Source organism: Neolamprologus brichardi, chromosome 22 (assembly GCF_056152115.1).
Source record: "Neolamprologus brichardi isolate AB-2024 chromosome 22, ASM5615211v1, whole genome shotgun sequence".
Lineage (NCBI taxonomy): Eukaryota > Metazoa > Chordata > Actinopteri > Cichliformes > Cichlidae > Neolamprologus > Neolamprologus brichardi.
The window spans coordinates 21450833-21595011 of record NC_142124.1 but is presented as its reverse complement, the minus strand read 5'-3'; the positions used below and the strand labels follow the sequence as shown (position 1 = coordinate 21595011).

Sequence of the window (144179 nt, the reverse complement as noted above, 5' to 3'; positions counted from 1 at the left end):
CCTCGGTGTTTTACTTTTAATTATGCCCGTGATCTCATCTCCCCGTGTGTCCACTTCTCCTGATCACCTGCTGTGTGTATTTAGTCTCTGTGTTTTCATTCAGGTCGTCTGTTTTCCTCCCTCTAAGTAACTTCAGGTTCAAAGTCTTTAATGATTCTGTTCAGGTCATGTTCATTTTTTGTGTTTTCTCATCATAGTCAATCCTTTGACTACGATGACCTGGATGACTGAGAACCTTCACAGACATATTTTTCTCATCATAGTTCCTCGCATGTACCTCTTCAGAATCATGTTCACGTCACTTTTGTCATAGTCATCACAGTTTATGTTTTCCCAGTTTAGGTTTTAGTTTTAGTTCTCACCCCCTGTTCGCCTTGCTTTGTTTTTGTATTCATGTTTTTCCAGCCTAATAAACCGCTTGCCTTTTGTTTAAAGTCAGTTCTGTCTCCTTTTGGGTGTGCATTTGGGCCCTCCATCTCACTCCAACACAGTCTACTTCCGCGGACCGTGACATATGGTACTATAACAGGCTCTGTGATCAGGAGGTTTAAAGTTCATAAAAGTAATTTTCATGTTCATTAGTGAAAATGTAGATGCATTTTGTGTCTAAAACAATGTCTCCAAGTCATTATGAAGAAAGTGCATTAAAAAAGTATATTTAAAATATTGTACGTAGTAACAATTTAATTTCATCCAGGAATAGCTCATTCTGGAAACCTACTGTGGGATCATGCAATAATCATGTGTTTGGAAGATGGGCGAAATGAACAAAGTACAATAATAAGGTTTCACACATAAAGGTTAAAACTGTACTGAACTGAAAAAGACAAAGTTGGCACCAGCATAATACGGTCACACGGTTTCTCTGAAAATGATAAGAAACTTTATTTTTCATTTATATTTAATATATTTATGAGTTACGTTTAGTTTTAAAACTATCTGCATTTACCTTTTCTTTCTTTCTTTTCCACTACTTTCTATCAATATTTTAATCATTTATGTTTTCTTATTCTCATTATCTGAATTATCTGACTATTTCAAATTTTCCACTTTGATCATTCTTCAGTGTTTTATGATCCATATTTTCAGTGCAGAAAACAGGTCACCTAACATAACATGTTGTTACTATGTTATTACTGCTTTTGTAATTTCCTGCTTTATAAAATAACTTTAAATGTAGAATTAAAACTACAGTCATGAAATAACTGTGCCTCCACAATTTCTTAATAATATTGGGGGAAATTATTTTTTAAAAAAGAAGAAGAAACCACAGGGAGGAAAAACAGCTTATTAAAAAACAGGAGGTGAAACACAAATATACCTGCTCACAAAAAGATGATGATGATTGTTTTTGATTCATATTTAAAAATCATCAACGGTGATTTTTTTAAATTTTGGATATTTGTTTATAAACAGAACATTAAAAAAAAGCATAAAGAAAAAGAAAAATTGTTCTGGCGCTAAATTTATGATACTGAACTCCTCTGTGAAATCTTCCTTTAATTGTAGATGTTACGAAATTCTGTACTTTACAGTGGAAAGTTTTAAACAACAGACATCATTGTAATATTACATGCATTATTTTTGTATTGCAAATGTTCTGAAATTATCTATTTGATTATGGAGTGATGATGTAATTGGATTTTTGCCACCAACTTTGATTACAAATATTACTAAATGTATGTTAGGTCCTGACTGACCAACACATTTTCAAATGGCAAACAGCACAACAGTCTGGTGTGCCATTTTTACTATTTAAGTTCTGTCTTTTACATCTTAAGTTTCAGTTCCTTTAAGAGTACAGGGTTGGGTCATTCTGGCCTCCAGCGATCCCTTTAGTTGGCATAGGAGTGTAACTAATAAAGGTCCTCTTTTCTCTAAGTCAGAATAACTGATGATTGAGGCAACAGGATGCCTGCTTGTCACCACGTCCCACTTCTTTTTTTCACACATTTTCATTTTTCTTCCAAGTGTCCAAGAAAGTAAGATTAATAACCTGACTTTGCCTCCATTAACAGTACTCGCAGTACACATTGACTATACTGCACAGAAATCAGAATATATTTGATCAATCTGAGACTATTAAAGCAAACTGCAGTGACGCACACATGGACACACTATTTTTTATTAGGTACACCTCACCTTTCCAGTACCAGGTTGGACCCCATTTAGCCTTAAGAGCTGCTTTCATTCTTTGGTAGTACGGATTCAACAAGCTGCTGGAAACATTCCCATATTGACATTACAGCATCACACAGTTGCTCTGTTGGATTGAGATCTGATAACTGTGGAGGTCATTTGAGTAGAGTGAACTCATTCCCGTGTTTAAGGAACCAGTTTGAGATCATTTGAGCTTTGTGACATACAACGTTATCCTGCTGAAAGCAGCTATGAGAAGAAGGGTATACTGGGGTCATAAATGGATGGACATGGTCTACAACAACACTCAAGTAGGCTGTGGTGTTTAAACGATGCTCAGTTGGTACACTAAGACCAGCCTGAATCATTCATATTGGCAAGATTGAACCATGCTTTTCTGTTGTTTATACAAAAGTCTGACCCTACCATCTGCATGCCAAACCAGGCTCATCAGACCAGGCAATGTTTTTCAAATCTTCTGTTTTTAATGAGCCTTTGCGAATCGTAGCTTCAGTTTCCTGTTCTTAGTCGACATGAGTGTGACCTGGGGTGGTCTTCTGCTGACATTTTGTGCATTCAGAGATGCTCTTCTGCATGCCTTGGTTGTAACAACTGGTTATTTGAGGTACTGTTGCCTTTAATCTGCTGGAAGCCACCTTTCTGATGTCTGGCATCAAGAAGGCGTTTTCACCCAGATCTGCTTCTAAGTAGATATTTGAATGGAATGAGTTGCTGGCAAGTGATTGGCTGATTAGATATTTGCATAAAGGAGCAGTTGAACAGGTGAATCTTCTAATGTGGCTGAGAGTGTAGTCTTTAATTTGTTAGTGCGTTATCGCAGTGGGAATCTGCTACCGGTCCAGATTCCCACTGCAATAATTAATATTATGCATCAATGTGTTCTTTGAGTATACCTTTATAATCTGAGCCAATATGACCCAGAAAGGAAGAACTTTATAAAGTAGCCATATGCTTCCTCACTGGGTTTTTAAGTTTTCACAACAGAGTCATGCGGTGGCTGAGGGAGATGAAACTACAGAGAATGCTCACCTGATCCTGCAGCCCCCCCACCCCTGTTTCACAAAGCTTTGTAGCTAGTTTGATCTCATCCTGCTTTCACCCTGCAACTCCCCTGACTCTGTGGGGGGCACACAGTCAGCACCAAATGGCAAAAAGACACACTTAGCAACCAGCTGATGAATATACTGGAGCATTTAGCAGATAAAGCCCTACATTTTCTCCTCAGAGTTCTTGAAGACCACAAATTAAATTAAAGGTAACAACAGTGATTTTGCTTATGACGTCTGGGTCTTTCAAAAAGTTTACCACATGCTAATTTTAAGGTTAAATGTCAGTGCTTTTTAACTTGTTTTTGAGCCCTACAAGCGTCTAAAACCAAACTGCAGGGTAAAATATTTTACTATGTATCCTTAAAATGTGCCAAATGATCAACAAATAAATTAAATACAGCATTTATGTGATTTTTACCAAATATATTTCTGTGCAGGCATTACTCACAGAAATGTTTCAGGTATTTTAGCACAAAAGGAGGTTTATGGTCCCATGAAATAAAGATATTCTCTTTCTGATTGACAGGCATGCCTTTGAGAAGATCTTGAGAACTAAGAGCAAGTAAAAGTGGAGGTTTTTGGAAAACAGGAGGACACTGAGGATGTCTGAATTATGTGTCCAGTCCAGTTTGTTGTTCAGATAAACAACAAGGTACCTGTAGCTGTCCACAGCCTCAATGTCCATACCTTGGATGTTCAGTGGTTACCAGCTCCTTGGTTTTACTGGTGTTGATGTGGAGGTAGTTCAGCTGGCACCAGTCCACAAAGTCTTGGGTCAGTCCTCTGTACTCCTTGTCGTCCCCATCAGTGATGAGGCCAACTATTGCAGAGTCATCAGAGAACTTCTGCAGGAAGCACTGGGTGGAGTTGTGGGAGAAGTCTGCAGTGTAGATGGTGAAGAGGAACGGAGCCAGAACCGTTCCCTGTGGGGCCCCCGTACTGCAGACGACCCTTTCCGACACACAGCCCTGAGTTCTCACATACTGTGGTTGGTCAGTGAGGTAGTCCAAAATCCAGGTAGTGAGGTGATGGTCCACTCCAGAGTTCTCCAGCTTGTCCTTCAGGACCGAGGGAAGAATAGTGTTGAAGGCACTGGAGAAATCACAGAACATGATTCTCACAGTGCTCCCAGCGGTCTCCAGGTGAGTGAGGGGACGATGTAGGAGGTGAATGACGGCATCATCCCCACCAATGCCAGGCTGGTAGGCAAACTGAAGTGGGTCCAGTGATGAGCTCACCAGGTGCTGAAGCTGAGCCAGGACCAGCCGCTCCAGGGTCTTCATCAGGTGGGATGTCAGAGCCACCAGCCTGTAGCTGTTGAGGTCCTTGGGGCGAGAAGTCTTTGGCACTGGTACAACACAGGAGGTTTTCCAGAGCTGTGGGACTCTCCCCAGCCTCAGGCTCAGGTTGAAGACACAGTTGGTCCGCGCAGGACCTGACGACCCTTGAGCTGATGCCATCTGGGCCCGCTGCCTTCTTGGCTTTAATCCTCCTCAGTTCCCTCCTAACCTGGGTGGTTGAGAGAGACAGGCTGGAGCCTTGTGTGTGTATTGGATGCTGTTTTGGGGGTGGGGAGGAGTGAGCAGGGTGAGTAGAGGAGGTCTGAAGTGTCTGAGGTGTCAGAGGTGGAACAGCAGCAATGGGGGTGGGTGAGTCTGCAGCCGATGTTGGAGACTGCCTCATGGCTGAATCAAATCTGTTGAAGAAATGATTCAGTTCATTTGCACACCTCACATCCCTCCCAGGCAGAGAGTTCTGATGTTTGTGGCCCGAGATGGTTCTGAGGCCTCTCCAGACTTCACCAACGTTGTTTTGCTGAAGCTGGTTCTCCATCTTCTGCTGTAGCTGTCCTTCCCATTCCTTATCAGTCCCCTCAGCTGGAATAAAAAAACAAACCAAAAAAAAAACAAAAAACGGGAATGCAGTACTTCCGAACATGTCAAATTATTTATCAAAGGACATAACTGAATCTTATTGTCTGCTTTATCTGCTGACTGCTAAATCACACATAATTAAACTTAGTACAAAACTAAGTAACTTTATGTTTATCTTTTATTTTAATAAATGTAATACTTTTGGAAAGCCTGTTTATTTCCTCTAAATGGAGCCACATTTGTGAGGAAAATGCACTTGGGTTGTGCCCATGAAAAACTTCTCTGCCAATGTCAGGCAGCTTATTCTGCTATTGAATCTTGCTTTGAGGTTCCATCACCCCAGGTGGAGTCAGCAACAGTCATACAGCAGTTGGATCAAAGGGTCAAAGCGTAGAGAAGATGCAGGGAACGCTATGTTGATTGCTGCATCGATGAGATACCAACTTTTGCTGTGGGATCTCCTTCACGTGAAAAACAAGCTGGTTATCATTGGAGGCAATCAAAATGCAGAGACATATTGACATGAGATTCTGCAACCAGTGGCAATCTAATACTTCCACATTCTGGGACTGAACTTTTTCCTTGAAGATAAAAACCCTACCAATACAGAGCGGGGTTTATCAGAGACTACTTCCCCTCCAGAAAGAATAGAGAGGATGGCATGGCCTGCCTCAAGCCTAATGCAGTGTGTGACCAAGCTGCTGACAAGCAGGAGGAGGTCGTAGGCTGTTGTGGCGGTGTACGATTCTTCCGCATGCTAATAAGCCCCGTTTATCAAATATATAAATATTAAATTGTCAGCATGTCTTGTTTCTTCAGACTTTATTTATCAAATCAAATAAATGACACCAAATAAGAGTAAAAAGCAGAAAAAGCTAAGCTAAAAACTTTGGCATTGGTAGAGCAGCCTTTCGTGGGTATAATTCACGTACTCAACTCTGCTGCTCAACCCAGAAATGCATTTTTCTTACAAATTTAAGTGGAAATAAACAGACTCTCCAACTGTGTAAGATTTATTGCCAAGAAGCATTTGTTGCAACAAAGAAATAATCAACCAAACACACGCTTCTTTACTTTATGTGCCAAGTTTATTTCAATGAGGGGGCATTTTTTTGATGACCATTTGAAGAGACTGGTAGTGAGGCAAACAAGAACCAGTGAAACACCATTACTTGTCCATCCCTTGTAGAGTTAATCTTCTTTCAACATGGAGTGTCATTGCCATATCCTCAATGAAAAATTGTGCACAGGATCCCATGACAGGATTGATTATAACAAGGCAGCATACTGACTCCTGTTTATCACAAGAATCTCTAATCGGGCATCAGCTGGAATAATAAGAAATTCTTCGAGTCATGATGTTAACTCGATGGAGCACATGAGCAAGATAAAAAAAAACATCTGCACAAGTTCCCATCAGCCCCAGACCATCATTTTCTCTCCAGCTAAGAATCATACTGACATCATTAAAACATTTTTAGTCTGAATAAAAGTGCAAAACTGCTACAGCAGCTCCTTGAATGCAGCACTGCAATAAAAAGGCACTTTGGTAAAAGCAGAGATACAGTGAAACATACAGATATGCACCTTTAGTCTACGCTTACATGTAAATTACAGTTACAGGAGGGAAAGCCTAGGAAGAACCATTGGAAAAAAAAGAATACAAAAAACCAAAACACACCAATAAATGTTCTATAGGTTGTGCTCAGTTCTAAAAGAGGAAGCAGGAAGTGTGGATCCAGGTTACACTGACATGGAACATTACACAGGCAGGTCAGGACACTTTGAGTCTGCCCTCAGTTCAGTTTCATACTTCCCTCTTAATAATAAGTCGACTGCAGACGTTTGATTAAATCCAAAGTTCACCACAGCACAGGGAAGTCCATTTTGCTGAATCCGGGATCTCTACGCAGCTCCCAGTACGTGTTGTTGCTCACCCAAGTGTCTTCCTTAGACTTCCTGTCAGCAAAACACAAATGATCATGAATTAGTATGACTGACAGATACTGAATGACGCACCACAAAATTACAAATAGGAACTACAGATGAAGACAGAAACATTAGCTCCCCTGTGAACATTTCCCAAACATCCTGGTTTCATTTGGATGCTTACATTACGTTACTTTGCATACAAAAAACATTTAGTCAGTTATAGCAACAGTGTATCCTTTTGCTGGATAACAGCCTGCAGTAATTTCTTGTAGTTTTCAGCTAGTTTCACTCACGTCTGCTGAGCATCATCAGCCCATTTTTCCTTTGGCAAACCTTTAAGCGCCTCCAGATTTGATGGTATTCTGGCACAGACCTTGGTCTCAAATCACCCCACAGATTTTCAGGGCTTCGTGCAGGTCTGTTAATGACATTCACTTTGGTCTTCTGGAGGTACGTCTTCACCGGGAGCAACCCATGTTTTGGGTCGTTGTTGCGTTGGAAGACAAAGTGTTGACTCAGACATAATTGTGCCACTGAGGTTTTCTTTCATTATCTTCACATTATCTTCATCATGATTCCTTCTACCTTGATGAGATTCTCAGTTCCAGAAGCGTCCCCGCAGTATAATATTCACACAAGCGTGTTTCACCGTGGGGACACTGTTCTTTGGGCTGTACACTTCTCCCTATGCTCTCCAAATATAAACAGTTTCTTTGGCCAGGATTTGGCAGTTAGTTCTGTACTTTGTGGCTCCAATTGAATTTCTTGATACTTCTCACTACAGTTCTTGATACTTGGAAACACTGTGATTACTTTGCTTTGTGAGCATCAACAATTCTTTAAAGTCTATACTGATTTCTTTTGTTTTTGACTTAATGCTTTCTCAAGTGACAGCTCAAACCCTTACTGAAGTTTTTATACTGTGTGTAGGCTGAAAGATAAAGTCAAAATCAATATTAGGTTAACTCTGAAATGCTCTAAGCTTGCAGAGCATAGCAGTTGTTTGTGCTATAGCTTAATAAAACGTTCAGTTTTTCAGGGGATTGATCATTTTGACCCTTGTATTTTTTGTTTTTTCCTGAAATAATTATTTTATTGGGTGCAAACAGAAAACTAGTGCATTTAGAAATGCATGTAGAAAATCATTTGCTCTACTAAAAGGAACATTATGATAAAAACTTTAAATTTCATAAAGGAGCTAATAATTTTACCCTCATCTGTACTTTGAGTTACAACAAGCCCAGGATTATGTTGGGAGAAAAAACAACCAACCAACCAACCAAACAAACAAACAAACAAACAAACAAACAAAAAAACACACACAAACACAAACACCACACACAAAGACCTTACAGACAAGGAAAAGAGCATACTTGAAAAAGCGTGGCTGGTGTGTCATGTTGTTGTCCTGCAACACTTTCCTCCTCTCCCTCTGGAGCTGCTCTATTCTCTGCTTCTGCTCCTCAGCTCCATCTACATTCCCCTCCTCCAGCAGCCTGGAATAAATATACAGAAACGCAGTCAGGGTGGGGATCAGTGCAGATTTGTTCCTGCTGTCTGTCAGTGCCATTCCCAACCTCCACAAAAAAAACAAACTCCAGCTTTCGGGCAGTTTCGGAAGTGACTTGATGCCGCTGTAACAATATTAACTTCTGAATGATGTCACTTAATAACATAACGTTGGTAGTTAATCACTGGATAGCTGTTACACAACTTTGTAAAGCTGCTGGATTCATGTTAACAAAACATTTTCTAGTTACTCAAATTCAAATGAAAGAACAAAGATTTTTCTTTTCATTTATGTTGACTCACTGAAACATGTCCCTTCTTATAGAGATATTATACTTATAGAGTTATTCAACTATTCTAGGACAGTAGGAATATATCTTTTGAACAAGTAATTAAAAAAAAACAAACTTACTATACATTTAAAATATTAGACTGTACATAAAAGATGAAAACAACTTCCTGGTCTGAAAAGTAAAGCAAATGCATTTTTAAAAGGCAATGTGCATTCTTTGTAATGGCCAGCAGGAGGCAAATCTATAAAGAAGTATACGTTTCTCGGACTCATTTGTCTGTGAACAATCTGCTAATGTGTTTATACTCAAGATCTCTGGTTTCCAATCTTAGAGAATACAATATGTTGTTGTTTCTGTTGATTATGGTAAGAGTCCAAAAGGATGATAAAGTAAACAGAAACTCCTTAAAACAAACTTCTTCAAAACCTATTGTATACAATACTAGATATGCAAAACTTAATGTACGTTCTCAGTTAAATTTGAGCAATACAGTCCAGATAAAAACAAGATGGGAAGCTGAAATAAATAGACACCAGAGGATAGGCAGGAAGAAATATGTGCAGAAGTACACACGATAGCCAACTCCGGACACTAGTAATCGTGGCAAAAATTAGCTTAACACAATCAAACAAATGCTGGAGAAAATGTCAGCCACATGCTGGTAACCATACCTACAATATGTTGGTATGAGATATTAAAGGAACACAAAAATACCAGAGGGTAGTGAAGGAAGAGAGGAATAATTCCTTTAAAGAAATTGTGTATCACTTTTAAGTGGCTCAAACTTGACCCACCAACGTATAACAGCTAGGTCAAGAATAAATAACATAGTCTCTGAGAGTTCAACAAGATATATTTATCAAACGGTGGAGGCCAGCTGAGGTGATCCTGACATATTGAACTCATCTGAGTTAACTCTCAGATCCAAAACCACACACACCAATGTGGTGAATATAATGCCAAAAGTATTCACTTATCTGACTTCACCAGATATAAACTTCTTAATCCGCAGGGTTTAATTTAATGCTGGCCCACCCTTTGCAGCTATAACAGGTCCAACTCTTCTGGGAAGGCTTTCTACAAGGTTTGGGAGTGTTTATGGGAATTCTTACAAAAGCGCATTTGTGAGCCCAGACGTTGGAAGGCCGGGCTCACAGTCTCTGCTCTAATTCATCCTACAGGTGTTCTATCGAGTTGAGGTCAGGACTGTACCGTCCAGCCAAGTTCTTCCACACCAAACTCGCTCATCACCGTCTTTATGAACTTGGTTTGTGCACTGGTGTGCAGTCATGTTGGAACAGGAAGGGGTCATAAACAAACTGTTCCCACAAAGTTGGCAGCATGAAATTGTCCAGAATATCTTGGTATGCTGAAGCATTAAGAGTTCCTTTGACTGGAAATGAGGGGCTGAGCTCAATGCCCTAAAAACAACCCCCATACCATAAGCCCCCTCCACCAAACTTGACACAATGCAGTCAGACAAGTACAGTTTCTCCAGGCAACCACCAGACCTAGACTCATCCATCAGATTGTCAGAGACAGAAGTATGATTCGTCAATGCAGAGATCACGTCTCCACTGCTCTAGAGTCCAGTTACTCTATCTGATGATTTGTACTGTGCTTGGTGATGGGTGAGTGAATACTTTTGGCAATATAGTGCATCACATCCAGTTTCAAAACACCAAGCTGTTGACAGCCAAAATAGTCAACGTGAGACTTTAAGATGACGCCTCGGTAATTAATGGATGATTTCATGTTCTATATACAGTCTATGTTTAAAGGACAATCTCTCTCTACAAGCAAGGACATACACAATACTCTTCATCTTTCTGGATCTAGACTAGTATAGCTGTTGCTATGGTTATGTTCATACCTCTGCCTTGTGCTGCTTCACACCACATGGGCAAAGCCAGACTTGGCCCAGAAGCTCATGGAACCAAATGGTCAGATTTTACAGCTTTAAATCTATCCATTGTATAAGACCATCTGTTTTTGTTGTTTACTGTAATCAGGACTAAGAAATCAAACTGAGATTCTCAGTGTTACAGTGTGTACACAGGAATGAGAGACAAAGAGTGGCAACCTCTGGTCCGGCCTGAAGCGCGTGTCCGATGGGGGCAGCAGAGGTCTTAAAGCAGGGTCCAGCTCATTTAACTCCACCGCAAACTGGGTGAAGCCGTAGTACTGTTCTTGGTCCACTGGCATTGGATCTAAACACAGACAGGCATAAAAACAAGCCGCTCTAATATCATGTTCAGGTCAGTTGTGTGATTTGACTGAAGCGGTGCAAGACAGTGTGACCGACACTTCCAGCGACTCCTCACTTACTTGCTCTCCAGATACACGTGGCAGACGGTGGCTTCCCTTGAAACACTGCTTCGTGCCATTTTCCAAATATGGAGTGCACCACTTTTCCATCTGAATCTGTAACCACACCCTCTATCTCATTCACTGTAGAGCTCCATGTTCTTGCCTAAAAAGGAAATATTTATATATTTTTTAAAAAGGACACAATACATATACATTACACCATACAAAAGCAGACATTATTTGTATCATACAAACTATGCACTAAATCCTAAATGAATCCTCTTAAATTTAAAAGAAACTGCAGCATTGTTACGTTTTCTGCATTTATTTTTTTACAGGTCAGCTTCTTATTTGTCCAGTAGATGGTGCTGTTTAAGCTTCTAGTGTTGAAGGACTTTGGCTTACTACTGCTATTATGGCTTTATGTGCAAGAAATGGACATTTGAATGAGCAGTAATTTTATAACAAGCGTGGATCATTTTTACGAGCCTGCTCACATGATAAGGGAGCTTATTAAAACATAAAAATCACATGTTAAAATTACTAATAACAACAGCATGACAGAGAATCACGTGTATTTAGCAAAATAATATTACAAACAGTAAGGGGGAAAGTTTACTCTAATAATGGTGGCTTACACACAGCATCTTTGTGTACTAACCTTAACAAATGTAATTTTGCACTGGCAGACATTGCTGTTGATGTTTTTGATCGACATCTCTCCGTAGTGTTCGATCCAACGCTGGCCACTCAGGATGTTATGGATGCAGGATGTCACCTTGTTCCATTCATAATGGTCCCCAAACCTGCAGAAAACACACACATATACACACAATGCACCGTTTAGCTTGCACTCATTACACATCCACAACAAAATAGAAAAAAGTAAAGAACCTACGCAGGTAGCGTGACACGGGTGGTTCCCATGGGAACGATTTCCATGGATTTTCCCCAGAATTTATTTTTCCATCGAACATCTGGAGAGAACAATAGAGCATTAAGGGAACAATCTGTAGCTTCTCTGACTACCCATGGCTGCTCAGTTCTTTTTTAACAACGCGCCAGAATGCATCAGAGCTTCCACAAGCTATATTAGTATAATCAATAGAGTCATCTTATAGACTACAATGATGCTAAGCAGTTAATTATCACATGATAGGAAGGTACAAAATGATGGTCAAATGAGGTTATTTAGATCGGCTAAGACACTAGTTTCTGCTTCATGTAAAATCTACAGCATGCAGCAAACACACAGGAACAAGGTGTGGGAGCTCTGATGTAATCTGCAAGAAGCCCAGGCAGACAAGAGGGTGGATGTGGGGTGTTTATTTCAAATAATCCCTGTGGGGCTCACCTTGCCAAAAGGTGAAGTTCTTTGAATCAGCATGACATGCTGACACAGGCGGGTGATGACTCACCTGGAAAGTGGGGAGAAAAAGAAAACAATAATGAGGTTCTTTATGAAAAATTTGGGTCTGTAAGTTGAAAGTTAATTCTTTGCTAGCTATACAAGCATCAGATCACCGCAGGGCACCATTTCACTGCCCTACATTTGTTGCTATTACTAGGCTAGTTTTGTGAAAAGAGTCATGAAGAAAGTGGCATTCATATGTCCCCCCCTTTTTTTAAAACAGAATCTAATGAAGTTGTCACAAATAATTTGACAGCTGCATTAACTTAGAGATGACAAAGCAGCTGTGTGCAGTCTGAAGAGAATGTGTAAACTTTGTGACTTCTACCTGCTCAGCTATAAACCTGAAGCCCTTATCAGGCCTGTCGCACTCGTACGTCTCTCCCAGGACGGGGTTAAAGGGTTTGCTTCCTGCTCGGTAGTAGGTAGATGCATAGGAAGATATTGCAAATGTAGCAACATACACCTGCACAAGGAAGGAAGAAAGGGATGGCTCAGTGAATGACACTTGGTTCCAAACAAGAACAGTAAGATGTTCCCACTCTGTCATTCTGTTCAAAAAATAAATATGTCAAAAACACCCTCAGAGTCAGCCACGGGGAAAGCTCGAACCCCCTCATACACTGGAGCTCAATCAATTTCAAACCCACACTAAGAAGTAAAATAATAAGTTTTTTCCCATCAGAACATCTTTGTACCTACAACAAACTTCAAAAAGTGAGTTTTGAGAAATTTGCATGGGTCATATCCCTGTATGGGATGGGTAGCTGCTCTCCTTTTTACATTACAATCAGATACGACCATAAGACCTGATTTGGTTGTAGTTTTAATGAAACAAGATAAAGCAGAAGTTGTCAAATTTCAGCCGACCTTTACATACTTGAGGGCCTGAACGTCCAATAATTTTCATAGTATGAAGGTCAAATTTAAATTCATTGTTTTACTACAAAAGAAAAAAAACAAAAAGCTGAGAGCAGGCTGGGCTCAGGCAGGAAGAACTCACTATCTTCCATGGAATGAGCCTGTAATTGGTTTCTGCAAAAAATTCACATCTCAGACTATGAAGATAAAACTGTGTATAAGGATTTGTCAGGGAAGAAACTAACTAAATCTGTGTGTGTGTGCATTCATACATGACTCTATTTAAATATGAATTTGTGTTAAAGATAATACATCACAGTTTGTATTGTTTTATGTGAGTGACTTCCTTGTAATTAAATATTTATTGAAGGCTCCATAAAAAGTACACATTATACAAAACAAACATCACATTAGCTTCCTGAGGAAGAGCACAGAGCTTATGTCTGCTAGGTGTGTTATTAATATGCCTGTCAGAGGATCTGAACCTCAAACTCTTGTAAAAATAACTCTGTGAATATGACTTTCAAAAGTGTCTCAGGAAAATTAGAGCATGTGCCGGTTTGTAGTCCACGTGTAAAATATTTCCCACTCACCATGCGCTGGTAGGGGTCTTGAGTCTGATTAGCAGTGTCCAGGAGTTCGCTGTACTCCAGCTCCTCACACAGCTTCTGCAGAGTGTTGAGTGGCTCATTGAGGTGCACGGGCATGGCCACCTTGGACAAGTCCTTGCCTATGTTGTTTCTCAGGATGTTCCACAGGCTCACGCTGTTGGCGGGACAGGGAGAGGGCAGAGTGGAGCGTCGACGAGCCAGCGTCACCACGCTGCTCACTACAGAAGAAATACGATGTCGTAAGAGATCGATTAATATGCATGGCTTTAAAAGACATAAGTGAACACTGATGTTTGCATGGGAGGAGTGTTTTTTTGTTTTTGTTTATATGTTAATATGATTGTGTATGTAGTTTCCAAGTGTATATACGAACTTGTGGAGGAAACCAAGAAGACAACCGACAAGGCTGAGTTTGGTGCAAATGGGGAAACTAATAAAAATGGAAAACGGCATTTGGGACTGAATGATTTGATTACAGGAATGTCATTCCTCCTGTTTGTAAAAAGATTAAAAACCACAGTTTTCATGCCGGTCACACACTGCATTAAACAACGCTGCACTGAGTTTGTAAACATGTCTGGCAGTCTGTGCCGATTTTCAACACATTTTTGGAGCCAAAGATTTATTTCACTGATACTTAGTGATTGTATTAGCTTCAAACTGGTTAAGGATGTACTGAAAATTGTCCACACAAATGCAACATAGGTCACATTTTCAAAGCATAAGAAATGTCAGTATCCATATCAATAAAATATCAGTATGAAACCTTACTGTTACTAGGCATCAATAATTTATTTGATGCTGTTACGTCACGGAAAATGTTCCTAGAATCCCTGCCTCTCTTTATCAGAGGTCCTTGCCTTATTTACACAGTATAATTTTTGTAGATGTTATTACATCGCCAGCACTTCTGGGCTCAAAATTAGTCCCTAAACCACGACAGGGCCTCCACCGTGTTGTACAGATGGCTGTAGATCCTCACTGTTGTACCTCTCTCCTCTCCTCCTCACTACATTATGACGATGATTTGAACTACAAATTTCAGATTAAGATTCAGCTTTTCATACACAGTGGGTATCACGATGACTTCTCACAGATGCACAGCTTGTTGCCTTATTACTTACCGGAGTTGTGCCTCTCACTCCCCCCAGCGTTGCTGTAGGTATCCACGGAAACACTGTCACTGACATCACTGATATACGAGTCATCGTCAGACACCTTGAGATAGGAAATCAATGATGAAAGGTCAGTGAGCCAGCAGGATACTGAATCAAAGGACAAAAGCACACAGATCTAGAAAGCCTCTGCATCATCGGGATAGAGGAGAACATTTTAGGAGTGACATTTTAGTAAAGCTCAGTTAGGCAGTCATTTTTTTTATCCCATTAGCAGAATTGTCTTTGAGAATTCATTCAACTGGTTGAGAGAAATCTACACTTCTACACCTCCCTCTACCCTGACTTTAAGTTTTAGAAAAACCAACCATGTAACAAAAACAGTGTTGCTGATTTTATTTATTTTTTTTAGTTTTACACTATAATTATTTTTTAAATCTCTACACAGAAACTGTTTAGGCAGTGTGTGTTTTTCAAGTCATTTCCATAATGTGTGTGTTATGGAACAAAAGCAGACTTACAATTTCTCTGTCATATATAAATGGTTATAATGGTGTCCGATTATGTTAAACGTGGCTAAATATTCAACAAAAACTAACTAACTAACATTTTGGACATGCCAAACTTTTTGTGTGGGAACGACGTTGGAATGAATCAGCTGATCATTTATTGCGTTTTGAACATGGAGATGCAGTTGATCTTGCAGATGATAACTGACCTCGTTCTCAGAAGAAGAAGAGGACAGGAGGTACTCCTGAGCGTCAAAGAACTCCGTTAAGGACTCTGATCCTTTGCTTTCACTGGAGACCTGGTGCACCAAGGACTGTGGGGCATCTACAGAATCCTGAATTGGATAAAAAGACACCAGGTGAGTAAACTCAGACCACTTGTCAGGTATTGTGAGTATTTGTGGTATAATTCCACAGAACCATAGAATTTGACCCGGTGTCACTCACTGAGGCATAGGCGGTCTTTAGACCGACAACATGCGCAGGCTGGGTGGGCTGCAGGTCAATAGTGTGTCTCAGCCTGTCTCTCTCTGCCACCAGGGAACTAAATGCTGACTTCAGTTTGACGTGGACTGGAGAAAGGCAAATGTCAGAGACGGGAAAATAAGCAGGGACACAGCAGATACTGAGTTGTCATGGAAACAATTTTATCGTATGGCAGTGAACACACAAAAAAAGCATATTTTTAAATCTACAGTAAACCAGGAAAGGACTCACTGCTGTTGGCCAGTTGGCAGAAGTCCTTTTGCAGATGTGAAGCATCTGCAGGTGATTCTGGGGATTCAAGACAGACTTCTTGGGTGTTTGACTCAGCGGTGGAGAGATTTGGATTGGAGGCATGAAGGCGATAGGACTGGGACTGGGGCTGGGAGGAGATACAGCTTGGAACCTGGCAGTCAAATACAGTCAAAAGTGAGACATTCTTTCCCACCATTTAATGACTGAACTATATCAAAGCATAAGCAGCAGAGGAAAAAAATAAGAAGCAGGTCGTGAACCTGTAGCGTGGCTTTTGTGTCTTTGCCATTGTTTTTGGACCGCCACCTCCTCGGCCTCTTCTCCTTTTTGGGGATCTCATAAGTAGCTGCCTGTGGCACCACAGACATATTTTGAGGTTGTAACAACATTACTTAGTTCTTAGAAGAATTCCAAGATCAGGGTTTCCACCAGTATTTTCCCATCCCAGCATCCCATCTTGCCTAATATGACCCTTCGCAGTTTTGTTTTTTTTTAAAAGACAATGCAATGAATTTACTGTATCCTCCTCCACACCCTTGCCAACTACCAGCTCTAACATTTCTGGTGGAAAGCCTGTATTATTGTATTATTAACATAACAGTTTGTCTTATTAATCTCTTTGAAAAGCAGGTGGACACTATAGCAAACAGCTTTAACTACATTTCCCAAACATAAACTTGTAAATACATTTAGCAATAAAAATAAGCATTTTTTAACATGTTATTTATCCACCTGTAGGCAAACACCAACTTTTACTGTGAAACTTCAGTGGCTACTAACGACTTAGCCCCACCACTTCCTGTCTATGTTCCCCACCAGCATGGTAACTAAGTTGCTGTTGTGTTAGTGACTTTAATTATATGGGAAACACATTGATTATTATAAAGAACCACTAATGGCAGCTTAATCCGAGTGCCTGTGCTCACTTGTAGTCCACTGATGACTGGAGCTGAGTATGTGCGGTGCAGGACCTCCATGCTCTTCAGCAGCAGGTTCAGTTCCAGCAGATACGACTCACAGTCCTCCAAGTCTGAAAAAAAAAGAGAAGGTATTATTAGATCAAAGTTGTAGGCACAGAAATAAAAGATTAACTGCACCGAGACATTCTGTGATAGGTAAGAAATAAGAAAGAAAACAGAAACAAACAAACCGACCTTTGCAGCACTTGTCCATGTCGTCTGAGGAGTGGAGCCAGGAGTTTATCTTAGATTGGTGGATTGACGCCTGCTTGGTAAGAGTCGCCCTCTATTTGAGATGAATGACAAAGGATGATACACAATTTGCACAACACATCCCCAAGGATGTTTTTTTTCCTTACACAAGAGGACTCGGGCAACTTACTTTCCTAAGCGATTCATTAAGAGAGGGAGAGGATATCGCATGGGGGTGGAAGAGATGCTTCTCGTGGGGATACATGCTTATTTCATTCTGCCGAAACAGACGGTGATGACGCAGCTTTGACACCCACTCCTCAAACAGCTCCGGCGACTTCACCTGGAAGCCACAAAGTCAAATTAGCTTGAGGAAAACTTGAAGAACCAAAGCTCCTGCAGATGTCTTTCTATGAAACACACAAAGGAAATCAAAGAGAAGACCTGCCGAGGTTGAGGCATTTTCTAGTGAGGATACATCTCAAACAGCAGTAAGAAAAATAACGGGGAATGTAACTAAATGTCTCAAGAGTTACCTTTAGGTGGTAGATGTTGTCTTCCGTATCCAGATCAATGCACATGGCTTTTTTCTTGATTGACATTACAGAGAGACCAACGTCTATGCAGCCATGTAGTTTCCCCTTACTAATCTGTGCAATCAATAAATAAATAAATAAATAAAACACTTTTCACTTGGCATTTAACGTGTGCATAAGTTTGTATATACAGAAGATAGACAGATGGAGTCATAAAACAATACTTACATCGCTTTCCCGCTTTGCATATCTCATGATGCCTTTCTCCAACAAAAAGTATCTCTATGTTGGAAGAAGATAAATGAATTTGTATTTATTTACAGACGTGCCATGGTCTATTAATTACTGCGTATATAAACAATTAAACACAATGCAGACTGTGTAGATTTGCACAACAGTCCCTTTCAATTCTCTTGAACCGGACATTTAAATTTTATTACTGAAGTGAGATAAGTGACCCCAATGATTAAAGATAATCATCATATATTGACATAAGCAGTTTATGGGAACGCTGTATTTTACAAATGAGAAATCTAAATAAAAGAGTACGCTGACGGAGCTCAAGGCCTCTTTATCAGGTAAACTATACTCTGTTAAAGGGGCTGTTCCATCATGTCGCAAGGAAAAAGTTTCCAAGTATGATTACACTCACTGAGATCAGAAGGGGAGGGGGATGAGTCAGGTTTACAGTGTAATCAGCTGGGAGTCAAAAGAATGGAAAGGAGGAAATACAGAGAGCTAAAAAAGTGGAGGAGGAGGAAATGTGGAAACAGCCTGAGGTATAGACAACAAATCAGGATACTAGCACTAGCATCACACTAGTATGCATCATAGAAAGATTACGTAAAACGCTGCACTACAAATAACATTTTTAGTCTAAGACTCTTAAATAAAGGTTCAACAGCAGTAGCAGAAGGGTTTAAGAGTCTCCTGTAACAACAAGCAGTGCTGCAGTCTGATGCGTTAAGAAGCCAGCAGAGGCCCTCACCTTATGCCAGCCCTTCATGGGCCACTTCCTTCTCTTGAGCAGGAAGCCTCCCTGCTTCTCAGGCTCCTGCATGCTGGCAGGAACCCCCCTGAGCCCTTCCACAATCTCCCAGTTATCCTGCAGGACGACAGGGCAACGAAGCATGAGACAGACAGTGAATGACTGTGTTGTGTGTATACATTTCACTATCACAGCAGAAACACTATGGCTGCAGTTATTGTTCCGCCTGACGAATGTGGCACGTATTTGTAGGAACAATTAAAATTTGGTCACAGTGAACAACCATGAATAAGTGAATCACTTTCAACTGTTTGACAGTGAGAGAATAAACACACAGAAGCACATTAATAATTTCTCACGTTTTATAGCCTGATGGGCACCACAGTGCGTGATGTTATTAGAATTTAACAAATTAAACATCACACAATAGTAACACATACAGAGGTTACACACACCTGGCTGCCGTCATGTTTAGAGGAGCCGCTGCTGTCACTGTGAGTGGGTGACGTTGATGTCATCTTTTTGCGCCTCGACTAATCCTCCACCTACCGCTGTCTTGTATCTCTGGAAACCGTGGCAACAGAGATCACAGACGAGCAGCCAGGAGCATCACGCTGACCTTTGAAGGCCACTGCAACATCCAGCACTGCAGAGAACGGAGAAGGTAGGTTTAAAAAAAACAACATGTGAGAGCAACACGGGTTTATTTTAAACACAACAGCAGCACGCAGCATCCATAATCAGGATGAGATAAAAACAGAAGAATCACTGACTCACTGTGCGTCTGTCTGACTCTGAAATTCCTAAAGTCCAAAGTAGCTGTGTTTAAAGGAAGCTAGCCATAAATATCCAAATACAGTCATTTCCATGAGCTCAATATGAATGAATTCACATGGAATCAGACGCAATGAGCTTTACACATACAAAGTCAATTTTTTTTTCTCTCCATACAGGTGATCCAGGTGTTTTGTTTGTTTTTCTTTCTTTCTTCCCCCCTTTCTCACCGTCTCTTCTCTCCTCTGGTTTTCTTTCTCTCCCTCTCTTTCTTTCATTCTTTCTCCCTGTCCTATCCCCCAGTCATGTCTGTCCCGTTTGTAGCAACCGAAAATAAAATAAATTCATAATTATAATAAAGGTCAATCAAATGGACCAATATGGCAAGGCCATGATGATCCACTTGGTAAAATAAATCCGCTTGGCATCTTTCTTGGCCTTAAGACAACAATTCTGATGGCTAAAGATCCAAACGGGACAAAAAATAAATAAAGAAAATAAAAAAAATACAAAGTCAAATATAAATGAGTCAAAGTAGAACGCAAGTGTTATAACCAAAGCCCACTGTTCAAGAAGTGTGTAAAATGAGCAGGTAATCATGAGAACAGAGGTACATCGCTTTCCATGTTCTCCTCTTAAACACTGTTAATGTCAAACTGGTTTTTCATTAAAAAAGATAAGATGAGCCTATAATGATAAGGATAGCAATCCATGGAACATATGAATAGTTCAGGCAGGTGTTTCAAAGTCACGTCTATCACATAGTGTTATGATTTCAATACTGACCAGCAGTGTTGGGGTCATTGCTCAATAAAAGTCACACATTACGTCTTAAAAGTAATGCAGTACATTATCTAATTGCTCATCACAGAGGAATTCTTTTCTTATTAGTCTGTAAAAATGCCCTGAAACACACCAGCACCTGTAAACAATATAAGCCTATAGGCTACAGTCCCACACGCCAACACAAACTCTAACCTATCCTAAGGAGGACGCACATATGAGCCCTCTTTTAGTTTTGAACAAAAGTCAACAGCACAGAGCACAAAGATAAAAGCTGAAGCAGTGTTAGCAGTACAATGCAGTCGTTTTTGTCATGGACGCAGTTTCCACTTTACCATCAGCCCCTCGTCCTTTTGTGCAGTAAAAATAAAAGTAATGTCCCCGTCTCCACTCCTCAACAGCTTTATCACAGTACCGCTCCACTGTTTTCCTCCTCCCGCATACAAACTGAAATCAGCTGCTTGTAGCGCAAGTGCACAGGACGAAAAACAAGATTGTTTGATTGATGTTTTTTTTTTCTATCCGCCTGGACAACTGAAGAACTAACAAAAGTAATAACATAATTGTAACTGTAATGTAATTAATGTGTTACATTACTGCGACATCAGTTTCAGCCAAACATTCGTTTAAACTGCTCTAAACCCTAAATTTTAGGAGGTTTTTCTCTTGGTTCTGTATGATGTCACTGAGAGTGGATATCCTTAATAAACTCATTTGTGGCACACAGCAGTAGCTGTGAGCACAGAAGCCTGACATACCCATTGTTTCCAAGGCGTACCCATGTGAAGTTGGCTTCAAGGGAAGGTAAGAGTATAAATATAAATAAGTGTCAATGACACAAAGCTACTCCCTCATCTGCCTTCACTCGCTTGTGAACTTCAGTGACATCCCATTCTTAATCTACAGGGTTTAATATTATGTCAGCTCATCCTTTGCAGCTATAACAGCTTCAGCTCTTCTGGGAAGGCTTTCCAAGGTGTTGGAGCATTTATGGGTATTTCAGAGTATTCTTCCAGAAGCGCATTTATGATGTTGGACGAGAAGGCCTAGCTCGCAGTTTCATTCCAAAGGTGTTCTATCAGGTCGAGGTCAATCAAGTCCAGGCCAGGCAAGTTCTTCCACAAGAAACTCGCTCATCCGTATCTTTCTGAACCTTGCACTAAAAGTTAGCTGTGGAATATTTAGTAGTGAGGAAATTTCGCAAGTGGCATCCTATCACGGTACCACGCTGGAATGAGCTCCTAAGAGCGACCCGCTCTTTCACAAATATTTGTAGAAGCAGTCTGCATGCCTCAGTGCTTGATTTTATACACCCGTGGGAAAGGACATGATTGGAAGACCTGAATTCAAGGATTTGGACTGGTGACTGAATTATTTTCACAGCTACTATGTCTCCAATCTAGTAATTATAAAACAAAATAAATAAAAAGGAGACCTAGTTTTGCATGACAGGTTTGAGGAGTTTTTCCCGATGCCTTAAATGTACACACCAACGCTCCATGTGATGCAACATTCATTCGTCTCCTCACCTCAAATGGCATGCTCCAACCTTGCTGTGCTTGTATCTGTGTGTTAATGGCACTCCCTTTTTACACAGCCCTCTCTTTCTGTGGAAGTACACTGTGCATGTGAGAGGAAAGGGAATGCCTCTGAGGTTTGCGTGTGACCGAATGTATGCAAATTGGTGTAATTGTTTGGATTTGCTGCTAGCTGCAAACAGAGAAAGCTCTGGTGGTTTATGAGCGTGTGTGTAGTCTGTGGTTCCCCTTGCTTGCAGTCAGTCCCATGCTCAGGACGTGAGTCATCAACAGGAAAGAATGCGCACCGCACCGCGCTTCGATACCCCCGGCACACCAAAACACAAGGCTAGCGACAGTAAACACACGGCTAAAAGCAGAATGAAGCACATGGACGGCCCACTTACTTCACAGCTACTGCACAGGCTAAAGGGTCAGACAACATATCTGAACAGCCCTCAGATTATAAACTCAGGGAGCTCAGTTTAGCTCATCAAGCTGTTCTGTTTGCAATTTTCAGGCTGCGACATGTCTGGCATCTTGAGCTGCATTAGAAGCGTCACAGAAATATGTTATGAATTTACTGCACGGCTCTACAGCATATCACAGCGATGTAAATACACCTGTATGTAGTGTAAACAACAAAAGATGAATGCAATCATACAACACTGCATTTACATATAATGTAGGAGCTCAGGGCCTCAACAGTAAGTTTACAACATCTGAGGCTCACTGAAAAGCTACATGCAAAATATGTGGCGATTATGAATGAAGAAGTATCAAATACCACTTGAACAAACATGGTTAACATTGCCTCCCTCCCATTCCTGTCATTTTGTTTTCCTTTCATATCTGTCAGCAGAAAAGTTTGCAATAACTCACATTTCCTCAGAGCAAAACCACGGCATGCAAAAGCTGTGCATTTGTTTATCAGCTACGGAGGCCTTTCTAGCTTCTATGAGACAAGTCCCTGAACACCCCACCGGGTGCTCTACTTAGCTCAGCTGACTGATTACCGTAGGACTGTATCTCACCAAGGCCTCTGCGCTGTAAGACTAGAAGTGCTGGGGTTTTACCTTCGGTCTTATGTAATGTGAGTCAATCATTAATGGCCCAACACCTTGTAAGTGATCTCACAAGATGGAAACGGGTCATTCTCATGGTAAGGGCCAATGCTGTTGAGTCACAAGGGTTTAATGGGGGAATAAAAGGTTTAAAGGAGATGTAAAAGTGACTCTTTTTTCCCTCAAGTGTGGGTAAGAATTTGTCATTTTGTGAAGAGATGAAACAAACGCAAATGGAAAATGTGTTTAGACTGTAGACACTGAGCAGCGCAAGATATATATGTTCTTAAACGATATGTTCTTCGTTTGTCATATTGTGGATTTTCTGCATACTGCACTTCAGTAAAAAGTACCTACAAGGCCCAGAATGACAACAGTTTATCCCCTAAACTTCAAGACTGGACTTTAAAGCAGCTTTTAGTTGAGTACACACACACACACAGATTCAACAGACAAAAGTCAGACGTGTAAATACAAGAGCGGATTATTCTTCTTGTAGCCATTTTCACAGACTTTACATAAAAGATAAATGCAGTCATGGTCAAGTTACCCACTGATTAGTGAAGTCTTATTATGAAACCTGCAGAGGGCACTGAGGGAGAGGACTTATCATCATTTTTATACTCTAATGGGGGACAGACATTACAGAAGGTGAATGGTGCATTCAATACAACCTGAGACCATAAACTGAGTAAGAACGTGCTTACAAAGATCACAGTTTAAAGGCCTGATTACAACTTAAAGAGTAATCATTTATCTTCTGTCTTTCTTGACTGACTGAATCACCTTGTTGTTGAATTGTGCTTTACAAATAAACTTGCCTTGCCTTCAAATACCGGAGGCTAAAAAAATTTTTTTTATAAACTGCAAACATTTTGTAACACTGCAGCACTCTTCCTCTCACATACCGCTGTGTTGCTTTCAATTTGTATTGTGTGTTTAATGTGTTCATATTTTTCCCATTGCATACTTTCAAATTCCTTTCCTTGGCAACGCTGCTGCCAGTACTTTGAATTTAGCAAATGACCATGACCTGGTAATTGAATTCAGATAATGGGAAGATCCTGTGGGTATGTTGAACTTTCCAGTGCATGGCTCAGGAGAGCTGAGGGTCATATACACTTTTACAGAATAAGACTTCTTTCTGAAACCAGAAGATTCGCCTCCTAATAAACATTAAATAAAATCCAAGTTTAAGACATCTCCATTTGCTTGATTTTTCAGACCCGAAAGCTACGTTCATCTTTGATATGCAGCCTATGCTTTTCCCATTCAAGACTCACCAGATGCCCACAAGATTACAACGCTTGTGTTCATTCAAAGTATTCCTGAACAATTCCAAGTATGCTTTTACAGCCATAATATGAAGACCACAGGAATGTCCTCTCTTTTAATTTGAACATGACTACAGGCAACACAGTGATTGCTCACTGGTTTCAGGCTGAAGCCTGAGAAATTGTAAGGCTGGAGTTTCCAGTTCTGGCATGGCAAACACACAGACCATGACTTACCAGCCAATCCATCTGCTTTCAACCACAAATTCTTGCAACAACAGGACTGCAAAAAACCCAACAGTCCACATGATTTTCATATCTGCTCCCCATTTTTACCTGACAGACTCACAAAGCAATGATGAATTACTGGTCAGAATTACTGGGTTGAAACAGTGCACGATCCTGTTATTAGCAAACAGAAGGATTTTCACTTTTTTGCAGGTTTCATCTAGCCATTTCAGACATCAATACCCCAAATTTTGTGACAAAAATAAACCCATGTGTGACAGCACACATGGTGTGATCAGATGGTGGCAGCAGCACAGTTTATCTGACCTTTGACATCAAGTGTGCAGGACTGATAGCACTGAATGAAATACAGTGCCCATTTCCTTTGTGCAGTTAGAGAAAAAACAAAAAACACATGTGGGTATGAGCGAGTGATCAAAGATATACAAAGCAGCCCCAATATGTCACTCAGCAGTCACTGATTATTTCTCATGTGCAGCTAAACAGCATGCACTTAGATTCCTGACCAGTGTATTTATAAAGGCTACATCACAAAAGATGTCTCTCTGTCTGCTTCCTGCTGAGACAAGAGACACTTTGTGTTGCTGCTTCAATCACTGGTTGCTATGGATACAAAAAAGAAAAGAGGCAAAGCCAAGAATAAAGTTTGTTGATTCTTTATGAAAAATCTGAGGGACATAAAACACCAAACTATTTATAGAACATGTGGTGTTAAAAGCAGAAAAAGATTTCACACTAGTCTTTGTGCTGACCAGCTGGCTGGCATGGAAGTAAGACATAAGATCCTTTAACTTCATATAACCACAGGTGGGCTATTCTCAGACCAACCACTTGGTGTGTTAGTCTAACAAGAGTCTTCTGTATTTACCAGCTTTAAAGTGGGTGTTGCAGAAAGGAGAAAGTGACACAGAGATAACTCAGTGAGTCACGTAGGCCTGGCTGGATGTTTGCACCCAAAATGTTGCAGCAGGGACAAAAAAAAAACCTAACATTTTAGCTGGACAGGAATCAGCTGATTGACAGACTTAAAACCGACTCCCTTAGAGCAATAATCCTCTGGCCTGAGATCCTGTGCCAGGAGAGCAGACTGGAACAGAATCACTTGTAGTGGGAAATTAATATCTTGCACAAGGGCACTTCACCAAGCCAGACGCATGCCAACAAATGGGTTTGAAAACAGATTGCCGCATTTATGGACACTCTCTTGCTGCTAATACTCTGCCTAGGGCCTGAGGAATTACTATTTTTATGCATTAACCAGCCGGCTATTTCTGAGATTAACAGATTAGATCTCTAAATGCCAGAAACATCCCAAATTCCCCAACAAACAGGGTGCCATTTTTAAATGCTGTGTTTAGAAAAGCTGGCATTTGTGCTAATAAACTGGTTTGAAAACATTCATGAATCTGATGGATGGTGAACTTTTCAAATAAGAGTCATCTGCCCAACAGTTTTGCCAAAAAAGCCACTGAAAGTAAATAATTTACAGGTTTTTCTGTTCATATACTCTCTAAATGTGGGTCGATATCGATGCTTAAAATGACAACTTGAACAATAACCAATGATCACATATCGGTACTGGCTGATATATTAGCCTTGTTGACAGATATTTTTTTTATTTTATCAGCAGGATAAAGTTACATGTACCATTACCATTAATCTATTATGTTACAACAACAATCAAAATATGTAGTTCCCTCTTCCTCTCACCCCCAACCCATCACAGCAGGCTGTCCCTCCTCCTGGAACCAGCTGGTTCTGCTGGAGGATTATTCCTGTTAAAGGGGAGTTTTTCCACCCCGTTGTCACCAAGTGCTTGCTCATAGGGGGTTGTCTGATTGTTGGGGTTTGTTTCTAATGTTGTAGGGTCTTTAACTCACAATATAAAGCATAAAGTATTATTTAAAAAAAACTGAATCAACAATTTTTATCAATTTCAGTATTTCAGCTCTTCATCGTGCTACCATTGAATATTTAGCAAGCAGAAAATTCATGTGAAACAACAGATAAACATCAAAAAACATCAGAACAAACCTGATGTTAGACATGTTAACAAAAACCTTCAGGGCTGTGGTTGTGTTTACATTAGCTTGAATGCTGGACTGGCACTGTGTACCCACAGCCAAACTGTGAATGGCTCAGTGATAGCAATGCCATCGTCACTCGTGCTTAAAATAATCTTGTCTGGGCTAGTTGTTTTACAGTCAAAAAAAGAGGGTCATGAATTATGGTGTGTAAACAACAATTATTTTCATTATTAAATAATTGCCGGGTTATTTGGCCAGGTTATTTTTAATATCAAAAATATAGGTTTATGGTTTATGGTGGGTTTGGGAGGGGGTTGTTTTTTGTTTTTTTGAAACGTATGTGTAATATCCAGTGTTGGTTCAATTAAAGTTATCAAATAAATAAAAGATTTTATTAAACCATGGATTAAATCTCAGCTTCACTACAATGTAAATATCGGATATAATCGAGCTGAATAAAGTAAATGAATAAATACATATTTTGATGACACTGATGTCAGAGAAGCAGCCAGTGCGGATTGGTTACACGAAGCATGCATTCATGAGGACAGGACTCCATGGGAAGTGGGAACCACAGGTGTCCCGTCTAAGTGCACAAAAAGGCAATGCTCGGCTCCTGCTGCCAGCACAGCAACACAAAGTTGTCAGGGTAAACAAAAATTACCAACATATTCCATGCGCTCGAAACAACCCCCCGCCCCCTATAAAAAATACCCGCTATAAGTCGATCCTTACACGTCTATTAAGAACCTGATGTCTAGAGGTGCCCATTAATAATTTTATCGAAAGCGATACTTTTAACTTGAGCGCCGAAACACTCACCGACAGACGCCACGAGAACGCAGTCCAGCGCTTAATGCCAGCCGAAGCTAAACAACTACAGAAAAAACACACGAAGAAATTCACTCGAGAAAAAGCGAAAATAATAATAATATTTCAAAAAGACATGCTTACGTTTCCGTGGGGAAAGCTAGTGCATCTTCTCCCGGTAGTAGCGAGCAGCCAGCAGCCTCGTTTTACTGCCAGAGTGTCGTGGGTGAGGAGGGGCCGCTGGGGGGGGGAGGAGTGACTGACGTCCCTCTCAGCCAATCGCAATCGAGGATAAAATCGGGGCGGGGTTGACGTACTCCAGGTTGACGTACACATACGCCTCAAACGCCGAATGAAGAGTCAAGGTGAGAGTTAAACATTGGGGTCTGCGTGTTCTATGTTATCATTTTATTTTAGTTCAGTTAAGCTTTATTTACACAGCGCCAAATCACAACAACAGTCACCTCAAAGCGCTTTATTGTGAGGCACATACATGATCTTAAGTAGGCCAGAGCAGTGAAGCTCCCCTTTCTATAAGTATAAAGAAGTTTGAGGTACTTTAATACATAAAAGGAGGTGTAATGTCAGAAATAACGGTTTTCTACATGAGAAAGAAATGCTGCTCTGGGCTTCAATTGTAAGAAATAAATGTGTAAAATTATATAAAACAAAATTCTGTTAGCTCACTGTGGAGATGGTCCTGCAATTGTAAAATTGATGATTTGTGTCAACTGAGAGAATTCTTTTACAAAAACAAACAAACAAAAACAGGAAAAAACATAAAATCTCTGTAATTTATTTGTTTATCTATTACTTATTTCTTTTGGTGTAGTATTATTGGCTATGGTGAAGGTCTTCTTTTTGCAGGAAAAAGCTGTGAATAGCTGTCAAACATGAAAGCTGTCAAACATAAGGCCTCCAGGCCATGCCCTACAACAATCACATCATCCCTCCACACCCTCCTCAAAAAAAGCATGTGGCGACTGTGGGAAGGAAAAACCCTTTTAACCCCAATAGAGGTGGAGGTAAGGTGAGGCAAGGGAGACAGGACAAAAGGCAACTCCCTCTTTGCCTTCAAAATATGTAGTTCCTTTGTCTGTAACATGAATAACCTGCATGTTTTACAATCCACACCTTCGCCGGACTTTGACGTCTGCATGATTTTTAAAAGAGAAATCTTCGCATTCCACGTAAAAAACAACAACAACAAAGCGACTTTTAATTTGAATTTCTGCAGTTGTTTATTAATGGCCTATGTCACCCATGCCTTACAGTATAGCAACCTTCTTTTCAATACATAACTTGTGATAGTATGCATTATAAGTGGCTTTTTGTTTTAAAAATAGAAGCCACTAGGTGTGGACTGCACGCCTTCATAATTCATCTGGTCTAAGGGCTTCACAACACTGTGCTCACTCCAGTGGTATTGTTTGGTAACTGTCCTTTGGCTTTGCCCACAACTGCTGACTCTTTAGTGAATCGATGAGTAAGTGAGAAACTTGGCGTCAGTGCACCCAGATGGAAGGAGCGAGCAGAAGCACAAACGAGCATGTGTTTATGTGTCTCTGCTTAGTGTCACTCATTTTCTCCTAAACTTCTGCCTGTCGTGATTTCTCTGAACACTCAGTCCACCTCTGCTGTCCTCTCCGTGCTGCCTCTGGATTTGTTTACCCAACAAACCCTCCTTTGCATGGGCATGAGGCCTTCACTTGCTGCCTGGGCTTATTTCTATGGCAACAGAAAAAAAAGTGGGAAAGCAAGACTCATAGCTGGGCGTGTCCAGAGACTCTGAACCAGCAAAACTAATAGGAGTGTTTGGAGCTTTAAAGGAATGTAAATCAGGACTGGGGAGAGAGCATGAAGTGGGACACTGGAAGCAGAGCAGACAGGGTGAGGAGAGCTTTCTCTCTGTGCTTGTATCACAGGTGCTGCCATTGTCACATCTAGGTGGATTCCCTTTTACTTAACTCACCTTACGAGTGATTAATTAAAGCCACTAAGGACCGCACCTTGACATACCTCACAGTGCAGACACGCCTGTCCACACACACACACACACACACACACACACACACACACACACACACACACAGGAAACAGTGAAGGAGAAAGGAACCAATCACACACTGATTACTCCTTTTAAATATGCAATTTTATCTGAAACAATATCTCATGCGTGTCAATTTAATTCTTTATATCCCCTATCACCTCTCTGTCAGTAAACACCAATGACTGGTACAGACATGTTTACTGAGTGAAGAGATGACAGTGCCACCCATAGGTCAGCTGTGGTTACTGCACACTGAATACTTGGTATTCAAGGATAAAAGACTGGCTGGGCTTTAGTGTTGTTTTTCATTAAAGTGTGCAGTTTAATGTTAAGTGTAAGGAGGATATAGTGGCAGCAGGAAACGCGATTTTAAATCAGGCCCTCCACAAGATAATTTCACAATATTCATAATATTTCATGATATTGTTCCAAGGCCCCATGAATAAAAAGTACAACTAAACTGATGTATGGAGGCAATCAGTTGTTTTAAAGGTATGTAAGTATTTAGGTCAGCAGAGAAACACAACAGTGAGTGCCCAAACATCTAATTGGCAGCAGCTTCATTTTTCAGCATGGCAATGATCCCAAACACACTGCCAATGCAGTAAGAACACAGCTGGATAAAAAAAAAGCACACAATGACATCCGATCAATTATGGATTGGCCTTCTCAGATTGAAGCAGTGTGTGATCACATTAGATCACCAGAAATAGAGTTTTGAATGTCCATCAAAAAGACTGGAGAACTATTCCTGAAGACTATTTAAAGAAATTACATGAAAGTTTGTTTAGGAGAGTTCTCACTGTGTTAGACTTTTGACTGTTGTCCAAATATTGACTTGCAAACTCAACTTTTGCTTCATAGATGATATATCCCTGTATGTTTACATGTGCTTCAATAAACTATTGCAACTATTTACCATTTTCCTAGCAAAATATAAAGAAATGAGGTTTGATTTAAGACTTTTGCACAGTGAATTACAATTTTATCATTTCACAACAATTCAGTAGTTGAGAGATTTCCAATATAGATAAAAATGTTGACACACATGACCAGCTAACTACACTGCCTTGCTACCAGTAGATCTGGAGTCTATTTCCTCCTTTCCATCCAATGCAGTGCCACCCCTGGTACCCTTTATGCACGAGATCTCACTCTGTCCTGCATGGGGCTTTTTGAGATCTACCCACCATTTAGGCAAAAGTCTGAGAAACTATTATTATGTAGGACTGTGGGCAGAAATTGGCATAATTTCCATGGGAAGAAACTGATGGTACAAATATGTCACTGGTAAATTTCCACCAGCCACTGGTGGCTCTAGCAACTTTTGGACCACAATTATGTGCCTTGCTAACATTTAAGGAGCCATTTTCTGGAGGAAATGCACAGACGCAGTTCTAAATTCTGCAGTGGCTTCGCCTCTGTGGGGAGGGGGTATCAGAGATGCCCTGTGGGCTAGATTCAATCTAGCCCATCTAGATTGCTAACTTAATCTAAGGCTAGATTGAGTTAGCAAATTAGCTTACTTTGAGCTCTCTCAGTGAAAGAGGGCATTTATAAAAATCATCTTTCTCGGGAGCCATCATCACTCTGTGACGTTATTACAGTACTGGCCTACATTAGGCTATAATGTCTGTCAGCAGAGGGCGATGTTTCACACAAGCAGTGCAGTGTGGGGACTGGGACAGCTGCAGATCAGATGTCTCCACTCTCTAAATTACAGAGTGACGACTTTGTTTTAATGACTCATAAAGACCCGCATTTTTTCTGCAGCCTTGTTTGTGACTTGTACTTGTGTTGCGTTGAACTGAGCGATGCTAATCCAGAGATCACCTCCATATGGGCGCTGTTTTTTGCACTTTCTTTCATGTGTGCAGATGCCCATGCATCTCTGTCACAGTTTTCAAGCTACTTAAATCCCTGAGTGTTATCTTCTGTGCAGCTTAGTGATCTTAAAATCTCAAGTCATTATGCTTCCTCAATGTCATTATGTGACCCAGCGTGCAGACAGCTGCTATCAAACTCGGCAGATCAAAGGGTCTCCCTCTCAATACGCACACTATCCTTTACACTGCCCTCTTTATTTCTCTATCTCCCTATCCACTCTCTCCCAAACCTTCAACAAGGGCCATAGCATGGACTCTAATATTTTCCAGATGTTGAGTACCTCCCTTCCTCCCTTTCTCTACTCTGTTCTTAACGGGTCGATTGAAAAATAAGGGCTGTGCTGCCATCCCTCCCCCTTCTTTACCCCTTCCCCAGCTATTTCAACATATCTCAAGTCGGACATGAGAAGCTGGAGCTCCCCCCAGAGCAGAAATGCTTTAGCAGGACGTGCTGATGTTGTTGTTGTAATCAGCTGTTTCGTCAGTGGTGTATTTTTGTAACAGCAGCTGTTTGTGATATGTGTGCTTTTTTTTATTGCTTTCATTTGATATTAATCAAGTTTTTTTTTTTTGAGCGGAGTGATGCCGACAGTATTTGTCCCTTGTTGCTTTTGCTCCTTCTCTGCCCGTGATGGGAACCAGCTGGAAGAATTGAACTAAGGGTGGGTGGGGGTGGGGTGGGGTTGACCACTGGGATGTAAAAGGTTAGCACCTGGGCCCCAGGCATGCAAGGGGGGCCGTGTGCTGACTATTCTTCGATCGTTTTTACCTTCATCTTTTAACTTACTGAAAGTCGTCAGTTGCAGCGACATGTCAGCACAGTTGCAGACACGTGCTTCCATCTTTCTCTAAGTGCAGTAACACACTCACACACACACCATGGACTAGATTCCCAGCTCATAACAATCACAGCAGCTGTTGCTCATGTAAACCAACTTCACACACACACACACGCAATCCCACCTCCTCACTCTTTCTTTCCCACCACTTGATTTCCACTCCTGGATTTATATCTGGCTTTATTTTGACATCTTAAAGGACCTGAAAAAAACATTAACGTACTTCCAACACCACTCCTAAATGCAGCGCTTGTGCTTATCATCCTGCAAAAGTGCACAAATTGACCGGCGTGCTTTCTGATCTCAGTGCAGAGACAATCTGCTATTTGTTATTTCGAGAACTGCTTGACTTTTACCTACAGCCCCCACTGATTCCTGAGATGAAGTCTAGAAGTGAGCAAGTCCCATGCTGTGGTACACTACAAAGACATTGTCTCTGTGATTCAAGGCAGATAAAAGTTTGACGGGAGACACAATAAGATGCACATGTTCGAAGTAGTGTGACCGCCTGCAAGTTTGTGGCTTTGTGTGAGGCTCATTAGTCCCTACCTTCAGAGTCCCGCTGTGTTTGAAGCATTTTTGTATGCTCCTAAAAGTTTTCAATCACTTGGAAATGTCCTTGTTTCAAGCATATCTTGTTTTGATTTAATGATGCTTGCTCAGAATCAGTAAATCATTTATGTTGTTGTCTATGTTGGTGCGAGGAGGCCCATTTTTACTAACAATCACTCCAGTTTTTACAGCACATTGTTATTTATGAATGCAAGTTTTAAAATCTAAAATTATGTCAAAGTTGACTTCCCCGACACATCTGAAAACACACACGCACACACACGCACACACTCATTCATAAGAAGCTGATTCAACACCTGAAGACTGTGCAATGAGTAATGTAACACTCAATGACCTACATACAGTACGCTGCAGTATTAGCTCGCACTACTTACTAGCAGTGACCTGGATATTCTTTGTGTTGTGCGCGCACACACACACACACACACAATATGTTAAAGTGCAGACAGATATACGAGCTCGTCTCTCCCCTCTCTTTGTCGTTTTAGTGGAAGTAGGTATTTCTCTCGCTTCTCTGCTGTGAGACTGAAATGTCATTAAACAGTGAGAGGCCCCATTGGCGGGAGAAGGAGGTGATGAAAGGACTGGCTGGTGAAACTGGTCTGCAGTCCCAGTGGTGGGCAGCTCTGTTCGAGGCCCTCAATGGAACCTGTTTTGCCAGTCTCTGTAAATCTGGGTCAGCTCTAAAACACTCGTATCCCTCTCTGCTCTAACTTTAATCACACTGTTTGTCTTTCCCTCCTTTGTTCATCTCTCATTTTGTCTGTCACCGTCTACCTCATCTGCACACTGAACTCTCTGGGAAATCTCGATCATAATCTGATGCTACATTAGAGTCCACATGTACTGATGAAATCTTTGTGTATTCCCTTTGACTTTGAGACAGCCCAGCTGACTGCCATAAACCAACTGGCTGGTCCCAGTATGTCTGGGGGCCAGATCGCTGAGTGCTTTCTCAATGTGTGTGTTCCTCGGAGAAGAGAAAGAAACACGAGAAAGACATGGATACAGGGTAAGCAGGGATGTAGAAACACTATAGAAAGATAGCCAAACAGGAAATGACCTCCCAGAGAGGGGGGGCTTCCCCATGGGTTGTATTTCTCTCTCACACACACAAACACACACAGACACTCTCACACACAGAGACCTATAACATCTGATGATGTCTACCAACAGTTATGCATGAGAATGAGGCCAGTCGGGGCATGCTTTTGGTCTGTGCTGCTCAGTTTAGAGACCGCTCCATCACTTGTATCTCAAGCCTTATTGAAGTATGATATCTTCAATGCCTTTGACTTTTATCCTCGAAAGATTTGAGCAGGCACATTGTTACCATGGCAGATGAATCTTTAGCCACATCAGTTTGCTAACTTCAGAAGAAAACACTGTTATTTACACAGAAGGGAGAACTGGAGTCATCACTCTGTAGCCTGGGTCATGATTCAGAGCATCAGCCTAAACAGCAATGATGTACAAGAGTGTGCTAAGCTAGTATGAAGCGTAGGACTACACAATTATTGGTATTATTTAATCCTTCATTTAAACAGGTAGTCTCATATAGATCAATATCTCTTTTCCAAGAGACACATGTACAAAAAGAATGTGCAAAAATAGAGACAGGCAGCTACATAATAAAAAGACATTTTAAAAAAAACAAACATGTGCAACAATAGCTGCACATAGACAAATGAAATGTTCCAGTGAAACCAGAGAATGCAGCACATTTCCTTTGTGACTCACCCTGTTTATAAGCAGTAAAATATTTTAAATTCAGTTTTTCCAAGTTTCAGAGTGAATGAGAGTTACAGCTAATGGTAAAAAGTCCTGCGACCTGACATTGTAAGTGCTCTGTTTAAATTCAGTCACAGAGTGGGGGTAAGCAGGCAATCTTTGCAGCAAAGCTGTGTAAATAAACATCCTGTGCTGCTCTCTTCAATTTTCTAAGGAGCACCATGCCACATTTTCATTTAACATACAGTGCTACACCTCGCTAGTACCGGGCTGGGCCCTCTATCGCCTTCAGAACTGCAAAGATTCAGCAAGGTGCTGGAAACATTCCTCAGAGATTTTGGTCCATGTCGATGTGACGTTGTCAAACAGGTGCTGTAGATTTGTCGACTGCACATCCCAAAAGTACTCTATCGGACTGAGGTCTGGTGGCTGTGGAGGCCATTTGAGTACAGTGAACTCTTTGTTATGTTCAAAAAAAACAGTTTCAGATGATCTGAGGATGGTGATGTGGCGGGTTATCCAGTTGGAAGCAGCCATCAGAAAATGGGTACGCTGTGATTATAAAGGGAGAACATGGCCAGAAACAATACCCTGCGGCAGTTAAACAATCCCGTTTGTATTAAGGAACCAAAAGTGTGCCAGGAAAATATCCCCCACATCATTACACTACCAGCCTGAACCATTAATACAAGACAGAATAGATCCATGCTTTAATGCTGTTAAATTTTAACCCTACCATGTGAGTGTTGCGGCAGTTTCCTGTTAATATCTGACACGAGCAACACCCGGTGTGGTCTTCTGCCACTGTAGCCCATCTGCTTCCAGAGTCGACATGTTGTGCTTTCAATGATGCTCTTGAGTTATTGTTACTTTCCTGTCAGCTTGAAGCTGTCTGACCATTCTCCAGTGACCTCTGGCATCAACCAAGACATTTCTGCTGCTCACTGGATATTTTCTTTTTTCCGGAACATTCTCTGTAAACCCCTGAGATGGTTGTGTGGGAAAATCCCAGCAGATTGACAGAGATTTTGTTGTTGCTGAGAGAAAGCTGAAAAATCTAACTGACACAATAGTGCTAAGTGTTGACAAATTTAAAATCATGGGCAACCTGACAGGTTATGGAGATGAAGGGACTTGTGACCACAAAAAATTTGGTAAGCACTGGAACAGGAGTTAAACATGCTAAACTGGGGAGCCTGGGGTGGTCAGACATCCTTTACTGGGAAACTCGTCACTTTCTTCACTTTTTAATTTTAAATATATCTATGCGACTAATAATATATGAACTGAAAAGACTGGTGCTGATTAAAGATACAAAGTATTTTAATTGGGACTGCGATGTTCAATCGATTTGATTTGTCACAACGTCTGTATGATAGTTACAAACATGCAACTCTGACACACATTTTGATTAATTTTTAGATAGTAACAGTAATGTTAATGACACACTTTATTTACCAATGATAATTTGGTTCTCTACGTGTAAAACAGCTGCCATGATGTAATTTTTTTTATTTAAATTGAATAAATAAAAGCTTTATTAGGAAAAAGAAACATAATTACAACAAACCATGTGATTAAATGTTAAATAAGTTTCTTAGCTACTACACCAACCCCCACATGGTTTCCCTTGTGCCACCCCACTGAAAAATCCTAGAATCGCCCCTGGATTTAAGCTCTTTGCCTCGTATTTGCAGATGTCTTGGCAGCAACATTTCAGAGCGGCCCTGAACACGAACCTCCGCGCACACTGCAGCTAATGATTCCTCCGTCTGCAAAACCGTGCGCTAAATATTCGCACGCTTCACTCACTCTCTGCGAGACAATCTTTAACTAAGATCTGGCACCTCTCTTCGCCTGTCTTAACACACGCTTTAGAATTCCTGCCCTGCAAATGCGAACCATCTGTGCTCCCACGAAGCAACAAAAGGCGTGTTAATGAGAAAATGGGAAATCGGCTGAGCTGCATGTTGGTGGTATTCCTACTGCAGCAAAGAGAGAGAGAGAGAGGAAACATGCATTCAACATTCATTAAACTTTTTTTTTACTATGCTTGTTTCATGAGTGACTGCTCTGCTCTGCCCGAACCGTTCTGCAAGAGAGAGAGCTGAAATTTTCGGGGTTCCCTGGGGATTCCGTGGGAAGGAAATCTTGCTGTCTGCTTTGTCCATATACCAGATCTCAGACCCCCGGTGAAGGAGGGGGCGCGCAAAAACTCGGTCAAAGGGTTTCTCAATCTCCGTCACTGCACGCCGTGTGTGTCTCATTACCTGCGTGCACGCGCAGATCTCTTCTGGATCTCTGCGCACATCTGGTTTTGGCGGGGTCGCAGAGTTGCGGGGGAGGGACTTTCAGTGAGTTTGAGTGTGTGAGTGTGCGATCATGCTCAGCGTCTGAACTCTGTAATTCGCAGCAGATGACCACTTGGGGGGATGTAGGCTTTACTTGGGGAGGTGGTTGTTCCCTCGGACAGCATCAGAGCGCATTGGGCAAGTTCACGCGTTCCATAGATGATGCTGCTCAGCGATGGCGCTGCGCGCTTGAAATGTACACTTTACAGAGCAACAAGTGAAATATGGAAGAGTCCAGCGTGACAGAGGAGAAGGGCGACTGCACCTGAAACACACAAAGCGAATGCCGCTTCAGATCCGGGCTGTGCCGGCCGCGCTGTGGGAATGGATACCAGCGGTTTCCTGGTGGGGATGTGCTTTTTCCTGCTGTCGCTTAATGGGTTTCTGTCCTCCTCGCTGGCGACGGGCTTTTGCCCAAACCGCTGCGACTGTCAGCATTCACAGCATCTCATGTGCACCAATCGCGGATTGCGCACTGTGCCCAAACCCACTGCGCAGATGCCCGAGGAAGTGCAGATTTTCAGCCTTGGGGGCAACTTCATCTCTAACATCTCCGCCTTTGACTTCACACGGTACAGTAACCTCGAACGGTTAAATCTGCAGTACAATCAAATAAGAGTTATTCACCCAAAAGCATTTGAGAAACTTCCCAAGTTGGAAGAGCTGTACTTGGGACATAATCTTTTAACAGCTATACCCGCGGGAAGTTTGCAGCCCCTAAAGAAATTGACTATTCTCTATGGAAACAACAATGCAATTAAGAAAATCACACCGGGACTGTTTTCCAACCTGGATAATCTTATTAAATTGCGCCTGGATGGCAACTTTCTAGAAGTTCTGCAGGACTCTGTTTTTAAGAGTTTGATCAATCTACATTATCTTCATCTGGAATCCAACAAAGTGCAGCACATTCACAGAAACGCTTTCTCTAAACTGACCAGCCTACGCTTTTTAAACCTGGCCGACAACAAGCAATCAGCCGTGCGCAATGTCCTCACTTTCTCTCATCTCAAAGCTTTGACGACGTTGCTGCTGTCTGAGAATGAAATTCGTCATATTGGCAACCATGTCTTCCAAAACCTGAAAAAACTGTCCAAGCTTTCCCTCAGCAACAACAAAATCTCCCAAATGGACAGTGGTGCTTTGAGGGGCCTGTCGAGCCTCACCGAGCTTCTGATTGACGGCAACGAACTGGTGGAAATTCCTGCCGTCCTCCTCGACCCCCTGGAGCGTGTCGAGGAGCTGGACTTCAGCCGCAACCGGATATCCAGCGTGGACTCTCTGGCTTTTTCGAGACTTAAACACCTAAGAGTGTTGAAGCTGAAGGACAACTTTCTCACCAGTCTGTCTGGGGACATGTTTACCCTCAACAGCGCACTTTACGACTTGGATCTCCAAGGCAACAACTGGACATGTGACTGTCGCCTGGAGCAACTGAGAGAATGGATTGCTGCTGCACACTCTCAGGGCAAACTGCTGACTGTGTTTGTGCAGTGTCATTACCCAACAACTCTGAGGGGAAAATATCTGGACTATGTGAACAGCTCCCAGCTGCAGCCCCTTGGGAACTGGACTCACTTGTGTACGAGTCAAGCTAGGCTTGAGGAGAGCAGGGCAGGGGCAGTACTAGTGAAGCTGGGGAGCACTGAGAGAGGAGAAAGAGATTCTCGGTTGCCAGAGGGCGGAGAGAGGACAGATGAAGAAGTTCAGAAAGGTGTGAGAAAGAGAGGGGAAGTGGAAGAAACAGGACGTTTACGACCGGTGAACAGGGGTGGAGTCATGGTATGGAAAAATGGAGAGCAGAGGAAAAAAGAGGGACAGGAAGAGGTGGGGATCCAAGGAGACCAAGGAGGTCCAGAGGTGGCAGAACCTTCTTCTTTCCTGGACAGAAGGAAACCAAAGAAGAAGCTACGGCCTGCTGCAGAGGCAGCTGGGAAACGCGTTAAGGGGAGAACGAGGTCAAAAGTTATTTTCAAACCCAGTCCATCAGCCACAATGAGCCAAGCAAGCATCGGGCTAACCACCACTGTGTCTGTTCACTCAGGAGAGCAGTTAGATCTTCTTAGGTCGGATCGGGATGACACCCTACCTGTCATTACAGACCCTTGTATTTTCAACCGCCATTTCATCACTAATGTGTCCGTGGATCACGTCACATCTAATACCGTCACTGTGTACTGGACCACCAGGGATCATCACCGCTACACACCAGGGCCCGGGCCAGGTCTTGATGAAGTCCACTACCGGGTTCTGTTTGACAGGTTTGGCACCCAGGATCGTTTCCCCCGCTACGTTTACGCCCACGGCACGGCTCGCTCCGTGACCCTCCGAGAGCTCAGCTCAGATGTGACCTACATGGTCTGCGTGGAGGGAGTGGTCGGAAGTTCCGTGTGTCAGGTCGCACCACGCGACCACTGCACGGGGCTGGTCACCCTATCTGAGGCAAATGGCCGTGGAGCTACGCTGACCTCTGACCTCCAGCTGGTGACGGTGGCGATGCTCGCCGGGAATGCCGTGCTGCTGCTGGTCATCGGCGGCGTGTGGCTGGGGAGAAGTCTGAGGAGAAAGTTGCAGAGGAGGAAGTCAGCCGTGCACGTGCGCCACATGTACTCCACCAGGCGACCGTTTCGCACCGCAATGGCCACGGCGTCCATCTCCACCGACTTCACCAGCTACCAAAGCAGCCGGCCAGCACGGCTCGCACCGCTAGAGGAAGGGGATCTCATCGAGTTCCCTTGCGACCGCTTTCTGGACAGCAGCAGTGTTCGCAGAGACAGTGAAATGCAGAGATTCTCTGACTAGAACCATTAAAACTCCAAATTAGCTTGAAAAAAATGTTGACACTGAAAAAAATGGGAATTGCTTCATGTTTCCATCGGTGATTTAGCCTCTCAGCTGAGCTCATGAGACACCAGAGGAAGTCCATTCCCTCTGACTTCCCCTTTCCCAGTTTGGACCCTTCCTCTTTAATTTTCTTGCTTCTGTGAGTCTACATGCGTTGTTTTTCTTTTTCTTTTTGTTTTTTTGTGTGTACATGAATGATGTACCACTGATTTCAACTACGGTGCTAATATTCAGTTTGCAGACATCATATTGTCTCATATTTGTACAGTGTGTAACGATGGCTGCTGGGTGGCAGAAAAATCTCCTGTTTTGTACCACATCTACCGTGTTTTATACTTTTATAAGGAACTTTGTATCATTTTGCATTACATGACAAAGTAAAAATCCCCAACAATGTGACTGATTTGTCATTTGAGTGCGTGTGTTATTGTATCTGCGGGTACTAAAACCCAGACTGTATATAAGACTGAGGACGAGAGCAGCAACAGAACATTAAAGAAGTGAGTGAGTGAGCTGCGTGCGTGTCAAGATGAGGTCTGGCAATAGTTAGGCAGTCCCTTTGTTTGAGTCTACAGGGTGGAGTGCCTCCTACATTCAGTTCAAATCATACACACACACACACACACACATATTGACAATTGTCTGCAAACAAACTTTTCATAGCATCAGACAGTCAGTCAGCTGACCTTAAAGGGACAGTTCACGCCAAAATCAAAACTGCATATTTTTCGACTTGCCTGTCTGTCATATTTTTGGTTGTTTGTTTATTTGTGTTTTAGTCCAAGTAGGTTCCTTCCATTGACTATAATGGAAGCGAATATGGCAGGCATATGTTTAGACACAAGATTTGGGAAAATCAGTACAGATATTACAATAATAACGCATAACTTCTTGAAAGCAGCTGACTCACAGTGTTGCAGACATCCAGAGTCTCAAACATGTCCATGAATGACTCATCAGGCAAGTTGTAATAATACATTTTTTTTTAAGATACTGAAACTAGTATTCTTTTCTTTATATTATTATCTTATTTCAGTTAGTTTCCAAGTTCACAAAATCATTTCACTTAGCTTTAATTTCTTTCAAAATGCAAGTTTCTATTTTTATTTTAGTCAACTCAAGGTTTTTTTTTAAATAATATTTATTTTTTAGTTTAGTTTCAGTTAACTATAATAACCTTGGAGCTAGCGTATTAGTGTGGACTTCGCGCCTCTAGTCATGGATAGATGCATGCATAACGACCCCACAGCGAAGCTTGTGGATATATTTGAGTAACTAGGTCATAAATCCTCAAAAGAGTTTAGTAAAATACATTTTGGGGGGACTTTAAGCATCACAAGAAAAGTATCGCTTACTTTTACTATTTTTAAGAGAAGCCAGTCATGTCTGTGGCTGATATTTTCAAAAACTGGTTAACAATAGGTTACATTTTGGGAGAGCTATCCTTTGAAGTCTGGGACACTTTTGTTAGTAGTTGCCCAGTTATCCAGGATCTCAGCAGACTTTGAGGTGGTACACCCTGCACAGGTAGCCAGGCCATCACAGGGCTGACCTTCACATCTCCACAGGAACATGCAGAAAGTTCATCTTAAGTCTTTCTTTCTGCGTATGAGACGAGACAGAAACAATCCTGGTTACACTTTGATGACTACTCTTATTTTTGCTCTCACTAATAAAAACAGTCACTAGATGGCAGGATAGACCGCACCGCAAGTACAGAACCACAGTCTCACTGCTCACAGCCACCAGCTGACCAAAATTAAATGCAAACAAATATGAATCTGACAGATCTGACGTTGTAAAAACACATTTCAATGATTCACAAAAAGATACCAGAATAATATTTTTTTAATTTTTGCATTAGGTTTACAGCGATTGTCAGCGTCTTTACAGTACAAAAAGTGTAACTTCTTTGTAAATTAAATTAAACTAGCAGGGACTGAGACATGAAGTGTAGTTTATAATTACTCAGTGACTCAGGGCAGTCACAAAAAAAGTGCCTTAAAGAAAATACTGTTTTCAGTGGCTTTCCAACACAGTTGCAGGTTTAATTAACTAATATTTACAAATCAATGAAATGGGAAATTTTAGGATAAAACATTTATCTTATAATTTGAATTACCTGTAGAAAAAACACCCAAAACAACAAAAACTTTGTTGTGTTATTTAAGGTAAGCTGCCTCTGCTCAAAAATGGAAAAAGGTGCACTTGGAGCTGCCCAATTAAAACAAACAAACAAAAAGTTATAGTCTCTTTTTCTGAATTAGTGCAAGATATGCCAGAGAATGATACTAAAAAGATGTGTCATGACTGTGTGTGTGCATAGCGAGTAGGTAGGAGGCAACGTTAGGCTCATGTCAAAAGAAAACAGACATTATCTGAATAAACACAGGATCCAGTTGCCATGTAAAAATCACAGTTTTAACAAGGCTTTCAGAAAGGGCATTTTATGCACCTGTTTAGAGAAATGAAGCGACAGATCTCTCTCTCAGTAAGTGTTTCTGATCTTCTCACAGAAAATCTGCTGATCGTGTTGAAAAATACCTCAAGCGTTCACGTGGATTTATAAATTCATCCTATCCAGTTTGGGATTTCACCTATACGTTGCAGGCTAGTGTCCGGGCTGGAGGTCGTGGCCCGAATCGCCTCCAGACGTCGAGGAAGTGGAGATGCTGTTATGTTGGATGGCTTGCAGATCAAACCCAGGACCTGCAGGGGTGGGACTTCTTCCTGGGCTCACCCCTGCAGCTGGACATAGAGACAGCTGTCAAAGTCACTTATAAAGTGCTGACTCTCTGCTTTTTGGTGTTGGAGATTGTGGGCATCAAATAAAAAGCCACGGCATTTGAGATTAAATGAAAATAGCTCCTTTATTTTAACAATTGAATACTGTACATACATGTATAAAGAACAGTAGAAATATATGAATATGAAATGTGCCAATATTGCATCTCTCTTTGTTCTATGAAACTCTTGACACATACGTCTTTGTCTGCTTAGGCCACAGCGTTTCACTTTTTAAATATCTTTCGTTACAGGTCAGTTTCAGTCACTGTTTGACATAAACTTGAAGCCGCCTGTGGAGTGCAAGAAAGGCAACTTGTTCCCTGCTAGCTTCATGCAAGGCAAAAACAATGCTAGTAGCATGGTACTACAAGTTATCTCAAATACCATTGCGGTGTGGTTCATTAAAACAGAATGACAAACTTGATATTCCTTTAAATTAAATCAAGAGTGCAGTGCTTTTTTCACCCTGATCTCTTCAAAAGTGCATTGCTAATTTTTTTGGACACAGCGGGGTTTAAAGCAAGAGTTACTTTACTCTTTTGTGCTGTTTGTTTAGCACTTTAAGACACAGTTTAAAGTAGACCTATTATGCTCATTTTGCATGATAATTCCTGTTTGTCCCTTCGTCTCCCTCCCCTTTTTAGTCAGCTTTCTGAAACAACTGCTGTGACCAGAACAGAAGATTTGAAAAGCAGGTTGGGTGGGGCTTCTGTGCTCACAGCCATGGCTGCATACCTGACATAACCACATAAGGATATCCCCTCTTTTGACATCATACAGATCCATGTCTATGAGGAAAAAACAAATTCTTTGCTCACATGTACATACATAAAAAAAACTGGTACCAGTTTTAATAACAGTGCGTATATATGACAGAAAATAGGAGAAAGCATAATAGGTCCACTTTAAGGTCCTCGGTGTGTAGAGCAGTGGTTCTCAAAGTGGGAGCACCAGGTGTCTGCATCCAAAAGTCAAAGGGCAAATAATTTGCAAAAAAATAATTTTATAATAAAAAGTGCATATTTACAGATGGGGACATTTACTCCTGCCTGTGTTATCTTTGGGCTGACAGAAGCTCGCCATCAGATGTGATTGTGACACATCACGTCAGTCTATCATCAGCTATCACACACTTTTCTCAGGGTGTAATTAACCATTCCAGCTGTTCGGCTTCTTGTCTTTTTAACATGCGGGCTAGCAAGTAGCTTTAATTATTATCTATATTAAGTCAGCAGGTATAGCTGCATTTAAATCAGAAAATATGAGGGGTTTCTTAGGACATTTTCTCCCCTCTTAGGGGTTCTTGGCCTCGAGAAGTTTAAGAACCCCCTGTGTAATAGCGAGTGCATGTGTAATTGTGGGTACACAAGGTTTAATGTGTGAATTACACCCTCAGCGGTGGATGGAGATGACTGGTGTCAGGCATCTGGAAAAGCTGGTGAGATTTCTACACAGGGTTGCAGGGAAGGGGGGTTTTACTCACTGGGGTACCCCTGTGCCTCCCTCTGCCGAGCAGTGACAGGACAGTCCTTGTGGGTGAGCAGAATCTGCTTCAGCTGACCCACCTCCGACTTCAGTGACGTCACCTCGTTCTGGAAGCAAACACAGTGAAATGGTAAGCACTCTCGAAGTGTAGGCTGTGTTGATGTGAGTGTGTCTTGTGCGCAGAGCGCATCCCACCTGTAGCTGTAGGTTCGTGTGCGTCAGCTCTTCAGCTTTCTTCTCCAGCGATGACACCCACAGCTTCCTCTTCTGTCGGCAGCGGGTGGCTGCGGCCCGGTTACGTTCCAGAAACTTCTGCCTTCGCTCGTCGGGGTCCTGCTCTACTGTCCTCCTTCGACGGTTTCCGCCTCCTCCACCACCTCCGCTGCAGCTACCGACTGCCTGCACTGCATGAGTGTGAGATGGCTGGGAAGGCTGCATCTGCTGTGCAACTGGTGATAACTGCAGAACAAAAACAACAACTTTTTCAAGTAACTGTGCTTGAATGCACAAAAAACCCAGCCATTGTTAAATATAAAGCATTATACCTGCGCAGGAGCAGACAGTGGAGGTGCAGGCGGTGAGCCTGGGTGTAAGTGTGAAGGCGGTGATTGGTGAGCCTGAGCGTGAGGTGGTAAATTCCCTGCCTGGTGCAGCTGGTGGCTCTGGGTGCTTCCAAGATGCTGTGGGTGGGGAGCATGGCACCGCTGTTGGTAGGTAAGAGGCACAGGCGGAAGCTGTGAGTGATGAGGCTGAGGATGATGATGATGGTGGTGGTGGTGCTGTTGTGGTTGTTGTTGTTGTAGTGGAGGTGTCTGGTGACGCTGTGGCATCATCTCTATCATGTGGCCCATGGGTGGCACATTGTTATTGATGGTGATCATTCCTGGGTGGTGCTGTTGATAATGGTGGCCCAATGTCTGCTTGGATCTCTGAGCAGAAATAGATAATAAACAAAAAAGAACAAGTTAATTAATCATGTGATGCTATTAAAAAGTTAAATTATTATCACTTCTATGTGCAATGATTTAGAAATCTGAAGAGATCTAACCACTATCCACTCTGATATCAGCCTGTAGAACTGTGTTCAGAGGATAATAAGTATATACTAGCAACTAGATTAAGAAAATACAAACAATTAACATGAATTCAACTGAGGAAGACTTTCCTTTTCTTTTACATGTTGGATTATAAAGATATTTATTTACCCCTTACATGGTCAATATGTTACAGAATGCTCAGAAGCCCTATAACCACATGGAAAGGCCGTAAAACTGCAGTTCCTCAAATGACCACATGAGGCTGGCTTGCACAGTGAGACAATCCCAACAGACAACTGTTCAATTCAGTTCAACTGTATTTATATAGCACCAAATCCCAACAACAGTTGCCTCAAGGTGCTTTATACTGTAAGTTAAAAACCCTAGAATAATTCAAAGAAAACAGAGAAAACCCCAACAATCAGATGACCTATGAGCAAGCACTTCGGTGACAGTGAGAATGAAAAACTCCCTTTTATCAGGGAGAAACCTTCAGCAGAAACAGACTCGGGGAGGAGCGGCCATCTACTGTGACCAGTTGGGGGCAAGGGGAGGAAGACAGGACAAAACCACACTTTGGAGGAGAACCAGAGATGAATAATAGCTCACGATTCAATGCAGAGTGTGTGAAAACACATAGGAACGGTGAAGAAGAAACACTTGGGAAGTCCCCAGCAGCCTAGAGCTATTGCAGTGAAACTAAAGGAGGATTCAGCGTGACCTGATCCATCCTTGACTATATGCTTTGTCAAAAAGGAAAGATGACTATGTTAAAACACCCAACTTAACAGCATTAAAAAGCAAGATTAAACTCTTCTGGAAGAATGGTTTTGGTCTCTGTGAATACTCCCGTAATAGAAATTGTATTGCAGTTTCATTTCTTTGTCATTCTTCTAATTACACATTTAAAGTTTGACAGTGGCCAGTTTTGGCCAGTCATTGAACTGGACCTCTGGACTGAGCATTTTTAATGGAATTATCAATTGTTGTGTGGCTTATGGCACAAACGAGCAATTCAACAAGTGACTGTTTCCACTTTGTTGCGTGAGGGTTTCTTTTAGTATTTTATTAGTACTAGTGCATGGAAAAAAATAATAATGCTTCTGTGAAATTAAAATGATACGATGCTTTTATCAGGTGTTATCAGTGCATAAACACTACAAGTTGATAATTTTAGCCCTTTGGATGTGTAGCTGCTAGGCAATATGATGACATCATAATATCTGAGGTAGATAAGAACCACAGGCAGTATAAAAGATGGACGTAGCTGCCCTAATGTCACACACTGCTTTGAGGTCCCGCTTTGAAGCCTCAAGCGGGCGACGGTGTTTTGCTTGTGAAGAATGGACGTGAAAGAGAGGGGCGGGTCTGACTATTGGCTACTGACTTGTGATTGTCAGCTCAATAGCCAATGTGGTCTTTTGAACCATAGTATGATCAAGATTTATGAAGCCGACCTCATTTTTTTAATTATCTGTATGGCGCATATACTGAGTCTATAAACTCAAATGGAAAATGTTTACAAAGGTCAAGTGAGACAGCTGTTTTTCTTTCCACTACTGGCCTGAAATTCCTACATTTCATTTTATATATCATAGCAAGAAAATTACTATTTAGCGGCCATCTGTGGCTGTGCAGTTCACCCATACAGTGTATGGATAAAGCCTTCTAAGAACTCAACTTTCTTTCCCCAAATATGGTAACTTTAGACTCCAAACTAAAAAAAAATGTGGCTACAGTCAAAAGACTTGAGTAATAGTGTTCAGTCTATGGTTTATCCTTAACACCTGCTAAATTAGTAACAGCAGGTAATCTTTGAAGCAACGGGCCACTTCAAGCCGCGTCCCGAGGTACTGCACCTCGATGCAAACAATATCTGCGGGTCAAACCCTCCTTCTTTTCCATCCGCGCCACTTCTCCTCAGCGTCCGCAACTGCGAAGACAACTGTTGATGAGAGGGATAACGTGTTCCAATAAATGCTGCCGTCTGCAGCTTGATACCTTCACACTTTATCATTCCCGTGTATCATCTGACTAAACAGACTGTACGAGCTAAATTAAACCTCATCTCACCTTTCTCCAACACTCAGCAGAGAAAAGCAAGAGAGGGAGAGGTCATGTTTGGAGCATGACATCACCCCCCCCCATTCCAGTCCCTCCCTGGCAATACTGTTATCTGCTCCCTGTTACACAATATTTCTTTAAGAGAAGAAGCAGATTTTTCTCTCTCTCGCTCTCTCTCTCTCTCTTCACCATTCAGTGAAGTAAAAAGAGAGCACATTTAACTGGTGCCAAGGATGAGGTCATTGAGCTGTCTGTGCCAGCTTTACCAGCCAGCCAGGCTGCCAGTCATACACACACGCACAGCCACACACACACACTAAATAGAGCGGGACACGAGTCCTTCAGTTGTGTTTACTAGATAGAAACACCCTGACACTGAGGCCGGCGATTACATCATGGGTCTCCTTGGCTTGGATGACACACCACGTTGATATTTCTGTCTGAAGGGATCGGTGAATGAAGACACAAAACTGTACACGAAACACTGATCCACTTGTCAAATGTTTACTTTTCCACTTGAGCTGAGTGTAGCGTTACTGTACAACAGAGGCATGTTAACACACTTTCTGATGTTTTAAAGAACCGGAGGCCTGTTTCGAAAAAGAAAAACCTTTCCGAGGACCAATATAATTCCTTAGATTTATACTACAAGACACATTCACCTGTTCACACACACACATTCATGCAGCACATTATTCTGTGTACTTTAGGAACGTTACCTATAACACATACACTCACACACCAGTAGATGCACCGGGGGGATAAGTATCCCGGACTGAACCACTGACAAACCAATTTGTAGATGACTCACTCCACCTCTTTGCGTCCACTGCGGACATTTGTGGAACAAATGTGTTGCATCTTGGTGAGTGTTACAAACCAGACAAAAAGTCAAAGTGTTGTTTGAGGGTTAAGATTCTGCATCAGGATTAAGGTTTAAAGTAAGGAGTTGCTTCAGTAATAAAAGCTAAGGTAAGGTAAGAATGTGTTGGGTCAGCGGTTACACTTTTATGTGTGTGTGTGTGTGTGTGTGTGAGAGAGTGTGTAAGAAAAGAGGGTCAGAAGTGAACTTGCCACCTGAGTGGCTCCGCAATCTGAAACCACTTTTCAGTTGCCACTCTGTATGCGAGCTCCTCCACAAGAAGCCACAACCTGCGTCCATGCCTGTGTGTGTGTTTGTGTGTGTGGGGCTATTTCACAGTTTTCCCTTTTGAAGTTGCTTTTGATAGCAAAATATCTTTAACTATTAATTCCAGATGCAGGCGAAAAGATCGCACGCTTGTTGACGCAAGAGAAATAAAACAACTGAGAAAGCCACAGGGGAGCATGTAGATTGTGACTTCCTGTGGTCCAATGTGTGTGTGTGTGTGTGTGTGTGTGTGTTTGGGGGTAGAGTTACATTCTATTTCCTGTCTGTCCTGATTAGAAAGGACTATGGCAAAGGCAGAAGGTGAGGCAGGGTGTCTTTTTTTTAAGTGTTACATAACACTATGAATTTGTCTTTATTGAAAAATCACCCACATTTTGAGCCACTTATAGAACAGATTAGAATAGAACGCGACTATTTGTCATTCTACAGGTGTACAACCAAATTTGGAGCAACTCTCTGAGTGGTGCATAGAGTTAAGACAAACATATATACAAATACATATATATAAATATAAAGATATCAAAATATGAGATCAGTATAAGTTATAATACACACACAAACACACTCCTACTTTACAGACTTTAGTAATATTGCACCGGATGTTCTGAGTGATGATGGTACACAGTGTTATGAACTGGAGCATGATGGTAAAGGGTATACATAATGGACATCTCTGTTATAACTGAGCTTACTATAAGCCTCAGTCACCCAATCAGTCATTCATATAGCACTTTAGTTTACACCTAAGTGCTTTGTCTAACAATAAAACACACCGAGTGCAGCAGGGTTCAGAATCCTGCCACAGAAGGATTCAAAGTGCAGACTGGGATTGAACCTCCAACCTTTTAATTGTTAGCTTACTTCACTCAACCTCACTCTGCCTCCTGAACCACAGACAACCAAAACGTTAGGATAAGATATAATATGCTGGGAGTTGATAAAACATGCAGAAATCCACTCTTCATAAACAGCTGTGGTGTAATGCATTATTAGTGTGATGCTAATATAATGTTATTAGCTCCAATAATGGAAATAGTGGGAAAAGTAGTCAGACTGACTGATGATCACCTACCTGGGGTGAAGAACAGGAGGGGTTGTGTACAGGAGCCGGTATACCCATTGCACAAGACATCTGCTTCTCCATCTGAAGAAGAAACAGTAGACACAAAAAGAATCTTTCAGCTGTGACAAAGGGAAGCAGCAGCTTGTATCCACATAAACCTCAAGTATGAAGAGTTCCCCCAAAGGTCACATCCATCTGGAGTTTTGACATTTTGATTAATTTATCCACAAAAGTGAATTTTCCTGTCATGGGTCCACTATACCTGCATCTATAAATCATCAGGCATGCGTGTTTGAATGTGTGGGAGTCGGAACATGACCAACACCATCCCCTTCCATACTTACAGTCATGTGCTGAGCAGATGCCCCTTGCATGGCGGGGTCTGGCAGGGTGCCAGGTAAGGAGGCTGGTAGCGGCTGCCTGTGTCTGTTCCGCATGTGAAGGAGGCACGACAGCGGCCCGGGAACCAGCCTGTTGTGAGAGCGATAGAGACGGGTCATGCTAGAGAGCCGTCCACAGCCAAAGTTTCATAAAACAAGGTTCAGAGAGAGGTGCAAGTTGAAACATTTATAGCTGGGTCTTAATGGCAGATGGAGGTGAGATGTGAGAATGATCATATCGTCTTATTTTTAGGGGAAGCTGTATCCAAATCTACAAACAAAAAATGCATATAAAGCCAGTAGAATGGCTCTGTTCTGGGACCTCCCTGCACTTTAATGTGTAGGACCTTCGCACAAAACAGAGCTGGTATCAGTGGCAACAGATATGCCACTGAGCTAGGGAAGAGGTGGGTTGCAAAGTGGCTTGCAGATGTGCTACAGCAGCTAAAATAGCCCTCCCAATGTTTACAAGGGTATCAGCTGAGCCATCAGCTGATGGTGTAGGCTAGCACTGAGATCAGCTGATCTGCTACCACTGCAGGTGAGGGTAACTTGGCTGCACTAACATCATGTTTGATTTCTACTACTTACTTCAAGTATTTTTTCAAAAGGAAAAGATAAGTGATTTTAGCTGGCTGGCTTACCTTCGTCTGAGCAACAAGTTGGCACAGTTTCCTAAAGTAAAGCAGGAGTATATCTTTCTAGAAGCAGCATTTCAGTCATCCTGTTTATTTCATACATTTAACAGATTTTACTGGAACTACTTTCTACGGAGAAAATAGTCCCTTACGAAACTGTTGACAGGGTGCTCTGCTTATTGTCCAGAATATTAAGTTTTCTAGGCAAAGATGTTGCTGTTGAACTTTTTTGACATGGGGAGTAGCACAACCTAAATTCCACTGAGCCTCATTGTTTTGGGATGGTGGAGAAGTCTCAGAGGCCGATGTGTCAAAACATTGGCAAGTTGGCAAATCAAAGCCGCCAACCACTAGAAACAAATGTTACCGAGGAGTCTCTGAGAGCCCTTAAACACTCCAATGTGATCAAAAAGGATTGATGTGTTATTGTATGCCAGGAGAGAGCTGTAAACAGAGTTTTGAGGTGAAGCGCTGACAAGAGAAAGAGTGATGAAGTTAAAAAAAATGGAAAGAAAAGAAAGACGTGGAGAAAAAGGACAGCCCGAAAGGGAGGCGCAAAGCCTGCAGATCAGAGCGGGGGGGATCCAGAGACCCAGGGTGCCATGTGCTGACCTAACCCCTCTGGCTCTTTGCCAGTCGGACAGCGTGGGCCTGCATGGCCACGCTGAGGTCATCATCAATGATGTCATCACCGAATCTGGGGGTATGCGACCCTTTTAGAATACAACAAAGCGCAGACAAACCAAAACAGCATTTCCTAACATAACCACAACAGTTCTACCAGGCCAGCAGCCAGACACTCAGACCAGGTCACTATGGAAACCGGTGGTAAACACTTGGGGAAACAGCCAGACGCCCGATCCAGAGTTCACTTAGTAACTCTTAGCGGGTTTCACTGACTAACATGCTGTCTGGATTCAGCTGGCACTGATTAATGCTGCCATAAATGACTGTCAGCTCGCTCCCCACTGTCCTGTCACGTCCTGTCTGAGCCTGGACAGATGTTTGGAGCTAATTATGTCACTGACTCACTTGTGGCACCTTGATTCATCTAATCAACAACAGATTTGACAGCCTTTTGTTTGTCTACAGTATGCGTTGCAAGCAGAAACCATCGGTGGGCAAGATGATGGAGGCACTTTTATGTAAGATTGACATTTGGGCAGGAATCGCTATTTACTATATTTAGCATAACTAAACCCCAGAAAACACACAAAAAATCTTTTTTTAATCACAACATGCCCAGTTTGATCTCAGAATATCACACATCTGCTCTCCTGTGAATGAATAAAGCCTTAAAATAGTCATAAATGCAAAAATGACATTGCTGTAATAACTAGGACTGGTAGAAAAAATGTTACACTAAAAAAAGAAAAACTAGTCAAAATCTTCTCAAGCAAATGTAAAATGGTTCCAACTTGTAGAAATATGTGCGTGTGCCTAGGCCCGTACAGGTGTATTTATAGGTGGGCTGTTTTCATTGTACATGTACAATGACAGTAAAGGGCTATTCTTGTCAGGTCGTTGCCAGCCTAGAGAGTAAGTGTGAGTAAACTTTATCTATGCAGCACTTAGAAAGAAAACAAAGAGCAGGAAAAGAAGCAATATAAGAAACAAAACTAATTAAAAGATCATTGAAACCAACAGGGATTATAACCAAAAGCTATATATTAGTCTATACCAAAGTTTTACCAGATTTAACTGACCTGACAATAAGGAGAAGGCACTTCCACAGCTCAAGCATTAAAAGCACTGTCTGTTCCTAACTCTGAGCAAAGCTGGTGGAAAATTTAAGTTAAGTGTAGGGTTCCCTTTAAGGTCACAGAATAAACCTGTAGGATTACTGATGGCACAAGAATAAAGACAAACAGGCCCAAAAATGCTTATTATTATTAGCATCATTATTATTACAGGATTACGGGTAAGGTTAGGGTTAGGTTTTGGTCCTCCACATTCTAAACTGGCAAATGTTTAGAAACTAGAGGCCGATGCCTTTCAAATGAAGTCACATACAAAAATGTTCTCATTCCAGTTTTTCCTATTTTAAAGCACCACAGCTTAGAGGTTAAAGCAATTAAAGTTTACACTGTAAAACAAACAACAGCATTTTCTCTGTCTAGAAACATTCACAGAGTTAATCTGGATAATCCACCGGCCTAACTGTGAAATGCTTTAGTCCCAATAAAGCTGTAGGCTTCATGTTGTGCTTATTGCCCAGAATATGAGGTACACTGTTTCTGTTAGCGATTAAAGCTGACTGAAAAGGGTAGATTTCTTGTATTAGCTGAAAATTTTTTAAGAGGCAGACAAAGACATATGTGAATTTTTTTTAAATACAAAGTTACACATAAACAGTTTAATGTTCAGTTTTTTTAAGTTTCATTTTTAAGGTAACCTGATATACACGTTATTATAAACAAGTGAAGTTATTTATTTATGTTGCTGTGGCAGACATGAGTTCATTTTTCTTTATGAAATTAGAGATGAAAATTACTTGTATTACCTAAAGTTGCAAGTAATATTAGTCAGTAAACAATTAAATAAGTACTTGAAACAGAATGCTGTAAATATACAGCATAATGAAGAGCAGAATACATAATGAACCCTGTATGTGTGTATTATGAGAACTTGTGAGGGCGGACTGTTTACTAGGTTTCACAAATTCATAGCCGGCCTTTTAGGAGGAGTGGGAGCAGCTGCAGGGAGCTGGTTAGATGAAAGACAGGAACTCCTCTAATCTGTCTGTAGAACTGGGTGATAACCAGGGAGCCAAGGAAGCTGCCCAGGCGCTGAGAGACTCCGGTCTCTCTGGTTCTGAGTCTTTGCAGACATGTAACAGAGACAGTAGTTGCACGGTGGGGTGGGTAACGTCTAAGGGACTGAGTGGCTTTTTATGTGGTTCTTCATCACTTTTGGAGTTACTTAATTCTCTCACTAAACTGACGTATAATTTTTTTTTCCTGCTTCTTCCTCTCACTTCGTTAATGAAGTGATGAATTATGCAGCGGAAACGCCAGCTTGTGAGCGGCGGAATGATTTATAATGCGTCCATAACAGGAGGAAAAAGAAAGAATGAGAAAAGGAAATGTGTTTGCGTGTGCGATGTAGGAAAAATATAACATACACATATATGTGTTTCGATGCCTGTAGGTAAATGTGTGTGTGCGCATGTGTGTGAACTTACTCGGAGTGTGTTAGGGTGGAGGTAGCCTGGGTGATGACTGATCCAGACTGGGAGGAGGACAGGGCTTGCTGGGCGGCCAGGCTGCAGCTAGGGGCCATCATGGGGCCATGTGTCTGGGGATGATGCAGTGCATGAGTCTGGGGATGATGCAGCGGTGGTTGGGGATGTGGGTGCTGAGGCTGGGGTGGGTGCTGGAGCTGATGTTGGGGTTTGAGCTGGTGCTGGCTCATACAGGAGGGCCCATTATGAGAAAGCGACTGTGGAAAGAATAAAAAAAAAGACAAACAGCTGAGACCATTGTAAACTTGTGGGGCAGTAAATGATTGAAGTCATTTACGATCAGAGATTACGGTGCCAGTCAAAGTCCTTTTAGACACTAACGCAGACACATGGCAGCCATCATGAGATGCGGCAGAGCAGTTTTTTTAAGCATAATCTATATTAACTTTAATTTCACTGTTCACAGGGAGATTATTATTGTTTATATACACTCACCTGTCAAATGTGTCAAATCACTTAAAAGGTTTCTGTCTATCAGTCCCCACCGTATCTTAAAGACCTCATAATACCATATCATCCCAATAGAGCACTTTGGTCTCAGACTGCTCGTTTACTTATGGTTCCTAGGGTACTTGAAAGTAGAATGGGAGGAAGAGCCTTCAGCTTTCAGGCCCCTCTTCCGTGGAACAAGCTCCTATCTTTAAGATTAGGCTTAAAACTTTCCTTTTTGATAAAATATATAGTTAGGGCTGGATCAGGTGACCCTCTCATGATGCACTGAGTGTTTCTTCAGTCACTACGTGTTTATACACCACTGTACATTAAATCATTGGTTATTATTAATCTCTGGCTCTCTTCCACAGCATGTCTTTTGTCCTGTCTCCCTCCCCTTACCCTCAGCCACCCCCAATCTGCCCCCCTCTGAACTTAGTTCTGCTAGAGGTTCCCTCATGTTAAAAGTGTGTGTTTTCCCTCCCATTGTCACCAAGTGCTTGCTCATTGGAGATCATCTGATTTGGGGTTTTTTGCTCTATTATTGTAGAGCCTTTACATTAAAGTCTTGAGGTGAGTGATGCTGTGACTAGGTGCCATATAAATAACAATGAATTGAACTGTCTTTGCCTCCAAAATCCATTGCTCCCCCCCCCGGTCGTCATACTACCACTCTCTATACATGCTCTTTCAAAATTCTCCCAAAAATTTTGATTTAATTGCTTTGAGTGCCACATTTCTCTCTTATAATGCCTGTGGTGACAGCGATGAGAGTGTGTGCACTTGTTTAGTTGTCTCTGAGTGTGACGACTAGCTGTTTAATTTACAGGGTAGAATGTGATCGCTCGGTGTGTCTTTCCTGCAGCAGGTCAGATATCTGCAGCTGTCTGACCGGGCCTGACTCCCTCACAAACAAGTGTCACTCAAAACATAAACTCTCAGCAGCACCGGGGGACGGATCTGCATCGTGTCTTAATCCTTGCTTCTTTCCAGCTAACGTCAGACTCGAACTGATGGTTTATTTTAAGTGAAATAAAATAATATGATAATAAAAAACTTGTCAGACTTACCTGCTTCTTGTTTTCCTCCTCTTGTGCTTGAAGAAATTCTTCCTCGATCTCCTTGAAGAGACCAACCTCTTCGCAGTTCTGCAGAAATCGTGTCGGCGTCGGAGTCTGGTCTAGAGTCATTGCATCCAAAAGGTAACAAAAGAGAGGAAAAAAAAACGGATTTGCTTTTTAAAAAAATTTGAAGCACTTGCCAAAACAGACTGTAGTTTAAGCTTTTTTTGCTTTCTAAATTAACAGTGGTGCAGGTCGTCATGCGAAGAAGAGGAACGAGTCTCCTCTCAGCTGAGCTCTCCGTCTCTGTCTGATAACATCAGTCTGTCTCTCCCTGAGCCGTCTAAACACATAGAGGTCAGAGGTCACATGAGGGTTTTTGTTTTGACAGGGGAGTTCCTGCAGGAGGCGTGACAGGCTGCAGGACGGAGGTGCAGAGGGAGAGTCTGCAGAGGCCAGATCTTGCGCTGGTGTTTACATCCAGACAAATCTTTGGGGAAAACACTGACACCAACAGCCACGTTCGCCTCCAAAATTGTCACAAAAATGAAGCCAAAACATCGCAGCATGGCTTCCATGACTTTTATGATTTCACCTTTCTTGTGTGGCTACACTTTTCTCAGCACCACGGCTTCCACTGGCGATGGAGTAATACTTTGGTTGTATTGCTTTGCATTGATTCCTACACCACCGCAAAAGCCAGCTTACGCTCATATGTTGCTTTAGTCCGGGCTGAAGATGAGGTGGAAATTCTTCTTGTTTTGGCATTGGGGCTCGTACTTACTCATATTTTCTACAAGCAGCCAAGCCACTGCTTCCTGCTCATGGTCAGTATGTATTCACAGAAATGTTAATGTGGAAGCACAATATTTAAAAACTGTGTTTAAATGATCGTCTGGAGGTTGTTTTGACGTTAAAGATACTAATACTACTACTGTAGCCTGAGCAGTTAGTGCATAACACAGAAATGTGAGGCATGCAAAGTTAATTTAGATGCAGAATCAGCATTTTACAGCCGTTCACAATGGGACTAATCTTAATGGGGCATTTGTTTCCCTGGAAATCACTGCAAATGTGTTTGATATAGTCTGAGTGAAATTGTCAACTGTTGTTAGATGCTGACCTTTTTTAAAAAGCAAACCTTTCCTAAATTCTTATTTTTGCCATTGAAACACATGACCGGACACTGAATCTACACACAGACACACAAAACAAGCTAATGAAATTTTCTCTGACTTAGCAGATCTTGAAACAGGAAGAATCCTTATCTTTCCTCTTGTAGAAAAAAACATCCTTAAAAAAATAGGAAGAGGATGATTTTACAATATCAGTGCTTTTAAAACAATCGGAGAAGGTTCGGCAGTCTTGCTGCTATTATCAGTCTGTTGCATAGAACTGAATTAGAAACAATTTTGGAATTTTATTTTCACTCCTCATGAATATTTGTGTTGTAAATACAGAGCACAGTAATGATTAATATACATTTAAATGATGGGTAAATTGTGCTAAATTAAAACCATGAGCTCTAGAAGCAGTGAAATACTGTGTTTTACATGGGCCGTGCAGAGACCGGTGCACCTACTCTCCACGTTTTTAAATCAAAGTGCTGTTATCTGTGTTTTGGCTCTAATCTGACGGAGTATACTGTACATGCTGCAACATGAGACTATTGTCTCATGTTGCATATTGTCTGTCTGAGGGAAGGAAGCTTGCTTTGGTGGGTTATCTGATTTTATACTGTATAGTATATCGTCATCTTTTTAAAAAAAAAAAAAAAAATCAAGCACTGATCTTGAAAAGGAGGAAGTTTCACCACAGACATGTGCAGCCAGGAGATGCAGTCACTGGGAGACTAGGATGAAATCTCAGAGAAGCTCATTTTCTTCCTTACCTGTGAATGCTGCATCTGTCTTTATGGAGGGGAACTTGAGGGTCATCTCATGCTTGTGCCTGTGGATGATCAGATGTTCCTCTAACTGGAAGCGCTGCAGCACACCAACACAGGAAGAGAGATGTGAAGGGATGCGTGCAACTGTGTGACACGCGGGATGATTTTCTCAGTTAAAGCAGCTGATTACCTCTTAATCTGACTAAGACATCATGATGCTCTTAGTCCGTTAAGTATTTTAGATTATTCATCACTTCAAAAACATTTGTATTTATCAGCAACTCCTCCTATATTCTACAGCTTGATCGTTACTCATTTCATTGATGATTAAGTCTGACATCCTGGGTTTTTTTTTTTTGGGGGGGGGTTTTTTTTTAAAAAAGACCATTACAGTCCTTGTAATGCCACACGTACATAGCATTCTACTGACCTGAGAGCAGCCTGGGGCGCCGCACATATATGGCCTGTCCTGTTTGTCATTCATGTCATACACAAGCCTGCAAAGACAGAAGAAGTGAGAAGAATTTATTTACCTGCAGTCTCAGATCACAGCTAAGATGAGCTCACCCAGCAGGCAGCCTGAGGTTCCCTGTTTTATGTTTTGTATTTACACGGATAATTCACATACTGTTCACCTATTATCGTGCCTTTATTGTGGAAGCCGTGTGTAATGAGATAGTTGCCACAGATGATGGATGTTTCTTCCTGAGACACAATATTAAGTTGACGAAAATGATCCCTTTGGTGCCAACGGACGGGGAGTGAGAGCACACACTAGGTATTCATTTTTATTAGGACGAGCCCTATAGCGTACAAACCATGTTTTTTCCAGCCTTTCATTACTCATTAGTAATTACATGTAAACACAAGAAGGGCATCAAAGCCTTCCAGCATTGGGAGCTTTACTTTTCACTTGGAGTGGGGACTAAGTGTAGTGCAATTGTTTTAGGCTACAATTAGGCTTTCATCGGGGTATCAGTTAATAATACTGGTGTGATGAAAGGATAAGTGCTCGCCATGTCTTACATCAAGTCACTAGGATAAAATTATCAACACAAATGCTGATGAGAGTCACAGTAATAAACCAGCTTGCAGTGCCAACCCAGAACCGACCCAGTTGCCTCTGCTGCGAGGATATTAAGCCGCCAATGTGGAGCAATTGTGAATTATTTGAAGACTGCTGTTGAAGCACAAAGTAAGAAGGTCTTCAATTCCTCAGCCAGGTGACAACAGGTGACAAGGGTCAACAAATGTTACCAGTGTTGCTGTGGGAGGAGATGGTGGTTATGAGAAGCATATTCACAGGTTGCACACTCCCCCACCCCTTGTGTACGCGTGAGCCGAGAGCAATGAGAAGACAGCAAAGCACGTGCTGATGTTATGGGAAAGACTGAGAGCTGAAGAGACGAGTCGGGAAAGAGAGGGCAAAAGTGAAGGCATCCATAAGAAGTGGAAAGAAAGTGTGTCTGTGTGTGTGTGTATGTGTGTTTGAGTGAGAGGACGGGTGGGAGGTGGAGAGTGACATTAGGTTGATGGCGAGGAAAATGGAAAGGGCAAGTGGCAGTGATCGAGAGAGGGAGAGGAAAGCAGGAGGAGGAGGACACAATGAATGGAAGAGAGAAGGAATGAGGGTGGGAGCCTGCAAAGGGAGGGCTGCCCTTCAGGCCTACTCCTGACAGGTTTGAACCTGCCTCAGCCCCCATTTTCCAACCCCAGGCAAGTAGAGGTGACTTCATAGGTGTGCGTGTGCTTGTGTGCTTGAAAATAAACCAGTAACTAGGTGATCACAACACCAAAATTCCAGCAAGATCGGAGATTGATCAGAGTATTTAAGGTTTGGATTCTCAGCTAATACAGAAAGCAGGTTTATTAGTAGTTTTATGTATCAGCAGTATGTAACAGCGTGCCACAGTCAGCTGTACTGTGTTTCATAAGCTCACATTTTACAGACAAATGTAAAAATTTAAAGCCCAGCATCCAGTTTGTAACCCCTCTGCCCCCTCTTTCTGCTCTTGTACAAGATTAGCAGACTCAGCACATTTCCAGCAAAACCTTCTGTCAGAGCGGGCACTTCAATGCGCAATGACGTCATCCTTAACGGATGAGCTCAACAACAGACCAGGCAACATACTGTCAGTTTAAGACAGGATTTACATTAACAAAAAAAAAAAGTTTTCCCGCCTCATTTTTTAACTGTCATTGTTCTACACTTACGCTCGGTTACTATGACTCACAGAAAAACACGCACAACTTTTAATATCACCTGTAAGCATCAAAGAAATCATTTTTAAAAAGGTGCCAGGTTTAGTTACTCACTACACTTCTTCAAGTCCCCCGTATCTGATGGATGAATCATGACAGCAGTTTGCATGGAGCTCATTCTGCTCAATTTAAATCGCGGTCCTTAACCAAAAAGTCCTCCGGACGGTCACTGCCTGCGTCTCAAGAACATGACCGGTATTTGTGTGTGTGTGTGTGTGTGTGTGTGTGTGTGTGTGTGTGTGTGTGTGTGTGTGTGTGTGTGTGAGTTGTCTTTTCCTCCTACCGCTCCGTAAAGGAACCTGTTCAACTCATAAACAAGCCCGGCACAGCTGTACAGAGAGTGCTGTCACACCCCCCAAATAGACAGGAGCGCTCAACCTTTCCGCTGGGTGATGAGACTTCACCGGGACACCTCGCTAAAAAGTTCCGGCGTCAACTTTTCTTTCCTTTTTCTTTTTAAACCGTCAAAATAATTTTTTTTTAAATAAAATAAAAATAATAAAGGCACAGTATCGGGAGAGCGGTTGCCGCGGAGCTAAAAAGTTTTGTGAATGGAAGTAAAAGACTTACCTACAAGTAGAGAGTAGACGAGCGGCGCTCCAGAGAGGAACCACGTTGGACTGGAGCGAGATTACAATACGTTCTATTTACAGAAGCATTACATCACCCTCCCGGTGACGTCACGTGGGATTCCTGAACTTCTAAATCATTGCGGTCCCGTACGGAGAGAGGGCTTGAGAGGGGCGGGGTTACGACACGGCGAGGGGGACGGGACGGAACAGCAGCAACAGCAGCAGCGTGGTGCTGGACCGGAGTCAGTGACAGACCCACCGGGTAGACACACCAACGGCAACGTGACGGGACACGGGGCAGACCGGGTGGGCGGATGAGACCCAGTTAAGTGTTTGTTTTTTTTTATTTTTTATCCTGTCCCCACTTTTGGTGTGTGTCTGAAACGGGACGTTCCAGCGTCTGTATCGAGTTTACGTGTCCAAATGAGCGAGAGCCTCCGGGTCTTTTTCTTCTTCTCAGAACTTTTGACAGTCAACGGCATGAGAATATTTGCTTGAAAATAAAGCTAAACCCTGAAGTGATTTCAACGAAACGTTAAGTACATCCTGTCAAATACAAATGATACATTCAACATGTTAAAAAATAAGAAATAAAAAAAATAATAATAATAAAAATAATATCAAATAAATAAAAAAATATTTAAAAAATAAAAAGTAAGATGATTATTAAAATGACATTTAAAATAATAAAATTAGCACAAATAGCAAAAACAATAATAAAATAGTATAGAAATGATGATGAGAATGACATTTAAAACAATAAAATCAGCATATTAAATTAAAACAATAAAATCAGGGTCAGACTGTGTCATAAGCCAAGGAGTAAAATGGGTTTTAAGATGAGTTTTAAAAGTGGACAGTGAAGGGGCCTCTCTAATGTGCTGGGAAAGATTGTTCCACAGATTAGGAGCAGCAATAGAGAAGGCCCTGTCCCCTCTGAGCTTTCTCTTGAACCTGGGTACCTCCAGGAGCAGCTTGTCAGCTGACCTGAGAGACCTGGGGGGTGAGTAAGGATGCAGAAGCTCAGAGAGGTAAGTTGGGGCAAGACCGTTTAAACATTTAAAAACAAACATGAGAATTTTAAAATGAACTCTAAGATATACAGGCAGCCAATGGAGTGTAGCCAGGATGGGAGTTATGTGCTCTCTTTTACGAGTTCTGGTTAAACTTTGTGCAGCAGCATTTTGGACCAGCTGCAGACGAGAGAGAAGATGCTGACTAACTCCAAAATACAGTGCATTACAGTAATCTAAACGAGATGAAATAAAAGCATGGATTACCGTTTCAAGATGCGGCCTGGATAAAATAGGTCTTATCTTTGCCAAGCGCCTTAAATGATAAAAACTGGACTTGACAGTAGCCCTAATTTGACTGTCTAATTTAAAATCACTGTCCATCTTAAAACCCAGGTTTGTAACGACAGATTTAAAATACTCTGCCAGGGTTCCCAAATCAATAGCATAGGGTTCACAAGGTCCACTAGGACCAAACAGAATCACCTCAGTTTTGCTTGAATTACATCTTAGAAAGTTTAGGGACATCCAAGATTTAATGTCTTCTAGACATGCTAGAAGTGGCTTAATAGAGAAGGTGTCTTTCTGCTTCAGAGGCAGATAAATCTGACAGTCGTCAGCATAGCAGTGGAAGGATATACCATGCCTTCTGAGGATGGTTCCCAGGGGCTGTAAATATAATGAAAAAAGCAAAGGCCCTAAAATTGAGCCCTGCGGGACCCCAGACTGAAAAGTGGCAGAGGAAGACTCATATCCTGCAGAGTTAACACTAAAAGTTCTGTCGCAAAGATAAGACCTAAACCAGCTGCTTTATTCACAAGGGATTGTCACAGCGGGTAGCCCCCCATGTTTGATTTGGCACAGCTTTTACGCCGGATGCCCCCTCTGACCCAAAGCCATAAGGATTTGTGGTCCCTCCTGGGATTCTTTTGTTTGAAAGGTGAATGTGCAAACCAGTTATACTTTTTTAAAAAAATAAAATAATACGCATTATTTTTAAAATACGACAGCTTAAGACATGGTAATAAACTTCTAGAAGTAGTTGAGTACTTTCATTTTGAAAATGTGAGAGTTTAAAAAACCTGTCCAGGTCATACATCTGGTATACATAGACTTACAGATATTATTATTATTATTACTATTACATAATAATAATAAAACAAGAAATAAAATGTGACAATAAAGACAATATTACAGAGAAAACCCCAACAAACTAATAATGTAATAATAATCCATTATGAGGACTTGGAGACAGTGGGAACGAAGAACCATCTTTAAACAGAAAGTGATTGTAAATTGATTTATATAGCATGAGACCTCGAATTCTTTTTGAAGGTCATTCTGCTGACCTAAATATCACTAAAGCTAATGGCTTTATTTAGGTCTGAGGTTTAAAGTGAACGTTCAAACTGTATAACGCAAATTAAACATAAGCAACAATCAAATTGAACTCGTTTGTAAAGCATATGTAAAGGTGTGTCCCTTACACCAATGACCTAATTAAAACAAGGGTAAAATAATAAACTTGAGAAAATAATAAACAAAAGCAACAGAAATATAAATGTAAATTTAAGATTTAAAGCATGTTGAGTTACTTATTATTGCCTCTAAAACACTGCTATAGATAACGTTTAATGTTAGCATCACCTACTGCACACTGGAAGCCATTGTGTTGGTGATATGATGTCATATGTGATTATCAGGGCAAAGAGTCATACTCTGTCTATCTATCCATGGAAGAACAGTTTCAAAAGTTATTCTGAAGGAGTGTATGAATCATTTGAAAGTTTTTGGCATTTTAGGATGATGGATTTTTCATACTTATCAGAGAAACTGCCTAAAAAGGGCAACTGTTGTTTATAATAAATACAAAAAAATTATCCCATCAAAATGTCATCAAAACAAAAGCACAACAAATCATTACCATTAGCTAAACCATGTTTGGTCAGCTTTTTCCGGTGCTTCGGCCAGGCTGGAGCTGAACAGGGGGATTCTTGTTATAGTTAAATTGCAAAATGGGACCAAACCCTACTGACTCATCATCCACCAATCGTTTACAGTATGCAAATTCTCATCACCCTGGCAACAAGTAGAAATAGGAAGTTGTGATGATGTCACTCTGTGTTTTGAGCTTCTCTTCCCCCATGTGAATGTGAGTCACAGAGTTTTGTTTTTCAGCGAAGATAAGGGATGTTTTACAGCAGATGTACATGCCCGTGAACAGTGCACGGGCAGACTAAAAAGTGTATGACGGCAGCCAGGAAGTCTCTGGCTGGTGCCCTGAAGCAGACAATGCCAGTGAGATTACAGCTACCTCCATAACTCAGGGGCTCTACCAGCCATTACCATCTGGCACCTTCACCCCGGCTTGGCTTTTAACAGCCAGTCTGGGAGCTTTAGAGAGCTGCCTACTCAGAGCCTGATGTCACCCAGTCTGAAAAAATATGGTGTTTCAGGTTAAAGGTAAAACAAACTTTCTGACCTCCATCTCTAGGTAGCTTAATCCTCACTTCGGCTACATTACACATCTGGCTCAGCTGGCAAAGTCTATGCATGTCATGCATGGTTGATTTCTGACTATTCCTATTAGGTGCACTTAAAAAATAGCTAACTGGTAACAGATACTTTAAAAAGTATGCAACTTGCAGAGATCTGATTATGTAATGTAGTGAGTTAAATTTACATGCAACCCATCCCTCACATGCAGACCCACATAGTAACAGAGCCCCAGTGTGTGTGCATGTTTGTGCCTGTGTTTGTTCTGTGTGTATTTGCAAACTGTGTTGGGCATTGGTCCGTGCACTTGTTGGACTATTCATTTCCAGCAAAAAAGAAAAAAGAAGTAAAAGAAAGGAGAAAAAAAGGGTGTCTGATAATTCCAAATCCCAAACTGTAAGCTAAGATTTTGCGCCACCCACAGGCCTCAAAACAGGTGATGTCATGCACCACAAACTCTCGACGTGTATCTCCCTTTCTCCCTTCGCCTTTTCTACAACACATGCTACCACTTCTCATTTACGTAATGGTGCTGGGAACTGCGTCACTCTCACAGTTCTGATACACCACGTGTGCGTAATGAGTGTGTTAATCCCGAGTGTGTTTTTGTATGCTTGTGTGTAAGAGAGAACATCTGTGTTGGGCTGATGAAGTCACCGAATTCATGTACTGTACATGTGTGTGTATGCGTGTGCACTGGTGACGCCACCGTGTTTTGGCATGTTTGCTTTCAAAGGCTGTTGCAGTGTATTTTATATTTTGTGTTTTAGTTACTGTGTCTCGTTTTGGTAGAGTAGACAGAGAGCAGTCAGGAAAAAAAAAGTATCTCCGGGTCTTAAGGTTGTTTGCTGAAGTCACTGGCCAGGTTTATGACAGTCCATTTTAACGCTCGATTAACAGGTCCAACACAGGCCAGCCGGCTCTGGTTAGCCAGCCCCAGTGATTTAAGGACATTCTCCTCTCTCTGGGAACTGCACACAAAGCTACGCGGTACTCTTCTCATCACTGAGCCCATTATAGGGTAACATTAATCACTTAATTTTATGGATGTCATAGATTCTGTTGTCAAAGGCTTATCCATGTCATTATACATACACACATCTTGGTCTTTTGAAGCCCCTTCAGACAAAAGCATTGACATGGTTTAGAAACATGTGAGCTGTTGGCTCTAGCCCACGACACGGCAATAAGTGAATCAGTTCCATTAAAGCTAAATCACAAGGCAAGGGAAGTATTTTTATGGCACATTTCATACACATTTTAAAGGGATTACGTACAGCATAAAATACATTAAAAAAGAAATACAGCAGACATTTACGCTAAGCACACTGCTAAAGTAAATACTTGGAGACAGGTATTTACCATTATGAATATATAAAGAAGAAGTCAGCATCTATTCTCTTCATGACTTATTCCGGCTCCTTCAGTTTCCAGATTGTATTCACCAGAAGTATATGAAAGCTGCCATAATCTGTTATGTTTTATTAAATCCTGCAAGGTAATAGGTAATAATGTATCAAGACAAAAGCTGAAAAGAGAACTGATCAGTGCCTGTGTGTGCACTATTTCTTTCAGGTGTAACAGACATAGTCTTTATCAGTTAAAAAGACAGTGTAATATACATGTAGAGTACTGTATATAACCCACTATAAGTACTTAGTTTGACCAGAACCCATTAAACTGTAAACAAAGATGTTTGTAAGGGATAATGTGGGCCCATTATACTGAGAGGTAGTTTGAAATTTTGATATCTAGCTTACAAAATAAGCACACACAAGTTGATGTTTAAAAGTTTGGCACTGATCATGTGAAGGACATGCTGTATTTATTAATGCAATTTGACCAACTTCTTAGAAGCAGAAATAGAAGCTAAAGTTTGTTTTTATGATCTTAATTCACTGACTTGTGCATTCTCTTTTATGCTAAAAAAAACTGTTAAAACCATAACTGTGATTTCAGATGTTGATCTTTTTTTTCTTTGTGTTTCAGCAGGGAGGCACAGGTTAGCACCAAAGAATTGGGAAAGAGACAACAAAAGGCTGGAAGGAACAATTTGCAAATAATTAGGTTAATTGGCAGCAGGTCAGTAACATAATTGGGTATAAAAAGAACATCTCAGAAGACTTTAAGTGTCACGTCATCTGCAGTGCAAAATACCATCATAAGATTCAGAGAATTTGGAGAAATCTCTGTGTGTGAGAAAGAAGGCTGAAAATACTGGACACCCATGATTTTCAGGGCCTTAGACAAGTCACTGCAATGGTTTCAGGGACACTTCCTGAAATTACTGTCTGTAGACAAAATTTAAGCCCTATCAGGCAAAGAAAAAGCAATTTGTGAATATAATCCAGAAAAACCATAATCTTCTCTTGACCATAGATCATTTAAAATGGACTGAGGCAAAGCGGGAAACTGCTCTGTGGTCAGACGAATCAAAACTTTTAATTCTGTTTTGAAAACGTGGACATTTCTCTAGTCTTCTGGTCTAAAGAGGAGAGGGACCACCTGTCTTGTTATCAGCGTGCAGTTCAAAAGCCTGCCTCTCTGAACATATGGGGGTGTATTAGTGCCCATGGATTGGCAGCTAGCACATCTGGAAAGGCACAATTAGTGCTGAGCAGTATATATAGGTTTTAGTGGGACATATGCTTCCATCCAGATTATGTATTTTTCAGAGAAGGCCTTGCATATTTCAGCAAGACAATGTTGAACCACATACTGCATCTAATATAACAGCATGGCTTCATGGTAGAACTGAAAATATCTGGCACGTCATGACACAATATATACAAAAAAAAAAGACCCAGGATTGTTGAGCAGATAAAATCCTCTAACTGACAGGAATAGGACATAGTCCAGCACCTGGTCTCCCTACTTCCTAGTTAAAAATGAAAAAACATGGCCCCCTCCAAATATTTTTGAGATGTTTTGCTCCCATCAGATTTTAAATGAGCTAACATTTTTCTTAAAATGGTACATTTTCTTACTTTGACAATTTGATATGTTTTCTGTGTTATACGGTGAATAACATATGGGGTTTTGAGATTGTCAAATCATTGCATTCTGTTTTTATTTACATTTTTAAAGAGCATCATAGTTTTTTTTGGATTTGGGCTTGTATTTCTTTATACGTTTGGGGCAAACAGTAAATTTCCAATGATTCCTTATTTTAAGGACATAAAATATATATATATATATTTATAACTAAAAAAGAGAAATCTGTTTCCTTTTGTTCTACTTGTGTGGTTTGTATATTGTGTTTATAACGTATGTATATGTGCCAAGATTAGACTTTGATTTTTGATATCACTCCGCAGTCAGTGCGGGCTCACACATGATACCAACAGGTAGGCAGGTCGTGACGTATGCCACCAGCCACCCCTCCTCCTCCTCCTCCCACCGCCCAGCCTGCCTCCCAGCTGCGTCCGCCGCTGTCCTGTCTGGCCGCCCGGTGTCTGCTCCGCTGCTCCGCGCTCTGCCCCGTTCCTATCCCCGGACCCTAAACCTCTGCCTCCTCGTTCACCACCCCGGCTCCTGAACCCCCCCCTCCAACCCCCTCTCCGCCCGGTGAATGCACCAGCGCCGTGAACATGACGGGCATCGCCGCCGCTTCGTTCTTCTCCAATTCCTGCAGGTTCGGGGGCTGCGGACTCCAGTTCGAGTCTCTCGCCGAGCTCATCGTCCACATCGAGGACAATCACATCGGTGAGTGGAGCCAGCGGGGGAGAGAGAACTAGACAGCTAGCTGGTATTAGCTAGCCCCCCCCCCCCCCCCCCCCCCCCTCTCCCCTCTAGCTAGCTAGCTAAACGCAGATAGGCTCAGCTCTGCATTCCGCTATTCTTGCTTCTTGCTCTCTGTCGAGGCTCGCCGGAGAGGGAGTTATTTATCAACTTTTATATCTGGAAAATAAACTATGCTTTCTGAGATGTTGGGGCCGACTCGTCTGATTAGGAGTCAGCTACAGCAGTTACCTTTGCAGCGGTAACTCGACTAGGAGGGCCGCGTAGGTCTCATAGGTGAAACTAGCATCCCGACCAGACAGCGGTTTCACAGCTAGCGTTGCTGAGCACTGTTTACATTTCCAGGCCTGACGCAGTGCAGCCGTGGCTTTTCTTCATACCGCTTGTGCATTTGAGCTGCCGAAAACTCTTGACTGTCACATTTTTGAAAGCGTCACTCCCCCGTGGCTTTTCTGTTATTTTGGTGTCTAATTCCCACCGGCACTCCATCAGCTGAAGTTGTAGCAGACATGCAAGGACATAATCAGATTTTCTTCCACAAGTACAAGCGCCGACTTGTTGCACCGCTTATTAGATTTTGGTCTGACAGTAAACACTCTGATGACTGCCCCCTGGCACGTATAAATACAATCGTAATCAGTTTGCCCACCATTTAACATAAGAGGCACAGAAAAAGTTGCAGGGTAAACACTCTGGATTATAAAGAGACATGTATTTATTTAATTAAGTGGTAATTGGTGCAATTAGTAACTTCTATTATAGCAGCATTGTATGTGGATTCTCAAAAATGGGGGAAAATAGAGCTGGTTTAGGTGCATTTTTGAGCTGTTAAATAAAAATACCTGTCTTTGCGTGCACAATAATTAAAATCTAAGTAAATTATATGAATTCTTGATAAGGGAGTGCTTTCCTCCTATTGGCTCGAGGTAGTAGAGAAAAGCATGCAGATTTAAAGAACAGAATAAACTGTCACTTCCAACTAAACACACAATAACACAGTGTGTTAGATTAAACTATGATCCACCATAACAAATAAGACTAGAGATGCATTTACGCATCTCTGAATCACTCAGTAATCTGATGTGGGCTAATCATTATTTGTGGGGAGTATCCATCCTCATGAGGCTATGTGAAGGGGGGGGGGGAGCGAGGGGTTTACATAGATGCTTCATTGAGCCAGTCTCCATGGCAACTGGCGGTCCCTAAAGGGGTTAGGGGCAGTGTATTGGGCTGAGTTATTGCACACCTGCTGTCTCACTGACAAAGAGTGCTGTCGAGCAACCAGCTGTGTTGAGGACACCCAACGTGATGTCGCGTCATGTGGAGAACAGGACTGATAAACACAAGTGATGTAGTTGGTGTGGTGTTTGCTGGTGGGGAGACGGAGGAGCAGGGTGGGCTGCTCTTCATCTTACCCATATGCTCCATGGATCTCTTCCAAATAAACCCAAGGGTGGAAGAAATCAAAACATGATTTTTCACCTTGTCCCCACAGAAATGCAGGGATTAATATTGCTTCCTCAGTTCAACAACCCAAACACCACAGACACTGAGTGATGTATGCCCCATCTGGCTCTTAGCCTGACCTTTGACCCTAACTGTCAGATGAACAGAATAGCGGTTTACCAGTCAAATATTCTGGATTAATGAATTGTCCCTCTCCTGGCTTTATAGCACGGTTGGTTATCAGAGGCGGCACAGACATAAAGAGTCTAATCAATACTTCTTTCAGATCAGTTACCATAGGGCTTAGAGTGACACATGGAGAGGATTGAGAGGGGGCGGGGAGGCAAGTGACATTTGGTTTCGACTTCCTTTTCGGTTGTGAATTAGTGCAGTGACGTGTGATCAATAATCAATCAAAGGATCAGCTAATTTGATCGTCCTAACAGACATCAGATAAGCTGTTTAAAGTCTCACAGATGACAGACAGATGTGATCGTCCTTGTTCTTGCAGTGTGACAAAAAGCTTGAGATATGAGATGCTAGTAGTTGTAAAAAGTGAGTCAGCTGGACTTAAGTCAGGTGTGGAGAAATCAGTGTAGGCCTCTGCTGGAAACAGTTAGTTTTTGCTGCAGGCTGTGCTGCCCTCTTGTGGTAGGGCATCTAATGTGCTACACGACCAGAAAACTCCCAAATTTCTGCCTTGTGTTTGGACTCCTGTTCTAATCCGTTATCTTCAATATTGTTTTTTTTTATTTGGACTTCTGCCTTGTCTGACACATACTAGCTGGCAGCAAGCAGACAAGATGAGTGTGTCGTGATCCCATCTGTGAGAAACCTAGGAAACGTGTGGATCTACAACACTGATCTCATCCTAGAATTAAGGGCAGGAGCCTACCAATGACATGCCCACATTGTTTAGATTACAGCCGAATGCAATAAGGAAGTGGGGTTAGGTGCACTGTGTTTAGTGTGGTAGTTTTGTTGTGCTGGGAGTGTAGGTAAGGTCTGAGGAATGCAATGATGTCAGGCTTCTCTGCCTGCATGCACGGCGGCAGCAATGTTCTCACCTGCACAAGCACGTACCTGCCCCTTACCTCAGCAAAAAGGACAGGGAGGGGGGGAGGCAGGTAGAGATTAAAAGCAGGGAAAGAGATTTAAAAGAGAAGGTTATGAAAGTCAAAACACGGGTGTGAGCTGAGTACAGGGAAATCCCAAAAGATATCACCTTTGTTTGGACAGACTTTACTTGAATCCTTGTTTTTCTTCTGCAAGCTACGGCCTTGTAACATGATGTAAACTCTGCTGAAGAATGCTGATCGTTAGTTTGCAGTGATTTTTTTAAAGGTGTTGCTTTTCGATTACAGGGATAATTTTGTGGGTACGATTGGCAAACCACTAGAATTTGTTTTTGCATTTTTTTCTTTGTGATGTTGTTTCTTTGTGATGAGACAGCATGTTTGAGGATGTGTAGATTATTCTGTTTTACTATGTAAGTTAAAGCTGAATATGTTAGACATTAGGGCTGGGCCATATTATACCGTTCACGGTAATACCGGTACAATGCTAGGCAACGATACAAAAATGAAATATTGCGATAGAATATGGGTAAAACGCGCATGCGCAGTGCCGAAAAAGCGCGGCAGTAACGGAGAATGAGAATGGGGAAAGCAGATTGTTGAGTGAAACGGATGAACCAGAATTAGTTTGTAAAAATGGTGCAACTTAACTGGTTTGGTGTTTGTCCGTCAGATACACAACAAAGCACATTTTTTTGTAGAACATGCAAACGGGCCATCGTTATTGCCGTATTTGTTGGATTATGGTGCTCGTAAATCTGGGAGTAATCTGGGTCCTAAACTCCGTTCTTTAAGGTCCCGAAGTCAAACGAACATCACTGAGAGTTAAAAACTGTCTAAATTCTTCAGGGCTCGCAAAATTTCAAAATCCCTGGTAGCCCTTCGGGCAGGGACTCTTCAGTTTTTGGTAGCCCAAAATAAATTTAAGTAGCCCAAAAAAAAAAGAGAGCAATTTTTTGATTGATGTTTTGTTTCCTGTTTTGTTTCTGTTACAATATTATACATTAAAGTATAATATTGTAACGGAAACAAAACATTAATCAAAAAATTGTTGAAACACAAATTACAACGTTGTATAAAAATTACAATCATCAACTCAAATACTTGGTTCTAATTGAACAGAAATTTCTATGAACTTGTAAGAACTGTGTAGGACATGAATCAGTCTGTGTCAGATCCTGAATTTGAAATTTCCACTGAAGTCACGGGTAAGAGGCAAGTGGAACCAAGATCTAGGCCATTTGCTTTTTGAAGTTTGCAAAGACTGCTAAATTGTGGCAGTGGTAGTTCACTCTTTGCAACATAGTAGCTGTTCTAAACAGATTTTTCAGGTTTACTTTTAGTATGTTATTTGCAATTGGTGTTTGCTCTGGGAAAGATATTGCAGACTGAGCAATAATGCATTTCTTGCATTTCTCATGGGCTCTAATGGGGGCCTTTCTTAAAATGACTGGCCCCAGTAACAAAGGCGCTTGTCGACTCAGAAATCAAGGGAAAACCAACAACACACCCGGCAGAACATTATGTTATTTACACGGGTGCACATAAGTGGTTCGCATGTGTGCATTCGCTGTCAAAATAAAAGACGCGCACCAGATAAGAAGTTGCAACGCGCGTTTGCGTCCATATAAAAGGCAGTGTTTTTGTCCGCTAGAGGGGGATTTTCACGGCACATTCTGCACCACATCTCTGTGCGTTCATCATTTGTTTGAAGCCAGCTCACCTCCTGCAACCACTTTTCCGAGAATACGCGCTTCTTTTGTGGTTCGGACTCCTTCTGATATTTCTGTGGAGGTGGAGGAACACCAAAGTAATTGCTTAAAGGAGCTTCTTCAACATCTTTAAGAGTTCTAAACAAATGTCTGTCTTTCTCCAGAAAAATCCTATGTACGCAAACACGCGTTGCAACTTCTTATCTTGTGCGCTCTTTTTATTTTGACAGCGAATGCGCACCTGCGGACCACTTATGTGCACCCCTGGTTATTTAGCTCGTCATATTGCAGCCACAGAAATTCTTCTGTCCATGAAACCATAAAGCTGCACTTTCTTTTTGCCTTATAGTCTGATTTGTCATAACTTTTCCGTTTTGTGGTAAGCTTTACTTTGGCTGTCACTTCTTCGCGCTGACCTGTCTTATTTGGCTCAGCAGAACTAAAATATATATCCTGCTGCTTTTACACACGCACTCACATAACGCTCAGCGATTCTCTGTGCGATCAACCTCTCACATGTTTAAGCTTGCTGCGGGAGATTTCACTTGTCATGTTTGCATAGTAAGCTAACGATTGATAAGATGATGTCAGAGGAATTGGTGCGCAAATTATCATCACTCACCAATCAGTACTGTCACTCTCAGTTCACAGTTCGCGCGATTGCAAAGTGAAAGCAAAAAACAAGCGCAAATTCAAACGCGATTTCAATATGTCACATATTGACAGTGGCTCACCGATGCCAATGACATAATTACCCAGCTACATTTCCGAAAGAATGCAAAAGCATTGACATATATTTTTCCTTCCTATGATAGCCCGACGGGCAGGGCAGAGATAGATTTTGGTAGCCCGACTGGAAAAACCGCTAGCCCCGGGACGTCGGGCTAGTGATTTTGCGAGCCCTGTTCTTCCATCTTTAATAAAATGATCAGCGTTGCTGCTTTACCAGGTGTAACTATTACGTTTAACATCCAGGCATCCATGAAAACAGAATTCATTACTTTTAACGGAGTTAGAAGTTAGCGGAAGTTAGTGGAAGTTAGCTCGCTAGTTTTGCTAGTTACCTAAGCATGATATAGCATGTTCTGACTGAGAGATTCCTGAAAAAAAAATCAAACGTACAGCTCTGCTACCACTTCCAACATAAATGAAGACAGGAAGCTACACGGCAGTGACGTTTGTAGGGTTACTGAAGTTGGGCTAGCTGGTGTTTAATGCTGTGCTACGTGATCGCTAGCGACACAGCTATGTTAGCATAACATAAACAAAAAGTTAACGTGAAGGTTCCTGATGGTTAGAGACCAATGCAATCGCATGGCAGGATGCTGTAAACCAAACTTCAGTCAGGAGAACAACTGAGATAATCCATCCACAATATGAGTTTAGTCATTAATATACTGCAACAACATAGGAATAGAGCAGCTGTGATAGAATACAGCATTAATGAATCAATGGTACAGAAGTGGAGGAAGCAAGAAGAATGAGTTGAATAAAGTTTGATTTATCTGACTGCTTTGTTTCGCTTAATGTGCCTTATAATCCTGTGCATCTTATGGTCCAAAAATACATATTTGACTTTTTTATTTGGCACACTGCAGTTTAATGTAGCAAAACACCTCTTTTTAACTTCAGTGGATATTATACATGGTTATGCTCAGGATATGTCAGCCCATTTCTACTGGAAATGCCTTTTGGTTAAACTTTCAGCAAGGAATTTACTTTTACACTGTTAAATGTTTATATAGCTTTAATGCACATAAAAAAAACCCAGCTGCTTGTTTAAGTAAAATAAATGGATGGGGTTTTTTGCGCTAGTAAAGTTGTGGAGTTGTATTTTGTCTCGCAGAAATTATATCGTCAGTTATATCGTTATCGCAAATTTTCAAATATATATCGTGATAAATATTTTTGGCCATATCGCCCTGCCCTATTAGATATAACAAAATTTGTACCAGTAAGTCACGTGCTGAAAAGGTAACCAATCAGTCGATTATTTTTACAATTATTTTTCATTTTTATTTTACATTGTAATTATTTTTTGGACAATGTTTCTGTATTAGACTGATCATTTCAGCTCTATGTATATGTGATTTATATATGCATTAAAAGAAGGATTTCAGCTGTTTGTTCTTGCTTTAGTTGCCAGGTTGTTTCCCATCCCGCTCCTGTCAGAGGTGTGAGAAGGGAAGGGGTGCACGTTTGAGGCTGTGCTCACTATACTTCCTGTATGACCTGTCAGGGTGTAGCGAAGCAGTTATTGGACTGGCATCCCAAACTGGAAACTGCAGACCCTCTCTTTTGCTTCACACACACACAGTCACACACACTGTCTTTCGGAAGTCGCACGATCTGAGCGCCCCACCAAGCACTGGGAAGCGTAATTACAGAGGAGTTTGCCTTTCCCTCCACCCATATGCCCCCTCTCTTTGCTCCCACTCCTCCTCCTCGCCTCTCCTCTCCCTCCATCCGGTTGCCTGCTGCTTTAGAAACACGTTAAAATGCTCTCCGAGGCTTAATTAGCAGGCTGCATAACAAGCCATGCATTCTTGGTCTGGTTTCAGCACATGCACACATGTAAAGAGACACATACACAGACCTCTCTACACAGTGGGCTTGTGCATGTGGACACATGCAGACAGAGTACATTCAGCAGGTGGCAGCAGTGTGCCGTTTGTGAGAGATGGATGTGTGGGTTGTGAAATAAGTGGCTGCAGATTGGGCACAGCTATTAATAACTAAAGTGTTTCCACACTGGTGATACGTTGAAACAAAACAGATAAGGAAAACATGTACTGAATTACAAATATGCACATGTATGTACATTAGCCTGCGAAAATACTGTACCGTAAATTTGAAATTGGCAGCTTTGAGGTTCAGTTAGCAAATATATATACGTGTGTGTGTATGTATGTATGTAGCTTACTGTGTGTACATATGCAGGTCTTCTTCTGGCCACAGCAGCAGGATCAACAGCATGCTCACTTTCTGTCTAGCTCGGCGAGTGGAAGTTGTAAAACCGGCTAACATTTACTGCAGTTCTCGCTATCCGCACCTGGCTAACCCCATTTCCACCAACACCCCTCCCCCTTCTCTACACACACTTACCTCATCCACAATCCTCAGCACCTTGAACATCCCAAGATATTAATTCTGGCATTCTTTCCTCACATTTTTGCCATTCTCACATTAAATTGCCTTCAGCTGATGTTTCTTTCACAGTTAATCCTTTGAGTCAGTCTTATCCTGCTATGTAGTTGTAAAAAAATGTGGAATTAACAGAATTTCTGCATTGATTACTCATAAAATTTGGCCTAATCTGCATCTTTACAAAAAAGTTACAATTATGGACCGCGATAATCTGACTAAACTAAAACTACACAGTTGTGGTTTTCCTGTCTTAATTGAACACATTGGGTGATCACTCGCAGTATCGGCTAATAAAAGTAAGTCAGCTTTTGAATTTAGTCACTCGTAGAAGGAGCAACAGTAGCTGCTGACACAGTGAAGAGGGCCCATATAAAACTCTTGATTGGACACTCTTCAGGTTAGCCACAGCATCTCAATTGGATTAAGGTCACTGTCTTGGTCATTAAAACACTTAATTCTTACTTTGTATCCTTTGGGTTATTATGTTGTTGCCACCCTCCTAAGCCTCAGTTCATGGACTGCTGCCCTAACACTCTACTGTGTAATGTTTTCATACAGTGTTCAATGTATTGTTCCTTTAATGATTGGCATCAAGGCTGTGACGTGGCAAAGCAGCCGCAAACCACGATGCTTCCTCCTGCTTGCAGTTTGTTTGCCTACAAGATATTGCTGACTTTTCTTCTGCTTCATGTGCCGGTTTTTTGAAGGGGACGTGGTGAGGTGGAAGTCCTGGTATTAAGTAATTTTTTCTAGTGAAGATGAACGAACATTTTAGCAAGACTTCTGCAGGTGTTTTGTTGTAACCCTTCGGTCTTGTTTTCACCTCTTTCAGATGTGTGCTGTGGTTTGATATTTGCAAGACATGCTGTCAGCTTTGTGCATCTCTGTACTGCTTTTTCTTGCAGTCACAGAATGGTTCAGACCTGATTGTAACATCTACTCTTACCGGTAAAGGTTCATAAAGAGATACAATTAAAATGAAGCAGAACTGAGTTCAGGTCATTGCTGCAGCCCTCTATAGTAGTCCTAGTTTCTTATATAGGCCCTTAGGAACATTATTTGTCCACCTCTGGTTCAGACTAGCCAGTCATTCTTGAGATGAGCAGCCTACATGAGGCTTTTCATGCATGTCTTTAAAGGAAGTGCTACAGCTGCATCCCAGACTTCTAATCCCATGTCATTGATTGGAACACCTGACTTCCAGTAGCTTTTGGAGAATTTGGTAGTGTTTTTCTAGCCTGGACTGTGAGTAATTACTCAGTGTGTTCAATAAAAGCACGGAAAGTGCAAGTTTTTGTTTGTTGTTAGCAGAATCTGACCAGTGTAAGATTTTTGGGAGTGATATCTATAAAAAAAAATCTGTTATTACAATATATTAGCTGAACATATTTCCCTAACATTTGTTATGTGTAGTTATTTATTTACTACAAAACCTCAACACACAGAACATGGTTGAAAAGCCTTTCTTCAGTCCCGTCTTTATTTTTCACATTTATTGGCCATTATAAATACTGATACCGATAGACTGACACACAGATAACACTGGCTAATCATATGGGCCTGGCTCTTGTTTTGATTTCAGTCAGATTTTTGTTTGTTTTCAATTAGGACAGCGGGAAAAATCAGTAGCATTGAAGTCCTGGTAATATGAGGATATTCACAAACGTTTTCTTGCAACTGTATACGTTTGACTCTGACTATTTTAAAAAGATCACACTAATTAGTTTTCTTTCTATCACCTCCCCAGATGTGTTTTGTTCTGTGTTTTAAGTTTGTGAAGTAATGTGAAGATGCCACTGCGGACTCTGTGGAAATCTTTTAGATTAAAAAAACCCCCAAAACAAAACAGGTTATAAATATATCCAAACTCATTTGTCATTACTGTCATCTTTTTGCTTAATCTCAGTGCATATATAGATTTTGTTTTAGTAGATTTTTCCCGTTGTTGTCTAGTCTACTCAGTGGTTTCCAAAAGGTTATTAAAAGATGCAGATAGCTCTCACTAAAACATGTCTCGTGACTCAGGGATGTAGGTTTAGCTGTGTGTATGTGTGTGCACAATTATGCATGCACAGAAAGCTCTGGTCTCTACATCTGAGCAGCAGGTAGGATTATTAAGTCTCAGCTATAAAAGACTGTCAGAGACCACCTCTGCGGACCACCTGGGTATATAATCTTGCTACCCTTTCCCCCCTTTGCCTAGTCTTTTTATTTTGAAAGTCACATATATAGGACTGTGTTTTGCATGGCAGACCAGTTGAAGTGGGCAAGTTTCTTTTTTCTGGGTTGTTTTCTTGTTTGCTGGTCTCCTTAGTGTTCCTCCTCCTGCACGGTGGGAAGTCTGCATTCTTTGTTTAATTATGAGGTGTGAAAGCCTGAAAACTGAAGGGCTGAGAAGGCCAACACACCACAGTTGGAAGCATCCAGGGGTGTGTTGTTAATTTTTGCACAGAGATGATCTAGTCCTTGGATCTAAATTGAAATACATCTGCTAGCTATTACATATGTTGCTGCAATTATGCCTGCTAGTGCACGCACTCACGCAGACATAGATGGCTTGGCTTAAATGTACTGTTTTTTTAAGCTCCTTCTGAACATTCCCAGATTGAACACTTGATGGCACTGGTAGTTCACATATGTAACCCACCCGCAGTGTTTTCATGCACACTTGCTTCTGTTTTCCCGGGGGTGTGAGATGGGACTTTGAAGTACACACTGCTTGCCTCAGGCAGTGGAAGTTGCCGACTGTAGCGTTACTGACTTAGCAAGTCATCTGGAAAAAGCCTGTATTTACTCCTCAACTCATACAGTGTGTACATTCATCACAGCCGCCTTTACTCTAAAGTAATTTTTTTCTTTTTGTAACCACATCCTCCCCCCGTCAACGATTAAGTGGTCTTGGGTCACTTCAGCGAAGGCATTGGTTGTAAATTAGATAGGGCTTGGTTCTGCTGTAATAACGTGCCGTTTATGAAAGTATCTGAAATGTATCTGCAGGGTGCCACACATTCAGACTACTACAGTGAACGCAGTGTGAGACATATCTAGTAATCTATCAGCCTGTCTGGCAGAAAGAATACATGTGTGAGTCAGCTACATACTTAGAGTATTCACAGAACATTTTCCCTCCACAGGGAGTGGTGATTAATCTGAACGTCTCCTTCTCTCGCAGACACAGATCCGAGGGTCTTGGAGAAGCAGGAGCAACAGCAGCCCACCTATCTGGCCCTAAGCTACATCAACAGGTAAGGCACACACAATCGTACAAATTCACACACGCTCAAAAGCATCCGTCTACAGAGGGCACCATTGTTCCACCAGTGAAAGTTAATGTGCGTGTGAGTGTGTGTATATGTGGCTTGCGGAGAACATCTCCAATGACTGACTTTTCCCATACCCACAGCAGTGACTCATCCACAGACCAGCACAGAAAACCACACAAGACAATCACTTTTGACTCCCTGTGCAGCCAGAGGATTACGGCATGTGTGTGTTTGTGTGTGGTGAACCGATGTGTCACGTCCCACTAAATGCCTCGTTAAATCCCTACAAGATGTAACACTGAGAGAGATAATGGTGGAATGAAAGAGAGAGGTTTGTTTTCTGTGATAATTGTTCAAGTGGCGAGGCTATAAATGTCATTCGTATTTACTGTACATGTTTTGACAGAATATTTAAGGGACGAGTTCATTCAGCACCCTGCCTTCTCACACAAACGGACATTTTTCTCATAGCAACAGTGGAGCACAGCTTAACGCCACATGTTAGAAAAACGAAATTAGGATATGAATCACAATTTATGAAAAAGGATAATAAATAATAAATTAACAGGGTTTTATTAAAGCAGCGATACTTCTGCAGTCAACAGAGGGTACGAGGACAGATTAGCTAAACTTAGAGTAAAAATAAGTAAATAAAAAATAACATTTCAATTTAAACAGTTAGCAGCTAAAAAACACAGTGCAAAGACAGCTAAAAGAATACATATATTATTAAAACCGTAACAAAAAACCTAAACTGTGAAACAATATTTGAAATTGCTAATAACTAGTTAAACTTATTAGCTAAGACTTTTGAAACTGTATACCATTTGAATAAGGATTTTAATTTGATTGCTAATAGTATGGATAAACATTTAAACAGTTAGCATTGCTAAATAAACTGCTACAAAATAAGCTGAAGTTGGGAGTTAAGAGCTAAAAGTGAGGCTTTAAATTGAATCTTGTAGCTAAAAGCATGGAATTCCCACTGCAATGACTAGCTAATGGCAAGATAAACCATTCAAGAAATCTAAACTAGCTAAAAGTCAGTTATTAGCTAAACATAATACAGAGGTGAAATGTTGAAAAAAGCTGGACAGTATTGGCTGAAAATGTGTCTATCAGCTGAAAATCTTACCCAAAAGTATAGATTAACACATACAACTAAATGGAGTGGGAAAACTGTTGAAAGTAGTCCGTAAACTTAATAGCTGCTAAACAGAGTTGTAGCTAAAAGTTGTAGATGAAGGATTAAAATAGGCTACATCATTAGATCAATAGTGGATCCATGGCTGTACATCAGTTTAAAAAGTAAGAGAACTACTGTTTTAATGTATAATTTCATGTAATCAAAAGCAAAATCTGAGTAGTTGCAGAGGCCTAGAGACCAGTGGCAGCCACTAGTTTGTAGGGTTTGTGTCATCCATGCAAACCACAGGCAACAGTTGCAATCTGCTAGTGACCAAAGCAATCAGTAGGTTTTTGGTGCAGTACTGTAGCATGGTTGCTGGGTAGTTATCAACCAGTCTCTAAACCTCTGTGGCTGTAGCCTTAGCAGGGAAAGGGCAAAACTACAACAATTACCAAAGTTATAATAAACTTTCAATTAATTACCTGATTACCTTTCAAATTAAGAGGTCAAAGTTATTAAAAAAAACAAACCCAAGTTTTCTAAAATGTGTTAGCATTTATTTGACCAACATTGCCTATATTTATAAGGTGTTCAAGTTGATGAGAACACAGCTGTCACATAAGTTTATTATTACATGCAGGTAGGAGACCTTTCCACTGATTAATAATGAGAAATCGGATAATGCGAACTAATAAAATAATTGTGCGACGTCAGGTTCATGACGGATGCAGCACGCCGGGAGCAGGAGACCATAAAGAAGAAGGCCACACCCAAGTTGTCCCTGTCCATCACGGGCGGAGTGTCCAGGAACAGCACGGCCACACCTCCCCGCCACACCAGCGGTAACCTGACGCCTCCCGTCACGCCCCCCATCACCCCTTCCTCCTCATTCCGCAGCAGCACACCTACAGGTATAACCGGTGTGTGTGTGTGTGTGTGTGTGTGTGTGTGTGTGTGTGTGTGTGTGTGTTCAAACGTATGATTGAGAGGGAAAAAGATGGATTGCTTATATGTGTGATGGGAAAGGATATGTTGAAACTGACTTAGGCAATTTAACCCTACTGACACAAAGAGAAAAAAAAACATGGGAAGCATATTCATCAAAGTCAGACAGCGCGCTGAAGAGCGAGTGAAGATATTTGTAATGCAAATGGAATGCAGCTTATTTCATAGCTGTCCAATGGCTCTGCATCTCAAAGTGAAAATTACAAAATACCTGCTAGGAGTGCACAAGCCTGCTCATCTTATATTCAGCAGTGTCTCTGTAAACATTAACCATTATTTTTTTTGGATATTTCTGGCCAATTCTCTGCTAATACTTGCTCTTTTGTAAATCATCAGGAAAATCTGCTGTCACAGTGGAAAGCTTGTAACCAACCACTATGTTCCTGTGTGTGTGTGTGTGTGTGTGCGTGTGCGTGTGTGCTGTTTGTGTCTTGGGAATGGTGGCTCCTGCAGTGAGCAGACCAGTCAACACTTTGCTAATTACATAGCAGCTGTCACGCTGTGTGTTCGCATGGGGCCGTGTGTTGCACAGCCTAGAAGCAGATGTCCAATTCCAGCCCAAATGGTTCCAAACGTAGTGTTAGGTCTGGGCTTACACATCAGCATGGCTACACACACACACACATATATATATATATGCGCGCGCACACACGCCCCCTTTCAACATGTGCCAGGGTGCCATCCATTTCCTCAAGCTGAGGTGCAGCATTTCCTGTGAGATGGTGGGGGGTCAGTGGGCCTTTATGTCTATGTGTGTGTGTGTGTTTGTGTGTGCATGCATGTGAGTGGAAAATGTTCTGCACTTAGTAAAGCACTTTTTCCAGGCTGAGCAATGGGGATCACTCCCACTTAATGATCTCTTTCTCAGTGCCAATCCCCACATTTTGACTCACAGGCACACACGGAAGCACATCACACCATTTCTGGCTTGTGCGTTCCGTGATATGTGGGCTGCTTATGCATCTGAGCAGGGGACAGCACGCAGAGAAATGTGTTAATAAAAAGTCACTTATCGTTTTCTGCTTCTCAAATTCCCAGGGCGTTGCATTCCCGTGGGTATGTTGCTGTCCATGTTTCAGCTGGGTTGACAAGTGTTTTTTTGTTCTGCATGGCTCCATTATGCCTTTAGGCAGCGAGTATGATGAGGAGGAGGTAGACTACGAGGAGTCGGATAGCGATGAGTCGTGGACCACAGAAAGCGCCATCAGCTCTGAGTCCATCCTCAGCTCCATGTCAATGAACGGGGCCGATGAAAAGCCGTTCGCCTGCCCTGTCCCCGGGTGTAAGAAGAGATACAAGGTAAGGCTGAACCTGAGGGCGGAGCAGGCGGTTCCACGAAGGCATGAGGTTTTACTTCTTAATAAATCCACACTAGAACTTTTGTCTGAGTATCACATGTGTTTGAAAAAGCACATTATAAGATCTGAGGGTGATTAATATTTTCTGCTTCACTTCATTTTTTTTAAATTCATTTTTTAATAACAGCTGGCAACAAAAAACTCATTCAGCTTGCTCACTATCCAAGCTGTTTAACTAATGGACAGTGTGGGAACATTTTTCCCTAATACCCTGAAGACAAAAACAGCAGCGTGGGAAAAGCGACCTTTGTTGTTGAGGGGCATTCACAGAGGATGAGACTAGCAGTGATATAACAACCAGACACCGCAGGAAATTCAGGGACTGATGGTGACGACACTGAAGTATCCATTAGTGATGCAGTGGGCGGGTACATAGTTGAAGTTATCCAACTTTAAAGCGGGGAAAGGAAATTGTTGATTGACAGAAAAATGATAAAATTAGCATGCAAATATGCTAATATGAAGCAGTCTTAAGGTTTACCTTTCTACTTTAGTAGTTCAGGATGATAACTTTAACTCCCTACCACTAAACACAAAATAGCAGTTTTGCTGATATCATGTAAATCAGTGATATTTCTGGGCGTTTTTAGTCTTTATTGTCTTAGGACAATGTATAGAAGACCACAACGCTGGGAGAGAGAGAGAACAGGGAAAGACATGCAGTAAGTGGCCTCAGGGTGGGTTGGCAAGACATCCATCCCTGCATCTGTCTGTGCACTATTAATAAGCAGTACTGTTCAGATTTTCAGTGAAAACCCCAAATTGTGCTTAAGGTCAAGTTCATATTTGCAATTCTCAGTAGATTTTAACTCTGGTGGCTTTATGATATAAGGAGACTCAAAGTATTAAACAGCTGGTGCACATGGGTTTTTTCTTTTGTGTACCACACGATAACTGACAACTGATCTGCTACCTATTGTTTTAAAATAAAAAAGGCTAATCGATTGAAATCTACCATGTTTTATCATCGTGAAAGAGATAAAGTCAACTCACTGGCGCTACTCTATCATGATGTGTGTAGTGAAAAACAAGAGAGGAAAAACAAATGTTGGATGAAGCCTACGTTTAGTAAAATGTTTCACATTCGTATTTTCGTTGTATTTTCATTGGAATTCTGTCCATAAAATCTGGGATAATGCTCTGGTGTTTTATAGATGCTGTGTGCAATCAAAAGTGGTAATTATAACCCCATTTTTCTTCTTCATCTCTGCATGCGACCACTTTCTTCAGAATGTGAATGGTATCAAATACCACGCCAAGAACGGCCACCGCACACAGATTCGTGTGAGGAAACCCTTCAAGTGTCGCTGTGGCAAAAGCTACAAGACCTCGCAGGGCTTGAGGCACCACACCATCAACTTCCACCCGCCCGTCTCCACCGAGATCCTCCGCAAGATTCAAGGCTAAGAGCCTGCGCTCACACCAATCAACTTCCCCTAAAAAAAAAAAAGTCCTGACTTTCCTTACCCATCCTATGTACACTAAAGGATCAAGTGCATGCTTTAAGTTTTTTTTTTTTTTTTTTAAATCATCTTCTTTTTGTGTGTTACGTTAGTATTTTTTTCTATCTATGTTATATCACTTGTATTTTTTTGGGAAACAAAAAAAAATATCTTTGTAGTATTTTTATTGATGTACATTTGCACATTCGTATATGCTATCACATTATTTTATTTTCTATCGTTCGACTTACATAAGGTGCTAACTGTAAAAAAAACAACAGAAAGAAAAGACAAAAAACAAAATGATACGAAAGTAAAGAGGAGAAAAGACGGAGACGTGAAACAGGAAGTGCAACCAAGCCCTGCCTTCCTCCTGCTCAGCTCTGAGTGGGATGAAGTTGGCCTCCAGTGCTGATGTAAGCTCAGCGGTTGTTACACTCCCTTTTGAGCTGCAGAGTCCAGCTGAGCTTAGATCTGTGCCTTCACGGTCATTTGTGGGGGTGAAAGCGCTGGAGTTAAGTTATACTTTTAATAGATATATTGATATATAAACAATAGACAGATATGTATGTGTACATAAAAATATATAAAAGTATTCATGAGCATATACATAGTTACACTTTATTTTCAAGCTTTATTTTATATATTTTTGTCAGTGTTTTAGATTTCGTGTTCATTTTTATGTATCAGTAAGTGTTCCTTTCATTCCTCATTTGCTGATTGAGCAATTCTGTCACCTCAGAGGTCAAAGGTCAAACAGCTGGCTGACTTTAGGTTCTGAGTTTTTGTTTCTTTGTTTTCCTTACATGTTCTACATATTAAGAGCTAATGCTCCTTTCAGTTTGACACCGATCTGTGTGTCGTTTGACCATTTTATCACGTGGAGAACGTATTAGAACACGGCCCGATCCGTATCCGCATTAAGCCATCGTTATCTCCAGCGTTTCTTCATTCACAGTGCCAGAGCTGCGTTCCACACGCTTAGCCACAAAAGTGGGTTAAGCGGCACACTGTATTCCAGTTGCCAAGATCTTTGTAGTTGTTTTGTTTTTTCCATGATCGTTGCCAACAGCTCTCCACTGCCAAACATTGACCATACCATGTGCCTGATGAGAGGATGAGGAGAGAGGGAGGGAGAGGGGGGGAGGGAAGGAAGGTGGATGGGAAGAGTGTTGTAATATTTCCACCCCGGAGGTCGCCCCAGACTTGTGGCAATGATTTTCTTGTACGTCGCACCTCCAAAAAGAAGAAAAAGAAAAAAGTCACGGGAATGAATGGATGTACACGAGAAGAATGTTTTTCACGCATGTTTCTGTGTCGTGTGGAGACGTGTGAAAGAAGAGGGTGGATTTTGTATTTGAAAGAGATTACCATCTACGTGTCGTTTTTGTGCGTGTGTTTTAGACAAAAGCATTCCAGTCCATTGTGTGTTCGCGAGAGTGTGAGAGGTGTGTGTTTTCAGCAGTATCCAAGTCATCAGCCTAGAGAGTATTATTGTAATCTGTGTCTCATTGCTCGGATGTGTCATGTTTCTGTGCCTGGCTGCTGGTTCAACTCCTATGGAGCAGGGTGGTTGGCTGGCTTGTTGCTCCTGACTGGGATTTCATCATTCCGAGTGAGAGCGCAGTGCTTCAACTCGCCAAGACACATTTGTTCATTATATCATCCCTCATTGTACAAAAAAGTTTAGATTCTGCTCAAGGCTTGCAGCATGAGCCCCCCGTTCATTTGATAGGTACAGTGATCTCCGACATGCACACACCGTCCTGTCCTCCAGTTTGGCTATAGGGATTTTTACTTACACAATGTTGTTAAAAGGCAGACTGCAGGATCGCCACATACCCTCAGCGAGCGTGCTACTACATAAGCACAAATCCATGCCTATTTTAAACCACCTGGAACCTGGATCTGTAAAATCTTGGCACCAGGTTACGAGGACATCTGTGGAGCTGCTAGCCTGAGATGATGATAGAAGACGCTTCAGTCCGGCCTTTGAGCGTAGGAGAGAAGGTTCTCTGCGGGGACAGACTGAAAGTTGAGCTGTCAAGCACTCGTAAAAACAAAACCCATCCTCAGCTTCAGACTCGGGAGGGCCACTCGCACATATGGGAGAGGAGGAACGGAGGGTGTGTGCTGGAGGGGAGATGAGGGAGGAACTTCAATATACCGTGTACAGTGAATGTATCGTAACGTGCATCTGTTGTCAAGTGCTTTTAAATTATATTTTCGTATGTAACGTGGAGACTGATGTTTCCTTTTTTTGTACGGGGGTACAACAGGTTCTGAGAAGAGTGACTTGTAAATGATGTCAACCTGTCTTTCTATATAAAAGAGAAGCTGCTTAAATGTAAACAGGAAACGACTGAAAAAAAAAAAGCAAAATAAAGTAAAAAAAGCTCCACATCTCAGACTCGTGTTCATTACTTATTCAGCTCAGAAATGAAGAACAAAGCATCAAAATGCATTTAGACAAGCTGACTTTATTCATAAAGATCTTTGCAGCACCACTTAAACCATTCTCACATGAAAAGGCCTGCGTCGGACACGTGACATACATACACAGGTTTGTCTTGTGATGACTGGACATGTGCGTTTCTTTCCTTTTTATTTTTTTTTTAAAAAGCCTGATTACAACACGCATAATGACTGAAATAAACAAGCGGTGGTGACGAAGCCCCGTGAAGACGCACATAAACGACATTCAGTCATGAGGGCTAACAGACTGTGACTGTAAAACATGAAAGTATGTAACAAGTCTAACCCCGTGTCCGGCAGCCAGTTTAGCCAAAAACGAGGTTCATTATCTCCTAAGCCCAGCTTCGTACGGCCGACCTAAGATCAAGAAAGTGCACGCCAGGAAGTAAAACATCATTGGTCCTGTCTTCTTTTAAATATGAGGGAGGTAACGATAAGGGGAGGCGGGTTCACGACGTAATTCACAGGTATCGCCACAATTTATATTTCTTTTCATTTATGTACAGTACATTCAGAATAAAGCCTTATTTAGTGCAGATACATGAAAATGTAGTGCTGTTTTCTTTTGTGTTTAAACCATCTCATACGTACAATATTTCATCTCCACCACACAGTTCTTCACTTTTTATGTACACACACAGGCGACTCTTTTAAGATGTCACATATTCATATTCACTTTGCATTTATGCTCTTATCTCTCGCGTCTTGCGAAGCGTCATACTCTGAGGACAAATAAAGGACGACTCACTGCCTTGGATGATTTCTCACTTGGTGTATGCATGTTCGGAGAAGTTAAAAGAACAGGGACGTTTAGGATGCTTTCCCTCGGAGTCCCAGTTCAGCTTTGTGGCTGTGAATTGTTTTGGAACACAAAATATATATATTTGTGCATTTAATCCCTTGGAGGAGAAAGATGCTAGAAAAGCAAAGGATTGTGGCACTATTCCTGAATGTTAATGATTGTATGTTAACGTGAAAGCTGCTAAATAACTTGGGAGGACTAGCCGCCTAAGTACAAACTCTGCTTCCTTTCAGAAGTAGACTACATTCTCTTAAACGTTCCAAACAAAAAGGAAAAAAAGAAAAGAAAGAAAACCCAGAAAAATCACAACAAAAGTGCAAATGATTGTATGTTAACAAGATAAATCAACCAAACCCGAGTCAAAATCAACTAATAGCAACACATATTTACCCATACAGTATGCCGGAACCCCCTCCCCTTCATTCGATTTGCTCAAAGTTGAGGACGTGGCCGTCAAAGTGCGTGAGGACGTGCCGCTCGAAGAGCTGCTGCTGACAGTTGAGCGGGAACTGCTCGGAGCAGACGGGGCACACCTTCCAGTGGCTCTCGACGTGCTGCTCGAAGCTGCGCTGCTCAAAGTGTGGCGGGAAGATCACCTCGCACAGCGGGCAGCGCTTGTGAACGTCACTACTGCGGAAGGGGATGAGGGGAAAATGGATGGGGTCAGGGGTTGGTGGAAGGGGCGATGGATAGACGAGAGACAAAAAATTGAAAAAGAAATGTGAGTTTCCGTGTGGATCATTGTAATGGAGTAGGCCTCTTTTGCTCCACAGACCAGATTATGACTAATAATGAAAGCCAGAGACGTGTGCCTCTTGAAAAGCAGCTGTTGAGTCACTTGCAATAAGCAACTGTGTTACCCCCCCTGCAGGGTAATTATTGGCTCTGTGCGCTACTCTTCCCGTAAGAGCAGACACAGATAAATTAATTCTGTCTTCATGTGATCCTCGATGTTCATAAGGAAGAAATCTCTGACTGTGTCATTTAGCAGGTTATGTCATATATACCGGGGTTCAAAATGAAGAGGTCTTACTTGGAGCAGTTTAAGTTGTGGAGAGAAAATGAATCAATGGCTACTTTGATACAAATCTTTTTTTTCCAAGGCAAAAACTCCCAACAAAGCAGCTGTCTATGCTGATGCTCTTGTGCGTTATTTTGTTACCTTCTTTATGTGTCGTGTCTTCTAGGACACCTTGTGTTGAAAATGAATGTCATACCTGGAGTCAAAGCAGAAGCTGCTCCTGGTTTCACTGCGTCTGTTGGGCTGATGATCACAGGACTGTTGAGCCCCATCTCCCACCTTTGTCACACACACACAAAGAAAAAGAAAATTTCCACTATTTGCTCACAGATCTGAATGCTTTAATGAACACCACCTCTAAAGACAATTACAGGAAGAAAGGAGTGCGACTAAAGTAAGTGAAGCGTGTGTTTGTAAACTATGTGTACCTACGTTTCTATTACGTGGCAGTAAACAAGGATGCCCCATTATCCGACAGTCTCTAACTCATCTTCTGCCTGTCCTTATGCAAAACCTCCTCTAATTACTCTCCCCCAGCTCTGGTTATCTTTATCTCTCTTGAGCTCTGAAGGAGTGACATTAATTAGAGCTTTATGCAAATGAGTTCAAAGCACCGTCTTTTAAGGCCAAGCTGCATTTCCCTTCGTTTAGCGTGGGAGAAATCCTCCAGAGAATAAGAAAGGTGAAGTAAACGCGGGATTATCGTGGCAACAACAAAAAGCCGGTGTAGGAGAGCAACGGCTGGGATCGTGTCACAGTGATTTAAAATATCCCTCCAAAGTTATGTAGAGAGGTCAATTAATGCTGCCAATCATGGTTTTGAATTTATTCAGAAACACAATGCATTATTTATATATAACAACACTACATACACTAAATATAAAATTTCAGCCAACAATGGGTTTTTCAGTTTTGAGCTAGATACACCACTACTCACATTTTGTGGCTCCTCTGGTGGATGCTCGAGGGTCTCGGGGGGACTTGTGCTGCGGGACGGTTGGATGCAGACCACCTCTCGATCCCAGCCTGGTGCTCCCGGACCCGGGCTAGACGGTGAGATCGGAGGTGCGCAGGGAGGAGTGCAGGATGGAGCCTCAGGTGGGGGACGGGACACGTGCTCAGGGGAAAGTGCAACATCCTCCCGATCTAAAAAGATTAACACATTAAAGCAGCAGGGGAGCAGCAGGGACACAGAGTGCGAGTAAATCATTTCAGTTTCTGACCCGACCTCTTGTGGTGTCGGTGGAGTAAGGATTGCCGTACTGGAGCTCAGCGGGCCTCTGCGGCACCAGCGGCGGAGGGGAGGGATGCTGGGGGTAGGGCAGAGGGTAGCGCAGCACCATTGGCTGCCGGACCTCAGCACCCTGAACAGCAACCTCCTGCTCCCTCTGCCTGGACATGTAACGCTGCAACTGCTACAGAAGAGATGCGACAGAGCTTTACACTTCACGGCCACACCTCATTTAAAAAGTCCTGGATATCCTCCTGATGCTATAAGCGCAGAACCACAGTCAGTCTCAGTTTTATAAGTCATCAGTTAACATTTCAGCAGAACCTTTCTCACAGTTGGTGAGTGCTTTCATCTTAAGAGTTAAGTTTCCCATCTACATTGTTTCTGCCCTTTGTGATTATATCTGAAGCAAGCGCATTAGTACCCTACTCATTACTGTAATGGGTGTCAGACTCTGGCTCCCTCTGCTCTGGCTTTGCTGATAGAAGCACTCACCCTCTCCCTTTTTTTGTAACTCCTTCCTTACTCTCCCTATTCCTCCCTGATCTCCTCTCTTTATGACTTCATTAGTGCGCTGCTATCAGGTTTAACATTTAAACCAGGGTTGGGAAGGTGAAACAGACACGTTGTGTGGCATTTGCACCATCTAATGGCACTGTACCAGTGGGCGAAAGAAGCAAGTATAGATGTATTAATTAGAGGAGAGTGGGGAGTGTTGAGTAAGGAAGAAAAAGCTATGGAAATGGTTCATACACCTCCTATAATTGAAAGCAATGATACTGGTCTGGGCTTCAGCTCAGTCTACATTGTCTAAGTATGTGAATTTGATTGTAAGTAAGAGCTATGTTGAGGCTAAAGTTTTATAACCTTAAGTTGAGGTCATTGTTGAAATATGCACAGTTTTACCTGCAATAAATAGATTCATTTATGCACAACTTGTGCCTGCTTAGAAATCAGAGTATGCAAAAGTTTCTACAGTGCTCGGGCACTATGTGTGGAGAGAGTGCATTAACATTTTCACTGTTTTTAGACCGATTTCCATGGTGACAGTTGATTTTTCTCCTCTTTTGTCACAAATTTAAAACAAAAAGCATTTTTTTAGTTTAGTGACACAAAGGATACAAATACAAAAACAATATCTAACCATAAAGTTGTCTAGCCCATTAACATAACATACATAACATAACATAACATAACATAACATAACATAACATAACAACTAGTTTAATTCAGGCCTATATGGCCACAATTTATGTGCAGACAAGTGGAAAACCTGAATGAAAGTGCTGAGTTGCTGTTAAAGCAACAATGTTGCATTGAAATTCATTTAGAGAACACTGGTGGTGGCATCTTTACCTCCTGTAACTGCTCTTTGTCTCTGAGAGCCTGGGCAAGGTTGCGTTTCAGTTCGGTGACCTCGCTGGCTCTCTCTGCCATTTGGACCTAGTGAAATAGATAAAGACAATCAACTCACAGCACAGCATTTTTTTTTCATTTGACGTACAGACCTGTAAGATGGGCTCAAGAATCCCTTTATCAACAGCTCCACTCATGTTCAACTGTATTATCTTAAACTCATTTAAAACCAGGATTTGCCTACACTTTACTCTTACCAATTATTTTCAGATTAGCAATTTCATCCTCAACGTTTAGCTGTGGCTCAATTTAATAACAGCTCGTTTAATCTATTATGTGTTGATAGCATTTGTTTTTGTTTAGTTGTAACAATTTTATCAGTTTTTCTAAAACTTTTATTTTTATTCTAACTGCCAATCTGTATGGTTAGCCAATAATTTTAATTGGCAACCATAGTTTTTAACTAATAAACTTCAACTTTTTTCCCCTTAGTTGCAGAATACCGCTGAACGGCTGTACAGCTCAGGAGTATTTTCATCACGCCACCGGGCGGGGGTAGCATGGACACCCAAGTTTGTGAACATGATGACTTAAGAACGATGCAATATAGGATTTTCAAATTCATACCATAGGTGCATCTACTGAAAATCTCAGACCAGTTTGAACGATTTTGATCTTGACCTCAAAGTCAGGATCAGAGGTCAAGTTTTTTGAAAATGCTGTCTAGGCGTTAACTTGAGGCCGATGTGGCCTAGGATTTTTTAAAATTGATACCATAGGTGCTCTTATCTAGTATTAGGCTATGGAATAGCATTGGTGGCCACCAGTATTTTTATTCATACAATTCATACAGCTTTTAGTTGATAATAACCTCTTTACTTGTTGCTTTTATTTTGTGCCAACTTGAGAAGACCAAAATCAGCCTTCATACAACCAGGTAAGTGAAAATATTTGGTTTTAATTTCACCTGGTGCAGCCTCAGATGTGTGGGTCTTGCTATAAAACACATAACATAACATAAAGCTGAAGCGGACCAGGGGATCGTAGTAAATCTCTTAGCCTCTAACAGAACTGACCCTGTGGGATAGTTTACATGGCCCGTTGCCCGTCTTCTCTAATTTCACCCCATTTCAAAGGTTCCAGATTCCCTCCCTTCCCATGGTTTCTCTTTCTGCTTCATGTCCATCTGTCTATCCCAATTTTTTCTCTCTTAAATTTTGTTCGCTTCTTTTGCTTCCCCCACTTGTTCTCTTTCATCTCCTTTTGTCCTCTCTCGCGTTTTCCTTCTATCATAAATTTACGGCACGGCATTAGAAGGTTAAGTTCAGGTGAAGGGAGTCCGCAGCAATGTAGTACTATGCACCCCCCCACACACTTCATCCTATTCCTCTCCCTCTCTTCTTCCTCTGGGTGGCTGATGTAAACAGCCGTAAAGCATGCCGCTCTGCGGCTGCCTCGCTTGTCAGTCTCCGGGGCCATTAAGAGCAGCTTGGGACCCGGGGTGCTCGCCCCAGACAGGAGACTCTATCAAAGTTGAGGGAGAGCCGTATTTACAGCGCCGATAAACACACACTCACTCATGGAGATTAAATGCTATTTGGTACTTTAGTGGAGGTTCACATTCAAAATGCAAGGTCTCTACTGAATCACGCACACATACCACACATGCTGGCTCACCCATTGGAAGGTGAGGTCCATACTGTAAGTAGTAGGGCAGTTAGACATTTGTTGTTCTTCAGGCTTTGTGGTTCAGCAAATTCCATTTGAATGACTGGGTATTACATTAAAGTGTTTATGCATGGCACAGCAGACCGTGGTACAACAATGTTTTTCAGGCAGCTGTGTTTTATTTTAATGGTAGATTGTGCATAAAAGAGCATTAAACGGAATTTGACAATGAAAGCAGCACAGAGGGAGCCATGCATGTTAAGTGAAGATTAAAAAAAAGAAAGAAAGAAAAAAATCTACCAATAGAAGAGGTACAAATCCCCACGATATGATATTATCACAATACTTCACGCATGATATGATATTATTGCAATTTTTAACAATTTGTTATACACTGATTATAGATATATAACATACAGGAGTGTCCAGGGAGCCAGGGAAGTCTATACAGAGCGCTGCACTGGAACTGCACTATGTGGCGGTATACAGCTAGTCTTCAAGGTGCTGGAACATGAAGGCAAGTCTAGCAGGTAAAACTGCAACCACTCCTTTGTTGATGCTAAAAATATGAATAAACTCAGTTTCTGTAATTTGTATGAATTTATTAAAATTGTATAGTGAAATCTGTATATTGTGAATATACTGCAAATTATGTCCTCAAAGTTGTACTTTGTCAGTATTTATTTTAACCAGTATATCTCATTTCTGTTACTTTTTGCTGTGGAATGAGACCCAACACCCTCACAATCACATTCTTTCTGAGCTTTACTTAATCTTAAGGTTATGTCTTTGTGTCTTACTCTGAATCGCTCCTCCTCATCAGCCAGCCGTTGTTTGAGTGTCTCGTTGATTGCGCACTGCTCCCTCCATTTCTCCTCCATCATTGCCAGCTCCTCTTCCACTGAACGAGTCTGCTCCTTCTCTGCCTCTTCCATGCACCTCTCCTCTACCTCCAGCAGCCCCTGCTCCTCGGCACCGTCCCTCAGCTCCTCCATATTCAGGGCCCCTTCCACCTCACTGTTTTCCTCAGCGCCCAGCCTCTCGTTCTCCACCTCCACCCAGCTCGCCATCCTCAGGCTCTCTTCCGGCAGGCTCTCCTTCCTCTCCTCTTTTTCATTCTCTTTGTCTTTTTCATTATCATCCATTTGTTTAACTTGACTTTCAACCTTCACCTCAGCTTTCTCTTCTAGTGTATTCAGTGTCTTCTGCTCCTCCTTCTCTGTGCACACTTGTGTATCAGCATTTGTGACTTCCTTGTTGCTGACGTCTGGAGTGATTGTCATCTCAACAGCTTCTTGTAGGACTGCAGCAGCTATATTTCCTGTAAAAACACAAAGTTACAATTAAACCTATTTAAGTGTAAAGAGCTTTACACAGAGAAATATGAGCTGAAGGCATTAACCATAATACAGCTCCTTGGCACTGGGTGGAAAACAGTGGGTCTTTCACTGAAACCCTGTGGAGAAATCTGCAGCAGCACAAGTACAGAGTGGAGTTTTTATGAATGAACTTATTGCAGCCTGGCAGAAGTGATCCAGAGGTGCACAAGGACACGAGAAAGAGACTGCCAAAATAAAAATTAGATGTTTGATTTCAGTCAAGTACGGAGGTGGAAACATTATGTTTTGTGGCTATTTTTCTGCTAAAGACACAGGATGACTTTCCGCCTTGAGGGGCCATAGATGGGTCCATAGATCTGGACAAGAACCTTCTTCCCTCAGCTAGAACACTGAAGCTGGATCTTGGATGGGTCTTCCAGAATTACAATGACCAAAAACATACCAATAATGCTTATCTCACTCAATGATATGCAAATCAGTTTATCAATCTGTCCATTCTGTTCTGCTTATCTTTATCAAGGAGCCTATCCCAGCTACCACAGGGGGAGAGGCGAGTACGACCTGGACAGGTCGCCAATCTGACGCAGGTCTAACACAGATAGACATACAATGATGCACACTTACATTCACAACTATGGCAAAATAAAATCACAGATTAACCAAACCCCACTAATTGTATGTCTTTGGACTACGGGAAAAAGCCCAAGTACCCAAAAAGAATCCACACAAACATGTGGCGAACATGCAAACACCACACAGAAAAGCCAGATGGTGGAGTCGAACTGTAAGGCAACAGTGCTTTAGCAAATGACGTGGTTCTGATGAATTCATCAAGCCATGACCTCCAGCTTACAATGGGGCAGTTTTTAGCTGAATGTGAAGTGGCTGGGTTAAGAATTAGTGCCTCCAAGTGTGAGGCTGTGGTTCTCAGCTGAAAAAGGGTAGAGTGCCCACTCCAGGTTGGGAATGATTTGTTGTCTCAAGTGGAGGAGTTTAGGTATCCTGGGGTCTTGTTCACCAGTTAGGGGAGAGTGACATGTGGATTGGTGCGATATAAGCAGTGATACGAATGCCAAACTGGTCTGTTGTGGTAAAGAGAAAGCCGAGTATGAAAATGAAGCTGTCGATTTACTGATTGATCTTGTTCCTACTCTCACCTATGGTCGTGAGAAACTGAGATTGTGAATACAGGTCCGCAGAGATAAGGTAAGGAACTCAGTCATTCACTCAGAATGACTGAGCTGCTACTCTTCCACATTGAAAGGAGGCAGTTGAAGTGGTCAACCAGAAATGCTAGAGAAATTACATCTCTTGACTGGAGAAGGAGGCTGGGGAGAAGGAGGTCTTGGCGTCTTTGCTGTCTCCCCAACCTAGACCTGGATAAATGGCAGAAAATGGACAGATGGAATATGCCCTTTATCTGAATGTATGTACCTCCTGTTGGTGACTCTGGACTAGGGGTCAGTGGCTCCAGTGTTGTCTCAGTAGATGCATTTCTCTTTGGCTCCTGCAAAGATATACACATCAATGAAATGCAATTTTGCTGGTTTAGGCACATATGGAACTGAACAAAATGTTTCTTTTCAGCCTGATGAGCATTGCTAAAAATTACTCACCCCTTGGGACTCCGCTGTGTTCAGTTTGGCCACCTGTCTGCGGAGGCGCTGACACTCCCGGTACTTCTCCTTATAGTGCTCAGCAGCCATGTGCAGACGCAGCTTCAGCTCCTCCACTTCCCTCTGCAGCTCAGCCTCTGCCTCTGACACCACAATCATGCTGGGTGTCATGTCCCCATTGGTCCCAACACCCTGAACACACAGTGTTAAAAAATGATTAAATAAAAACAAACCAAAAAAAGTATTTGCGAATTTATTTAACTCCATTATAATATAACAAATATTTGAGACTCAGAACAACTGAGTTCTACAAAGCAGGAGCTTTGTAATCTAACACAGTTCAAACTGTTCAGCAAGAAATTATAAACAAACAAAAAAGGCTCAACTCCAAAATCTTCTTTGAACTGTGTTCTTTGTTAAAATGGTAAACAGCTCAAATTTCTCTTGCTTAAATCGGTTGTCCTGAGCTCTCATATAAAAATCATCCATCTAAATAAAACTGAAAAGTGTGAAAATTCCTTTCCATGTTTAACTAAATTTCCCTAAACTTCTTTTCCCTAAACACAGGGACAGATATTAAGGAAGTCGACCACTGACCACTTCCTTCTGTGCAGTGCTCCTCATGCGGTCAAGCTGGCTCTCCATGCGTTGGCACTCTGCCTGGGCATCAGCTAAACTGGCACGGAGCTTGTCGGCCTCTAAGCGGGCGCGGTAAAGCTCGGTCATCGTGTGGTCGCGAGTACTGGCTGAGTCACGCAGCTCCGAGGCTAGCAGAGAGGCCTGCTGCCGGGATGCCTGGAGCTGCTCCTCAGCCTGACGGAGCTGCTCACGTACACGGGCCAGCTCTGCCTAAAGACAGAAAGAAGAAATTTAAATATAGTGCAACTGAGTTTACTAAAGCTATACCATCAAAATGCTAACCCTGCGATTAGTGGACACTTTTGTTTACATTTTGAGTACTATTTTAGTGTTGCCAGCAATAATATGCACAAGCACTTTTACTTTGTCAGCTTTGTGTGCCAGCAGCTCTTTCTCCAGGCTGTCTCTCTGTGCAACGCAGGCCCTGAGCCTCTCCAGCTCCTCTTGGAACTGAGCGATGGTCACCTCCCGGTTCAGCTCCACCGCCTTTAGCATCTGAAGCTCTGCGCTCAGCTTAGTGTTCTCCAGTTCTGTGCTGCGCAGGTGGGCCTACACATATGGCGAAACAGTTAAACAGAATGGGTCAAGTAGGAACGCAGACAAAAACACACCCTCGGCTGCTACAAAAAAAAAAAAAAAGTCAGTCAGTCTTTCCTGTAAAACACTTCTTCACCTTATAAAGATCTCGCTCATCCTTCTCATTCTTCAGCTGGCTCTCCAGACTGTCTCTCTCTGCTGTCAGCTTCTTTAAGCGATCACGCAGACTGAAAGACATATTGAAAAACAACTTCTTTAGTGCTTTCTTGTGTCTCATATTCTAAATCTAAAGTTTTTCTTACAAAAAGCTATTTAGTGATTAAGTGGACACCTTAAACATGGCTATACTGATGGGTATAATCTGTGTGTGTATAAGGCCAGAAAATATCAAATGAGAGCCATCAGATGCCAGTGAAATATGTTAAAGCCAGGCTGACATATTCCTGTGCAGCATCTGGCACAATTTTGTAGGCGTGTTTAAACCTGGGAAGTAAACATGCATGCAAAACTATTCTACACATATTCCACATCTGTGAGGCTGATGTTAAGCTCGCTTAGATTTATGCAAACAGTCTGTCTTCAAATGGATGACTGATGGTTACATGTTGCCATTCTTCACTCACCAATCCAGCTCTGTCTCCTTTTGCAGGCCCCTCTGAGTGACTCCCAGCAGGTCCTCCTCTAGCTGGCGTACCCGGTCCGTAGCCTCTGTCAGCCTCCGCCTTACCTCCTCCCTCTCTTCTGACAGGCCCTGTGAAGAACGCAGCAGCTCCTGCGGGCCAGAGAGGTAGCTGTACATCAGCCTGACAGCCACTACAGTCAATCTCAGTAGCTGAAGAGCTCTATTATAGCCCTGCCAAACCCATTCACTATATTTCAAATACTACTGTCTCTATATATTTCTTATCATTTGTACAGCAAAAATATATATATTTTTTTAAATCAAAAGTTGTGGTCAGAAGCTTAAACACACACAAAACACTCCTCTTGGCCATAAACATCATGGTAATTATGGACTTTTTGTGATTTTCTTTAACTGTCCAGGATCTTTAAGGACTTTAAAAACAAGAATTGGGTGTAAAAGTTTTCATTTATTTTGGATTTTCCCCAATACTTCTCTCAAACATGTCAAAAGTATACATACAAGCTCAAATATATACATACATTCACTTAAATCTTTTGTGAAGTGGTACTGAAGGTTCTGCATCATCTTGACAACAAATTGTAGCTTCAGTTCGCCATAAAAAGCATTTATTTGACAGCACTTATTGGACTGATCGTTAGTTAGAACAATGGGAAAGTCCAAGGAACTCAGTGAAGAGAGGGAAGTCTAAATTTACACAAGTTGGGAGGGTCTTTGGGAGACATTTGCAAAGAACTACAGATTTCAAGATCATCAGCTCAAACAACTGTATGTAACTCAGCTGTGTCTTTACCAAGGTTTGGAACTATCACCCTCAGATGAGAGGAATTTTGTTAGGATGTTCAGGATCAACCCAGGAAACACAAATCACCACTGTCCACAGTGAAGCAAGTTTTACATTAGCATAGACTTAGAGGGTGCTGACCAAGAAAGAATCCTCTGCTCCAAAACTGACACCTTCAAACTTGACTGAAATTTGTTGCTGCCCACATGGACTAATGTCACATAATGCCTTCATCGTCTCATGTGACTTTTATGCTCACACAAAACAAAGATAGACAAGATAGATTACTGGAGGAATAAAGATGAGGCTTTCAAACCTAAGAATGCTGTACCAACTGTCAAGCATGGTAGTGGTAACATCATGCTCGGTTGCTGGTTTCCTGCCAGTCATACTGGTACACTGCATAGAATGGATGGTATAATGAAAGAGGAGTACCTTCAAGTTCTTCAACTTGGACACATGGGTGTTGCAATGGAACAATGATCTCAAACACACATCAAAACTGGTTTTGGATTGTATTAAATTTATGGAATAGCCTCCCACAAGTCCTGATCTCAATCCCACTGAAAACTCTTGGACTATGCTTAAATGCCAGATCCGTGCCAGGAAGCCAGCCGAATTAAATGAAACTTTTCCAGGAAGAGTGGTCAAATATTAATCTGAATTATGCCAGAAAAAAAGTCTGATGGAGATATTATTTGTTAAGGGACATTTAACCAAATATTAAAAGTTTTTTTAGTCTGTGCAACTTGTGTATCCAATTCTTGTTTGTCATTAAAGATCTAAACTATGCAACCATGCCATCCTGTAAAAAGTTGAAAGAAATCATTAAAAGCCCCAAATTAACATTGCATTTGTGCCCACGATGACTGTATGTAAACTTCTGACCACAATTGTACTTAATTATTTATTACTGTTCTCGACCTCTACGGCATATTTCTAGTGCAGCTGTAACATGTGAATTCCCCTCTAGGGGTTCAATAAAGCCTTATCTCATCACTCATAAATAACTGGTTACAAGTTATGACTCATTAAGTCTTTTGTTGGACACAAAGCACAGAATAACTATATAGATTCCAAAAAAATGTTCAGTAGCATTCTGTAGTGGAAGTACAAAACAATTTACTGCTATCAAACAACACATGATATCAGTTTTGTTTTCTCCGTGTGGTGTGCCTGCAGAGGAAATACCTTGTTTGAACTTGCTGCGAATTAGCAGTGAACGACATTAAATCATGCATAGTTAATATTGGTCGTGACAGGACAACATACCTGTGCACACACCCTTACTTTATTTTGTAGTATGAGCCCTTAACACACCCATTCTCTTTCACACACTAGGAAAGACAGACACACAGCTACACAGTCAAGGACATACAAGAGACAGACAGAGTGCACATGCACACTCCAACGCATACTCAGGCCCGTCTCCCTCTGGGCTTGGCTCTGCATAGATTACTGTATGATTTTTACGGCTGGCGTTTGGGAAGCACTTTAGCAGTGCGTAAAGACCTTATAAAAAGTATAGTCGTAAAATTAGCAGCCACAAAATATGTACTTATGTTTTCACGTTAAGAAACTCAAAGGATATTTTCATCAGAGAGCCACGAGCTAACGTACCTACTGTAAATGTTTTACAAATGACACACACACCCCTATACACACAGGTCGTATATCTGCAGATGGACATGCCTGTTGAATGAAAAGCAGCATGGTAATAACAGAGCGTGTGTGTGTAATTTATGGCGATTTTGTCCTTCATAAAAAAAAAAAAAAAAGAAAGAAAAAAGGGGGAAAAAAAGGAGCAACAGACTAACTCAAAGCAGCCTGTGGACTTACACCAGGAAGCTGCACTAGGGGGCGATAAGAGACTGGCTTCAAGCTCAGAAAAACCTGGCAACTTTCTGGGTTTCACTTCTCTCTGCCAACTACCCTCTCCTACTTTTATTGAGCTAGCTTGAGGTGACTGTTTTTGGGCATGTGTGCCAAGCTACTGCTTATCAAATGAGAATCTCATAAAATGCTAAAATGTGACTCATCCTGGTGAGTGAGTGAGTGAAGAAGGTGTGAGGGACATAGCGGATGAACTGGGTGTAGAGGTTTACCGTTTTTTATTTTTTTACTTTATTCATTTTGACAGATTTTTCTAAACGTATCATTTTAACTTGGATTAAAAATTTATTTCCTCGTCATGCCAATTAAGAAACTCTGAGGGAGAGAGAAAAAAAAGCGAGAGGGAAGAAAATAAGACAGTGAGAAAGCAGTGGCCACTGCATCGCGTGACTGAGTGGTGTTTGTCCCTCAGGCTGGGCAGGGCTCTTTTTTCAGACAGGCGGTTTTGCGGACTACCCTCCTCTCATTCCACACACAGACTAAAAGGGTTTGCAAGCGGGTGGCATAATGAGTGCGTTTGTGTGTGTGTGTGCATGCATGCTTGTGCATGTGTAAATGCACATTAAAGGGGCCCTGTTGTGTAGAAACTGAATGTGAATGTGACAGCGTAAGGGGACGGGGGGGACGGGGGTTTGTGCAGGCGCATGCACGTGGGTGTGTGTGTGCGTTTGACGTCATGTTTGTTCACTCTGTGGTTGCGATGGCATCGTCCCTGACGCCAGATGCCCAAGAAAAACTGTGTCCCAATTCCGTTCTGGCCCACTGAGTCAGGTCGTTAAAGAGGGAGAAAAAGAGACACACACACAAACACATGCACAAACACACACACACACTGAGCAGCTTTTTGTGTGTCTGTCAAACATGGAAACAGATTATACATAAATTTAGCCCTTTGAAGTTTTCAGACCTATGATCACTGGTGAGGAACTGGCTCCAAGCCTGTGTCCATCTACACACTCACCTGTACACACCCATACACTAAATACAACTACACACACACACCAAAACTGTCTTAACTCTCTTCAGTCTCAAGGTTGCATATATACCTTTACCGTCTTTATTTATTTTATCCATGTACGGACATTTGAACTCTATTGAGTATTCCCAAATATTTTTGCTACTACGGGGCTTAGGGCGAGTGAAGACTTCGGATTTTTTAAATACCATTCTAAATAAAACTTCTGACTTTTAAACTGAAGACAGAATGAGCTCTGTTACTTAACATTAGGAATATTAATTGCTTGGTTTGTGGGTTGGCTGAGGTTACCATCGGACATTAAAACAAGTTCATCATTGTTGGCGATGACAACAAGCAGATGAGAGATGTAGGCTACGGGGCTAATCCAACATTGCTGACGTAGGCCTGTCATGCCACAACTGGATAAAAACCTGTGGGCTATTTTAAGGCTGGGAACATTCCAAATTTAACTGCAATTAAAAAAATTTAAAAAAACGAAAAGAAAAAACGAGAAATACCAGTTATTTATTTTTAGATTCATTAATTGGGATGGACACTTATACAGGAGTTTTCTAGTCCTAATTGAGAACTCAAAGTGCTTTTTTACTATGAGCCCCTTTTCACTTACTCACACACACACATTCTGACTTTATTCTAGGCCTAAGCTCCTTGTCTGACATTCATGCACAATGAATGCATCAGCGGACTGCAGGAGCTGGGGATTGCACCACCAACCTTCTGATTAGTGGACGGCCCACTCTACCTCCTGAGCCACAACTGCCCCTACAGGTTTCCCTCCCCCTCCGTGGGATCCTGTACTATTCAAAACTTAGCCCACTCTAACCTGGTTATGTGTCCGCAGCAGGCAGCACGTCTCTCTCTCCTGCTCCCTTTCCCTGGCCAGTCGCTTCTGCTCCTCCTGCAACTGTTGCTTCTCCTCTTGCAGGAGACGCATAGCTTTCAGCAGTTCCCTGCGCTCCTGCTGTGCTTCCTCCACACGCTAACAGGCAGAAGGAGAAGCAGAAAAAAAATCAGATCGACTCAATTTGAAGGGGATTTTTGGTCCCGTTTATCTTCTGGTCTTCTGCAATTTATTACATTTACCTCTCATTTTTTTTAGAGTGCTGATTCTATAGTCAGTTACACTGCAGATCGATGTTTGGTGACTCAAGACCAGAGGGATTAAGAAAACTGGGGAAATAAAGAAATAATAACATTTTGTGCATTCTACCTCTAGCAGGCCCGTTTTGGTGGTGACGACCAGTATGTCGGAGTTGCTGTCATCCTCAGTAACAGTCAGCAGCTCTTCGGTGGGCGTGGCTGACCTGAACTGGAAGGGTGTGCTGGCTCCTCTGATGTCACCAGCGTGAGTGACGTAACAGAACTGGTAAAACTCTCCATCAGATTTAGGAACATAATAACCTGCACAGCAAAGAAATAAGAACGTAATGTTGGCACGTAAGGGGGGCATGTTGTGTCCTTCCTTATAATCGTTCACATATACACATATATCTCCTGAAATAAAAGCTTAAGTGTCAGGTGCAGCACGAAGAACTTAAACTGTGAATCATGCAAAGCTCCTTCTTTATAGACCAAGAATAAAAACACGCAGCTGGAAATTAACATAATGGGTTCTTTTATAGACCAAACCTGCTCAAAACTGTTCTAGACTGCCTATATTTACAATATCACCCCAAATATCCATCCAACTGTTCTGCTTCAAAGCAGAGAAAGAAAAAATCGCCAGCATTGAGAAGACTTATGCAGAGGATTTAGCTAGAAAATACATTACATATGCTGGGTTCGAGCATTCCAAGGTTACACTGGAAACTAACTGAAGCACATTATTCAAGTGTGAGCCCTGGTCCTCTAGGGCAGTAGAGGAATATCCAGAAGCCAACCGGTTTTACTGACTCCTGACACACCGCAGCGTGCTCTCATATTTTCACTGTGTAATGTCTGACCGTTCCAGGCCCAGTAAAACCAGTTTGCAGGCCCTCAACTGTCTGTGTATGTGTGTGTCTGTGTGTGGTTTGAGAGGTGCTCAGGTCCCAGGCCTCAGTTTGCGGTCGTGTTCCCTTATTAAATAAAAGTGCTGGTTTTTATATGCACTGTAAAATGGAGGAGTAACTTTGGAATACCCTGGTTTTGTATAGTGGTTTAAATAGTATGTAAGTGTGCGTGCGTGTGTGCGCTGTACCTTGAAACACCACAGCCCTGTGCACAGTACTTCCTGGTTCATAGTTTTCAGGCATAGGAGACCAAACGAAGGTGTAGTAATCTCTGGCTGTGCTCCAACCCACCTGAGGAGACATTAAAAACAAAAATAAACAAACGATCCCACAGTGTAAAAGTTGTGTGCTGCAGTTCAAATCACGCTGAAGAAGGCCAAATTTTCCAGCAAACATGTGTTAATCGTTAGATCTGATTTGAAAAGATGCTTGATGAAGCATTCTGGAGGACTACATCCAATGTTCAAAGCAAGAATGGAAACATTTAAAACCCCTCATTTCTCCACACACCTCCTCCCCCTTTCACTCCTTCCCCTCAGTTCCTGCCCCTTTTGGACCCACAAAAAAGAGGGCCAGCAAAGGTGTGAGAAAAGGGTGGGAGGGCAAGGGGGGCTCGTCTGCATACAATCGTGGGCTCGTGGGGGCTGCAGAGACTAGCCCACAAAGAAATGGGGGTGAAAAAAGGCGAGGGAAGCGGGAGCGTGGATACAAATAAGGTGAAAATTTTACAGAAAATGAGAAGGGAAATGTAATTCCCTGGATGTCACGTGTTGTTAGAAGACAGATGATGAAAGGTCGTCGTGCCCGTCCCAATTCAGCTCCGTGCATTGTAAATCTGTCACATACAGCCGCGCACGCGCCCCGTCTTGGACACACGTGCACACGCATACCTCGCTGTAACTCGTACTCATAAGTACGCGATGTATTATTGTGACATTACATAACTACGTTTCAGCTGCGGTGAACTCAACTACCTGTGGAAGTGCAGGACGTTTTGTTTTCTTAAAAGACAAAACAAAAAGAGAAAAAAAAAAGAAGAGTTAACCAAAGAATATCACACTTAGATGATCAACAGGCAACACTTGCTGATTTTCTTTTTAATGAGCCAAGTTTTTAAAAAACTATTTCTGTAGGAAAATGTTAAAATAAATGACTTTTAACTGATTAAATCATTAAATGACTTTCAAGTACAAAAAAACAGTCAACAAAAACAAAACACAGAAGCTTCAGGTGACGACAGTAAATCACCCGAGCTACTCAAAACGTTTGTCGGGCTTTCAGATTTGATAATGTTGTTGCACCGAAACGTAATTGCAGTGTGTGCCGTATCAACCACATTACGCTGCGTATAATGCCGCTCCAAACAAATGGTAATTGTCAACGTGAAATCTTGCTGCCAAGAACATTCCTTCCACCCCCAACAGCATCTGAGTGAGAAGCGGGACTGCGATGGGACTCCAGCCAGGTTTGTTCGTGTGGTCATGTGTATTTGCTTAAGAGAGAACAGACATAAATAATTTTGCTAATTGCAGAGTGAAGTTGACTGACACTTGGTTAGGTATGGTGTGGCATTCCAACAGATGAGTGCTGTTATAAAATAATCACAGGCAAAGCAGCTATCAATCATTCATCCAAGGTGTGAGGGAACAGCACGATGACACTTTAATTATACACTCACACAACGGGTTTCTCCCTGCCGACCCAACGAACATGCCACAACCAAAAACCTCCACGGGGCTTTTCAGGGAGATGAATGTGTGTGTGCATTAGTGTGTGTGTGTGTGTGTGTGCACGTGAGTCAAACATCAAACTAAATCAGGCTGTCAGTAGCCAAATAAAACAAATATGTTGAAATGTTTTTCAGTGACGCAAAGAGATAAGAAAGAAAGAAAGCTAAGCAAGCTTGATTGTAATGGGAACTGTTGATCTTCACTGTGTATGTGAGTACTGTTTCAATGCAACACCATCTAGGAGCACATTTGTTATAGCAGGATCCTTATTGTGGGCTATGAATATTGTCGACCACTAGGGGGTGTCTGTACACAACTCAACTGAGCACTGCCTCTCTGAGCCACCTGAGTCATCCTCTTAGCAAGTCAGCTTTGTTACTCGGTCTCTCGGCTTCATTACTCAGTCTCTCTAGCGTTCAACGCCTGTGGATGTCAGAGGTAAGAGGAAGAAAATATTCTCTTTCTGAGTCATCTCTGTGGAACAGCTTTGCCTCCAGGACTCAAACACAGAGTATTCAACAGTGAGTTCAAGACGTTTGAGGAAAAAGTCAAATGTAAACAGTAATTTTTTTAAAAAATAAGCAAGCTTACACTTTCCAAATACCCAGTGAAAACCATGCAGGGGAAGTCTGATACTTCATACCTCTGCCAGAGGCTCTGAGGTCTCTCTCTGTGCCATGTACAAGCTGAGTTTCTAGATCAAAAAGAATATCTAGGACATCAAGGCGTCTTCCTATTTGATATGTATGTAGAGCTGATATTAAATGTACAATTCTGCTCACAATGGTACAAATTCCTGGTACTAATTTCTGGAGCCAGATCTTGACTGACTCCAAAAGTTAATCACCTCTAACTAAGTCCCTTGGAAGTAATCCTTCCAACAGAAACAAACAAACTAAACCCGTCAAACTGAGGAAAAAGGAGGTAAAAATCATTCAAGTGATTTCCAGTGGCCATTACCATTTGTAAAGCCCCTTTAAATGCTAAACTTGATTACCTGACAAAAAGAGAAAAAAAAAAAGAATAATTATTAGCTGAAAGGGTTAAATATTCTTGTAACAGACAGTATACACTGATACTGCAGAGATTTTGCTGCTGTAAAATAACATCTCTATGAACACACACAAAAGACAGACGTATACGTCAAAAGGATTAAAGAAGCGTGGTCTGCTTGCTCCCTGCCATGAAGCTCTAACCATCAAACAGGTTTCATTAGCACGGATTACAATAATTACATTTTCCAATCGACTTTTTTTCCAAATAAACGCGGCGTCTTTATTCCTTTTTAATTGAGCTGGTGGATTTGAAGTCAGTTCTTAAACAACGATAAAATGTTTGTCTTTTGACTTTACGAGACATTAAGCTTCCTCGTTCGCATTTCCTGTTAATTACGTGTGAGATTTGATGGCCCCGATAAAAGGACGGAGCACGGGGGGATGCTGCTTAGCAGGAAGCAGCGAAAAGGATGGAAAGAGATGGTGAGCCAACATGCCAAAAGAGTGTGTGTGTGTTCTTAATAGGAATCAGAATGGTTCATAAAGAGTACCAAATGATTGCCTCGTCCCCCCCTCCAGTGAGACCTACTGTAACCAGCCCACCATGCACACTCTTCCTCCTTCTGCATGTAGAGCAACCACACCAAAGCTTGCGGTGAGGTTTTAGGCATGTAGAGAAGAGCTCAGCCATTAGCGTCAAGGCGGATGTATGTGTTAATGTGCCAAGTACAAACCTATGGCCAATTAATAAAACGCTAACACATAATCCATGTCAAAAAACACTCGTATAATGGGCGGGAAATTGTTTTATTCACTAAGTATGTCTCGGTAACACAAATGATTCCTATTATATAAACGTCTGGTCTTTAACCGATTATGCCTGCCTTTGTCTTTGAAGCGTGGTCTGAGTAATAGCAGCTGTAGTGTGTGTGTGTGTGTGTGTGCGTGTGTGTGTGTGTGTGTGTGTGTGTGTGTGTGTGTGTGCGTGCGTGTTGTACCTTGAAAATGCCCACCCAGTCTTTGGGGTGGGGAGTAATGTAAGGGGTCAGGGTGTAACGACACTCCAAGGGTGCCTGGGGTAGGAAACTCTTTCCCACATTCTGAAAGATAACGTGGGCAAAGTTGGACGTTTCCATCACGCTGACGCTGCTGCCCGGCGATGAATCCACCACCTGGAACGATGACATTGTTTCCTGTTGGTCACTTCATTTGTCTAGAAAAGGGAAAACAGCATAGACAGAAATAAGTATGGAGTGAAAAAGCAAACATTTAACACAAAAACTGTTCCAAAATGATGCAATTTATTAGAATCAAATGATTCCAAGTGTCTCAATTCCTTTATGCTCTGCTGGCATGTTTTTCCTTGACACTTGTACATTGCAAAGCAATGACGTGCCATAAAGCTTCATGCCAGTTAGCTTTTACACTCCTGAGTCACACGCAATCCTTTTGTTGACACTGTGTTCAGACTTTGAGATGATAAAGCAGTTGCACTTACACTAAAGATCTGCGGAGGCCTGACTTTCTCTCCCACTCATAAAAGTGATGACACCATGTTTACCCTTTCTGCACCTGAAACAGGTAAAAGTGTACACAAGTGTATCTCCCACAGAGCGAAGAAGCAAGCAGTCGTGCTGAATGTTTAAATATGCACATCAAACTGGAAAATTCGGTTCTACAACTATAGACTATAGGCTCACTGCTTCTCAACCAAGTGTGCTACACCTCTATAAGAGGAAGTTTATTAACATTTGTTTTTCTATGAAGAGAAATGTGTCTCAAAAAGGTTGCAAAGGCGTACAACATGATCCACAAGCATAAACTGAGCTTTACAAATGTGTGAAATGATTTGTGTTTAACTTTTGAGGACTCAACACACAAATACAAAAGAATTTTAAGCACAAGTAAAATTATTTCACAAATACGTACATCTAAACTGATACTGATCACTTCTACACAATATATTAAGTTTAGCTCAAAAATCCCAAGTTCTGACTTCTAAAAACCTTTCTATGCGTACAAATGTGTAAAACCACACGTAACAGCTCTGTCGCTCCCTTACAAAACTTTAAATGCATGTGAACGAATCGCCTAATACGCATAGACCATGTCGCATGCCCACATTTAAGACAAATTGAATGCTGCCAGCTGCTTTCAAGTGCCAGTGCAAAACTGGGACATCTGGGGACCGGGGGTTTTTTTTTCCAAAAAAAGTCAACATTTCTTTTTCTAAAAAAACAGAGAAAATGTGATTTACCAATTACAGACATTACATAATAGCCTATAAAATATAATATATGGTTTCAATAATCTGCTTTTACATGTTGAACGTTCTTCCGCTGGGAAAAAATCAGCCAGTGCTTACAAACAAATCATTGCACACATTTGTAAATCTTAGTTTACGCTAGTGAATCATATCCTACGCATTTGCAACCCCTTTTGAGATGTATTTCTCTCTATATTTTTCCTTGCTTTAAACATATTAGACCACTTGATTAATTACCAGTTATTATTGGGTTGAACCCTCTTTTACTGGAAACAGTCCTCTTAGGTTTTGGTCAATATTGACATGATAGCATCATACAGTTGCTGAAGAGTTGTTGGTTGCACTGGGTGGGAATCTCCTGTTTCACCACATCCCAAAGGTGCTCTATTGGATTGGAATATGGTCACTGTGGAGGCCATTTGAGTACACTAAACTCACTGTCATATTCAAGAAACCAGTTCGAGATAAACAAGCTTTGTGACATGGAACAGTATCCTGCTGGAAGCAGCCATCAGAAGATGGGTACACTGTGGTTATGAAAAGATGGACACGGTCATCAAAAATGGAATAATACAGTAATAACAGGCTTTTTGTTTAAAAGATGCTCAGTTGGTCAAAAATGTGCCAAGAATATATCTGTTACGCCCCACTTAAAAACGTAATGCTGACTGGGGTGAGGGGTAACACAAAGCGTGTTACCCCTCTTGAAGCTTGAAGGCCTTGCTGAAGTCCGGAGCACCCAGCACAGGGGCACTACAAAGGAGAGACCTGGCACAGTCAAAGGCATGTTGGCACTCAGCAGTCCATACGAAGGGTACCTTTGGACTGCACAGATGAGTCAGGGGAGCCACTACTGTCGAAAAGTTCCGGCAGAAACATCTGTAGTAGCCCACCAGACCCAAGAAGCACCTTTGTCACAAACAATATCCTCAATCTTCTATTGTCCAATTGTGGTGACCCTGTGTGAACTGTCGCCTCAATTGCCTGTTCTTAGCTGACAGCAGTGGTAGCTAATGTGGTCTTCTGCTGGTGTAGCAAACCTATAACAAATTTAGCTTTTCTGCATAACTTGGTTGTAAAAAGTTGTTATTTGAGTTAGCGTTGCCATCCTATCAGCTTGAATCAGTCTGGCTATTTTCCTCTGACCTCTGGAATCAGCAAAGCATTTTTGCCTAGAGAACTACTGCTCACTGGATATTTTCTCTTTTTCTAAACAATCTCTATAAACCCTAGAGATGGATGTGGAGGTAATTACCATGAGCTCAACCATATCTGTAACACTCAGACCAGCCTATCTGGCAACCACAATCACAAAAACTCACTTAAATCACCTTTCTTCCGCTTTCTGATGCTTGGTGTGAACTTCAGCATGTCACCTTGTCTATGTCTACATAGCTAATGTGTTGCCGCCACGTGGTTGACAGATTAGGTAATTATGTAAACAAGCAATTGAACAGGTATACCTAATAAAGTTGCCATGAGTATATATGTCATTATCGATTAAGCAGACAAAAACAGGCCATCCTCAGGCTGTGAAAACAGAAAAAAGAAACATCTGAGAAATTGCTACAATATTAGTAATGAAAAAGTTTGGTACATCCTGAGAAAGAAGGAAACCACTTGTGAACTCAGCAAATCAAAAAGGCCTGGACGTACATGGAATCCAACATTGTTGCATGCTTGCAGAATTACTTCTATGGTGAAGAGAAACCCTTTCACAACTGCCAACCAAGTGAACAATACTCTGCAGGAGATAGGAGTATTGCTATCTAAATCTACCATAAAGGAGACTGCATGAAAGTAAATACACTGGGTCCACTGCAAGGTATAAGGCACTCATAAGCCTCAAGAATAGAAAGACTAGATTGGACTTTGCTAAAAAAACAAAAAAAACCCCAAAAACAACAAAAACAACAACAGCAACAACAAAAAAAGCATCTAAAAAAGCCAGCACTGTTCTGGAGAAACATTCTTTGGACAAATGAAACCAAGATCAACCTCTACCAGAATAATGGCAAGAATAAAGGATTGAGAGGGTGTCAAAAAGCTCATACCACATCATCTGTAAAACACAACAGCGGCAGTGTGATGGCTTGGGCATCCATGGCTGCCAGCGGCACTGGGACACTAGTGTTCATTGACGATGTGACACAGGACACAAGCAGATGAATGAATTCTGATGTTCAGAGATACTGTCTGCTTGTTGATTGGGCGCCATTTCATAATACAGATGGACAATGAGCCAAAACATACAGCCGAAGCAACCTAGGAGTTTACTACAGCAAAGAAGTGGAATATTCTTGAATGGCCAAGTCAGTCACCTGAGCTTAACCCAGTCGGGGATGCATTTCACTTGTTAAAGACTAAACTTTGAACAGATAGGCGCACAAATAAACAGGAATTGAAAACCTCTGCAGTAAAAGCCTGGCAGAGCATTAAAAAAGAGGAAACCCAGTATCCAGTGATGTCCATGAGTTCAAGACTTCAGGCTGTCATTGCCAGCAAAGGTTTTCAACCAAGTATTAGAAATGAACATTTTATTTTCTTAATTTAATTACCAATTACTTTTGAGCACCTGAAATGAAGGACTTGTGTTAAAAAACGCTTTAGTTACTCACATTTTTATGCTCTTTTTGTTCAACCCACTGAAATCTGCACTTCAACTACATATGAGTTGTTTCATTCACTGTGGTGATGTACACAACCATAATTTGAAAAATGGTGTCTCTGCTATGGGCATCTCTTTAAAGACATTTTATGCAGTACTACACTGCTGAAAAACTAGGGTGTTAAATAGGAAAAAGCAGAGGTATCAGTGACATTATAATTATAATCTCTTGACATTGTTCACGAGTGTATAAACCCCCATATATGAAGAAACCGCCCCACCACTGTGATGAAACAGCTGACTTTAAACTGCACAGTCAGGGCTATTGTTCGTGGTCAAGAAGAATGATGCAGCTGCTTAGCATCACGGTCACCAAGTCATCTCCGTAACTGCGAAGCAAGCTAAAACGACAAACCCTAAATCCCTGCATTTCCTATACACCCAACCCTGGACTGATAAACATAACGTGCAAGTCTAAGTCATAAACTGATGCTCGGTTAAGCTAAACAGCTAACGTACAACGTCTGACCACTGATCCGCTTCGACCAAAACACGACGAAGGCAGCACACAACGGCTAAAGTAGAACACAGCCCTTTAAAACGAGCTCAGTTAGCCTGGAGTTAATCTTATTTGTTATGGCTAAGGAGCTAATATTAGCTTGTGAACAGGCCATGTCCTGTCAAGTCACCAGCTAGCTAAACATTATACTAGTCGGACAGCTAGCTGTCTGGCTGAGAAAAGAGACCAAAGATTTTCACGAGCGTTATTTTAGTCTGAATTTAAAAAGGGTACCCTTTTCATTGGATTTCCGCTTGCAAAACAAAGTGAATGTCTGCCGGCCTGGCCGATGTTTTTGCCAATGTCCCCGTTGTTGTCAAAGCTCTGGCGATGATGCGTCTCTCTCTTCCTGAAAGAGAAAATGATGCTGGACTTCCGGGATGCTGAGAAGTACCAGTGATGCTGCTGGGAATAGAGGAGACGACAAGAGGTCAACGTAACAACTTTATTATTTACTCGGGTGACTTAAATCACTTTAATTATTATCCTCGTTTATTTCACTTATAAAAATAACTGACTTAATACGATAACTGTTTAGGGTCATTTGCCAACTCTGACAACATGCCATTAATTTAAAAAACAGAAAACAGACTGCGCATTTAACCTCGGTTTTTAACGTAATGATTTTACGTTTTTTATTTTCATTTAAAATCATGGCAGTGAATGATTGTACAGACTGAAAGAGCATTTATAAGTAAAAGCACAGGATATCCCGCTTTTGCCTCGTTTTCATTGGCTTGGCAAACTTATCCCCCGTTACGATTGGTGGAAAATGCTGTCGATCATAACCCTTCGGCGTAGCTTTCCTGGCTCTGACAGCTGTCACCGTACGAGGTCAAGGGGAGAGAAGTATGGCTTCGCTGTTCAGAGGGTCTCGATATATATGGTTAAGGTGGAATAAGCATGTCAACGTTGCCTTCGGTAATGTATTCGCTTATGTTGACGGGTTTTTTTTCCCGCATCGTTTCATTCATTTACGAATGTGTGGTCACAGGTAAATTCAGGCGAATAGTCCTGTTGTACTTGTTAGCTAGCTCGTTAGCCCTCTGAAGAAAGTATGAATACTTAGGTGTTTGCAGTGTGGACGATGTCACCAAGTTGAACATCACTATGCGCAACAAAGACGAGCACACTGAAATAGCAATGGCACGAAAAGCTAATTTTGGACCTCAGTAGGAACATGCGATATGTTGGTTTTAGGTAGTTCATATGAATATTTAATTGCCACTCACAAATCTGCGCTACATAAAAACACTAGCTTCCATTGCATCACTGTTGCAAACACATACTCTGTTCATCGCTCCTACAATGCAAACAAGACACGCTAGGTTGTTTCTTATGAATTATCTACAGTGACTATTGATTTAAACGATTTCAGTGTAGATAACCCATCAACCTCTTTAAATGGGCTGTAACCCTATTAAATTTCTATAAATCAATTATTCAGATAGATTGATGTACTGTCATGACCCAATTAATTTAATAATTGGTGCGCAATTAATAAAATAAATAAAACACAACAACAACAAATCATCCAATAATTTTGTGCAAAAGATTTCTTCACTCCACTTTCTATTATCTGGTGTTTCTGAAGTAAATGCCGTTTTAAAAATGTTTCAGAACCAAACATGTGCTGTACTGTGTTACACCAGCTGAGTGTGCTACCTTAGAAAGCCATGTATAGCAAGCAATACCTGAGAAAGTAACATCCTTTTATAAGTATTAATCTTTTATTAAAAGTTGCCGTTTGCAGTTCAGTGTAATGCACTGTGCTATTATACTAATAAAGCGATGCAATATTGGAATAAAATTCAGTGTGTAAAAAAATAAGGTGCTGTCATCTTATACTGCAGAATAAGATGACGTTTTTTTCTGTTGTGTAGTACCTTTTGGTTCCATAAAATATATGGTGATTTTGACATGAGGGATTTTAATTGGGGGTTTTGGTGCAGTGGTAAATGCGTGTTTTTTCAATATGGACCATAAAGCGTCTTCTGCTTCTTCTTCTGTTTCTTCTTCTGCTTCTATAATTGACTGAGACAGGACTCTCTTCCAAACACTCTAAACCCAGGCACAATGTACATTCCAAATTCCTTTAATTTTAAATATGTTTATATTGTCTATTCTGTAAAATAGTCAGATGTCTATTCATATTAATGTACAGAATTCACCTGCTTGCTGCTACTACTGCACATTCACCCAATGTGTATATATATATATCTATATATATATAGATATATATATATATATATGTATATATGTATATATATATATATATATATATATATATGTTCTTCCTCTACCCCCCCACCCCCTCATTTTTGCACATGTCGAGGAGCGTGTCAGGCTACATTTCACTGTGTGTTATACTTGTATAACTATGCATGTGACAAATAAAGAACCTTGAACCTTGAACCTTCTTCTTTTGTAGAGCTCTGATTCGTCAGAATAGATATGCCTCTGCATTAGATGTCAGTGTGTCATTAGCACAAAGCTTATTCATTGTTACGTATCCAGTACTGGAAGTTTTGAAGTTTGATCATTTTAGTCCAGCACTTGAGAATATCTTGTCGTCATTTAAGTATTACAGAGAGATGGGAGAAGTTGGTCCCCTGAGTATGGTGAAGACTTGGCTGAATTTAAGCTTTAGGCCTTTCGTTTGTGCTTTTTCTTCCCTTCCTAATCCTGTTGTTGCAGTCTGGTTGGTTCACTGCCAGAGTTTCCATTGTGTTTTAACCTGTCTAGATCTTGGCTAAGCTAGAAGTGGTTAATAGCCTGACTGGACTGACTGAGATCAGAGATATTTTTAACCACTTTTAATTAGTTAATTTATTTCTGGATAATGTTAGAATTTTACACGGGTATTAGTCATAGGGAAATGTCTACAGCACTACCTACAGTAGAAAGCAGTATTGTCTTCATTCAGATTTCGTGATTTTGCCCCTGATTTCAACTAAATCTTGTTTTTACAACAGCATCAACACGATCAATGGCCTCAAAGACACCAGTGGGATTTATTGGTCTGGGAAACATGGGCAGTCCCATGGCCAAAAACCTGTTAAAAAATGGGTATCCTGTCATTGCTACTGATGTCTTTCCTCAGTCTTGCAAGGAGCTGCAGGACACTGGTGCCCAGGTAATAAACTCTCAGTAACACATTGCATTTACATATGTAAACACTTATTTGTGCAATAATTTACAGCTTCTCTGCGCGACAGTTGACAGGCTGTCACAAAATCAAGTTGTGATGGTTTTCAGGTAGTGGACTCCCCAGCAGACGTTGCAGAGAAAGCAGACCGCATCATCACCATGCTCCCCTCTAGTCCCAATGTCATAGAAGTATACACAGGCCCAAATGGCATCCTCAAGTAAGACATGTTATTGTTGGTGTCTCTGTGATTTCTGTGACATTCATGTATCTTCTCTTTGTATTTTTAAAATCTATAAATGATAAGTGGAGATTTCATCGTGTTTCATCGTGTTCATGAAAAATAGATAGGACTTAGTTTGATTACCATACTCCATGTGTTTATTTATTCTCTCTTACCCGGTGCAGGAAGGTAAAGAAGGGGACCTTGTTAATTGACTCCTCCACGATTGATCCTGCTGTGTCTAGAGAAATGGCAGTTGCTGCAGAGAAGAAGGGTGCTGTGTTCATGGATGCCCCAGTGTCAGGAGGTATTGTGTCTACCAAATTATTAGTAAGCAAGCACACCTCAATTGGTGTCTTTGATTCTGTAAAGTCTTTCCCTTGATTTATGTGTTTTTGATTTGCTCACTCTTGACTTGAAATACATAAAGCAAAAGAGAGAAGTTAGTTGGCATTGTGAAAAGTAGAATTAGACAGCTGGTTTATTTATTCAACTGTGCCAACCACGGTATTAGGCCTGTGACCCTTCAACCTCAGTTCTGAACTGTCTCACACTCTTGTATATCTAAACTATTGGACCTTTTGGGTTAATGCTCAGACACGGGTTGTAATTACTGAGCGGGCCAGCCAGTAGGTGCCCTCTTAAGGCTTTTATTGCAGCTTTTGACCAGGGGTCTTAAAGGCAAGGTTAAGGTTTTAAGTCCTCATTATGTTGGCGCTGTCTACTTGTGACAGCTTCTTGACAGAGCACAGGATCGCCAGTCGTCCTTAATGGGCTGAGCTGCAGTGGAGAATCCCATGTCAGAGCTTTTCATGTTGATGGAGCCGTAATGGCGGGTATCCCATGTTAGTGCCTTTCATGTCAGATAAAGAGTCGTAAAGAAGAGAGAAACTGCCCTCACATGGAGGACAGGAGAAGAGGGGGAGAGGAAGATAAGACATGAAGGAGATACATCGCAGTAAAACTGTCCATCTTTCTCAGTCTTTCTGTCTTTGTCTCTTTTGCTCTTTCACATACACAACCACAAAGTTCTTCTGATTCAGGTATGCAGTTAAAGATTTCAACATGCTGACACCCCTGCATGTCAGAGTACGAATTCTGATCACGGTCTGTTTCCTTTTTATTGCACAATCTTTAATTCGTAACCCTGAAACTCCCGCGGTCTCCCATACAAACATAGACTTATCCCATTTTCGGCATGTTTACCAGCTGGCGTCTGCAGCACAGAGCGGCTGCAGTGAGTGAGATCAGAGTCTTAAGCTTGTTACTCTGCCTTAGCACATATACTGTTTAAACACTATAGACAGTGTTTGTGTGCAGTCCCCTGCCAATGTTCTTCCTCTCCTGTTCCTTACTAGGCCTCTTTAACTGGCTTAAGGTGACCAATGATTTACCTGCTACCTAGCAGCTCTCTGCAGCTAGACATTCTTTCCTTATATGCACCTGCCCATCCAGTGTCACATTAGACATTCATAAGTCATATCCAGAAATCCAGGTACTGACTTTAGAGCACAGTGCCAGCACATTCTAAGTAGAAAATTGATGAAAAATGAAGTGAAAATTTTTTGATAATAAATTATAGTTTTGATCCATTTATTTATGCATTTGGTGAGCATAGTCCCCACCAAGGCAAATGCCTTATTTGGCTATTTTTAAAAAGTTATCCAGATCCACATAAAAATCAAAGTGTCCTTCCTTTACTCATACTTAACTTTTCCACAAAGTTTAATAAAACTCAGCCATGTAGTTTTTGAATAAGTGCATTCAATCTCTACAATCTAAGAATTGTTATTTTCCTGCTGTTGTAAATGAGATATATTTGGTCGGAGACATCTATCTCATCTCGGTGGTGTTGCCAAACCAAACTTGTAAAGACAAGTTGTGAAAGAATGTCCCAGTGACAACTTGGTAACCAATTTCAGAGAGCTTAACAACCCCCCTCACCCCACCCTCCCAACCCCACACCCCTGCTTTACACACCTCTGGGCAGTTACATGCTCTGTTCCAACCAGGAGATGGCACCCTACCCAAACAGGGCACTGTCATACTTTTGAGTTAGGGGTGTGTGTGTGTGTGTGCGTGTGACAGGGGAAAAATGTGGATGGAAACACCTTAGTTCTGGGAATAATTATTTAATATTGGTTATATTGATAGAGTATGCTTAGTAAAAGAAAGATAGTTTGAAATAAAAGTTAAGTGAAAATATGTCATCTGACTTAAAAATCATTCATGTCTTGTGTCAACCTGATAAATGGTATCAGTATATTTAATTTAAAGTACTTCTCACAGTTTTCTGTCATTGAGTATCATTTATATCACGCTATCATTTGAACATGTTTGATCTCACTGACTCAAGGCAAAGTGTTATCCAGTCAGAACTGGTTCAGTTTCCCTCTGAGCACACTGAGCAGACTTGCCGTGATCTGCTGTACTGTTAAACTTTTGCAGACACAGCCTGCTCTTTTTGTGGTTTGAGCATTGTTTTTATTTTTAATGTAGAATTTCATTTGATATAAAATAAATCCCTTTTTTGTGCTGTGTGAGGTGGCGTTTTTTTACACAGAAATGTGTGTTTGTATGTTGTGTGCGTCACTAGAGGTTTGGCAGGCAGGCGTGGGATCTGAATTGCACAGTCATAACCCTTCTTAAAAAGAGCAGTCAAAAAAACTTTCACTTTCTTCTCATGGGCATCCTGCTGGCTTCCATTCTTGCACATTGACCAACATCTTGGCTTTAGCCCTGCACTAGCCAGCTGTGCAGTGCCACAGCCAGATGTGTTCTGGTACACGCACACACATACGTGGACACACACACACACACAGTGTGTGTTCAAATGTTCTTATCTGCACTCTCTGAACATCTTTTTTTATCCAGACACAATTATATTAACTTACATTGTGGTTCTTTATGCATGCTGATGTTTGCTTGTGCACACACAACACACGTCTGTCACTGTCTGGAGTCATTAAAAGCATCCACATGCAAAGTTGTCCCACAACAAAACAAGCTCTGATGTCACAGGCCAAGGGTGTTGGCACAGCGATGGCAAAAATAGGGGGTCTGGCTGACAAGCGGTGGGTCGTTAGCAGTAATTACCCAGAATGCCTGTGTTTGTGTCTGTGTGCCCATGGTGGGCTGCCACATTGCTAACGGACGATGGCTTTAAAAAGGCCCTAAAAACCTTTCATTGTGTTTTTCCCATTGCTGGGAAAGTCAGCTGTCGGTGCAAATGAAAGCAAGAGGCAGCCTAGCTGCTGTGGGACTGTAGGAATTTGGGCTAATGTTGCTTGTTTGCGAGGTCTTATAATTCTCCGCTAACTACCTATTTAGGCTGAGTCTCAACACCACTCTAATCATATCCATACCACATCAACTCAACCTTAGCTTTGCAGTGTGTCATTTGCTGACAGTTTGAACGTCATCCTTCAGCTTGTAGGAGCTTGTTCAAGCCAAGACTGGCGCTAGTTTGTCCATCAGTCAACACTTCCAGTCCACTAGATCTTCTTCCAAAAAAATCAACTGACTACGGGTTAAACTATGATATGCACAAATAATAAAACAGAAAAAGCAGTATAATTAAGATTATTAGCATTTATTAGTTTACCTTTTCCTGAATACTTTTTAATTGTAAAGCAGGAAAGCCTTTTCTCTGGTAATAGTAGTTGGAAAAAGCTTTTCTTGTGCATTTCTGAAGTGAACATGGAGCAGAGGCATTACAAATTAAATCTGAACAGTGACTCCCCTTGGTGGTCAGCAGTTAAGTGAGAAGCGGGCAAACTCCAGTGTCTGATGAAGACTGTGTGATAGAGTTCATAGCTCAGGGCAAAAGCTGGCCAATAAACCCTTGTTGTAATTGTAACTGTCAAAATGTAACACTAATTCCTTTGATTACATTTTACCTATTCAAAACTTGATTTTTGGAAGTTTTCAGCTGTGATACTTGAAATAGTCTTTAATGTGTCATTGTACTTACAAATCTTAGTTTCTTTAGCCACATTTACCATAAAATATGGACCAAGTTGTTTTTTGCCTCTAGAGATTTGCAGAAAACCACTCACTCGTTCACTCTAGCTCTCAAATGTTACTCACAGTCTGCTGAAGATGAAATTCTTTGAGATTGTCAGAGGTGGAAAAAGTACAGGCTCTGAAATGTACTCAAAATAAGAAAGTAAAAAGGAGCTCATTGAAGGATAATTTTACTAACCATTTTTGTACAAAGGAAATTGAACCTTGTGCTATATTAATATAATAATAAAATAATATTAGTAGATGAGAATACAAATTCCAAAACATACTCAGCTTAAATTTGTTATGTAGAACATATGCACTGAAAGATCATTTTAAAATATAACTATTTTCTGTAGCCTACTTTGTAGTGGGGGACTTTGCCTCCACAGCTAAACAGTAAAATGAGTACAGTCAGGGGTTACAGTGGGATCCAGCAGGTGGGCGAACACTGGGATCTGTGTAGTGTCTCAGCATAGGGAAAAAAATCACAGCTCCCAATAACTTCCATTGTGAGCTTTAGTAGATTTTCTTCGTGTGCAGGCTGTGATCAGCTGACCTGAACTGAATTCAACAATATGTCAGCAATTTCACAGCTGTCTTGGCTGTTGTCCATCCCTTACACTGGTGCTATGCTGTTTATACTGCCTTTATACTAGAAGGTATACAATTGGTACAAAGTCTAAATTCAGTGAATAAATGTAAGCATCATCAGCTTAAATGCAAATTCATCTCTGCTACACTTGATGCAACCTAAACCTGACCATGAGCACCACAGCCGCTGTGCACCAGTCCAACACAGTGCTTTACTGCAAATTCACCACACTACATATCATATATTAATTCAATATGTGATTAAAATTATGACATTACATGCAAGCTTTAAATTTTTACTTTATCAAGTGTCACTGAGCAGTCCTTAGCTTTAAATCCTGCCCTGTCCTGTCTGTCTTCCTACATTTGTCTCCATCTCTGAGTGAAGTTAGCTCTCTCCCTGGAAAATACAACAGCTGTACCTACAACTGCACACAAACAGTTTGCATGTTTGCCGATGTTTGTTGAGCTGATAGAAATGTTGCATTTGAAATTACCTGACACTTACGACATTACCACACCTTACGAACTCCTGCACTCCTTCCAGTCCAGTTAAACCTTATAGATGATACTGCTGAACCTTAAGTAATGAGTTTGGTTTTTTCTTTTTGAAAATGTAAGGAGTAGAAAGTACATCTATAAAATGTAAGGAGCAAACATAAGTTGTCCAAAAAATAAATACTGGAGTACAAATACCTGAATACTCTACTTACATAAAGTAACAGAGTATTTGTGCTTTGGTTCTTCTAGCTAACATAGATTTGTAATCACTCTGCACCATTTCACTGTTGTGTTGCCTTACTACAGCACAGCTTTCAAAAGCTTACACTATATATCTGTATTTTCTGTCTTCGTTGAATTGTTTTTAAAGCGTTTTACACTATATATTTATGCATGTATATTTAGTACTGTATTTTTACAGATATTTCACTCTGGTATTTTGGAAAAACTGGCAAAAATCTAGAAATGCGACATAGTGTGATAGGTAGAACACTAATAGGGTAGCACTTGTGTGTCTCATTAAAACCCAGTCTAAATGTTTTCGTGAAACCTAATCCAGTCTGGGAATAGAATTATTTAAGAAGATGAGCCTGAAGGTTGGTGGGGACTCTAAGACTGAGTTAAGGAATCAGGTTGGACAGGCAGGGGGTGGTGCTGTCGCAGTCTGTCATGGCTAACCAGTACTAGAGAGTGGCCATCGTCCAAAGACTAGATTAGCATAACAAGCGTCTTGCTGACAGGCCCTGGTGACACGGAGGGGGAGTGAGGGAGTGTGTAGGGTGGTAAAGTGACCAGGCAGGGTGATGATGACGATGATGGAGCGGTGGTGATGTGGGGGTTCTAGCCTATGCTCCAGATGGAGGTGGACCCACAGCAGCTGGGAGACTGGTTCTCACAACTCTGCCCCTGTGTCATCTGCTGTGGACGTGAGCGTGCAGACAAATAGTCAGCTGGTCTATACGTCATACAAAAAGTCTCTGTCCATCAAACGTAGCCCAAACGTCACACTGCATGTCACTCATCTACATGTGAATTAACATTTTGTCTGTAGAAAAGTGTGTGTGTGTGTGTGTGTCTGCCTGCTAACAGCCTAATCGAGGATCATTATTAACTTGGTCTATCCTAGATGAGTCTCATTGGGCCGGGCAAAGGATTGATTGTGGCTCTCTATTGCTTGCTCCATTCTGTCACTTACAATTGACCAGGTACTCCCCTCTGGAAAAGATCAGTTATTGATGATGATGATGATGATGATGATGATGATGATGATGATGATGATAATAATGGTGATGATCATGATGAGGCCTAACCTGATGGTAAGTGGACAGGCACTGCAAACCAAATTCTCAAGAATGTCGTAACTTTACATGCAACAATTTTGTTCTCTCAAATTTTTTCCCCCCAAACCCAAACTTTTTGCAGTCGCCTGCTCACACAAGGTTCTCACAGAGTATATGTGTGCAGGAGTCAGTTCTCATGGGGCTGTGCTCGTTAAGTGGAGCTGATAAAGTGTCTGTTTTTAACACAACAGAGTGGCATTAGTAAAATTGGCAGCAAAAACCTGTTGAAACTGCTGATTTTTTTTTCCTGCCGATGTGGGCTAACGCACACCCTCGTCCCATTTCACTTATTTACTTGATATCCGTTCCACTTTTTACGGGGGCCCATTCAGGGTTTTAATTTGTTTGAGAAAAAGATCTGCTCTCGCGTGTAATTATGATGGTGGATCACGTGAGACTGCATTGTTGGCCTGTAAACATCCTACCCCACTGATTTTAACTCTAAGCAGTCAACTCTTATTCTTTTAAGCCTGTTACTCTATTAAGTGTGAAGGCACTTTTCATTCTGAATTATAGATGACTGTGGTTGTGCCAGAGTAACTTTGCATGTGCATATAGTTAAAGACAAACCGTCTAGTCTATTGCCAGTGCCAGAGTTTGTTTACACCAAGTACATTCAAACCTGGAGGTGTGATATGAAGTCTGGCGTATCCTTAAAGCTTTCGTGGCATTCTTGCAGTAAGAGCAGTTACATTATCATTTGAGGAAATTGTGTGTTTGGTGGAGCTCTAATGATATTATAGGTGTTGCCTTTGCTCCAAGTGTTTTTCCGTTTAATCTCTCCGCGGCGGGAAAAAAAAGCAGGCTTGTGGAACGTTGTCAAATGCGTCATTCATTACCAAACACTGGGAACATCCCTTCTTGTGTGTGCATGTGTGTCTGCCATTTTGTGTTGTTTGTGTAGCCTCATATTCACAAATGTAGTTTAATTTAAACCCACCACCAATAAAAAGTGGCTACTGGTTTACATGCGGCTCGTAACTCTGAGACGGAGCCTCAGAACCTCCAACTGACGTCTTACTGGCGGCCAACTCTGAGATCTGCACCTGCCTCTGATACTCGCATACGTGCACAGATACTGCGTGCACATGTTCATGCTCATTGTCACTTGCTTTGTACTTGCACGCACCACTTCAAAAAGAGCTCAGTTTTAAAAGGCTTATACGGCTGTCATGAATTGCTTTGGTTGATTCTTTCGTGTGAAATGAAAGAAGTGCTAATGAACTTAGCATTTACTACAAACAGCCCAAACCAGAGCTCTTTCTCTGATCTTCCTTTGCCCTCACACAAGTAGTTTCAGTCTCTTATGTTCATGGTTAAAGGCTGTCATCGAAGCCTGCTGTTGAGCATCTGTCCTAACGGCGCTTGATTGCTTGCTTATTAAGTAGTCTTTTGGTAATAGAGGATTTGAGATAAAGGGGCTTGCATGGGCCTCACAGACACTCACATAAGCACATTAAATGTCTCGCCCTTCCATCCTTTCTACAATGCTTTAAGAGACACTTTTTTTTCTCCTTTCATTCAACCTTTTATGTCAGAGTCAAAGTTAATAGTCCAGCAAACTTCAGCTCGGTCTGAGAATATTTACTTTGGTTGATATTGGGGAGAGGAGGTAAGCATCCACCACTCTGTCAACCCAAACATGTCCCCTGGATGTTGGTAAGCGAACGTGACCGAGGAAGGTGGTGGTTCTGCTTCAAGGGAGTTATTTCCCAGGAAAGTATTACATACCAGTTTGGGAATAAAGATGAACATGCTCCTCTACAATTTTTTGGGAGTGCTTGAAAGAGTTGACATTGTGTATTGTTTGTAGCACTCTGGCATAATTGTGTATGCCTCCATTTATTATTCAATATATAGTTGCTTTGTCATTCCTTGTGGATATCTTCTTAGCATTCTCATCCCTCCATTATTGTCTCTAGCCTGAATCTTCTATCATAGGTGCCCCCCAACCCCACACATATACACACACCTTCTCTTGTTCCCCCTAGGGGGCGTTGTGTAGTTGTGCAGTGCTAATGATCCAGGACTGTCACTCCCGCTGGGATGGATGAGCCAGCATACCCGGCGCTCAGGAAGCCTCATTAGGATTCTTCTTTAATCCGTCTCTGACAGGACCGGTCCGAGAATGGGACGTCCCCTCACACATACACCACACACAATAAATACCCTAGGAAAGTACATTCAGCGCATAGACACAATATTAAAATCACACTTTATACTGACATACATACAGACACAAATGCACTTCAGCCCATGCACAAAGAATGGACCCACTGATAGCCACACAGTGTATACACACAGTAACACACACACACATACACACAGTGTTATGCTAATGATGTGTTATTCTGCTACAAACAAGGATCTTCGATCATCCTGGTGTCACTCCTTATAGAAATCCACTACACATCATAAGAGCTTATTATGGGTGATTAGTTAATTTGAGGGAGGGATGCTGGGAGGTAAAAAGAGAGAGATCATTTTCCTTCTTTGCTGTCATCTCTGCACCGCTCTCTGCTCGTACTTCTTTCTTTATCCCTCTCTCTTGCTCTCTTTTGGCTCACTCGCTTTCTTTCTCTCCTTAGTGAGATATATCGATCAGCACGTTGACTGTGTTATCAATAATCTCCTCTTTAGTCGTCCGCAAACAGTGATCTCCACTAATGAACCAGCACAGTCGTCACACTGCTCTTTCTCATTGTGCGTGTGTGTGTGTGTATTTGTTTTTGTGAGGCTCAGCCTGCAGCATAGAAACTGCAAAATGGGATGGTACAAATATCAGAAGAAAAAAAAACTGCTGGTAATTGTACTTATTATTATGATTATTATTATTATTCATGTATTTATTTATTTATTCATTCATTTATTTATTTATTTCCATTACTTTAATGAAAATGTGAAGAGAGTTCTGTGACTTCACTGCATGCCACACTGTTCACTATGAGCTTGATACTGGAGTAAAATCCAGTTTCCATTTTTTTTAGACAAAAAAAACTGAGCTGTTCTGCCATTAAATGAAAACTTTGTTACATCAAATAAAACTTGAATCAATTATGCTAAAAAGAATTCAAGCAAATAAATAAGAAGACATCAAATAGCAAGAAGGGAAAAAAATCCATCATGTCTGTGGACCATATGTGTGTATGATTGGTGTGTGTGGCGGCCGTATGTTGAGCGCATGTTAGCCGTGGTCCGTATGCAGCTGCTGCAGCGTGGGCTTTGGGCTTCATTATGTGGCCCTAATGACCTTCTGACAGCTCATCACTGATATACACATGCACAGACACACACATACAGTGTAGTGGCATGATCATATATGTGACAACAGCACAGCCAATTAAAGAAGGTGGGGGGGGGGGGGGCATATTTGAGCAATGGAAATTTACTATAAACCCTGTCTTTCCTCTCCTTTCCTTGCCTCTGCAGTGACATCTAACAATTAGATTTCAGCTGCTTTGTCCCCAGTAATTCCCTTTTAATTATTAACACCGACATTATTAGGCTTTCACTGTTAAGGCTTTCATTAAGGGTGGATGGCCCCCGTAAAAGACAGTCAAACTACATATCCTCATTCTACACTTTCCTCTTGGTTTCTTTTTTTCTTACAGGAAAAATAAATAATAACGTATTTTTTTGTGCTGCTCTATTGTCATTGCGTTTTTGTTGGTAGTGTTTTTTTGGGTTTGTTTTTTTAAATCTGCCCTGGTAGAGCTTTCATCATTCTGGGCTATGCAAAGTCATTGTTACTGCAGACATATACAAAAGATGTCCTTTAGCATTGGCCCAGTGTAGAGGTGATAATGAAGTGGGCGAGACCCACTTCATTAACACCTGTGAATTTGAAATATTTAATCAAAACATTTGCTGAACCTAACCTAGTTATTTTGATGTGTACATTTAACAACACAGCTAATGAAATTGGATGTAAGGTGGGGGGGGGGGGGGGGGGGGGGTTCTCCAGGTTCATAATCTGGTGATTTAGGCTGTCCCAAAAGCATATTTGTGTGTTTATTTAGACAAATATTAATAATAATCAGCTTTAACTGCATAGTAGCCAGTCACATAATGTTTATATATGTTCTGCATAGTGTTTACTAACCATTTTTTAAGTTTAAGAAAAAATCTGGTGCAACTTTACAGATAATGTTTCTAGATGGTTTACAGACAAATTATTAACCAGTGAGATGTTATTATTATTATTGCATTATTATAACATTTTATAACATGTTTTTCACTTAAATTTTATTAAACGGAAAAGAATCCTGACTAAATTCTAATTATATATTAATTTGCCGTTTATTAACAATGATTGTTAAAAAGTACTTCCTTGGTAATTTTTTTCTACTTTACGTGTGTGTATGTTTATCCCGCCACTCTTAGTGTGACACTGGCTAATCACTGAAGCATACAGGGAAAGGAGCCATTGCATAAGAGACTCAGACCGGCTGGATTCAGCCTACTCTGAAAAGAGGTTATTTCAGCATTAAGGACCCTGTGGAGAGGGTGGGCTGTGAGTCAGTGGGGTGAGGTTGCCTCCTACAACATGGCACGCTCCTTAAGCCATCAGGCACGGGGAGGGACGCCTAATTGAACATGATAAAGTGTAAAGTTAATTACCCCTCACGCCTGTCAATGATACCCCCATGAGGTAGGGGGCTGGCCTCAGGCACAGCTGCTCGTGTATCCGTGTGTGTGTGTGTATATGAAAGAGAAGGGGTGACAAGACAAAAGCCAAGGGATCCCATGAGAGTTGTGCAGTGGATGATGGCAACAATCGGCTTTTAAAGATACCTCTGTCCCTCTGGTACAGCACTACTTAACACGTCTGTCCCACTAAGAGTTTGGCATACACATGCACACAGAGAACAGAGCACAGCTGACCTTTTAGACACAGTTGGTAGTGTTAAACCAGTCATATGGCTGATATATTATGTCTCGTGTGGAAAATTCTAGAAAATTTTATTTCAACACGTATCAACACCTGAACTTTCTGTTCCACCTTTCATTAACTATTTCATGTGTTTTGCAGGTCTGCACATATGCGTTGAACTCTTAAAGACTAGACATCAATATGTGAAATGTGTGTGTCTTATCAGTGATGTGCTCACCTCAGTTAATGTTAATATCAGCATGTGGTGTGTTTAGGTGTTGGAGCTGCCGGCATGGCCAAACTCACCTTCATGGTAGGCGGAGTGGTCGAGGAATACAACGCAGCAAAGGAGTTGCTCACCTGCATGGGAGCAAATGTTATTTACTGCGGACAGGTCGGCACTGGACAGGTAATAAGGAATGTCTAAATATAATGACTGCGTAAATACAAACAGCATTTCACACAGGGACATAGATTTGATGCCTCCACCAATACTTCTAAGACACTATGGCCAAAATTATAGGACACCAAGGCAAAAAATTATCAATGGAAAAGTGTGGACATTTGAAAGTCTGGTCTTTTTCCGTATATATGTTTACAATAGCTTTCAAAATTTGAGCAGATAACTATATAGTGAGGTTTGTAAGTTTCTACTCATGTTGTGCTTTTTGCCAGAATATGTAGTTATCAGTACATATAATATTTGCTGGAGTATATTGGAGACTGTTAGAACCTCCAATTAAAACTCTTTGAATAATAGCTCTTCCAAAAACTTTGGTTCATTTTTCACAAGTCAAACACAACTTTAATCAACTATTAATTTCACGTTTCATAAATCCCAAACAAACCTTACCTGAATACCTTAACGAGATTCAGATTTCCAATTGTGTTTCACATTTCAGGACCATGGACAGCACACAGTGTTTACTCCAGATTTCTGATGTTGCTTTAAAGAAAAACAAAACAAACAAACAAAAACACCAGCAACAAAATTTCTATCAACTTTATAAACAGAATAAATGTAAGCTAGAATGGCCAAATTATGATTTCTTATGATAACTCCTATAATTATAGAAGTATCAGTTGTTTCTGCTGCATGTAGCATCATCTTGCTTACAGTATTGTTACAAATAACCTTCGTAATAATATTGTAACATGCTGGACTATGCAATTTTGAAATATCATGCTGTAATTCTTTCTTACATATTGATGGGTAGAAAATGCACTTAAACAATTGTCCCTAATTTGACCAGAACCTTTCTCAACACAAATTTCCACTGTTTAGTAAATCTGACCCCATAAATGCTGCAGCATTAATAAAATAGTTTTATAAGAACATGAGTTCTTCCATATTATTACAATTCCTCCAGTAATTTATTTTCATAATGATTTATCCAAATGATCTAATGTATGTATATTCCCTATGTCATCTTAGATGAGTGGACCAGTCCTGATGAAACTCTGCATAAACATTTCCTAAGATGTTGTGTCTATATGGCATATGCAAATATTTTATACAAATCCCACAATTATATATATTTGTACATTTGACAGCTCAATTGAGCACCAAATGGCCAACTGTATTGTTGATGTTTAGTGTCTACATACTATGTTTGTTTACTTGCACATTCTACATTCGTTAACTACATATTTTCACAATCAGTGCAATTTTTTAATCTTCCTGGTGATGCTAAGCAGCCTCTGATTATGAATATAGTTATCGAAATAAGCCACTATAAAAACAATTAGTCAAGAAAAAGTCCTGCAAAGCAGACAACGACAATGTGGGCTTAAGAAGATGACTGGGTGAGCATCATCAGGTCATGAGACACTTTATGAAGTGACAGTAGTTGTTTATTGACCTAATACCAAAGCAAAGCCCCATGCATATCAATGGGATTTGCATGTTTTACTGAAATGAAGTCTGTGGCTTGGGAAACCCACCAAAATAAAGTCTACTCAAACTTCAAATTAACACTGAATCAGTCTATTATGGATAGACATTTTTTGTTTACATGTTAAAAGGTAATTTGCTATATTGGCTATATTGGGCTGGAAGTCCAGATTGTTGGGCTTCATTTATAATTGGATAATTCACTTAAAAACTGTTTTGTAGATAGAGGTGGGCTACTGCAGAATTTCTTCATTAGCTACATGTATGGAGATTATTCCAAGTGTGGCGCATCCATTTGGAAGCTGTTGTTGAATCTAGGAGCTGTCATTGCAAGTGAAACAGACCGTCTTTAAACTGCAAATTCTACAGAGAGATGGCAAGAACAATAGAAGTGAGAAACTCAACAGCTTGGTGCATCATGAGGAAAAAAAACAACATGGTAGTAACCTTGGCAGCATAGGAAGCTCTGGACATATGCTGAGGACAATAGTGCTGGTTTGTTGCATGGTGGATCCTTTCCATGGTTGAGAGGGAAAAAAATCCTTCAGGACCAAATTATTATTATCATCCTAGTTATCAACCATAACAAAAGAAATGCCAGATTGGATTTGACCAAAAACATCTAAAATGCTAGAATATGTTGCATTTTCTTGAAAAGAAGTCTTAAAATAATTGAAATGATCCCATTACTCCAAAGATGACCATTAAAAATGTACCATTTAAGGATTAGCCATAGAAGTGTTTCACTCGTCTATTCCACAGTCAGATCATCTGAGATTTACTGTTGTGTGTTATATTTTGTTTTGCAGACTTCATCATTTACATAATAATTCCTTTATAAAAATCTTTCTTTCACACCCTTCTAGGCAGCTAAAATCTGCAACAATATGCTGCTGGCAATTGGGATGATTGGGACCGCGGAGACCATGAACCTTGGTATCAGGTACTGTAAGCAAGTGCTCTGCTAAAAGATAAAATAATAAGGAAGTGTATGATCAGTGGATTCATTTACATGGGAATGATTAGTGTAGAGATAGCTGTCTGTGGGTAGCACTAACACAGGGATACATATGAGTTCATTATCAAACATAGGTGTACAGGGATTTAGTAGATCCAGATCCAGATTTCCTTATTGTTGTTGATGAATTTGCAAAAATGAAAGAACAAGTACAGTGAAATTACAAGGACATATTTTGAGGTTACTACCTTTTAGCCACACATTAACTCTGCTATTATTGCTGTTAGATATAGTTGTCACAGTAAGGTCAATTACTACGCCAGTGATGTAGCTATAACTGTAATTTACTACTACAATACAGGTTTAGAAATGTGTGGGTGCATGTGTGTGTGTTTGTGTGTAGTTTATGGGAGTGTGAAGGGGTCAGCCCTGCCCCAAGTCAGAGCCTGCTAAAGCGAGATGGATGAGGGGGTGGAGCCACATTGTCTGATTTACATTTGCTGATTGAGCTCTCACCAGAATCCTGCCACTCCTCTGCTACTGAACACCACCTAGAAAACCCATCATTCATGATTCCTCCTCGTGACACAAAGCTTCTTTGGCCAGGAAGCTGAGGATGATGGGAGGTGAAGTCCGGTGGATTGCACTGCAATCTTATAGCACTAGAAATCATGTGAGGACTTAAAATGCACCACAGCACCCATACTTTGTTTTGGTCTGTAGAATTTTTAAGTGCAGCCTGCATACAGGAAGCTTATACATCAGTTTTTATAGATTTTATACTCTTCAGATTTTATATTCTGTTCTATTTATGCATTTTCCTTGTCAATAATGGACTGTTTCTTCTGTTTACTGTCTGGCTATAATACGATTTTACAGCCTTTACAGTATAAAATGGTATTTGCATTGAGTTTTCTGCACCGGTGTTCATGAGTGTCCATGAATTCCTCTTTGCACAGTGCAGCTGTGTTAGTGCGACTGATTTATCTGTGCTGAGACAGAGGAGGAAAATTGGCATGAGCAGTCGAACATAAATCCCCTCACTAGGCCTCTGAAATATGGAGGCATTAAGGGAGCAACGCAGATTTACACATTGCCACACTGTCTCTGAAGCACACACACACAGACACACAAATTTACATCCAGATATACTGAAGGCAGCAGTTTTCTACCACTACAACTTCTCACAATTCACATCATTATAATGTATTCCTATAACAAAAATAGGAATACTAACTACCGCATCTCTTCACTTTGACTGTGAATTATCTTCATATCTTTTCAAGACTGACCCATATTCAGTCTTGATTCCATTTTGTGTGTGTGTGTCTGTGTGTGTGTCTGTGTGTGTGTCAGTTTCCCCCTCTTCTTGCTAGCCAATCTCTGGGGCTTTATTAGAGGGCTTGACAAAGACTGTCATCGTTTAGAGGGAGCCCACACCCGTAAATCTCCCATGCTGCATTGCGGCCCAGCCTCTTATGCAGAAAGAACGCTCTCTTTGGTGCATGTGTGCAGACACACACACCGACACAATTCAAGACAAAGGAGGCTAAGCACTCACAGGCAATTTGCAGGAAAACGGCAATAACATTTTATCATGTTGGACTTGGGCCTGATAGAGCTGCCCTTTCTTTAATATATGTGTGTGTGTGTGTTTCCTTACCTGTACATGCAGGCAGACACACACACACACACACACACACACACGCAGAGTTCTGTTCATGGAGCTAATTTGTTGATCTCAGATGGAAGCTCGGGCCGTCTCCAGCAGAGCGTGACGTTCTCTTAGTGCAAGGAATGGCCACGCATGACAATTATCAGCACACACACACACTCACACACTCAAACACACTCTCCCATGCAGACCATTTCATTCTATGTATTTTCAATTCCTTGCTTTTGGCTTTTCCTTCCCATCCATATTTGCTTTACATTCTTTATTTTATTATTTTAATCCATTTTTTTTCTTTCTTTTTTTTTTTGGGTGCCTGCTGTAATATCTGAAAGCAGCCAAGCAGTCAGTAAAAGAAGGATGAAAAGCTGCAGAGAGTATCATAGAGCAGTGGAGAGGAGCAGCAGTGATTTTAATGATACATATGAAGATAAGAGTAGAGACGACTGGCCCATGTGACGCTCATATGACACTTTTACAGTTCACCTTGCAAACCTGTGTGTCTGCGCCCATTCATGCGTACAAATACGCAGTTGCCGATGCCCAAGTAGGAGCATACATATTTGCTCCTTTGTTCTTTTTATGGGGAGGACAACAGGCAAATCAGAGTTTATAACAAGACCCTTTTAGTAGAGAGACAGAAATAGGTTCACCACAACATACATGAGCACAAAATCGTTCCCTTCCTCTCTCTATAGTTGAGATGAATCGTGAGCATATGTTCAGATGAAGATTAAACTCGCGTGATAAACGCGCTTGTTGCCTCTATAAATGGAATAGTAAGTGCTTGTGTGTGTGTGTGTATGTGCTCGTTAGCTCTTTAATGATATATTAAATGGGGAAGAGGCTGGGCTTCCTCTCTTGTGGCGTCTGATGAGATCGAGAAGCTAATCATAATGAAAGAGACAGTTAATATCAGCGCTGCAAATGAACTCCACCTGCTAGAGCTCCCAGGACATAAACACCCTCCCCTCTCGTTTGAATCTCCAGCGCCATCTCTCTTACTGTTTTTTTTTTTCTTAATATTTTATTTTTCTATCTGCACCAGCATTACACAGCAACACCGTTCATGTCTGCTTATCCATGTCAATCTTGTTAAAGCGTGACATGTCCTCTTCTCCACGCAAATTACCGCAGGCAAGGAACAACACCACTGCGTCAGCTAATAACCGCAGCTGAGTGTGAGTGTGTGCGAACAGTTTGTCGTGTGTGTCTCTGTGATGGGAGCAAGAGGGGAACTTCATTGATTTATCGTTAACAGAGGACAACAGCTCCCCGTCAGCGTCTATGGCCGCTATAACAAACGATCTGCGCGCTCGGACGCGCTTTATTGTAGCTCAGCCAGTAACCTTTTCAGCTGCTGACCCAGAACACAGGGAGGGGCTGCTTGCTTGCTTGTGTGTGTGTATGTGTGTGTGTGTATGTATGTATGTGTGTGTGTGTGTGTGTGTGTGTGTGTGGGGGGGGGGGGGGGGGGGGGGCGCTTGTGCGATGTCAAACATATGTCCCCATGAGTCCTTAGACAGGAAGGTGTCAGCATGGAAGAGGGAGGAAGGGTAGAGGGGAAGCAGGATGGCAAGGGATGCTTACAGACATAAACTAAGAAAGCTATCATGAGCTAGACTACCATTAAAAAAAAAAAGAAGAAGAAAAAAAACCCCAGCGCGTGCAGAACCACTCATGCCACACTTCCAAAACTGTTTGTTAAAAAATTAGGGAGTCTGAGCGGACACATAAGAGATGAAGGGGAGAGGAAAGGGGGAGGGAGAGACATGGAGAGAGTGTAAATGCAATTCCTTTTCTTAATTAGTTAGTAGACAGCTAATAAAACTGCAGCAGTAATGGCAGAATGAGAGCCAGGTGGAGAGAGGGAAGGAGGGAGGGTGCTGGCCTTAAAGACCTATGATAGTTTAATAGTCATATTGAGAGCAGAATAGAGTTACAGGCCTGTAAGTAACAGTAAACTGAGGCAGCCAGGACTTGATGTGGTCAGCTTTATACTGGCCTTAAAACCATTAATATGGCATGTTGAACGGTCGACACAGACGCCGTCGTTACACCCTCCGTGCTCGGTTTCACTCATTGCTTCTGTCTGTCTACCCTCAGTCTCTTTCTTTGTCTCATGTGCCTTTGGTTACTTCTTATCATAGTCCGGAGGTTTGTCCTCTTGCATATGAAAGTAGGTTGCTGCAAAATGGGGCAGCAGAGCTAAGAATGTGCCTCTGTGTGTGACAGCGAGGTTTATGGCTCCCCTGTGCTGCTTAACCACTTCTCCTCCTCCACTTTCTTGAAAGAGGGATGAAGGATAGATGTAGTGGTAAACATCAATACTGCATTAGCCGGCATTACAAAGCCTTCAGCCATTAACACTGAGGAATGGTCACAGTGAGGCATAAGGTTCATTGGGGGTCACTACAATCACGAGGCACCCCCACACCCACCTTTTGCCACATTTCTTATGTCCCACTGGTCCTCTTCATCCCAACTCTGTCCCATTTCCTCCCTATATTTTGCATAACTCCTCTTTCCTTGTTTGTGCCTACCATTTTTTAAAGTTTTCCTCTCCATCTCCTTTTAAGATGCTAAAAGTTTGAAAGTAAAGTAATTTTATGACTTTTTTCTTGTCTGAAACATATTGTAATAGTAGTATGACATTTTAGGTTTCTTTAAAACCACCATATTTGGTGTTATTTGGGCTATTAAGAGCTAGAATTGTTAAAACTGTAATTTAGTTGCAATGTAATTTAGTGTTGTACACCTTCAGACAAATAAAACCGTTTCACATGTGTCAAAGACAAATAGTCCAAAGAACTTATTTAACTCTATTTTCTTCTTTTTGCAGACTGGGTTTGGATCCCAAGCTGTTGGCAAAAATCCTAAATATGTCCTCAGGTCGTTGCTGGTCCAGCGACACGTACAACCCTGTCCCTGGAGTAATGGAGGGAGTTCCCTCTGCCAACAACTACCAGGGCGGCTTTGGAACCACACTAATGGCAAAAGTACTAAGCCTGTGTTCTGGTTGTATTATTTGTGATTCTTAATGTCTGATGTATTTAATAATCAGTTCATCTTATCAATACATAAACTGATAATGAAAGTGTTCTGAAATCCAAGAATTTGTATAGAGAATTCTTGGGTTGTTGGGTACAGTGGGGACGAAGAACCCCCCTTTTAACAGGAAGAGAATTGTCAAGAATATTTTTTTAAATCCAGTATGTGCTCATCATCTAATGAGGCAGACATTTCTTCATATCCTACACACTAAAATAAAGAGGTTTCTGAAAACCGGTTTTCTTGAGCTGTTCATAGGATCCGTTTGCACCTGTCACTTTTTCTGACTGCTTGTCCCTCTCTTCTCATGTCTGTGCTTAAAGGATCTTGGTTTGGCGCAAAACACTGCCACCAACACTAAGACACCCGTCCCTCTGGGTTCCCTTGCTCACCAGATCTACCGAGTCATGTGCTCTCGCGGCTACGCTAATAAGGATTTCTCATCCGTGTTCCAGTTTCTGCGTGAGGAGGACGGACAATGAATGGAAGGGGAGCACACTGACTCTGCTGTTACAATACACAAATACACATAAACGCACACCAGAGCTGCACACACCCCTGTGCCCCTTATCCCAGTATGCTCAGGAGATGCTAAGGCCTTGCAGTCGAGCACAGACCTGCTACCCAGTTTTCATACCATTTCGACCCATGTCCCCTCATTACATTAGCTAAATCATATTTTCACTTTATGCTCCTCTGTCTATATGGAGGAAATCATAAAACTGACTCTGATCAGGCTTACATGTAACAGTGAAAAATATATGTGGTTTTCTGGGTAATAATAATTGAATTAATGTAAAAGCATGATTATGTTCTTTTTGGTTTTGTTTTATGGGGATTTGTGCTGTTTGACTGTTACCCTATTACCCAAGTTACCTCAGCCTGTTTATATTAAACTATAAAGGTAAAAAAAATGGTATGGATTCACATAATAATTGAAATTTAATTGAAGAGCATGAAGAGGTTACTTCATACTTACAATACCCACATACCAGCACTACATTTAAGGTTACAAAAATAAGCCACACTTTTTTGTTCAAAGTTTACTGAGTTTGTTACTTTTTTGTTTTTTTGACATTTTATTTCTCCTTTCATTATTCAGTACTGCATTTAATTCATTTTTTTTTTACCTCATGAGTTCACTAAAGTTGCAGTAAATCTTCTGTGGTACACCATTCAAGTATTTCCTCACTTTATCGACCAGTTCTGCTCTACTATACTGTGAGATAAATATCTGGTTATTTTTGCACCATGTGCATCGCAGTGCGATGTGCTGGGCTGTTTTGATACAGTCACAGAATCTCTTTAATGTTACTGCTTTTCTCTATCTGCTTATTGAGCCAATGAAGTATTATTTTTGTGACCAGTGCTGTTAAAACTTTTTCTAATCACTGCAAAATGTTCTGTCAAGCACCTTCTTCAGTCCATATTTCTCCTCTCTCTCTCCCTCTATGCGTGTATGACAATCTGTGTAAAGTCAGAGAGGAACGATTCATCCTGCTCTGTGCATAATTCATATTGTTGTGTAGCACTGAAGAGGAATCTGAATGGACTGCCATTTTTTGTAGTAAAATTCATTATAAGTCTACAGTTTGTCTTTGCACTGTAAAACAGATCCAGTCACACTGTAGCCTAAAATAAAAGCCGTTCCATGTATTCAGTGTTTGTATTTTCTTGTAACATCATTTTTATTTTTATTTTTATTTTATTGAATATCTGCAACCTATCAAACTAGATCAAAGCTCAAATGGCTAGCTTCATTTTGAGATGACTGACATGCACAAACTATGAAAATAGGCATTCTTGTTATTATTTTATTGAATATAGCATTTTTACACTAAGAAAGAAGCTCAGATGTAATATTACCTGATAACCGGAGATACTCTTAAAATTCTTGACTGTCCCACTAACTCTAGTCCATTTACCATGTTAGTTCTTATATTGGGGTTTTCTGCTCTACTAAAGCACTCAAAGCTGAAGACCAGCTTGAAACTCAGTATCTTGCTCAAGGATACACTGAAATGCAGACTGGAGCAGCCAGGGCTAACTCTTGACTCTAATTCTCAGGCCCCATCTTTTCTTAATGACTTTGTAGTACCATATCACCCAATTAGAGCACTTTGCTCTCGCACTGCAGGCTTACTTGTTGTTCCTAGAGTATTTAAAAGTAGAATGGGTGGCAGAGCCTTCAGTTTTCAGGCCCCTCTTCTATGGAACCAGCTTCCAGTTTGAATTCAGGAGACAGACACTATCTCTACTTCTAAGATTAGGCTTAAAACTTTCCTTTTTGCTAAAGCATATAGTTAGGGCTGGATGAGGTGACCCTGAATCCTCCCTTAGTTATGCTGCAATAGATGTAGGCTGCCGGGGGATTCCCATGATGCAATGAGTTTTTCCTTTCCAGTCACCTTTCTCACTCACTATGTGTTAATAGACCTCTCTGCATTGACTTGTACCTGTTATTAATCTCTGGCTGTCTTCCACAGCATGTCTTTATCCTGTTTTCCTTCTCTCACCCCAACCAGTCGTGGCAGATGGCCCCGCCCCTCCCTGAGCCTGGTTCTGCCGGAGGTTTCTTCCTGTTAAAAGGGAGTTTTTTCCTTCCCATTGTCGCCAAGGTTCTTGCTTATAGGGGGTCATATGATTGTTGGGTTTTTCTCTCTATGTATTATTGTAAGGTCTACCTTGCCTTGAGGTGACTGTTGTAGTGATTTGGCGCTGTACTGTTGCAGGAACTACCACAGTGGCAGTTTTGAGTACTTTAGAAAGTGTCTACATGTCCGTCAGCACACTATATCACAGGTATGCAGGTATGAAGTTGACATGAAAATGAGAGAGTTTGAAGATGGGTGTGGTGTGAGTTGGCTCAACTTGTTGGCTCAGGTCTTCTTATTTATGCTAGTATTCCTTATGACATAATACACAGACTGTCAGTGTTTCAAGGAAAGGGTTAACTCGGACTTGTTTTTTCTCTCAACCTGTAAGTGGGGTCTCTTCTTGGAGGTCATATGTTGTATACATCCTAAAGCACACTTGCATTCATTAAAAAAAAAAAAGGAACAAAGATTATGTAACAAAAAAAAACGTATCATCAACCTTCTGGTTTCATGTCTTAGATCCTGTTTCACTAGTTTTATACCTCTTAATGTTGGAAAATCAGCATATGATCCTGTCATCCTTCTCCTCAGTGGGTTGTTGTTGCATTATTCCTTCAAAATCTCTTCAACAGGCACTCGTATAACGCTTATAGCCAGCCGGGGAGAAATAGCAGCACTAATCTCAGAATGATGCCCTTATTTCCATCATTACAATGAAATGGGAGGAAAAAAACAAGTGTGGTTTTGTTTTATTTCTCCCTCTCTTTTTTTTAGGGTTGATGTTTCTTCGACGTTTTATGGAGCTGCTGTTGTCTAAGTGGCAGCCGCAGCTCTAGCAGACTGTGGCGAGCCGTTGGTGGCAGGAGTTGTGTTGTGGGCTTGTGACTCACTCTGTTATTGTTCCTTGGGAAGTTATGCACTTGCCTCGGCTGCGTGCTTTGAAGATTAACTTCATCTGATTGTAATAGAGTTGAGGTACTCAGAGCTTTAGGTTAAGAATCCCTTGTTATCTCTTCTATTTTTCAGGGTCTTTTCTCCATCAGGATTTTGCACCTTGGCCTCTGCAGACAATAGGATCTGGTCTTCCTGAGGTCTCCCTTAAGCAGAGCTACGCCTCTGGCTTGGCCTGCTGAATTAGGCAGCTTAGCTGATTCATATTTGGGTGTTTTAATTCGCCTGTGTTTTATAGCAGGCTGCTGAGCCGGCGGTTTCCTCATTAAAGGACACATGAAAGCAGGCAGTAAAGGAGCCGTGGTGAGACCGGCCTGTGCTGACGTCTGAAGGGGACGCGAACGACTGAGGGACCGACCAAGTCTCGAGCCAGCCGGTCTGAGCCGGAGGGCCTCACCCTCTCGGCTGGGCAGCCAGTGGTGGGACACCAGACACACCACACAGACTGTCTCAACACCAGCATACAACACTAAAGTGTCAGCAAGAGTTCAGCGTTTGATGCATAGGTTTTGACTGCACAAATATGTCAGTCTTACAACACCAAAGTGATTTATTTTGGGGGGGGTTTATTCTACAAGGAAACCTAAATCAACCTGAGCTAAACTAATTTAGAAATTAAATTTGTGCATATTATACATAGATAATTCATTTTTGCCTCACTCTATCACTCTAGTATCTGCTTCTGGTTAATTTCCCACCTGGTTAACCCCCCCTCTGCCATTTGGAGATTAAAACAGCCTTGGCACTGAGAGTTGCAGCTGTGATAAATACCTGAGGCAACAGCGTTCATTATTTCCCCATTATAACGGTGGGTGGATCCTCTCTGCTGTTTAACGACTTGCTCTCTAAGGAAGTAAGAGTGGTGGGGTCATGGGGCAGGGAAGGAGGGGCGAGGCTAAGCACCCCGTGATTCATATCAAACGCACGTTAAGTGGCATGCGGCTAAATTAGTGGCTGAAATCTAGCAGGTATTACAGCTCGCCCAGTGGTGTGTAACAAGCCAGCCACTGTCTCGCTGCGTAGTAATGTGGTCTTGATATCTTTTACATGAACCCACCAATAATATTCAGGCCATTTAGCCCTGGTTCATATCCACACCCACAGCGTCTGCACATCAACTCGACACCCACACGTCTTCTTCCTGTTTTGTAGACATCATTCCCCCATTTTGAGTCACTGACTCCGTTTAGGTTCATTAGTGAAGATAATTCCATTTCAGACAGCGGGTCAGCACATTACATGTCTTGTCGACAGCAAGGCGCATAACAACAACTAATTATAACTGTGAAGTCCTCATTAGAATATTTATGGGGGTGTAATGGCTTGGAGTGAAACATGGACCCACTACCTGGTTAAAAGGTTGGATCGCAGCAACGTGAGTAAATACCTAAAGGCAAGCAGGCCATTTAAAATATGGCCCTGCTTACCTTGTGAACTTGTTCTCTACTGTTCCCTCCCACTATTTCTGCCATTGCAGTTCATATCTTCTAATTAATCTAATCAGTTTCCTCAAATATTTTAACAACACCCCTGGCTTTCTTTAGCATGATAGATTCATACTCATAGATTCATAAAGCCATAGATACCTGGCTTTCTTTTTCTACCTTTTCCTCCTCTTACACTGTATACTTCCTTTCTCACATTACCTCCCACACACCCTCTGTCACCTGTGAATAACGACAACGTGCACGCGCTATTCATCACATCCTACTGCACATGCTCAGTAGCTCTTCATTATATTAATTACTCTCATTGGAAGAGTGATCATCAACCCCGTCAGAATCCATCACGCCGGTTCCCACAGAGGCCCGGGCCCGGTAAATAATCACTAGTGTCGGTAAAAGGGCTCTGGCCCTGCCAGTCCCGTCGGACCCACCACGGTGGGCCCCCAAAACCCAGGGGGGTTCAGCTCCCACCGAGCTCCATTCATCTCTGCCACCAACTAGGGGAGAAAGTACCAACAACACCTGATCCAGAAGTGCTGCTTCAGACTCGTTATTGGATAAGAGTTGCTGAGAGTGGTGTAAAGGCACTCTTATCCAGACTTAGCAATCAGAGAGGGAAAACACATTCTGAGGGGTAATAAGGGTCTGAAAGACTAAGAAAATATGAAATCCCGCCAAATTTATTAACTTTAACAAATGAACCATGGACCGTTAAAGAGACACCAGACATGCACAGGGTAGTTCATCAAGCTGTGCAATAAAAACTTTCTGATTTCCATTTTCAGTTTCCTCACTACTAAGTATTCCACAGTCAGCTGTTAGTGCAAGGTTCATAAAGACATGGATGAGTGAGTTTGGTGTGGAAGAACTTGACTGGCCTGCACAAAGTCCTGGCCTCAACCTGACAGAACACCTTTGGAATAAAACTGTGAGCCACTAAATATTCCTCAGGCAACTGTTAGTTGTATTATAACAAAGTGGAAGGAATTGGGAATAACAACAACTCAGCAATGAAGTAGTAAGCCACATAAAATCCCTGAGCAGATGCTGAGTTGCATAGCGTTTAGAGGTTTTCAACTTTTTGCAGAGTCAATCACTACAGACCTCCAGACTTCATGTGGCCTTCAGATTAGCTCAAGAACAGTGCACAGAGAACTTCATGGAATGGGTTTCCATGGCTGAGCAGCTGCATCCAATCCTTACATCACCAAGCGCACTGCAACGCATCAGATACAGTGATGTAAAGCATGGCTCCACAGGGCTCTAGAACAGTAGAGACATGTTCTCTGGAGTGATGAATCATACTTCTCCGTCTGTAGAAATCGGCAGGATCAGTGTGTGTAACCCTAGATGCCTTTTATTTTGAAAAGACTCTACAGGAATTATATGAAGTTATGGCCTGAAGTGCCCCTGACTGGGTTGTGTTTTAGGGGTTAGTTTGATGCATAATTCATAAAAAATAATAACTGTTTAGGAGCCATGAGTAAGTAACATTTTTCTTTGTGCTATTTAAATTTGAAGGAATAGATCTGTAATTGTTTTCTTTTGTTTTATTTCCCACTAACCCCACTGACTGCATGTCGTTAGACTGTGGGACAATGCCAGAGTACCCGGAGAGAACCCACCCAAACACGGGGAGAACATGCAAAGGCCACACAGAAAAGCAACATTGGTAACCAGCAGGGTTAGGTTAAATGGCGATTCCAAATTGCCAATAGATGTGAGTGTGAGTGTGAATGGTTGTCTTTCTCTCTGTGCTCACCCTGTGACAGATTGGCAACCTGTCCAGGGTTTACACTGCCTCATACCCTATGGTAGCTGGGATAGGGTCCAGCCTTTTCTACTGGTCACTGGAGTCCAGGTGTGACACCTTAAATAATAATAAGAGAAAAAAATTCTGGCCCTCAATAATTGCTAAACCCTAGTTATGGTCATGTGTGGCACTACAGACAATCACAGTTTAGCAGTATGTTAATCTGATTTTGTCAATGTCACTGCAGTGCAGCGATGCAAAATAGGCAATAAACTTTACATGTGTGTAGCTGAGGTCAAAATGACTGCCGAGTATGAACCTAGGTATGATGGAACCCCACTTTATATCCACTGTAACACTTTTTGTTGTTGTTGTTTTTAACTTATGAAGTACCTATATTTTTTGAAGGTGGGTGTACACTGGGAACTCACTGGTTGGTGTGATCCCACCATGACAATGTCTTTAGTTAAAATCTGTGTGGAGCTTGTATTTATGCAGTGTACTCCCAAATCAATGAAACACAAAATGCAACACAACAAAACATTTGCACTGGAACTCAGGCATAAATTGGCAACAGCAGCAGGACCTGAAATGATGGCCAAAAGTGTTTGGAACTTACTCTAAATGTACCATAACCAGTCTTTTAAGACTTACACTCATTGTCCTGAGCATAGCAACTTTCTGATGGCCTCATCTTGCTCCGTTTAAAGCTCTCTTCATGGCCAATTGGCCAGAAACCTCATTCTCATCTCTTGCTAATTGAATGGAGAAAGAATGAGAGAAAGAGAGAGAGAGAGGCAGAGAAGGGGGGGGGGGGGGGGGGGGGGGGGGGGGATAGAGGAAGGACTGATGTGATAAGGGACGAGGAAGAGGAGAGAAAACAAGTAGTGGTGTAGCATGCAAGGCCTCATTGATTAGGTGGTGAGCGGTGCAATGTTTCTCTCCTGACACTTACACGCATTAAAGCTACATAAACACCCATAATTGGTTCGTTTAGAGCAGAGTGGAGGGAAACAGTCCACACATACACACGAGCACAGCCATCTACTGTCTGTATGTGTGTGAGGAATACAGAGAGAAAGGAGGAGCAAAATTAAATGCTTATGAAAAAAAAAAAGCTTGCCGTGTGGTTTGTATGGTTAAAAGATGCCTGAAAATATTTCTGCGTGTCTCATAAGTCCCAGTGCTGCACAAAGTAGGAATCATAAAACCATCCTTAGAGATTTGGGATGACAATAACACTCACTTCAGGGAGACGAAGAAATGGGAGGGACGCTGCTGACTGTGACAAATTAGCTCTCAAATATTGAGGTAGCCGATTGGCTGTGCCCGTCAGGAGGGAGAGATACGGTTGGCTGGCTGAGTTGATGGATAGTTATTATGTCATTCTAATAAAAGAAGATGCAACTTAGGGGCTTTTCAGTTCAATGATAGTTGTGGTAGGCTGTTCAGCGCTGTCATACGGGATCCTGGGAGTATCGGTGCTCATCTATGCTCATCATCTCATCTTGTGCAGCTCTAAAATGAGAAAGCAAAAGAAAACTGCAGAAAAGTGAGGGGACAACAAGAAATTAGATGCAAAAAGCAAGTGCATGTGTGCATTCTGCCGCGCTGCGGTATGTGAGCTTATGAGTTCTTGATAACAGTGTGTGTGTGAGAGGCAATATTCAGGGTGTTCTCTGAGTCCCGTAGCACCACATCCATCAGGTCATAAGACCCCCTGACAGAGTGTAACTAGCACCCTCCTATTCCCACCCCAGAGGGCCATGTCAGTGACTGAATGGAGTGCTCCCTGGATGTGGAATGATGGGATTCCTCAGTCTTGCCTGTCATCTCTAATCCACCACTCTCACCCACACAGCTGAATCTTCTCCCTCGTTCTTTCGCTTGCTCATGTTGTGCGCTTGCTCAAATGTTCGCTCGTTCTCCATCTCCACGCAAGGTAGAGCCACAAATAAATTTGCATTCACTGCCAATTCAGATGCTGCATCAACATCGCTGAATCTACATAGCGTTGACACATCCAGGTGCTAAGTCACCATTATGTCTCCCTCCAAGGCGCGGACACACTCGTGCAGGCAGGTCACAGTGGCCCCAGAGCACTGGACTGTGCTAAGCAGGTAAATATAGCGAGGACAAGCTTTATTAGAATAGAAAAGACTCTCTTACTGTCAGGGGGAACACGGCCAATTGGAACGTATCTTTACCTCAATGTCCACCATCAACAGCCAACCTCATCTGTTCTAAAAGAATTTCTACATCTGGGTTTTGCCTTTTCTTTACTGCACCTGAAAGAAGAACTTTATCATTATATAATTCCTTTTGGGTTTTTTAAATTCTGTCTCCTGTGCATCCTCTATGATTGACTGCAATCTCTGTTCATTAAAAAAAAGCATGTGTGACATGTCTCTCTAATGTAACTGCCCAGCAGATTACCACATTACCTCCAAATCAATAACCTCAAAGGCGAAAAATAAGGCTGATGTTTCATTTCATGTCACCTCTACATGAACACACAAACACACACTCTATGCATTTGCACATTCAGGTTCATTTTGCTGTTAGAATTTATTGATAGAGGTAGAAAAAGTAGAAATAGAAAGGTGATGACAGTAAGGTGGAGACCGTGTACAATTGCCTGGCCCTGTCACTGCTAACAGAGCGTGCAAACAAAGATCCATCCATTCTGGATCCTCCAAAGCTCATTGATCCCACCAGCGTCAAGACGGAGTAAGGACCCCTCTCCCCTTCGCATCACTCCGTACTCAGTCTGTTACTGGGATCAATATTGATTATCATCCTTAAACTGCCTGTTTTTGACCATGTGCTTCCATGTAGAGCTGCTCCAGTGTAGCCAAAAGAGTTAGTGAATGTTTGAGGAAACAAACAAGAAAAAAAAATGTCCAGAGTGACTTTATATATATATATTTGTGACCTAAAGGAGAAGTGGGAAATACAGGATATGAAAGGAAATGAAAGAATAGAAGGAAGATGTGGAGGATGTGATGCAAGGTTAGACTTTTTGAATGCAAAATCAGGCTCTAATCACATGTATATTTTCTCTCCACATACATCTGAACTGGTCATTAGCTGGCTGCCACACATTTGCCACTAAAGACAGGTACATACAAGCATCAGGATCAAGAGTCCATCTCCTTTCTGCCCTCTTTTATCCCACACTCCCACCTCACATCTTTGGCTTCATCCCGTCAATCATACCTCTCAGATAGCCCCATGATTACAATCGACACTCAAATGATGGAAGTGAATAAAACTCATTACTGACAGTCAGCGTGAGTCATGGGCGGCCATTAAAAGTTGCGTCTGGCCTGCAGCCGTCCATTCCTCAGCTTTGCTTTATGATAGGAGACCTGGTTGGGTTCCCGTCGCTTTTCTGCACCAATCTCCATCAATCCGCAGCACCTCTGCAGAAACCCCTCTTTCTTCATATTTAATGCACCTTGCGTTTCCAGGCATCGACTCTTTTTCGTCCCAGTGGGAGAGCTTTAGCTGTGGGGTTTTGCAAGAGATGTCACAGGGATTGGTGTCTGGGTTTCCAAATGTGGTTTTGCTATAATAAAACAAATGAGCTACTAGGTCTACTTTTTTATGTACAATTAAAGTCCCATTGGCAACCTCTGGAAAGCGAGACCAATTATTTCCTGCGCTACAGAAATAATGGCTGGACAAGAGAAACCCCTGAACCTTTACATACTTCTCAGCTGTTAAGCCATTAGACTGCTGCTGTCCATACTGTCCAGCTGACGATGCTAACCACTACCTAAACAAGTCTTTACCTAATGTAAGCTAAGCCAGAGCTGTGAGCCATCCACTGGAGACCTCCTCCAAACCAGTTGTGTCCTCATAAACGAAGTGCAGTGAGAGAGCGAGAGCAGTGTTTACAGAAACAAAGGAGCGGCTCACCTCTGATCTGCCCTGCAATAGGGGGTGGGAAAAAAAAGAGAGAGAATGAGAGACAAGGATGCAGAGAGAGAAACAGAAGAATGGAGACGCCAGGGGTTACATGATTGCAGAACAAACTCATAAAAGTTCCATTAACCCGTGACGAGTTAAAGAGGCCCTGTTTTCATTCAGCAGACAGCCGTCACAAACAGAGCATCACCATAAACCTTCCTTCCTTACCTCCATCTTTTTCTTGATCTTCAGAGCCTGTACTTACACTTTGTCTCATTCCCCTCCTTTCCCACATATTTGTTCCTCATTTTAAAAATATTTTACCCATCTGTCCTTTTGACTTCACAGTGAATAACAGACAAAAACAAAAAAAGATGAAATCTTTGCAATGAGGAATCCCAGTCTATTTCCATCTCCCTTCCTCCCACGCAGATGACCAAAACAAGATTCCCTTGTTAAGTCCGTTCCCTGCTTAATCTGGGTTCCTGGTCTGTGAGTCACAACCTGAGGACGCCACAGGTCTATCTGTCAGCGTCAGTCTGTCTGTCTTATTAAACCACTTTGCCATTCATTCACTAACAGTTTTCATTTTGATCTGACCGCTTCAAAGAGGCGCTCACATCCAAATATGCCAGACGGGAGATCAACCGTGCACGCTGTTTAGTTATTAGAAAAATCTGAACACAGAACACATTTCGATAAATTAAGTTGTGATCTCTGTTGTCATCTTCGCTAATGAGTTGAGATCTTCCAAAGGGATTACTGTAAAGATGGTGCTGCCTTCTTGGTGTTTCCAGTGCTAAATAAAGAACACTTTTTTAATTCTAACCAACCCAAACATAGACCTCTGTATGCTCAGGTTTCCCTGGTCAAACTTCCTTTTCTGAACAGTGTAGCCATTGTAAAAATTTAACTGAAAAGGAGAGGAGCTGATTCATCAGGAATCCACTGTGTTTTATCACTATATATGGAAAGAGTAATGACTGTAAGATGATCACTCTACCTACAGCGCATCAGTTTAAGTGAAGTAATTCTAACAATAATTCTTTGTTTTGGTAATTGCATGATAGACTTAAAATCTACACATAAATGTTAGAGTATTTTGGGCAACATTTTTTCTATGATTTTTTTTTACTTTAAATATAATAATATGTGGAACCAATCAAGATGATATTTGCCCAATTTTGCAAACATGCAGTGTTAAAGCCATTGCACGGGCCTGTTTTAATCCCAATGCCCAACAATGTTCTTGTGGGGACATTTAAAACACAGAATGCTCAAACAGCTAACCCCACCTCTACATTGTCAGTCACCAAAGTTTTATAGTTTTAGGGAGGCTTGCTCCCAGCCAAACAGTGTGAGTGTTCTTTGAAATGCTCCATTAAGGCACTAAGCACAGGCTCTTAGCTCCTCTTC

At 41.5% G+C, this 144179-nt stretch overlaps 6 protein-coding genes across 11 annotated transcripts; 3 read left to right on the top strand and 3 right to left on the bottom strand.

Annotated features, from left to right (window-relative positions):
* Nucleotides 1–6168: 6168 nt before the first annotated feature.
* On the bottom strand, nt 6169–27779 carry LOC102784228 (oxysterol-binding protein-related protein 3-like). Its single transcript, XM_006787591.3, has 22 exons — nt 27690–27779; nt 19503–19693; nt 19048–19164; nt 18288–18341; nt 18060–18173; nt 17714–17866; nt 17527–17617; nt 17299–17402; nt 16633–16722; nt 16352–16523; nt 16082–16206; nt 15844–15969; nt 15135–15228; nt 13993–14228; nt 12867–13004; nt 12482–12545; nt 12026–12104; nt 11789–11933; nt 11146–11290; nt 10901–11027; nt 8389–8511; nt 6169–7042 (listed from the first exon to the last, which is right to left on the bottom strand). Exons 2-22 carry the CDS (start codon nt 19563–19565, stop codon nt 6946–6948), a joined length of 2457 nt encoding a protein of 818 aa, XP_006787654.2. The 5' UTR covers nt 19566–19693; nt 27690–27779; the 3' UTR covers nt 6169–6945.
* A 9155-nt stretch (nt 27780–36934) lies between these two features.
* Nucleotides 36935–40218, top strand: tril (TLR4 interactor with leucine-rich repeats). Its single transcript, XM_006788074.3, has one exon. It carries the CDS (start codon nt 37300–37302, stop codon nt 39775–39777), a length of 2478 nt encoding a protein of 825 aa, XP_006788137.1. The 5' UTR covers nt 36935–37299; the 3' UTR covers nt 39778–40218.
* A 522-nt stretch (nt 40219–40740) lies between these two features.
* On the bottom strand, nt 40741–59925 carry LOC148096767 (cyclic AMP-responsive element-binding protein 5-like). Of its 5 annotated transcripts, none has more exons than XR_015717123.1 (12): nt 59881–59925; nt 57479–57545; nt 57052–57145; nt 55170–55279; nt 53608–53864; nt 49750–49876; nt 49415–49486; nt 44637–45020; nt 44287–44550; nt 44090–44198; nt 42364–42567; nt 40741–41421 (listed from the first exon to the last, which is right to left on the bottom strand). XR_015717123.1 is itself a non-coding variant. In XM_087835244.1 (12 exons), the coding sequence occupies exons 2-11, from the start codon at nt 57530–57532 to the stop codon at nt 42431–42433; spliced, it is 1608 nt and encodes a 535-aa protein (XP_087691370.1). In that variant the 5' UTR covers nt 57533–57545; nt 59881–59925; the 3' UTR covers nt 40741–41421; nt 42417–42430. The 5 variants fall into 5 exon arrangements, 4 of the variants coding, with proteins under 4 accessions (XP_087691370.1, XP_087691369.1, XP_087691371.1 ...); XM_087835244.1 differs by having other exon boundaries at nt 42417–42567; XM_087835243.1 differs by lacking the exon at nt 40741–41421 and having other exon boundaries at nt 41667–42567.
* Nucleotides 59926–65378: 5453 nt separating this feature from the next.
* jazf1a (JAZF zinc finger 1a) lies at nt 65379–85108 on the top strand. The gene is made up of 6 exons (XM_035906597.2): nt 65379–65473; nt 66709–67096; nt 77686–77758; nt 79620–79816; nt 81040–81209; nt 82499–85108. The coding sequence occupies exons 2-6, from the start codon at nt 66982–66984 to the stop codon at nt 82673–82675; spliced, it is 732 nt and encodes a 243-aa protein (XP_035762490.1). The 5' UTR covers nt 65379–65473; nt 66709–66981; the 3' UTR covers nt 82676–85108.
* A 62-nt stretch (nt 85109–85170) lies between these two features.
* tax1bp1a (Tax1 (human T-cell leukemia virus type I) binding protein 1a) lies at nt 85171–110222 on the bottom strand. The gene is made up of 17 exons (XM_087835242.1): nt 110078–110222; nt 105409–105623; nt 101874–101976; nt 100905–101095; nt 100518–100673; nt 96019–96167; nt 95532–95622; nt 95222–95407; nt 94817–95068; nt 94220–94411; nt 94038–94110; nt 92064–92584; nt 89596–89682; nt 88237–88423; nt 87946–88154; nt 87205–87287; nt 85171–86617 (listed from the first exon to the last, which is right to left on the bottom strand). The coding sequence occupies exons 2-17, from the start codon at nt 105595–105597 to the stop codon at nt 86407–86409; spliced, it is 2880 nt and encodes a 959-aa protein (XP_087691368.1). The 5' UTR covers nt 105598–105623; nt 110078–110222; the 3' UTR covers nt 85171–86406.
* On the top strand, nt 110008–133758 carry hibadha (3-hydroxyisobutyrate dehydrogenase a). 2 transcript variants are annotated; one of them, XM_006787593.3, is made up of 8 exons: nt 110008–110273; nt 112819–112979; nt 113102–113211; nt 113400–113521; nt 124803–124936; nt 127288–127364; nt 131894–132050; nt 132426–133758. In XM_006787593.3, exons 1-8 carry the CDS (start codon nt 110243–110245, stop codon nt 132582–132584), a joined length of 951 nt encoding a protein of 316 aa, XP_006787656.1. In that variant the 5' UTR covers nt 110008–110242; the 3' UTR covers nt 132585–133758. The 2 variants fall into 2 exon arrangements, with proteins under 2 accessions (XP_006787656.1, XP_006787655.1); XM_006787592.3 differs by lacking the exon at nt 110008–110273 and adding an exon at nt 110649–110764.
* The last annotated feature ends 10421 nt before the right edge of the window (nt 133759–144179 follow it).

Coding starts and splice junctions, on each gene's coding strand:
- LOC148096767 (XM_087835244.1), bottom strand. CDS start 57,532: ATGAATGACAAACAGGACAGGCCATATATGTGCGGCGCCCCAGGCTGC. Junction 49,877..53,607: donor TCCACCCTAACACACTCCGA/GTAAGTTCACAC, acceptor CTCTCACAACAG/GCTGGTTCCCGGGCCGCTGT. Junction 44,199..44,286: donor ACACGAACCTACAGCTACAG/GTGGGATGCGCT, acceptor GTTTGCTTCCAG/AACGAGGTGACGTCACTGAA.
- LOC102784228 (XM_006787591.3), bottom strand. CDS start 19,565: ATGACATCAACGTCACCCACTCACAGTGACAGCAGCGGCTCCTCTAAA. Junction 18,174..18,287: donor ATGCAAAGCGGGAAAGCGAT/GTAAGTATTGTT, acceptor TTGATTGCACAG/ATTAGTAAGGGGAAACTACA. Junction 16,207..16,351: donor CTGCCAACTGGCCAACAGCA/GTGAGTCCTTTC, acceptor GCCTTTCTCCAG/TCCACGTCAAACTGAAGTCA.
- tril (XM_006788074.3), top strand. CDS start 37,300: ATGGATACCAGCGGTTTCCTGGTGGGGATGTGCTTTTTCCTGCTGTCG.
- jazf1a (XM_035906597.2), top strand. CDS start 66,982: ATGACGGGCATCGCCGCCGCTTCGTTCTTCTCCAATTCCTGCAGGTTC. Junction 67,097..77,685: donor CATCGAGGACAATCACATCG/GTGAGTGGAGCC, acceptor CTTCTCTCGCAG/ACACAGATCCGAGGGTCTTG. Junction 81,210..82,498: donor GGTGTAAGAAGAGATACAAG/GTAAGGCTGAAC, acceptor CACTTTCTTCAG/AATGTGAATGGTATCAAATA.
- tax1bp1a (XM_087835242.1), bottom strand. CDS start 105,597: ATGTCATCGTTCCAGGTGGTGGATTCATCGCCGGGCAGCAGCGTCAGC. Junction 100,674..100,904: donor CCAAAACGGGCCTGCTAGAG/GTAGAATGCACA, acceptor TCTGCCTGTTAG/CGTGTGGAGGAAGCACAGCA. Junction 95,408..95,531: donor ATGAGCGAGATCTTTATAAG/GTGAAGAAGTGT, acceptor CCATATGTGTAG/GCCCACCTGCGCAGCACAGA.
- hibadha (XM_006787592.3), top strand. CDS start 110,695: ATGGCTTCGCTGTTCAGAGGGTCTCGATATATATGGTTAAGGTGGAAT. Junction 127,365..131,893: donor ACCATGAACCTTGGTATCAG/GTACTGTAAGCA, acceptor TTCTTTTTGCAG/ACTGGGTTTGGATCCCAAGC. Junction 132,051..132,425: donor GAACCACACTAATGGCAAAA/GTACTAAGCCTG, acceptor CTGTGCTTAAAG/GATCTTGGTTTGGCGCAAAA.